The 144,179-nt window shown below is 40.1% G+C and overlaps 1 protein-coding gene, 1 non-coding gene and 1 pseudogene across 2 annotated transcripts; 1 reads left to right on the forward strand and 2 right to left on the reverse strand.

The window, feature by feature from the left end:
- Nucleotides 1–21,327: 21,327 nt before the first annotated feature.
- Nucleotides 21,328–101,632, reverse strand: LOC128584509 (anaphase-promoting complex subunit 1-like). The gene is given in 35 exon segments (XM_053589443.1): nt 21,328–21,641; nt 24,375–24,453; nt 26,087–26,169; nt 26,345–26,481; nt 28,445–28,534; nt 32,586–32,820; nt 34,947–35,218; nt 44,666–44,784; nt 46,617–46,831; nt 48,155–48,333; nt 50,129–50,193; nt 50,292–50,328; nt 50,714–50,792; nt 52,577–52,725; nt 53,832–53,923; nt 56,858–57,126; nt 59,040–59,114; nt 63,700–63,863; nt 63,866–63,886; nt 66,426–66,486; nt 67,913–68,053; nt 69,328–69,462; nt 73,722–73,787; nt 73,974–74,064; nt 77,347–77,442; nt 79,590–79,799; nt 80,962–81,182; nt 81,417–81,562; nt 84,257–84,330; nt 87,645–87,727; nt 88,330–88,430; nt 88,634–88,685; nt 95,248–95,409; nt 96,649–96,885; nt 101,400–101,632. Coding segments are annotated over 34 exon segments (4,332 nt in total). The 5' UTR covers nt 96,862–96,885; nt 101,400–101,632; the 3' UTR covers nt 21,328–21,521.
- Nucleotides 25,350–25,453, reverse strand: LOC128585162 (U6 spliceosomal RNA). Its single transcript, XR_008379904.1, has one exon. It is a non-coding gene; the product is annotated as a U6 spliceosomal RNA (small nuclear RNA).
- Nucleotides 101,633–106,266: 4,634 nt separating the features above from the next.
- LOC128583399 (60S ribosomal protein L18a-like) lies at nt 106,267–106,982 on the forward strand (annotated as a pseudogene).
- Nucleotides 106,983–144,179: the final 37,197 nt, after the last annotated feature.

The following is a 144,179-nucleotide window of genomic DNA, read 5'->3' on the forward strand; positions in this document are numbered from 1 at the left end:
TTTTTGGATGAAATGTTCAGTAGATGTCTGTTAAGTCCAAATGTTGAATGGTTGAGTTTAAATCTAAAATTTCTTTGCTTAGCTTCTTTTTGGAGGATCTATCCAGGACTGCTAAAGGGGTGTTAAAATCTTCAACTACTATGAAGTGGTGGAAATCGAGTTGCTCATGTCTGTTAGAGTTTCTCTATAAATTGAGGTGCATTGTGGTTGGGTGCATAAATATTAATAATTGAGATCTCACCATATTGAGTATTACCTTTAATAAATATGAAGTGTCCATCCTTATCCTTAATTATTTTGGTTGGTTTAAAGCCTATTGTGTCTGTGAACAGGATTGCAACACCTGCTTTCTTCTGCTTTTCATTTGCCTGGAATATAGATGACCATCCCTTCACCTTGAGTCTGTATCTGTCTTTTAATGTAAGATGCGATTCTTGGATGCAGCAGATATCTGGCTTGAGTTTTTGTATCTAATCTGCCAACCTATGCCCCTTTAGAGGACAATTTAAACCATTCACATTAATTGAGAATATTGATAAACCTTTCAAGAGACCGGTGGACATTTTTAATCCTTTTGCAACTGTGGAAGTTGGAATTTGATCAAAAATTTTTTGGGTGGGTTTACTTTTGTGGTGGAGAATTATGCTGGTCTTTATGGACGATGGGTCTAAGAATGTCCTGGAGAGCTGGTTTACTTGTGGCAAATTTCTTCAACATGTGAATGTCGTTGAAGTATTTAATTTCTCCGTCATAAATGGAGCTCAGTTTAGCTGGGTACAGGATCCTGGGAAAGTTATTTTGTTTTAGGAGATTAAAAGTCAATGACCATCCTCTTCTAGCTTGAAAGGTTTCAGCAGAGAGATCTGCAGTTATTCTGATATTCTTCCTCTTGTAGGTAATGGTTTTCTTTCATCTGGCAGCTTTCAGAATTTTTCCTTCATATTAACTTTAGTGAAATTGATTATGATGTGTCTGGGGGATGTCTTATATGGGTTGAGTCGTGCTGGAGTTCTGAAACTGTCTGCTATCTGAATGTTGGAATCTCTTGGCATGTCTGGAAAGTTCTCCTTCATAATCTCATGGAGAAGAGACTCTGTGCCTTGTGAAGCCACTTGGTCACTTTCGGGGATCCCTATAAGACGAATATTGGTTTTCTTCAAATTATCCGAGAGCTCTCTGAGAGAGGGGTCTGTTTTTGCTCTCCATTTCTCTTCTTCTTTGAGGGTTTGGGAGCATTCAAAAGCTTTGTTTTCAATGTCAGAAATCCTTTCTTCTGCTTGCTCCATTCTGTTACTGAGGGATTCTACTGTGTTTCTCAGATCTTTGAGGGATGCAACTTCTTGTCTCAATGTGTCAAAATCTTTGGTCAATTGGTCTTTAAATCCGTTGAATTCTTGAGATAACTTTTGGAATTCTAATTCGATCTTATTTGCTATCCAGATCCTAAATTCAATTTCTGACATCTCAGCTATTTGTTTGTGCATGGGGTCTTGTGCTGTTTCTGCCCCATTGATCCTTGGGGGAGTTGATCTACTCTGATTATTCATATTGCCAGAGTTTTTCTGTTGATTTCACCTCATGATATTTTTTCGCCGTTGCCTCTGGCTGTTGTCAAGAGTTGGGGAGGTGTCTCTCCAAGATTAGACCCCAGCAGGATCACTCTATTGTTGCTGGATCTTTGTATGGAGTGACCCTGTGTAGTTCCTCTGGGGCTGCTCCAGCTAGGGAATTCTGGTTGTGGAAGCAGCTCTGGTTTGTGCCACACCCGGATCCAGCAACAGGGCTGGGGGTGTTGCGCACGGTTCTGGGAGTGCCAGGCACCCAGTGACTTTGGCACAGAAAGGCCAAGGCTCCAGCAGTGTCTGGCCAGGAGAAGAGCTCTGTGCAGAGGCAGGGAGGGCTCCAAAGGGCACGCAGCTACCAGAGTCCCTGTCCAGATGAACGGGCTAGTGTGGAAGCTGGGAGGACACAGGAGGGAGGACGCAGGGTTGCGTGGCTCCCGCAGTTCCTGGTCAGGGAATGTGGAGGCCCGGTGGGTGCGGGTCACCAGTCGGGGGTCGCTGCACAGCTCTTATGGAGGTCTCGGTGGCGCCAAGCCCAGGAGTTTGAGGTTGCTATGAGCTGTGATGTCAAGGTACTCTACCCAAGGCAACAGCCCAAGGCTCCAGTGTGCCAAAACCGTCTCACTCTGCCCCTAAGGATTAAGGCTGTAAGGCAGCTCAGTCCCCGCCTTTAGGCTGCTCAGTGAGTAGGGTACTTTGACCCACCCAATCCTTGCTCTGAGACACTGAGGGCAGAGCTTGCCGGGGCAGTTCTTTCACAATGGCTTCCTGCGCCCAGCTCAGTGGCTCAGTCTGGGGCCCCAGACAATGCCCAAAGTTCTCCACACTCCTGCTCAAGCTCTCCCCAAGGTAGTTCAACTGAGTGGCAAGTCCAAGAACACCAAAACAGTTCACAGGTAAGGCCTTTCCAGTTTGCAGTCTCACTGCTGCTTGTACTTACGTTGCTAGCGTCATTAGGTCAATTGAACACACACAACCACTTGCCAGTTTTCCACTGTTTTTGTCCTCCTCTTGGGGTCCAGAAGTTCCTTGTTGGCTCCCTGTATCCTCAAAGGGATGATTATAGGCAGATCCCACTGGCCAGAGATGCCTGGAGTCTTGTCTCCCCAGACTCACTGTTCCCAGTTGCAGGGAAGCTGTTACTTGGCCGCCATCTTTAATCTCTCGGACCACTACTCCTGAAATTGATAAAGAAATACAGCAACATTGGGCTCAGTGAGTAGGGTGCAGGCCCCTAGTACCTAAGGTGGCGGGTTCAAACCCACCCCAGCCAAACTGCAACAAAAAATAGCCAGGTGTTGTGGCAGATGCCTGTAGTCCCAGCTACTTGGGAGGCTGAGGCAAGAGAATTGCCTAAGCCCAAGAGCTGGAGGTTTCTCTGAGCTTTGATGCCACAGCACTCTACCAAGGGCAACAAAGTGAGACTCCGTCTCTTATAAAAAAAGAAAAGAAAAGAAAAAAGAAATACAGCAACTTCAAGGATACAAAATCAATGTACACAAATCAGTAGCTTTCATTTATGCCTTTCATTTGATCCCACAATCCCATTATTAGGTATGCACCCAAAAGAAAAAAAAGAAAAAAAAATCATTTTACCACAAGGATATTTGCACTGGAATCTTTACTGCAGGTCAACTCACATTTGCCAAGACAAAGAAGCAACCCAAGTGCCCATCAACCTGTGAATGAATTAGCAAACTATGGTATATGTACACCACGGAGTACTATTCAGCCATAAGAAAAGATGGAGACTTTACATCTTTCATGTTCACCTGGATGAGGTTGAACCTCATTTTCTTAATAAAGTATCATAAGAATGAAAAAAAATTTATCTAATCTACTCAATACTAATATGAAACCAGTATATAAACAACTGCAGCTTCAAGTGGAAAAAAAAAAAGTATATTATAGTGAGCAGGGAGAGGAGGGAATAAGGAATGGGGAGGATAGAGAGTGATTGGCTGTATCTTATTTAAGGTGCACAATGTGGGAATATGTAGCACGCCCCCTGGGTGAAGGGCTTAACTATAACTTGAACTTTACCTTAGAAAAAAATAATACTCTAAACATTTGTACCTTCATATTAATCTGAGATTAATAAAGTATCAAAACAAACAAAAACAAAAAACAAACAAAAAAAAAACTTGGAACACCTAGAGTACCTTTTCCTTTGCTGTACGAAGCCTGAGTAGTGATGTGACCCAGACTCCTCAAGTGTAATCACAGCTCTCTTTTCTTAAAAAAGGACGGTCACTGCCGTGTCAGTGTTTGTATGGGTTGAAAAAGAGAAGAGAGACTTAGAGAGGAGAGGAGCCTCCTGGCCCCTTTTATCAACCACCCCCCTCTCCCAGTGACCTTCAGAGCCTTGTTGTCTCTGAGAAATGCATTCAGCAGATGGAGTCACCAGGATGAACAGCTGGGGAAGCCCAGCCTCACACAGTTTCTTCCCACGGGGGTTTATGTTCAGGCTTGTAACACTGTGAGAAGGTGTAACCATAATCATGTTGACAGTAATAAGTTGCAGCATCTTCAGCCTGTAGTCTGCTGATGGCAAGAGTGAAATCTGTTCTGTGTCCACTGCCACTGAACCTTGAGGGGACTCCAGATTGCAAAGTGGATGCATGATAAATCAGTAGCTTTGGAGATGCCCCTGGTTTCTGCTGATACCAGTTTAACTCATTGTTAATACTCTGACTGGCCCTGCAAGTGATGGTGACTGTGTCTCCTAGAGATGCTGACAAGGAGGATGGAGACTGGGTCATCTGGATGGTACAGCTGGCACCTGAGATTGGAAACATTATTAATAATATGTTATTAATAAAATTATAAGAGGATCCCCTTGAGGAGCCAGGCAGGACTGACCACAGTCCTGAGTAAATCCCTGGTGTTCTCCCTCCTTACCTGGGAGCCAGAGCAGCAGGAGCCCCAGGAGCTGAGCAGGGGCTCTCATGTCCATGCTGTGTCCTGACAGGAACTGACTCCTAAACAGGGTCTGATAAGCTTGTTAATAAGTGTCCAAGGTGAGGGTTGTGCCCTGGGAACATGCAAATCAGCAGGGGGGAATGCAGGCTGGGAAGTGGGCTGGGCAGGCTGGGCACAGCTGCAGGGCTGGCTCATCTCAGTGACTCTGAGCAGGCCCAGTGTCCCCAGGCATGCCAGACCACATCAGGACAACACAAATTTGTCTGTAGAGAATGTGTTTCTTCCTAGGGACTACAGACACAATTAGGCTGCTGTCTTGTGAGTAGAATTTTCTACTGATACTTTGAGGTTCATGTCTTGCTTCTCTTGCTCTCTCTCCTTCTGAGACAGGACAGATCTATAGATCTAACACAACTGTCAAATCTCACAGATACCTTTCAGGCTCCCTGCTTTTGGTACTTGGGCTAATTTTCAAGGCCAGAATTCCTTTCTTATTGCTGCACTTGCTTAACAATTTTGATGTCATTCTCATCACTACCATCCAGAGATGTGGTTGGGTAGAAGAGGAACAGAAATGTTCAGCTGCCATAATTTGTAAAGGAAATCCTCATACACTGCTATTCGCCTTTGTTATCTTGTCATCTCCAGCTAAGCCCTCTGTCCCCTGTTATCTTTGAATGCTCAGTCCTACTAATAGTGCAAGTGGAAGTGATGGAAGCAACCAAGTTAATCTTGGTCAGGAATTTTCTCCCTCCACATCTGAACAATCTTGGCTATGTTTTTAGCTACGCATATTATGGCACATTTTCACGTTTAGTGTTCCCTGAGCTGCTGAATTTAATCTCCTAACTCTAGCCATTCTTTACAGAGGCAGAACTCCTTCTTTTAAACACTTCTCACATATACTCTTGAATCTACTGATTGAGGCAAAGTTATAATTATATTTGATGGTGTTCATTTTTTAAATACAAAAATATTTCTTGATTTCATGCTAAAGGTATTATAAAGCATTTAAAATTGGCCCTGTTCCAGCATTAAGACTATTAAAGGACCTACAAATTTACTTCAGATACAGAAAAAAACACCATATGTCCTTGAAGGGTGTGTCACCTGCATATGCCCTACCCAAAGCCATAGTTCTCTTTAATGCCCAGTGCATTGAATGTATTCTTTTTGGAGGCACCTACAGATTCTACTTTGTTCATGGCTTTTAAAATTAGAATGAAACTACGATAAATTATCCTACATGTGCATATATGATCATTAAGAAAATTCTGTTCTGTATTCTCCTCTAACTAAAAGGTAAAGCCATGGAATTAGAGTCTGAATTGGGACAAACATGAGTCAAGGAATGTTCAGATGAGAATCACTTCTCTCTAAGTAGGTTCAAGATCAAGACCATATCACTTGGGAAATTGCTCTGAGTTGCAGAAAGAACAGAAAGGAAAATGCCATCCACCAATATCCTTGCATATGCTTTGAGGAGCCTCTGCAAAATGCATCCTCTTCTTTCTTCTGGTGTGTTTACTTTACACTTCCATGCACCCCACCCCGCGTATCTGTCATTCATACTTGAATTTTCTATGTCACCAGGAATGTGTGCAGAAATCATCTAAACAATTCTGCAACTCCATTCTTTTCAGGAATCCACCTTTAAATTTCAGCAGGTGTACCACATGATCAACCAGGACCATCACCTTGGACTACAAAATTCGTGGGTTTTCTTCTGTTTGCTTATTTGTTTTTATGTTCATTTCTAATGAGTATCATCAATGTTATCTGGCAACCCTGAAAGATCAGACTCAACTCTCCACCCAACTTGCATCTATCTGCTCCAGCAGCAAGCTGCTGGATTTTGCTGCCATTCTTTGCAGTTCTTGCTGGCTTAGCTGGGGTGGAAGAGAGATGTCCCAACAAAGACACAGACTTCTCCTGTTCTTACTGAAAGTAAGAACTTTAAAAGAATATATATTTCTCACATTTTTGATGCTTTGCCAACTTCCAGAGCACTGAAGTAGTTTTGATATTTTTTCAGCTTTCTGGCTTTCATGTTTTTATTCGTTTATTTTCACACAAAGTGTTTAATAAACTCATTGTTATAGCATAAGAAGGAGGCCATCTAAACTGAATTTAAATAAGCATAATAGCCACACTAAACGGAAATAGGGCTATGGACTACCATAATCAATTTTGCAGTTGAGAATTTGTACTCTACACCCTAAGTTAAGGACAAACCAAGTTCTTAATAAATACTGAACTCTAATTTCTAGATTTTTCTGTTCTCATTGCACTCACAATTTTAAAGAAATCTTATGTATTCAATAGAATTAAAAAAATATGTGAATATACTCTACATAATGAGAGCAAGGACTGCTTTTAAAAGAGATGAGAATATCAAATAAGGAAAGGTGAAAAATACAATGAATGTCATGAGATTAATAGGAATCCATGCTTTTTTCTTCATTTTGGTTATTTTTAGTTACATATTTTAATTTATTTTGAAAAACATTTAGATTCAAAATTTGAAAAATGTAGTATCAATTGTCACAGTATAACCTTGCCCAAGCTTCAAGTAATACTAATCACACAAAAAGCTATAGTATAAGTATCAAGTCAGAAAATTAACATAAATGTAGTGCTATTAGATAACTAATTTGCAATCCAATGTAGATTTTACTGTTGTCCCAATAATGTCTTTCTTTTAGCTTCCAGTGTAAGATTCAAGATCACATATTACATTTAGTTTATGCCTTCTTAACATCTTGTAATCTGTGACAGTATTTTATAGTTTTGTTGTCTTTCATGTTCTTGAAACTTTTGAATTTTACTGGCCAGTTATTTTGCTCTATGATCTTTAGTACCTTTTGCTTGATATCGTCTATTGATTACACTGAATCTTTCATTTTTTGCAGGAATATTACAGATGGGATATATCCTCAGTGTATCATATCAGGAGTCACATAGTCAACATGCTTTATTAGTGATGATGATGACCAGTAAAATTTGTTTCTATGGGGAAGCCTACCTAATGGGGCTTGGGATGAAATATGTTTGGATTAGATTTAAGACAGGTTTCTCATGAGTCTCAACTAAATTTGTCTATAGTGATACTTTTTATAGTACTAGATATTATAATGATAATGATATCAAAATTAATAGATGCATATGTTATGTGTTAGTTATGGTTCAAAATGCTTTACCTTGTTTAAAATTTAAATATATCTATATTTAAATATATCTGTATTTACCTTATATCTATAAGGTAAATACTATCATTGTCACAGTTTCACAGACATGAAAACTGAGACAAAGGGAGGTTAAAGAACTTTACTGTCCCACTATTTATAAACACTGAAGCTCTGTCCCTAACCAAACGGTTTGTCTTCAGGGCCTGACATGATAATATCTGGATGGTTGGATGGATTGTGAACGACTGTGGAGGAAGTTCTAATTCCAAAACAGATGAAAATTCCATTGACATCCGCGGTAGCATGAATACACTGCTTCCATGAAACCTAGAGAAAAGTTGGGAAAGCAAAAGAATGGAAATGCTTTGGGGAAAACAGCAGATTTATGAAGAACTCATGATGGATAACAGATTTAAACCCAAGGCATGAAACCATAAGTATTTTAGAAGAAAAGTTGGAAAAATTTATATAAATGTTGGCCTATGCTAAGATCTTATAAAGAAGACCCCCAAAGTAATCACAGTAACAACAAAAATAAATACATGGGACTTATTAAAGACCTTATGCACCACCAAGGGAACAATCACAGAGCAAATAGACAATCAGAATGGTAGAAAATATTTGCATGCTATGCATCTAATAAAGGGCTGACAACAATAATCTAGAAAGAATTCAAGCAAATCAGCAAGAAGGAAACAAACTATCCCTTGAAAAAGTGGACCTAGGATACAACATAAACTTTTCAAAGGAAGGTAAACTGATAGCCAAAAAACATGAAAAAATGCTCAACATTTCTAATCATCAGGGAAATTCAAATCAAAATCACAATGAGATATCACTTATCTACAGTGATAATAGCTTTCATCAAAATGTCCCAAAACAACAAATGTTGGTGTGGATGCAGAGAGACAGGAACACTTACACACTTTTGGTGGGAACACAGATAACTACAACCACTATGGAAAGTAGATGCAGATACCTCAAAGAACTAAAAGTAGACCTACACTTTGATCCATTAATCCCACTCCTACGTATTTACTCAAAGGGGAAAAAAAAATTATAAAAAAGTGACTTGAACTTGAATGTTTATAGGAGCACAATTCACAATTACAAAGATGTGAAAACAACCCAAGTGCCCATCAATACATGAGTGGATTAATAAAATGTTGTATATGTATACCATGAAATACTACTCAATGATTAAAAAATGATGAATACCTCTTGTATTGATTGGATGGAACTGAAGACCATTCTTCTGAGTGAAGTATCACAGGAATAGAAAAACAAATACCACATGTACTCACTATAAAATTGAAACTAATCAACACCCTGTGCACATATGGAAATAACACTTGTCAGAAATCAAGAGGGTAAAAGGGAAGTGGTAAATTTACAACTAGTAGGTACAGTGCATACTATCTGGGTGATTACACACTTATAACTTTGACTGAAGTAGTACAAAAGCAATGCATGGAACCAAAACATTTTTATCATATAAAATAAAATAATAATATATATATTTTTAAAAGAGTGGTTTTATGGGTTCAGGAGTATGAATAAAGGTTCTCAAAACTGTTAAGAAGCAGAGGGTTGAGTCTGGGCTGATAGATGTGTAGTACAGATTGGCCTGGCGTATAAATTAGTGTACCACCATACAATAGTCCCCAGCCTGCACGGACAGCACTGTTTGTTTTCTGGGAAATGTGATCAGTACCATGAAGGCACAGAGCCAGTGTCCTTCTCTGTGCTATTGTGGTGGTCCTTGCCCCCACACTGCTGGGGATAATTGGGCATTACTCTGAGCCAGCTTCAGGATTCTCTGGAAAGATCACTAAGCACCAAGTGAAGGTATACTTGCAAGATAAAGCTCTGATCAGCTCTTCATTCCCACCTGATACCATCAAAGACCAAGGTGTGGAAAGAGAGAAATGGGACCGGAACCTCCTATGTTGCTCTTAATAAGCTGTGTCAAATGCAATCTCACTGAATCAAGATGATTGCTTAAACAGGAATACGCAAGAATTAAATTCTGTGAGCAAGGATAAAAATTCCACACTCAGGCTGAGCTAACAGCCTTTACTGATCTGACCACCTGGACAAAAGCTGTCCCATATACTATTTACATATTTTATGATAGACAGATGTATTTCATTAAAAGTGATAGCATAAATGTCAACATTTAGTAATCCATTTAGAAATAAGAGGATATTTAAGGCTGCATAATATTCCATGGTGTACATATACCACAATTTATTAATCCAATCGTGGATCGATGGACACTTGGGCTTTTTCCATGATTTAGCAATTATGAATAGGGCTGCAATAAACATTCTGGTACAAATAGCTTTGTTATGATGTGATTTTTGGTCTTCTGGGTATATGCCTAGTAGAGGAATTATAGGATTGAATGGCAGACCTATTTTTAGATCTCTAAGTGTTCTCCATAAATCTTTCCAAAAGAAAATGCCAGGAAGGCTATGTTAACCAGTGTGATGAAAATGTGTCAAATGGTCTATGAAACTAGTGTATGGTGCCCCATGATCACATTAATGTACACAGCTATGATTTAATTTAAAAAAAAAGAAATAAGAGGATATTAAAACAAAATATTTGAATAACAAAAGTAAAATTTGCCTCATTTATGGAAGAATGTACATATGCTAGCAAAGTCTCTCAAAATTCCTTCATTAATAACACTTAACATTTATTTTCATGATTGCAGATGTTCACGTTAACAATCATCTGCCTGATTAAGGTACCCAGCATGGTGGTTCTACTGCAGGACACTAAGCTTGTCTCCAGCCTTTGTATTGTTTGATCTGGGACCAGGACAGTGACTATGTAAGGCAAACAATTTGGATAGCAAGCAGCAGGATTGAACAAAATCCCCAAATCAAGCTAAGCAGACAATTGTAAGTCTAATAAACTCTAACACAGTTGCACACAATTTTCATTTATTCTTTCACTTTGTTGATGTATATAGTGTCTGATATATTTATTGCATTTAATTTTCAAGGCATATTTTCATGGAAATATAATCATGTTTTTCATAATTTTTATTTTTATTATGCTAAGACTTTTTCACATGTAATTTTGCATTAAATAGAATTAAAGCTGGATATGTTTTCAACCTAGGGATGAAACCTTTTTCTTATTGGAAAAAGAAACATCTTTCACTAAAGTAAATGTCCTTCAAAATGAAACTGTTTAAAAATATTGCAGATGACCTGTTTATTTATTAAAATGAACATTGTCATTCAGAGTGCCTGAGATGCATTTGCTACTTTGCACGTGTGACATGCTCACAGGGATCAGCGTTGATGCTGCACTGGCATCTGGACAAACATTGAGTAGTAAAGTTTTCCAATTAAGGAAAATGTATAGTGTGTGTACCTCTGGGTTTTCCTTTTTGTTTTGCCAAGAGAGCCTTTTATTTGTTTGTCAAATGATTGCTATATATTCTAGGCAATTTTGTTATTTTTCTGCTTACTCTATGGCTTATGAGCTTTTTCCTGCAATGATCTCAGACTTTCTAGTAATAAGTGTAAGCTCATTCAAGCATATTCTGTTACCATCTCATACCTGGAAAGTTTTGAGATTTGGGGAAATATTGACCTAATTTGGCACCACAGCATTTCTGGAAGCACATTTCCCTAAATTCCTTTCCCCTCCATGATTTCTTATAAAGTTAATCAATGAAGGGCCCTCCCTTCATATTTGAAAGTCAAAAGAGGATGATTTGATATTTATCAATACCTGCAGGTAGACAGTTGGACAAAGCTGAGGAATGGGGGATTTCCTGGGGAGGTGCTACACCTGCTGAAAGTATCAGCACCCCACCCTAGAGCTTCCCAGACTGATCTGAGGACCAAGTGGTTAGGAAGCCCATAATTTCAGTACCAGGAAGACCCTGACAACTGACATAACACCAGTGATTCTCCTACGTCTGGTATCAGCATCCCTGACTATGCTACATGCAGGCTTGTATTTCTTTTTTTTTTTTTAAATAATAATCAGTAATTTTTAATGAGAATTTGCTATGTAAAAAATAGTTAAGTGTTTTGTTTTTACTGTATGACTCGTTTGATCAAAGCAAGAACACAATGAGTTAAATATTGTCATTTTATAGATTCAGGAACTACGGAAGAGGGTTGATGCAACTTGTCCAAGGTCACACAGCTAGGAAGAGGCAGAGCCAGGACTCAGACCTGGGCCTATTAACCACTCCACTATACTGCCTGAAAGATGTATTAACCAAGGAAGTTTTTTTTTTTCTTTTTCCCCCCCCCTAAGGTGTATTGTTAATTGAAAAAGAGGGTGGTATTTTAGGAGAAAAAAGTATTTTCTTCTAATGTTTTGACTTAGGGTCTGTAGCAGGGTATAAAAGTTATTATTTTATTTTTATTGTTTCAGGTTAATTGAGGGTACACAGAATTAGGTTACAGTGTTTGCATTGTTAGGTAGAGTCCCTCTTATATTTGTACCCCACCCCCAACATTGTGCCCATTAAGAAGGATCACATCCATCCCCCTTCCACCTCCACACTCCCTAGTTCCCCTGTCTCCCACCTTGAATTGATTTGAGATTTTCCCTTAGCTGGGTATGTATTAGATCATCTGGCCTAATATTAGTATTGAGTACATTGAATTCTTACTTCTCCATTATTGTGATACTTTATTAAGAAGAATGTTTTTCAACTCCATCCAGGTTAATACAAAAGATGTAAAGTCTCCATCTTTTTAATGGCTGAATAGTATTCCATGGTATAAATATACCACATTTTGTTAATCCATTGCTGGGTTGATGGGCATTTAGGTTCTTTCCACATTTTGGCACTTATAAATTCAGCTGCAATAAACAATCTAGTGCAAAAGTTCTTACAATAAAATGATATTTGTTCTTCTTGGTAGATGTGTAGTAGTGGGTATGCAAGATCAAATGGGAGGTCTAATTTGAGTTCCTTGAGGATTCTCTATACTTCCTTCCAAAAGGTTGTATTAGTTTCTAGTCCCACCAACGGTGTAAAAGTGTTCCATTCTCTCCACATCCACACCAGCATTACCTGGGCTTGTATTTCTGATTCTAGTTTGCTGTATTAAAACAATTCTTGGTTGGATTCCTTACAGTAGATTTTTGTTTTTAGTTTTTTTATTTTATTTTTTTATTAAATCATAAAGAGGTAGATCATATATACATTAATGCATTTATGGGGTACAATGTGCTGATTTCATATACAATTTGGAATGCTTATGTCATATTCGTTAATATATCCCTCACTTCATTTATTCAATTATTGTGTTAAGACATTTATACTCCATACTTAATAGATCCAACATGTACCCTTGCAATATGCCCCATAGGTGTGATCCTACCATTCACTCTCCCTCCATCTGACCTTCCCCCCTCTCCTTTAATCCCCTCCCCATCCTGGGCTATAGTTGTGATCTATTCTTCATATGAAAAGTGTGAGTGATTGTAAATTGGTTTTGTAATAGTACTGAGTACATTGGATACTTTTTCCTCCATTCTTAAAATATTTTGCTAAATAGGATATGTTCCAGCTCCATCCATATAAACATAAAAGAAGTAAAGTCTCCATCTTTCTTAAGGCTGCATAATATTCCACGGAATACATATACCACATTTTATTAATTCATTCATGGGTCGATGGCCCAATGGGTTTCTTCCATGACTTGGCTATATGAATTGAGCTGCAATGAACAATCTAGTGCAAATATCTTTGTTATAAAGTGATTTTTGGTCTTTTGGATATACACCTAGTAGAGGAGTTGCAGGATCAAATGGCAGGTCTACTTTTAGATCCCTGAGTATTCTCCATACTTCTTTCCAAAAGGGACGTACTATCTTGCACTCCCACCAGCAATGCAGAAGTGTTTCCTTTTCTCCACATCCACGCCAACATCTGTAGTTTTGGGATTTTGTTATGTGAGTCACTCTTACTGGAGTTAGATGTTATCTCAAAGTGGTTTTGATTCTCTGATGATTAAAGATGATGAGCATTTTTTCTTGTGTCTGTAGGCCATGTGCCTGTCTTGTTCAGAGAAGCTTCTGTTCAAATCCCTTGCCCACAATGAAATGAGATTTTTTCTTTTCTTATTAATAAGTTTTATTTTCTTTTGATGTATGAATTCTGACTGATGCCATAAAATATTCTTCAGGTATCATAATTGAGGCTTTATTAAATCAAGGGAGACATTGTCACTTCTGAACTGAGAGTGAGGAGCAAGAAAGAATTAGAATGCAGAGGAGCCTCCCTGGTCCCCTCTACCAAAACCTTCACATCTTGGCTTCCTCTGAGAAATGATCTCACAGATGAAGGCACCAGGAGGAGCAGTTGGGGCAGCCCAGTCTCAACACCTGCTTCCCTGGGGGCTTTATGTTATGACTTATAACACTGTGGGTGGAAAATTGTTCCTTTGTTGACAGTAATAAGTTGCAAAATCTTCAGCCTGCAGGCCGCTGATGGTGAGGGTGAAATCTGTCCCAGACCCACTGCCTCTGAACCTCGGTGGGACCCCAGATTGCAAAGTGGATGCTTTATAGATCAGGAGCTTAGGAGATTCCCCTGGTTTCTGCTGATACCAGTTTAAATAATTGCTAATGCCCTGACTCGCCCGGCAAGTGATGGTGACTGTGTCTCCTACAGATGCAGACAGGGAGGATGGAGACTGGCTCATCAGGATGGCACAGCTGGTACCTGAGATGGGAAACATAGAAAGAAATATTCACACAACTACCCATGTTATAAGAGGACTTCCCTGAGGAGCCAGTCAGGACTGACCACACTGTCCGAGTAAATCCCTGGTGTTCTCCCTCCTCACCTGGAAGCCAGAGCAGCAGCAGCCCCAGGAGCTGAGCAGGGGCCCTCATGTCCATGCTGTGTCCTGACAGGGGCTGACTCCTGCACAGGGTGAGGTATGACCAACCGTTAATAAGTCTTTAGGGCAGGGGGCTGTGCCCCAGGAATATGCAAATCAGCAGGGGCCGGGCAGGCTGGGCACAGCTGCAAGTCTGGCTCATCTCAGTGACTCCGAAGAGGCCCAGTGGCCCAGGTGTCCCAGGGCAGACCAGGACAGCACAGATTTCCCTGCAGAGAATGTCTTTCTTCCTGGAGGATGTTTTGTTAAAAGGGACATTTGGGGGCATCTATTGTTAAAACTTGAATGTGAAGGAAAAATGGAATCATGTATTTCAAAGTTGTATTGGGAGTATGTAGGAGAATATCCTTATTTATAAAGAATTATAACAATGTCTTAGAGGGTGAGGCTATCAGGTAGTAAACATGTTGTCAAATGTTTCCAGACAAGACCCTTGGGACCCCACACTGCAGCTCCTGCTGACCTTCCCAGCTCAACATCCTCTTCTGCTCAATACCCTCTCCTTCCTCACTACATGGTTTCTGCTGAATGATCATTATTGCACAGGCAAATGAGACCACTCATCCCCAGGTGTATAAAGAGGGCAGATTAAATATTTGGAAACATACCCATGCCCTCCTGTGTTCACTAGCAATGTGTGATGTGACCTAAGGTGATTTAAGAAGGAACCTTATAACCCCCCAGTCACTAAAGCCTTTGGGCCCAGCTTGATGCACCACTTTTCCATGACCTTGCAGTGGCATCAGGGCACAGCCTTAAGTGCCGGGCAGATGTCCATTCACCTCTGTGATTCTTCCTGTGAAATATATCAGAGCCTCTATCTGGGTTCATCTCTACCCAATCCCACCAGCATCAATACCCCAACATAAAAGCTACAAAATTGGGGGTGGTACTTGTGGCTCAAAGGAGTAGGTCACTGGCCCAATATACCAGAGGTGGTGGGTTCAAACCCAGCCCTGGCCAAAAACTTCAAAAAATAAAATAAAATAAAATAAAAGCTACAAAATTCTGTTCTAGGCCAACAGCTGACCTCCACTGTGTGCTTTACATTCTCATTTACTTCCTCTGCCAAAGTCTCAATAATCTTTTTGCACTGGGAAATAGTTAGATTGCAAAGTGATATGGTTGGGATGTTTGGACCCTCCAGAGCACATGTTAATTTTTTTAAAAATATACTTCAGTTTTACTTTTATGTTTACTTATGTTTTACTTTTTTCTTTTAGATGATATGGGGGTACAAATGATTAGGATAGATCTTGGGGGTTTCTAAGGTAAAATTTAAGTTGTAGGTAAGCCTCTCATCTGGGTGTGGGTTCTGCATACCCTACACAGTGCACATTAGGCAAGAGCTCACAAATGCCCCTCCCTGCCCTTTCTCCCCTCCCTCCCCACCTCACTTAAATATATTTGTGTTTTTATCTCAGTGGATATGTAGTTGTTTTTCTATTGGTTTCATATACGTGTGATACTTTTCTAAGAAGAACGTGCTTCACCTACCTCCAGGTATGTACAAAAGACGTCAATACCATGTAATGCTATTCAGCCATAAAAAGATGGGCTCATCACAGGCTGAAATTTGATCTCCAGGGATGGAGGTGAGGCCCGGTGGGAGGTGTTTGAGTCATGAGAGCTTGGTGCCCACCATGGAATAATGAGTGAGTTCTCACTTCATTAGTTCACATGCGCGCTGGTTGTTTAAAACAGGCTGGCACCGCCTCCTACCCCTCCCCCTCCTTCTCTCACCACAAGACAAGCCTGCTGCCCCTTCACCTTCTACTTGATTGGAAGCTCCCTGCAGTCTTCACCAGAGGTAGATGCTGCTGCCAAACTCTTTGTACAGTCTGCAGGCCCATGAGCCAAATAAACCTCTTTTATTTATAAATCAGCCAGCCTCAGTTATTTCCTTCACAGCAACACAAAATGGTTTAACACACAGTTTCTTTTTTTTTGATTTATTTATTTATTTATTTATTTATTATTGTTAGGGATTCATTGAGGGTACAATAAGCCAGGTTACACTGATTGCAATTGTTAGGTAAAGTCCCTCTTGCAATCATGTCTTGCCCCCATAAAGTGTGACACACACCAAGGCCCCACCCCCCTCCCTCCTTCCCTCTTTCTGTTTCCCCCCCCATGACCATAATTATCATTAATTGTCCTCATATCAAAATTGAGTACGTGCAAATATCCTTTCCCATTGTGTAGGTTGTCTTTTTGCTTTGGTTATTGTCTCCTTAGCTGTACAGAAGCTTTTCAGTTTAATGAAGTCCCATTTGTTTATTTTTGTTGTTGTTGCAATTGCCATGGCAGTCTTCTTCATGAAGTCTTTCCCCAGGCCAATATCTTCCAGTGTTTTTCCTATGCTTTCTTTGAGGATTTTTATTGTTTCATGCCTTAAGTTTAAGTCCTTTATCCATCTTGAATCAATTTTTGTGAGTGGGGAAAGGTGTGGGTCCAGTTTCAGTCTTTTACATGTAGACATCCAGTTCTCCCAACACCATTTATTGAATAGGGAGTCTTTCCCCCAAGGTATGTTCTTGTTTGGTTTATCAAAGATTAGGTGGTTGTAAAATGTTAGTTTCATTTCTTGGTTTTCAATTCAATTCCAAGTGTCTATGTCTCTGTTTTTGTGCCAGTACCATGCTGTCTTGAGCACTATGGCTTTGTAGTACAGAGTAAAATCTGGTATGCTGATGCCCCCAGCTTTATTTTTGTTACAGAGAACTGCCTTAGCTATACGGGTTTTTTTCCGGTTCCATACAAAAGGCAGAATCATTTTTTCCAAATCTTGAAAGTACGATGTTGGTATTTTGATAGGAATGGCATTGAATAGGTAGATTGCTTTGGGAAGTATAGACATTTTAACAATGTTGATTCTTCCCATCCATGAGCATGGTATGTTCTTCCATTTGTTAATATCCTCTGCTATTTCCTTTCTGAGGATTTCATAGTTTTCTTTATAGAGGTCCTTCACCTCCTTCGTTAGGTATACTCCTAGGTATTTCATTTTCTTTGAGACTGTGATGAAGGGAGTTGTGTCCTTACTTAGCTTCTCATCTTGACTGTTATTGGTGTATACAAAGGCTACTGACTTGTGGACATTGATTTTATATCCTGAAACATTACTTTATTTTTTGATGACTTCTAGGAGTCTTGTGCTTGAGTCTTTGGGGTTCTCTAAGTATAACATCATGTCATCAGCAAAGAGGGAGAGTTTGACCTCCTCTGCTCCCATTTGGATTCCCTTTATTTCCTTGTCTTGCCTAATTGTATTGGCTAGAACTTCCAGCACTACGTTGAATAGTAAAGGTAACAGAGGACAACCTTGTCTGGTTCCAGTTCTAAGAGGAAAAGCTTTCCGTTTTACTCCATTCAGTAAAATATTGGCTGTGGGTTTGTCATAGATAGCTTCAATCAGTTTTAGAAATGTGCCACCTATGCCTATACTCTTCAGTGTTCTAATTAGAAAAGGATGCTGGATTTTATCAAATGCTTTTTCTGCATCTATTGAGAGGATCATGTGATCTTTATTTTTGCCTCTGTTAATATGGTGGATAACGTTTATAGACTTGCGTATGTTAAACCAGCCTTGCATCCCTGGGATGAAGCCTACTTGATCATGATGAATGACTTTTTTGATGATAAGCTGTAATCTATTGGCTAGGATTTTGTTGAGAATTTTTGCTTCTAAGTTCATGAGTGAGATTGGTCTGAAATTCTCCTTTTTGTTTGGGTCTTTTCCTGGTTTTGGTATCAGGGTGATGTTTGCTTCATAGAATGTGTTGGGGGAAGATTCCTTCTTCCTCAATTTTTTGGAATAATTTCTGCAGTACAGGAATAAGCTCTTCCTTGAAGGTTTGATAGAATTCTGGAGTGAAGCCATCTGGACCAGGGCATTTTTGGGTTGGAAGCTTTTTTATTGTTTCTTTGATCTCAGTGCTTGAAATTGGTCTGTTCAGGAGCTCTATTTCTTCCTGGCTGAGTCTAGGGAGAGGGTGTGATTCCAAATATTGATCCATTTCTTTCACATTGTCAAATTTCTGGGCATAGAGTTTCTGGTAGTATTCAGAGATGATCTCTTGTATCTCTGTGGGATCAGTTGTTATTTCCCCTTTATCATTTCTGATTGAGGTTACTAGAGATTTTACTTTTCTATTCCTCGTTAGTCTGGCCAATGGTTTATCTATTTTATTTATTTTTTCAAAAAACCGACTCCTTGTTTCATTAATTTTCTGATTGATTCTTTTGTTTTCAATTTCATTGATCTCTGATTTGATTTTGGATATTTCTTTTCTTCTACTGAGTTTAGGCTTAGATTGTTCTTCTTTTTCCAATTCCATAAGATATCTTGTGAGATTGCTGATGTGCTCTCTTTCTGTTTTTCGAATGTAGGCATCTAAAGCGATGAATTTTCCTCTCAAAACTGCTTTTGCAGTATCCCACAGGTTTTGGTAGCTTGTGTCTTCATTGTTGTTATGCTCAAGGAAGTTAATGATTTCCTGTTTTATTTCTTCGTTCACCCATCTGTTATTCAACAGAAGATTGTTTAGTTTCCATGCCTTTGGGTGGGGTCGAGCATTTTTGTTAGAGTTGAGTTCCACCTTTAGTGCCTTATGGTCTGAGAAGATACAAGGTAAAATTTCAATTCTTTTGATTCTGTTGACATTTGTTTTGTGTCCCAGGATATGATCAATTTTGGAGAATGTTCCATGGGGTGATGAGAAGAATGTATATTCTTTATCTTTGAGATGGAGTGTTCTATATGCGTCTATCAAGCACTACACATGAAAACTAAAACTTTAGAGCTTTTAGAAAAAAAATGTAACAAATTATCTTCATGACTTGGGGTTAGGGAAATGTTTTTTCACTAGAACACAGAGAATAACCACAAAAAAATCACCCTTACAAATCAGATTATTTCAACATGTTAAAACATACTTTATAATATATTGTATTATTAACATTGTAATATGTTGTAAAATGATGTGTTTTTAAAGAATGCTAAGGCTATAGGAAAAGGGTTGGCACCCTACGACAGCAAGCCAAAGCCAAACCATGACCTGTTTGTGTAAATAAAGTTTTATTGGAACACACACACACACAAATCAGATTATTATTAACTTTTTAAAATCTTCTCATCAGGGCGCTCAGTGGTTAGAGCACCAGCCCCATGTACCGGGGTGGCAGGTTCAAACCTGACCCTGCTTAACAAAGAAAATAATAATAAAATCAAATAATAAAAATAAATCTTCTCATCAAAATTAAAACTACGAAAATGACTATACAAGTCATATACTGGAAGGGATAGTTGCAAAACTTCTCTCTGACAAAGAAAAGGTTTCTAGAATATATTAAACTCTAACAACTCGATATTATCAAAAGATAAAAAATTCAAGTTTTTTCAATAAGCAGAATATTTGAAAAGATGCTTCACCAAAAAAGATATACAGGAGCTAATAAATCAAAGAAAAAGTTCTCAACATCATTAGCCATCAGAGAAATACAAATTAAAACCACAATGAGAAATCATCACATATCAGCAGCACTAAAATTTTAAAGATTAACACCACCAAATATTGGTGAGATCCACAGCAGCCAGAATTCTCAGACACTGTTGGTCAGACTGTAAAATAGTGTAGCCTCTTTGGGAAAAGGTTACAAAAGTTATAAAACTAAACATACCATCTACCCTATGCTTTAGTAATTCCAACCCTACCTAATATAATTATAACTAGAAAACACAGGTTGAGGAACTCTAATTCTGAAATCCAAAATGCTCTAAAATCTGAAACTTTTTGTATGCCAACATGATGCTCAAAAGAAATGACAGCATTTTAGATTTCAGAGTTTCAGATTAAGGATGCTCAACTAGTGAGCATAATGCAACTATTCCAAAATTTGAAAAAATCCAAAGTACTTCTGGTCCCAAGCATTTCAGACAAAGAGTACTCAACCTACACTATGTAATAATAAAAAGGACAAACTATTTATATATTCAATAATATTTCAAAACCACACTTAGTGAAAGAAGTCTTATACCAAAGGGCATATATCTTATACTTGACTCTATTTGTATAAAGTTCTATATCAGAAAAACTAATATATTTTGAGTTAAAAACAGAATATATAGTGGTTGCCTTGGGGTTAGGCATATGCATAGTCAAATCAAATTTCATGATACATAAAAGTTACTGTAAAAAGAAAAAAATGTAAAACAAATACTGAATTCTAGTTAATGATACAGATGCTGCAATATTAAGAAGTGATTTCTGTCTCCAACTAACTTTGAAATTCATCCAAAACTAATGGTACAGAAAAATCAGTAAGTGAATAGATACGTAATTAAAAACGTTTATATAGTAACAAATTAATTGTAGAATGTATTGGTGATGAGTGTTCATAAAAAGTTCTTTCAACCTGTCTACATTTTGAGATTTTTCTTCTCAAAATATTGAAGAAAACAATCCATGTATTCTCCTATTCTCAATGATAAACAGATTTATTTTTTAAACAAACAAACACTCAGACCACTAGACTTAGGACAGTTCACTAAGGGCAACGGCTGAGTTAAAATATTTGATATTGAGTTTTTTACAAAGCAGTCTGTTTATTTTAACTAATATACTTGGCTTATTGAATAAATATGCTATGAAGTAATTAAAAGAAATCTAAAATTCTCAAAAAGTAAAATAGCATCTTAGATAAATGTGTACTTGATTAGGATAAAAATGCCAAAAATACATTTTTAGAGTACTTTGGTATACATACTTAATTTTCAAAAACTACAAACTCTAAAGACCTGAGCCAGAACGGAAAGCTGTGGTCTAAAATCACTATACAACCTTAAAATGAAATTTTCTGCTGCTCCAAGAGATCCCCTAGTGGTCAATGTTGCCTTCCTAAGAAAAAATATTTTATAATATTTTGGAAAATCTCATAAGAAATCATAATTATATGCTATTAAAGATATAATAATATTTATTATATGTACTTACTTGAGGAACATTGCTGTCAACCCACTTGGAATTTGGTAAAATATCATCCCACAAAATCAGGCATCGAGCAAGTGTCTTAAAAATGTAATACACATAAAATTAATTAGAGCAGTCCAAAATTCATACATATTACAATGATAAAAAAAGAACAATTTAAAAATCAGTTCCTAACTGCTGACAATTTTGGTTTTTTGTTTTCTTTTTAGAGATAGGGTCTTGCTCTGTCACTGTCACCCAAGTGAGCTATGATTCTGCAGTGACAGTGACACAACCATAGCTCACTATACCCTTGAATTCCTCAGCTTAAGCAATCCTCCCGCTCCAGCCTTCCAAAGTACTAGGATTACAGGCATAAGCCACCATGCCTGGCCCTGTGATGACAATTTTGAAAAATTTGTTAAGTATATACAAATGATCCAACTTCCGATGGGGTTACGCCCCAATAAGCCCATCATTAAGTTCAAAATATCATTAAGTCAAAAATGCATTTGGTGCATCTTCCTGGGGTATATGCGAAACTTGGTAAATGTGGAATGTATATGTCTTGGCACAGTAACTGAGATACCAGGAAGGCTATGTTAACCATTGTGATGAAAATGTGTCAAACGGTCTATGAAGCTAGTGTATGGTGCCCCATGATCATATCAATGTACACAGCTATGATTTAATAATAAATAAATAAATAAATAAAAATGCATTAAATATACCTAATCTATTGAACATGAAAACTTAGCCTGGACCAGACACGGTGGCTCATATATGTAATCCTAGCATTCTGGGAGGCTGAGGCAGGTAGATAGCTTGAGCTCACAAGTTCAAGACCGGCCTGAAAAAGAGTGAGATCCCCATCTCTACTAAAAATAGAAAAACTTGCTGGGCATTGTAGTGGGTGCCTGTAGTCCCAGCTACTTGGGGGCTGTTGCAAGAAGATTGAGTTTGAGGTTGCTATGAGCTATGATGCCAGAGCACTCTATGCCAGGAAACAGAGTAAGACACTGTCTCAAAAATAAATAAATAAATAAATAAAAAACTTAGCCTGGAGTGGCACCTGTGGTTCAAAGGGGTAGGCGCCGGCCCCATATGCTGGAGGTCACGTGTTCAAACCCGGCCCCAGCCAAAAAAACAAACAAAAGAGCCTATCATCAGATGCTTCAGTAATGCAAATGTTTTAAAAAAATACTTAGCCTTGCCTACCTTAAACTTGCTCAGAATATTTGTATTAGCCTGCCATTCAACAGCAGCATCTGCCTACACAGTCCACTGTGGAGTATTATTTGTTTACCCTCATACTGGGAACGATGACTTACTGCCACTGACCCGCAACAAGACAGTATGATACCACATGTCAATAGCTCAGAAAAAAATCAAAACTAAAAGTTCAAAGTATGGTTTTTATTGAATGAGCATCACTTTCACACAATCACAAAGTAAAGAAACTTGTTTAAGTCAAACCTTTATTAAACTGGGGACCATCTATAACATCAACTTAAGCTACAGATTAAAATATTTAGATTTTAACAAAGGCTGGACGCAGTGGCTCACATCTGTAATCCTAGCACTTTGGGAGGCTGAGGCGGGTGGATTGCTTGAGTTCAGGAGTTCGAACCAGCCTAACCAAGAGTAAGATCCCTTCTCTACTAAAAACAGAAAAACTAGTTGGGCATTGTGGTAGGTAGCTACTTGGGAGGCTAAGGCAAGATTGCTCACTTGAGCTCAAGAGTTTCAGGTTGCTGTAAGCTGTGATGTCAACATACTCTACCCAGGGCAGCAGAATGAGACTGTTTCAAAACAAAATTTTAACAAAGAAAAACTAAAATTAAGTTGATCATCAAGTTTAGAGGGGCGGGACTTTTAAAACATGCCCTATAAAAAACGAAACACAAAAGAAAAAACACCTTTATTTTTTTTAAAGACAGGGTCTTGCTCTGGCTCAGGCTGGTCTCGAACTTGTCAGCTCAGGCAATCTACCCACCTCAGCCTCCCAAGTGCTGGGATTACAGGCATAAGCCACCATGCCCAGCCGCTCTGTCCATATCATAATTTAAATGCTTACATATGCTAAGTGTAAACATTAAAAAAAAATAGAGGAAAAAATTTAGGTAATTATGTCAAACTGTTACTGTCATTAAATATAACCTGAACAGTATTACTACATCCTTCATAGCAATTCAAAAATGTAAAATAAAGTAGTAATAACCTCCTAGTCATTTGTTGCTTTTTAGAAAGCTTTAAATAATAATGTGAAAAGATGAAATGTCATTCCATGTACTGGGTGTCAATGTAGTTAACTTTCCTGGAATAGCTAAAGTTATATTTGGGAAATTTCCCAAAAGAATGCTGCCAAATAGATACACGTAATGGATTAAAAGTAAAAGGTTTTGGCTCGTGGATTAAAAGTAAAAGGTTTTGGCTTGGTGCTCGTAGGTCAGTGGTTAGGGTGCCAGACACATACACCAGGGCTGGCAAGTTCGAACCCGGCCCGGGCCTGCTAAACAACAACAACTACAACAAAAAAATAGCCTGGCATCATGGCGGGCACCTGTTGTCCCACCTACTTGGGAAACTGAGGCAAGAGAATCGCCTAAGCCCAAGAGTTTGAGGTTGCTATGAGCTGTGATGTCACAGCACCCTACCAAGGGCGACATAGTGAGACTCTGACTCAAAAAAATAAAATAAAATAGAATAAAAAATAAATAAATAAAAGTAAAAGGTTCTCTTGAAATGACATTTTCAAGAAAATGTCATACCCTGTATGTATAATATAAGCTAAATTTGTTAACAGAGATTAAAAATGAAAAAGCAGCATACCCTAAGCAAGAGAAATTCTGGTTTCACAAAGTCCAGCAAATACATGGTATCAGGAGCTCGAAGCCAATCTGCAATGGATCTGTTGGTGAAGAATATCAGTGAGGGTTACCGCTCAAGTAGAGGACAAGATAATAATGAATCTCAGAGTTTATTTCAAAACATTTTTCCTCACTCCACCACTGCTCTGTATTTTTCTATAATACTTCACACCCTCTATCAAAAATACATATTATGCTCCATAATACAGGATTTTCATAAAGTTCATGTGCTATTTAAAATAGTTGTCTGTTTAAAATTACATGCAAACTTCATAGACACCCTGTATGTTGTACATCTATCTAACGAACATAAGCTCCAGGACGGCAGATACTTTGTTTCATTTTGTTCAGTGAAATACACGAAGTACCAAGAAAGCACTGCCATACACATTCATCCAAATAGTACATTAATAAAACATCCATTTTTAACCACTTTAATTCTGCACATTTTTACTTTTTCTAAGGGAAGAAACCTGGAACACTGAAATACCTGAATTTTTTGAATACTTTTTACATTATAAGACTTAAAACGTAGTATGTCTCTAACTTATTCTTCTATGTAAAATGTAAATCCGGATAGACACTTAAAACGCAGTATAATGTCTCTAACTTACTCTTCTATGTAAAATGTAAAGATAAGACACCAAAAGTCTACTTTCAAATGTCAGCACTAATCATAAGGAGTTGGGAAGGTAGAAGAATTGGTCACTAGGAAAGCTCTTTTTTTGGAGTGGAGGGGTTTGAGGACATTTAGTTATTTTCCATTATGGCACAAATTGTTACGTCTGGTCAGCATCATTAATGTTTGGGGCTTGAACATTTTTGTTTCTTCACGTAAGTACAGAGAACTGTCTGAGTTGGGAAGGCTAAAAGGAAAGGGGAGTTTGTTCTTGATCTGAGGCCTTGAAATCCCACCTGGAGATACAAGGTGCTGGCTAAAAATACAGAATGCTTCATGAACTTGCATGTCATCCTTGTGCAGGGGCCATGATATCCTCTCTATCGTTCCAAATTTAGTATATGTGCTGCCGAAGTGAGCACTGAGAAAAACTCCTGAAGTAGGCAGAAACAATTTTCTTAAATGGAAACCAAGAACTGAAGAATCCTAAGCATTTTTAGCTTAACAAGTCCTCACAATGATATCAATGAAACAAAACATGGGCGTTGCTGACATGTCACTGACAACTACGAAACAGAAATGAATGAAAATTGGAAATACTGCCAAGTAGCATTAATATGGCAAAATGTAGCAGGGCATGGTGGCTCACTACGAGCACTTTGAGAGACCGAGGTGGGCAGATCGCCTGAGCTCACAAGTTCGAGACCATCCTGAGCTAGAGCAAGACCCCCATCTCTAAAAATAGGCAGGTATTGTGGCGGGTGCCTGTAGTCCCAGCTGCTTGGGAGACTGAGGCAAAAGAATCACTTGAGCCCAAGAGTTGGAGGTTGCCAGGACACTCTACTGAGGGTGACAAAGTGAGACTCTGTCTCAAAAAATAAATAAATAAAAACTAAAATGACAAAATGTATTATTTCCAAGTAAAACTTGTATAATTTATAGTAGTTGAGAGAATGAATGGTTGATCTCACAAAAAGGAAATAAATTTAAGATAATTTTACTACTCAGGTCAGAAAAGATGTCACACTGTCATAATAAGGTGGGTGGTACAATACCTGTTATTAGTTTTTAAGTAGATCATAGCCAAAGCTAGCGTTGCACCTGGACAAGTCACATCTACATTAATGGTATCTCCTTCCTGTTGAAAGAATAGTTTATTAATTTAAAAGAGTTCTAAATTATTCTAAAATTCTTCTGAATACTAGCCTATGCTTAAAATTAACCTATTTTAGAATGCCAGTATGAAAACTAATATTTTCAAATTAACATCTTAACTTACAGAATTTTGAACTGTTCCTTTGACTTGTACTTACTTTGATTTGATAACTTGGAGATTTATGTTTCTCCCTGTGCATTCCTGTTTGAAAGCGCCTATGTCCTCCAACCATGTACTGATAAAGCTGCTCAGGAACATTGAGATCAGACATGCCTATCAAATTACTGCCATGCCGTAAAATAACAGACACGAGAGAAGAAATCTTATGGAAGAAGATCTATACACCACATGCTCATGACTAATAAAGGAAGGAAGTAACATCAAAACAGGGTATTTGGGGTTTGGTTTTTTTTTTCAAATTAAACATTAATCATGAGTTAATAAACTATTAGTAATCAATCTCATAAAAATTATAATACGTCAGAGAGAGAAAAAAGGAGGGAGGGGTGGAGAAAGGAGGAGCACAGAGAGGGAAGGAGGGAGGGAGTGGGGCCTTGGTGTGTGACACACCTTTTGAAGGCAAGACACAATTGCAAGAGGGACTTTGCCTAACAAATGCAATCAGTGTAACCTGGTTTCTTGTACCCTCAATGAATCCCCAACAATAAAATAATAATAAAAAAAAAGGTTATAATACGATTATATTCAAGATTTAGTTTTGGTTTTTTTTTTGCAGTTTTTGGCGGGGGCCGGGTTTGAACCCACCATGTCTGGTACGTGGGTCCGGCGCCCTACTCCTTGAGCCAAGGCGCTGCCCAAGATTTAGTATTTTCATTTCATAAAATAAATGAAGGCTTTATGATAAATAAATTATACTTAATCTATTAATTAGATATTAGTTAGGAAAATATTACCCATGGTAATTAAAACCTGAACTTATGAATACCTGAATACTTTCATTATTGTGACTATGAACTTTTCCAGCAACAATAACTGGTATAAAAATAACTTACTCAATACTGCTGTGTTTAACATGAGTTAACAACTTTATCAGATAGCTACTAGTAAGAACCCCCTTTGATAGAAAAGCAAAATGTGGTACAGAGGGATTAAGTCCAAGGTTACATAGCTAATAAGCAGCAGGGGTAGATGCAAAACAAAGCAGTTTGGCTCAACAGTCCATTCAGCTGTTTAGTCAACAGTCAATAATGTAGTCACCACGCAGGACCAGAATTCAGGCCCCAATGCCCAGTAGGATGATTTTCCATTGTACCATACGCTTCTTAGCTGATATACCCAAAGTCAAGTCAACACATGATCAAAGACAGGGTGGATTTTTAGGATACACATAAAAAAGCTCCTTACACTGTAACTCTCTCTACATCATTTATCTTGATCGTAATAATGTATTGGTGATTCTTCAGAAGAACTACATCCCAAGTGAAACAAGTCATTTAATAAAATATTTCTAGTTAATTCTCTACATATTCTTAGATGAAGATAAATAGGGGTCAACCTGAAAGTGCATTTTGTCACAAAGCAAATGCTACTGTGGCAACATTCTGGAATACACAGTGAACACCAGAGTGACAAAAGAGGTTTAGGGTTTGTTTCTGGCAACCACTACATATTCTGAAGTCTCCCCATCATATACATTTTCACTATTTTATGTTTTCTATCATAGTGGGCTATAACTTCATCTAATGTCTTGAACCTTTCTCAAGAAACTCCATTCCTTGGCTCAGTGTCCATAGCTCAATGGTTAGGGTGCTGGCCACATATACTGGGGCTGGAGGGTTCGAACCCGACCCAGGCCTACTAAAAACAACAACATAGCCAGGCGTTGTGGCGGACACCTGTAGTCCCAGCTACATGGGAGGCTGAAGGCTGAGGCTAGAGAATCTCTTAGGCCCAAGAATTTGAGGTTGCTATTAGCCATGACACCATGGCATTCTACCAAGGGTGACATAGTGAGACTCTGTCTCAAAAAAAAAAAAAAAACTCCATTCCCTTAGTTTACTTAGGAACACATACCTAAGTAAGGGGGATAGAAATCTTAAAGCCCCGTCCCTTTGTTGCAATTTTTCTCTATTCACACATCTGGAATGATGAAAAATATTCAGAAAGAGGAAAGAATTGAGAATCAAGTTAAGTCATAGGAAGGCAGAGTAATATTGAGGTTTAAGTGTCAAGGTTATTTGTCTCAACAGGCAGGCGTCATAACTGAAGCATGAGAAGGCACAGACTATTCTTACCCCCAAGCAAACCATCCCTAGGGCTAAGCCGGCAGCTAATGAGTACGACTCTCTGTCAGTGCAGTATTCCATTTCAGGACCTGGGGGCCGTCCTGTAAAACAGAAAGCAACACAGTTCAAGCTAATCTCTTAAAATTCCAACCCATAAAAATTTTGGAAAGTTAACAATGGATGACTAGTAACTCAAAAAGCTACAATGGTATCACAAATGGTATCCACAGCTGTTAGTTTACCTTAAAAAAAAAACCTCTCAAAATGGTCCTTTTAATTTGCCAATTTAAACTTCTATAAGCAATAACTTTCAAATAGTAAAAAACCTTGGGTTTTACCAAAAAGATGTACAAAGTAGATAAATTTTATTAAAGGGAAGTATACTCCAAAATTGGGCAGTGCCTATGGCTCAGTGAGTAGGGCGCCGGCCCCATATACCGAGGGTGGTAGGTTCAAACCCGGCCAAACTGTAAAAACACAGCCGGGCCTGGTGGCAGGCGCCTGTAGTCCCAGCTACTAGGAAGGCTGAGGCAAGAGAATTGTCTAAGCCCAGGAGTTGGAGGTTGCTGTGAGCTGTGACGCCATGGCACTCTACCAAGGGTGATAAAGTGCGACTCTGTCTCTAAAAAAAGAATAATAAAGAATACTCCAAAAAGTTTTAATTTTGAATCTCCTGGATTTTGCTTTTGGTACTCTCAAATCCATTCATTAGATGTGCTGAAACATCTTCAAATACTGGTAATAAATTGGAAGATCGCTTTATGTTAACTTGTTAAATGTTATGTTTTCAAACATTTATTTTCAATCTACATAATACTGGGCTCTACTATGGTAGAATTTCTTTTTCTTTTTTTTTTTTTTTTTGAGACAAAGTCTCACTTTGTCACCCTTGGTAGACTGCTATGGCATCATAACTCACAGCAACCTCAAACTCTTGAGCTTAAGCAATCCTCTTGCCTCAGCCTCCCAAGTAGCTGGGACTATAGGCGCTCTCCATAGCACCCTGGCTATTTTTTAGAGATGGGTCTTGCTCTCTCTCAGGCTAGTCTCAAACTCCTAAGCTCAGGCAATCCACAGGCCTTGGCCTCCCAGAGTGCTACGATCATAGGCGTGAGCAACTGTGCCTGGCAGTAGAATTTCTCTATATTGATCCTAAATTCAGGTCCCAATGACAGTGGCTTGTGCTTGTAATCACAGTACTTTGGTAGGCCAAAGTAAGAGGCTCTCTTGAAGTCAGGAATTCAAGACCAGCCTGGGCAACACAATGAGATCCCATCTCTTAAAAACCAAATGTAAAAATAAATTAAAAAAAATTTTAAACCACATAATTTTACATCTACCTTCTAGAGCAACCAAACTTAAGTATAAAGATCCCTCCCTCTGAAAAAAAGCTCACATCTGGGTGGCGCCTATGGCTCAATGGGTAGGGCGTGGGCCCCATATACCGAGGATGGTGGGTTTGAACCCGGCCCGGGCCAACCTACAACAAAAAAATAGCTGGGTGTTGTGGCGGGTGCCTGTAGTCTCAGCTACTCAGGAAGCTGAGGCAAGAGAATCACCTAAGCCCAGGAGTTGGAGGTTGCTGTGAGCTGTGTTGACACCATGGCACTCTGAGGGCGATACAGTAAGACTCTGCCTCTACAAAGAAAGAAAAAAAAAAAAACAAAAGACACAATTTAAACATAAAAAAGAAAAAATTACACAAAGGCAATCAGTGTACTGATTGCAAAGAATTAGAAACAACCTACATTATTGCAAAGAATTAGAAACAACCTAAAAAGTCTTGAAAATAAGAAAACAATTAGATTCTTTATGGAACATCAACTTCATAAGACAGTATACAATATGAAATTAATTTTAAAAACCATTTATAGGATGGGCATTCTTCCTTTCTTTTCTTGGGATCCCATGCCATTCTCTTTTTCCCACTCTTCCTCTGCCCGTCTTCCCTTCTCTCACTTCCTGCTCTCTGTTCTCTTCCCTCTCTTTTTCTCATGTCTTCTCCCCCCACTCTCTTCCCTCTCTAATATAAACTATATTTTATATTCTAAAATATCAATAAAAATAATAAAAATGTAACAAAAATAAAATTCTATGAACTATATTTATATTCTAAAATATAAATAATAAAATTAAAATAGTTTATAGACTATGAACTATATACTCTAAAATATAAATAATATTATAAATAATATAACAATATTATTTTATAATAATATAAAAAAGACAATTTCAAAAATACGAACATTCTGATGGTGGTTCAAAAAGGGCATATGCATATGAATCAAAGAAACTCTATGAACAGTATGAAAGAGATGTGCCACGGCTGTGAGAGTGTGTGATAACATTAGATATCATCATGACATAGCCAAACAATGTTAAATCACCTTGTAGACGAACAAGCTTTAGGTTTTTCAGATCAATAATTTATGCTATTATAGATTTTGGTAACAGGAATATTTCAATTTTGCAAATAATTTTGTCATTGTAGCAGCAGGCTAAATTATGGGGCCCAGTCCTGACTGCCCTACAATACTAATATACATCCATACTTTTGGTACAGCTTAATAGTGAACCTGGCTATGTGTCTGGCTTTGGCATAGATCTCAGCAAGCTCAACATAAGCAAAGGCCTGAAAAGTATTTCCACCATTTGGTTCTCTTTTATGTGTCATCACCATGAGAAAAACACGCCCTCCAGCCTGAGTCCAGGAATAAGGCACGTGAAGCAGAACCAGAGCAGCTAACCCACAGATCCACAGCTTACAGTAGAACTACTCAGGCTAATTATAGTTGTCTGTTACGTAGTATTACTGTGGCGATACCTAACTGATAAAATCACACAGAATGGGACGGCGCCTGTGGCTCACTGAGTAGGGAACTGGCCCCATATACCGAGGGTGGCAGATTCGAACCCAGCCCCGGCCAAACTGCAACAACAACAACAACAACAACAACAACAAAATAGCTGGGCATTGTGGCGGGTGCCTATAATTCCAGCTACTCTGGAGGCTGAGGCAAGAGAATCGCCTAAGCCCAAGAGCTGGAGGTTGCTGTGAGCTGTGACGCCACAGCGCTCTATCGAGGGTGACAAAGTAAAACTCTGTGTCTAAGAAAAAAAAAAAACATATCTTCAATAATATCTTCTGAAATACATGTGGAAAAGATCCTGAATAGGTCAGAAAAGGACATGTGAGCTTTTTTTTGTTTGTTTTTTTCTGAGACAGAGTCTCAAGCTGTCATCCCGGGTAGAGTGTCACAGCTCACAGCAACCTCCAACTCTTGGGCTCAAGAGATCCTCTTGCCTCAGTTTTTCTATTATTAGTAGAGACAGGGTCTTGCTTTTGCTCAGGCTGGTCTCAAACTCGTGAACTCAAGCAATCCACCCACCTTGGCTTCCCAGACTGCTAGGGTTACAGATGTGAGCCACTACACCCAGTCTGTAAGAGTTATTTTTTTAATTGCTGAGCAAACCAATAATGCGAACAGTACTTCCATTTGTCAGAAAAAATGATGACACATAATATGAATTTCTAAAAAGTTTAGACCAAATGAAAAACAAAAAATGTATACGCACCTTACCATTTCCAGGTACTCATATACAACATACTCATTAACATGAAAGAAGGAAAGAAAAACTCAAAACTACTTAATCCTATTGGAATTGCTGTTGTCCAACAGTATATTGTGATACTCGGGATCAAATCAACTTTGACTCTTAAGTGCAGGCCACTGCTAGACATTTCTTGGTAAAGAAACAGCAGGATAAATAGTATGTTCATATGTGATTAAAACCACCAGTACCTCATTAAATGTAACCACTTGGCTGGGTGCAGTAGCTCACCCATGTAATTCCAGCCCTTTGGGAGGCTGAGGCAAAAGGATTGGTTGAGCCCAGGAGTTCAAGTCTAGGCTGGGCAACATAGACAGACCACCATCTCTATAAAAGATAAGAAAAATTAGCCAGGCGTGGTGGTGCATGACTGTAGTCCCAGCTATTGAAGAGGCTGAAATAGGAGGATCACGTGAGCCCAGAAAGTCAAGATTACAGTGAGCTATAATCACACAACTGCACTCCAGCCAGGGAATTCAATTCATTCACATGGAATGTATAACATATGCCTATGAAGATTCAACAGTATTAATCCCATACCTATTTCAGCCAACAGGACTTCTGCAGTATGTCTGTGAGCTGTTCCCTGATACACAAGACCGATGCCAACCACTGCAGCCACTTGGACGTTGTGAGGTACATCTAACTCTGTAGACGTTGGGGGTAAGAGAGCAGGAATGTGAATACTAAGAAGCCGTGTCATTGACATATCCATGGTGCCTAGTTTTGCAGCAGAAACACCAAGTAGCAGTCCAATGCTTGTCATTTCATGGCCCTAAGATAGAAAATAAATTGAAACTTGAGTCACTATCAAAACAAATAGGTAGTTTTAAATAAAATACTGTCTGCCACTTGAAATACTTGAATGTGACAGGCACAATGAGAAACACTGGGATTATATACATAGTGGTAAACTAAACAAACGTGATCCTTGCTCTCTGGACCTGTGCCCTATTAGGGAAAAAAGGAGTGGTTAAACTAAAAATACGTAAATATGGCTCAGTGCCTATAGCTCAAGCAGCTAAGGCGTCAGCCACATACACCAGTGCTGGCGGGTTCCGATCCAGCCCGAGGCTGCCAAACAATGACAACTACAACCAAAAAATAGCCAGGCGTTGTGGTGGGCGTCTGTAGTCCCAGCTACCTGGGAGGCTGAGCCAGGAAAATCGCTTAAGCCCAGGAGTTAGAGGTTGCTGTGAGCTGTGATGTCATGACACTCTACCCAGGGCGACAGCTTGAGGCTCTGTCTCAAAAAAATAAATAAGTAAAAGATAAAAAAAATACATAAACATACATTATTAAAAAGTAATATAATACAAAATATTAAGACAAAGTATTTTAAAGGACCCTAATTTAGATTAGGAGGACCTGGAGGATTGTTAGAAAGGAATCTCTGAAGATTATATATAGAAATTATAATAGGACCTGAAGGATGAGGACAAATTAGCCAGGAAAAGAGGCAGGAAGGTGGGCACTCAAGTTTAGAAAGTAAGGAAGACTGTCTCAGGTGAGAGAACAGCATGCAAATGGGTCTGAGATGATTCAGATATAAACCCATACACTGACAGTCAACTGACCATAAGGGTGCCAAGACATATCCATGGGGAAAGAACAGTCTTTTTCAAAGAATTGTGCTGGGATAACTAGAGAGACATAATATAACAAACAGGTGACAGTAAGAATATGGAATTACTGGAACCCTTGTGTTTGCCGATCAGGTTGTGAAATGATGCAGCCATTCTGGAAACGGTTTTTCAAAAACTTTGTAAAGTTATCATATGTCCCAGTAAATCCACACCTAAGTATGTACCCAAGAGAAATGAAAACATATATCCACATGAAAATATGCACACAAATATTCATAGTAGCATCATTCATAATAGCCAAAAAGTGAAAACGTCCATCAACTGATAAATACATAAATATGATACATTTGTACAATGAAGTATTTATTCAGCAATAAACAGGAATGAGGTGCTGATACGTAATACAACATGTATGAACCCTGAAAATTATGTTAAGTGAAAGACGCTAGTCACAACAAACCAACATTCTAAGATTCCACATATCTGAACAGTCCAGAATGGGCAAATCCATAGAGACAGAAAGTAGATCAGTAGTTGCGAGGGACTAAGGAGGGGCTGGAGGGGAAGAGAAGAATGGGTTGTGACTGCTAATGAGTATAAAGTTTCTATATGGGTCCTAAAATTGACAGTGGTGGTAGGTGTACAACTCTGTGAATATACTACACTAATATAATAAAACACACAAAACTGTACATTTTAAATCACCGAATTGTATGGTGTATTTTTTTTTTTTTTTTGAGGCAGTGTCTCACTTTGTCACCCTTGGTAGAGTGCTTCATAGCTCACAGCAACCTCAAACTCTTGGGCTCAAGTGATTCTCTTGCCTCAGCCTTCCACCACAACGCCTGTATATTTTTAGAGACAGGATCTTGCTCTTGTTCAGGCTTGTCTTGAACTCCTAAGCTCAGGCAATCCACCTGCCTTAGGCCCCCAGAATGCTAGGTGTGAGCCACTGCACCTGGCAGGCATATGAACATATGTTATGTATGATAAATAAAAAGCTTCCTGACACAATAATGACTGTGAAGTAGAAGGATGTGGTTTAACAGGAAGCTAAAACAGCCTACACATAAGGCTGGAGTGTTGGGAGCAAGGGGAAGAGTGGCACAAAGAAAAGCTGGAGAAGTAGGGAGGATCACACAGGCTCTTAGAATGGACATTAAAAGCAACAGAAGATCATTAAGTGATTTTGACCAGGGAAATGATATATTCTGATTTACACTTTAGAAAGATTACCCGCCTGCATTTGAACAAATTGATTTAGAGGTATGAGAAGAGGAATTAGGAGCTACTGCAATAACAGACAAGTTCTCACCTTGGTCAAGTAGTCATGGATATTGAGAGTAGCCAGCTTTGTAAGGTGCCCATTCAGACCCAAGGCCATAAGAAAGCCAGCATACTCATTGGCTAACTCGGCATGCTTGGGCTTATTGTAAACAATCCACGCCGAATCGATCTGGGAGGCAGGGGCTATCTTCAGGCCAGCAGCCACACCATTATGGAAGCTGGCCCAACTTGTCATGTTGGGAGGCACATCGATATTTCCACTATTAAGGTCAACTGTTGTGTTCCGAGGAGGGGCACGCCCTGTCCAGCCAAAAGAAATTTAACATGGAGAGAATAAAAATTCACAAAACCAAAATTGTTAAATCTTTAAGAACAAGATTACCTTTTCTACATTCAAAATTCTTAACCCCATACATACCTAAAATGATGCCAGGTCTCTATGACCACTTAAACTTTTATACATGTGAGTCAAACTGAATGTAAGATGGAAACACCCTTGATTGTTTAAAAATAGTTCATGCCATTTTTGATAAAATGCAGTGGGGTTATATATTGAGATAACTAATACCAATTTACCTTTATGTAGATTAGGAAACTCACTGCATTGAAATCTTTCTTAGAAACCAAAATAAATATCACAGTTAAGCTGTATAAATAATAAAGTCCAACACCTAACTGATGATGATAATAATGATGTTAATTTCAAATAGTCTATCCTTTATTTTCCTCTGGACACTAAGTGACATGTTAAAAGGAGCTAATCAGACCAGGTGCTGTGGCTCATGCCTGTAATCCTAGGACTCTGGGAGGCCAAGATAGGTGGATCCCTTGATCTCAAGAGTTTGAGACCAGCCTGAGCAAGAGCAAGACCTCGTCTCTACTTAAAATATAGAAAAATTAATTATTGAGGCGGAGCAAGATGGCAGCCGAGTAACAGCTTCCTTGCATCTGGGCACCGTGAGTCTGGGGAGATAGGACTCCAGGCATCTCTGGCTGGTGGGAACTGCCTATCATCACTCCTATGAAAATACAGGGAGTCAGCGAGAGACTTCTGGACCCCAAGAGGAGGACTAAAACAGTGGAAAGCCGGCAAGTGGTCGCGTGTGTTCAATCCGTCTAAACCCGCCCACAACTGTAAGTTCAGTAGCAGCGAGACTGCAAACCAGAAAGGCCTTACCTGTGAACTGTTTTGATGTCCTTGGACTTGGCACTGAGTTGAACTGCCTTGGGGAAGGCCTGAGCGGGAGTGCGGAGAACTTTGGCCGTTGTCTAGGGCCCCAGTCTGAGCCGCTGAGCCAGAGGGAGCTGATAGTGTTTGGTGGTGGGTCACACGGATCCATTGTCAGTGATCTGCCCCGGCAAGCTCTGCCCTCAGGGTCGCAGAGCTAGAAACGGGTGGGAGCTGGTAACCCAGCAACCAAGTAGCCTAAGGGTGGGGTCTGAGCCGCCTTGCAGCCCTAACCCTCAGGGGCAGAGTGAGATCGGTTTTGGCACACTGAGTAAGTGCATAGCCACTTCAGCAGCGATTCCAGCGAGAAAGCTGGGAAAGCTTCTGCTCAGCAAGTTTACAAGTTCAAAGTGCCTTTTAAGTAGGCTGAAGAGAGATTTAGGGTGTCTACCTGCTGGGGTTTGAGAAATCAGCAGCCTCCAGTCGTATCAGAACTGTGACTAACATCTCATACCCCAGAAGACCACGTGTTGCCCAGACAATATTCAATAACATATACAAACTGCTTTGTTTTTGGGTGTGTATTTTTTTCTTCTTTTTTTTTTTTTTTGGTTTGGTTGTTTTTTTTGTTTGTTTATTTTGACGTTGCTGATGTTCTTTTGTTTTTTTAATTTCAATCTTTTCCACACAGATCCCTTTTTCTTTCTCAATTTTCCTAGTTTAATTATAATTTCCCATTGCTGCCTTTTTTAATAACTTCAACTTCATTTTTGCTAGTGTTTCTACCGATATAATTTGGTTTTTCACCCAATTTTATCCCCGTAAAGTTTTCTGTTTGCTTCTTTTGGTTTGATTTATAGCATTTTTGTCTTTCCTCTCTACTTGGTGGAGGTGGGGTACTGTGTCTGATCAGGTTAGCAAAGAGCTGCTGACCTCAAGGGAACCACGCAACTGGGCACCCCCAGAAGGTGGGGTTTTTTTAAGGTTGTGTCAAAGTACCCTACTGTACACCTATATTGCCCTGTCTCCCTCTTTCTGTGCCTCTCTTCTTTTTGTCAATATTCCTTATACCCACCCCCTCTCCTTTCTCTATCTTTCTTTTTTTCTTATCACTCGGTCCTCCTTTCTTTCATCCCCTTTTTTTGCTCTTCAACCTTCTCACCCTTCTGGTCCTATAACCCTTAGTCCACAGGCATAAGAACTTAAAGAGCAAGAGGAAGTGAAAGGAAAATTAGGGCAAGGAAACAGATAAAAGAAATCACTCATGAGGAAGAATCAGCAGAAAACTCCAGGCAACATGAAGAACCAGTCTAGAACAACCCCACCAAGGGACCATGAGGCAGCTACTGCAGATGATTCCACCAGTATAGAAATGTTAGGAATGACAGAAAGGGAATTTAGAATACACATGTTGAAAACAATGAAAGAAATGATGGAAACAATGAAGGAAATTGCTAATAAAGTGGAAAATAACCAAAAGGAAATCCAAAAACAGAATCAAATAAGAGATGAACGATATGAAGAATATAAAAAGGATATAGCAGACCTGAAGGAACTGAAACAGTCAATTAGGGAACTTAAAGATACAATGGAAAGTATCAGCAACAGGTTAGACCATGCAGAAGAAAGAATTTCAGAGGTAGAAGACAAAGTTCTTGAGATAACTCAGACAGTAAAAGAGGCAGAAAAGAAGAGAGAGAAAGCAGAACGTTCACTGTCAGAATTATGGGACTTTATGAAGCGTTCCAACATACGAGTTATAGGAATTCCAGAAGGGGAAGAAGAATGCCCCAGAGGAATGGAAGCCATACTAGAGAATATTATAAAAGAAAATTTCCCAAACATCACCAAAGAGTCTGACACACTGCTTTCAGAGGGATATCGGACCCCAGGTCGCCTCAACTCTAACCGAGCTTCTCCAAGACACATTGTGATGAACCTGTCCAAAGTCAAGACAAAAGAAAAGATTCTGCAAGCTGCCAGGAGTAAGCGCCAGTTGACCTACAGGGGCAAATCCATCAGAGTTACCGCAGACTTCTCTAATGAAACTTTCCAAGCAAGAAGACAATGGTCATCTACCTTTAATCTACTTAAACAGAACAATTTTCAGCCCAGAATTCTGTACCCTGCTAAGCTAAGCTTCAGAATTGACGGAGAAATCAAATCATTTACGGATATACAAACATTGAGGAAATTCGCCACAACAAGACCAGCTCTACAGGAAATACTTCAACCTGTTCTGCACACTGACCACCACAATGGATCAGCAGCAAAGTAAGAACTCAGAAATCAAAGGACAAAACCTAACCTCCACACTGATGCAAAAGATAAAATTAAGCAATGGACTCTCACCAAATAAGACGAATAGAATACTACCACGCTTATCAATTATCTCAATAAATGTTAATGGCTTGAATTCCCCACTGAAGAGACATAGATTGGCTGACTGGATTAAAAAACACAAGCCATCCATTTGCTGTCTGCAAGAAACACACCTGGCCTCAAAAGACAAATTAAAGCTCCGAGTCAAGGGTTGGAAGACAATTTTTCAGGCAAACGGAATTCAGAAGAAAAGAGGAGTTGCAATCTTATTTTCAGATACATGTGGATTTAAAGCAACTAAAGTCAAAAAAGACAAAGATGGTCACTTTATATTGGTCAAGGGAAAACTACAACAAGAAGACATTTCAATTCTAAATATTTATGCACCCAATTTAAATGCTCCCAGATTCCTGAAGCAGACCTTACTCAGTCTGAGCAATATGATATCTGATAATACCATCATAACAGGGGACTTTAACACACCTCTTACAGAGCTGGACAGATCCTCTAAACAGAAATTAAACAAAGATGTAAGAGATTTAAATGAGACCCTAGAACAACTATGCTTGATAGATGCATATAGAACACTCCACCCCAAAGATAAAGAATATACATTCTTCTCATCACCCCATGGAACATTCTCCAAAATTGATCATATCCTGGGACACAAAACAAATATCAACAGAATCAGAAGAATTGAAATTTTACCTTGTATCTTTTCAGACCATAAGGCACTAAAGGTGGAACTCAACTCTAACAAAAATGCTCAAGCCCACCCAAAGGCATGGAAATTAAACAATCTTCTGTTGAATAACAGATGGGTGAAGGAAGAAATAAAACAGGAAATCATTAACTTCCTTGAGCATAACAACAATGAAGACACAAGCTACCAAAACCTGTGGGATACTGCAAAAGCAGCTTTGAGAGGAAAATTCATCGCTTTAGATGCCTACATTCGAAAAACAGAAAGAGAGCACATCAACAATCTCACAAGAGATCTTATGGAATTGGAAAAAGAAGAACAATCTAAGCCTAAACTCAGTAGAAGAAAAGAAATATCCAAAATCAAATCAGAGATCAATGAAATTGAAAACAAAAGAATCATTCAGAAAATTAATGAAACAAGGAGTTGGTTTTTTGAAAAAATAAATAAAATAGATAAACCATTAGCCAGACTAACTAGAAATAGAAAAGTAAAATCTCTAATAACCTCAATCAGAAACGATAAAGGGGAAATAACAACTGATCCCACAGAGATACAAGAGATCATCTCTGAATACTACCAGAAACTCTATGCCCAGAAATTTGACAATGTAAAGGAAATGGATCAATATCTGGAATCACACCCTCTCCCTAGACTTAGCCAGGAAGAAATAGACCTCCTGAACAGACCAATTTCAAGCACTGAGATCAAAGAAACAATAAAAAAGCTTCCAACTAAAAAATGCCCTGGTCCAGATGGCTTCACTCCAGAATTCTATCAAACCTTCAAGGAAGAGCTTATTCCTGTACTGCAGAAATTATTCCAAAAAATTGAGGAAGAAGGAATCTTCCCCAACACATTCTATGAAGCAAACATCACCCTGATACCAAAACCAGGAAAAGACCCAAACAAAAAGGAGAATTTCAGACCAATCTCACTCATGAACATAGACGCAAAAATTCTCAACAAAATCCTAGCCAATAGATTACAGCTTATCATCAAAAAAGTCATTCATCATGATCAAGTAGGCTTCATCCCAGGGATGCAAGGCTGGTTTAACATACGCAAGTCTATAAACGTTATCCACCATATTAACAGAGGCAAAAATAAAGATCACATGATCCTCTCAATAGATGCAGAAAAAGCATTTGATAAAATCCAGCATCCTTTTCTAATTAGAACTCTGAAGAGTATAGGCATAGGTGGCACATTTCTAAAACTGATTGAAGCTATCTATGACAAACCCACAGCCAATATTTTACTGAATGGAGTAAAACTGAAAGCTTTTCCTCTTAGAACTGGAACCAGACAAGGTTGTCCTCTGTCACCTTTACTATTCAACGTAGTGCTGGAAGTTCTAGCCAATACAATTAGGCAAGACAAGGAAATAAAGGGAATCCAAATGGGAGCAGAGGAGGTCAAACTCTCCCTCTTTGCTGACGACATGATCTTATACTTAGAGAACCCCAAAGACTCAACCACAAGACTCCTAGAAGTCATCAAAAAATACAGTAATGTTTCAGGATATAAAATCAATGTCCACAAGTCAGTAGCCTTTGTATACACCAATAACAGTCAAGATGAGAAGCTAATTAAGGACACAACTCCCTTCACCATAGTTTCAAAGAAAATGAAATACCTAGGAATATACCTAACGAAGGAGGTGAAGGACCTCTATAAAGAAAACTATGAAATCCTCAGAAAGGAAATAGCAGAGGATATTAACAAATGGAAGAACATACCATGCTCATGGATGGGAAGAATCAACATTGTTAAAATGTCTATACTTCCCAAAGCTATCTACCTATTCAATGCCATTCCTATCAAAGTACCTACATCGTACTTTCAAGATTTGGAAAAAATGATTCTGCGTTTTGTATGGAACCGGAAAAAACCCCGTATAGCTAAGGCAGTTCTTAGTAACAAAAATAAAGCTGGGGGCGTCAGCATACCAGATTTTAGTCTGTACTACAAAGCCATAGTGCTCAAGACAGCATGGTACTGGCACAAAAACAGAGACATAGACACTTGGAATCGAATTGAACACCAAGAAATGAAACTAACATCTTACAACCACCTAATCTTTGATAAACCAAACAAGAACTTACCTTGGGGGAAAGACTCCCTATTCAATAAATGGTGTTGGGAGAACTGGATGTCTACATGTAAAAGACTGAAACTGGACCCACACCTTTCCCCACTCACAAAAATTGATTCAAGATGGATAAAGGACTTAAATTTAAGGCATGAAACAATAAAAATCCTCAAAGAAAGCATAGGAAAAACACTGGAAGATATTGGCCTGGGGGAAGACTTCATGAAGAAGACTGCCATGGCAATTGCAACAACATCAAAAATAAACAAATGGGACTTCATTAAACTGAAAAGCTTCTGTACAGCTAAGGACACAATAACCAAAGCAAAGAGACAACCTACACAATGGGAAAGGATATTTGCATATTTTCAATCAGACAAAAGCTTGATAACCAGGATCTATAGAGAACTCAAATTAATCCACATGAAAAAAGCCAACAATCCCTTATATCAATGGGCAAGAGACATGAATAGAACTTTCTCTAAAGATGACAGACGAATGGCTAACAAACATATGAAAAAATGTTCATCATCTCTATATATTAGAGAAATGCAAATCAAAACAACCCTCAGATATCATCTAACCCCAGTGAGAATGGCCCACATCACAAAATCTCAAAACTGCAGATGCTGGCGTGGATGTGGAGAGAAGGGAACACTTTTACACTGCTGGTGGGACTGCAAACTAGTACAACCTTTCTGGAAGGAAGTATGGAGAAACCTCAAAGCACTCAACCTAGACCTCCCATTCGATCCTGCAATCCCATTACTGGGCATCTACCCAGAAGGAAAAAAATCCTTTTATCATAAGGACACTTGTACTAGACTGTTTATGGCAGCTCAATTTACCATTGCCAAAATGTGGAAACAGCCTAAATGCCCACCAACCCAGGAATGGATTAACAAGCTGTGGTATATGTATACCATGGAATACTATTCAGCTATTAAAAAAAATGGAGACTTTACATCCTTCGTATTAACCTGGATGGAAGTGGAAGACATTATTCTTAGTAAAGCATCACAAGAATGGAGAAGCATGAATCCTATGTACTCAATCTTGATATGAGGACAATTAATGACAATTAAGTTTATGGGGGGGGAAGCAGAAAGAGGGATGGAGGGAGGAGGGTGGGGCCTTAGTGTGTGTCACACTTTATGGGGGCAAGACATGATTGCAAGAGGGACTTTACCTAACAATTGCAATCAGTGTAACTGACTTATTGTACCCTCAATGAATCCCCAACAATAAAAAAAAAAAAAAAAAAAAAGAAAAATTAATTATTTATATAGAAAAAATATAAAAAATTATAGGGCACTGTGGTGGGTATCTGTAGTCCAAACGACTCAGGAGGCTGAGGCAAACTGCGGCTTAAGCCCAGCAGTTTGTGGTTGTTGTGAGCTAGGCTGACACCATGGCACTCTAGCCTGGGCAACATAGTGAGACTCTGTCTCAAAAAGAAAAAAAAAAATTATTTAATTAAACAAAAAATAAAAAGTCAATGATATTTATAAATCTGCTCAATCTCTTATCTATAATACACATGTCTAAGTCTCTCCATCTATAAACAGATAGCTAATTATATGCTATTGTTTAAAATGCCAAATTACAGTTAAAGACAGCTATGAAAAAGCATCTTTTCATAGACTTGAATCACCCACTGAGCTTCAAAAGAGCATTCACTAAATTTAATTTTATGGTAAATTTGTTTAAGAGTGATGTAAATTGAATATTCATGATGCTATATGTTCTATCTTTCTTGACTCTTTTGGTTTTGACTGACATTGTAAATAGGCAAATACAGAATCTATTTTGGTTTTTTGTTGTTTTTTTTATTGTTGGGGATTCATTGAAGGTACAATAAGCCAGGTTATACTGATTGCAATTGTTAGGTAAAGTCCCTCTTGCAATCATGTCAGAATCTATTTTGAATCATCTGTCTTAGCCCAAGTCATGGATAAATATTTAAAACAAATACTATAGTTACTGCATAAAGTTATCCAGTTCATTGGAGCTTTAAAAACATGGTTTTAAAAGGGTTCTTAAAAGTTATGTAAAATAAATTTTAAATAGATACATAGTATCTTATTTGTAGCATATATATACAAACATAACAAAGAACAAAGCACAAAAATATATTTGCCTTAATTATTTTTTTTTGATCGCTTGAGCCCAAGAGTTTCAGGTTGCTATGAGCTATAATGATGCCACGACACTCAACCTCAGGGTAAGAGTGAGACTGTCTCAATAAATATACATACGTGTGTGTGTGTGTGTGGGTGTGTGTGTGTATATCAGAAGAAGAAAGAAAAAATATATATATATATAGGAAAATGGGCACAGTTATAGCTAACAGAAGTAAAAACTCATGCAATTAACCAGAAAGGCAATTTGACATATTAAATCCAAACCTTAAAACCAGTCATCTTGTTGTCCAGGGGGGTCTACGTCTAAGGATTTAGGCTAAATACACCCCACCAATGTTTATATTATCAAAAACTGTATTTGCAACACCAGATTATTTCTATAAACTACAGCATATCAACTTAATGAAATACCCTGAAGTAAAAAGAGATTAAAAATATGTATGTAATACATATTTATATACATAAAAATAACTATACATATAAATATGTGCTAGATATGGAAGGATGCTCGCTACAGAATAAACTTTTAAAACAATTTCTAAAGCAGATTAGTAACAGTAGTGATGCAAAAAAAGGGCCTACTATATGTGACAACTTATTTTTTTGCTTAGTATATTTTGTTTTTGGACAATGACCACATATAAATATGACATAAAATATTTTAAGACTATATGTTTTTACATATTATACTTCAAGATTTAAAATTCAATAGTATCATTGTCAATAATATCTGTCCGGGCTATGCACAGTGACTCACGCCTATAATCCTAGCATTCTGGATGGCCGAGACAAGTAGATTGCTTAAGCTGAGGAGTTTGAGACCAGCTTGAGTAAGAGCGAGACCCTGAGCCTACTAAAAAGAGAACAGCTGGCCAGGTGTGGTGGTGTGCACTTGTAATCCTAGCTACTTGGGAGGCTGAGGCAAGAGGAAAGCTAAGTTATGATGACGCCACAGCACTCTACCCAGCGTGACAGAAGAGATCATAACTCCCACCCCCCAAATAAAGAAAAGAAAATGAAAAAAAAAAAATATATATATATATATCTTTCTGAATTTTTCTAAGTGACTTTTTATATCTTAAAATTATTTCAATAAAAAGGAAAAATTAGTAATGAGCTGTATTATGCTTCTCTCAATGTTTAGTTTGATTTGTTCTGTGAGCTTTGATAACAACTGTAGCAGCTATTAACAATATTTAAAATTCTTGAGGATAGGGGGACATTTCTTTGGTTTGTAACTAAAATAATTCAAACAACTCCATTTAACATGTACCTAATCACTTTCCTTTCTCATTGAGGCCAGAATTTAACGTACCAGTCAGATTCAGTTTAGGAATAGGCAATGGCTCTGTTGGAACAGGATGGTATGAAAACAAAGTAAACATTCCTCGTCCCACAGGAAGGGCCATAGTTCGCTGACACAACTGGAGTAATCTGTAATTAGAATAAAAACCAACATGTGAAAATGTTAAGGCAAAACACAAATGTAATCTGTAGGTAGGTACAGGGATCCCTATGAAAGTTTTGAAACAGACTGGAATCACAGCTGACAATATCCTTCCTGATACCCCATGCACATTTCAACCTGCCTGGCTTATCCATGTTGCTGGGAGGGCTTCATTTCAGTCCATGCAGATATTATATTTCTTGGTTTTTATGCATCTCAATATATACATAATGCCTTGGATTTTAAAGGAGGCATACTGTGTAAGATTAAGTCACCTCAAAGTAAATTCACACAAAGATGTGGGTGAAGCACCCAAAGGTGACTGTTTTCATACTCATGCTCCTATTAGAGGCTCTAAGAGACAGACGTATTTCCTTTGTTTTGTTTTATATTTGCTTTGAAAGAAAACCAGCAAGCCAACTCTTCCTAGATATTTAAAAAAAGAAATTTAAAATTATATTCTGATGGCTCAGTGCCCATAGCTCAAGCGGCTAAGGCACCAGCCACATACACCAGAGCTGGAGGGTTCAAATTCAGCCCCAGCCTGCCAAACAACGACAACTACAACCAAAAAATAGCTGGGTGTTGTGGCGGGCACCGGTAGTCCCAGCTACTGGGGAGGCTGAGGCAAGAGAACTGCTTAAGCCCAGGAGTTGGGGGTTGCTGTGAACTATGATGCCACGGCACTCTACCCAGGGCGACAGCTTGAGGCTCTGTCTCAAAAAAAAAAAAAAAAAAAAAATTACATTCTGATTGATGCTAATCTTCTCAAAGGTAAATACACTACACTTGGGGGTTTGTTATTGCTGATAATTTCAGTCTAGCTGTCTTCAGTAAGAGTGAGATTATCCTATCCAGTATTTTCCCAACACATAAGAACTGCCACCTCTGTGGCCTATCTATACACAAGAGAAGGCAGCTCTATATTAGAGGTGAATGAACTTCGTGGTCTCTCAAGGGGAAACACATAATTAATTTCATTTACATGATAGCTAGAATTTACATGACCAATATTAATTAACAAAAAACATGAAGCACATTCAATGTTAAAATGGCATCTATGGGATATCCTATCCCATAGTATGGTATAGATATGCCCTACACCCAACTCACTTAGGGGTGACATACCTGAGTACATATGGAGAAGAAACAGTAAAAGGTAATTATGACTAACAGACATTTAGCAGCTTGTGGCTAAGTGTGGGGGGCCCTTTTCCTTGAAGCAGCAACACAAGAAAAAGTAACAAGTAGAAAACCGTGGCAGAGGAATGACAGATGACAGAGGCAGGGCACATAAAAGGACAGGGAAGAATTTTAAAGCAGAAGTTGAAGTGTCCCACAGCAATAGCTTAGGAATATGAGAGGCATGTGATGCTGGTTATCATGTGGTAGGGAGTGGTAAGAGAAAGGTTTATATAGTATTGTCTAAAAAAACAAACAAAAACTGTCAGAAAAAAAACCCTCAAAATCTACTTCTGATCAAGACACAGAAGAATGAGTCTAGTGTTCTGCTTTGTTTGTAAATTCATAACGTAACTTCACTTCTTCTGAACAGTATTACTGCTATATGTATTTCAAAAGAATGAAGGTCCAAAATAAAATGATTATGTCCTCAAAAGCCAAAAATATTTTGAAACCATGTATGGTTTGGTGAGGTTGAAAGAAAACTTAAAACACATGATATATTTTAATTTTCAAGTATGTTTTTAATCTTTTTGAGTGTAAAATGCTAAAAAATTGAAGGAAGAACATATATAAACAAGTTCCAAATGTTAAAAAATAAGTCTGACAAAAGATAATGAACAGGGTCGCCCTTTACCTGTTTTCTTTTTCTTCAATGAATTCGTGGTCACTGAGTTCTGGATACTGCACTACGTTGACACGAACAGGCTGCGCACTCTGAAGAAGCCTTCGCACATCCTGCACCCTTAAATCTTCACTCCATATCAATGACATAACCTCGTGATTCATGTCATTCATGCCATCATCCTCCTCTTCAGTTTCTGTTCCTGAAGGAACATCTGATGAGAGCACCTGAGTAACAGACTTTGTTATAATAGTAATCTAGAAAGCACTCAACATACACTTATTGACACAGGCGATATGCACAGGCTAATACATCATACCTGTACAGAGGAAGTGTGTGCACAATAGGCTGGGGTCCCAGTGTGTACTGGACCCTAACACATAAACCCTTTAAAAAGTATTATATTGCCTAATAGGAAACATTCCATATTGAACTGAGGTGAAAAGTCTAAATTTAGGACAATAGTCAAAAGGCTAAAATCACTGAAAAATATCCTGAATACACTGTTAAATTTCAGCATCTTAATCATTTAAAAAAAGAAACAAATTACTACACGAGAACATAAATACCATCACTATTATTAAAGAATCCACACTAATTTAAATATCGTTTAAATATTTATCTGTTGATAAATAGAAGCAGAAAGAAAAAAACCAGAAGAATATATGCTATGGGCTGGGGAAAACAGGGCAATAAAATACTTTCTCATTTTATTACTTTAAATAGAATGGATCATGTTTAGTGTTTATCTTTTTTCTAAATATCTTCCAAATAAAATTTCTTAAGATGGAAAGGGATTGAATTGCAGCAAAAAAGTGAGTGGGTAAATTCCTGATTATTATACTGTCCTCATAAGTTCAGCATGTGCTTTTTAAAAGGGGTTTCCCCAGTCTAAATAATTCAATCTGACTGCAACACAGATGGGAACTGCATAAAAATCTCTTCGTTTTCTCTCAAAAAGAGTTTTACTTCTTTAACAAAAGCTATTTAATTCTTAGTTGAAATGTTAAAAGTTTTTAAACATTTGGGTGGGGTGGGGACAACCTACTCACCAATCTTAGTTTGTAAAACTTCATTTTGGTTCATAACTATGGAACATTTAATTTTAAAAGAAACTATATTCTAATAGTTGAGTTAGCTAGAGAATATAGACTCAAGTAGCTCATGAATTGAATTTAGCTGGGATTAGGTATAAAATGTAGCCTCAAATAACCTAATTGAATTTAGATCAAATTACTTTAAAATGATGTTTTAATACAGATTAATGTTTTAGTTCGAATGCTGTTAAACTACTCTTTCCCATTGTAACAAAAGAGATTTAAGTGCTAAAAACTTTTCTTTATGCAGGGAAGGACAGATAACCATAATTAGCAAAAGAAAGGTTGCGTTTCTGTTTAATAGATCAAACCTAATTCAATTAATACTCATTATTTGGCTGCAGATTAAAAGAGATGTGCTGGACTGACACTGCTGGAGGATCAGATCCCCAAGAAAACTACTGCACGCACAGGTCCACATCAGGCAACTTTGAATTTTCTGTTGATACTCACAGATTTGCCTTTGGGTAAGTTTCCTTCGAAGGCCTGCTTGGAAAGATCCTGACGTCCAATCAAGAGGCAGACAGCTTCTGGCCAGTCTGAAGCAGGCTGCTCACGACAGTGATAAATTGCATCTCTGATAGGAAGAGCAACTCCAAAGGGAAGAGTTTCCAGATCTCTTAAAGTGAACCCTTAGAGTGAAACGAAGAGAGAAAAATTTTATTTTAGATTTGTCATTGTCCCGATTATCCGCTGACATAAGTTAGTAAACATCTATCTGATAAGAAAAAAATTCATCTTATTCATCTCATTACGAGACTAATGTATTGACATCAGGGATTAGTACAAAAGGCCTACTTAGGCCTGGCGCGATGGCTCATGCCAGCAATTTCAGCACTCTGGGAGGCCATGACAGAAGAAGCCTCTGAGCTCAGGAGTTTGAGAACAGCCTGGGCAAAAGCAAGACCCCATCTCTAAAACAAAAAACAAACAAACAAAAAAACTAGGCATTGTGGCAGGTGCTTGTAGTCCCAGCTACTTGGGAGGCTGAGGCAAGAGGATCACTTGGGCCCAGGAGTTTGAGGTTGCAGTGAGCTATGCCACTGTGGCCAAGACCTTATCTCAAAAAATAAATAAATAAATAAATAAATAAGTTGAGTGAAGGAAATAAGACAGAAGAACACATATTTATAAACCTATATAAAATTCAAAAACGTCCAAAACTAAGCATCATATAAAGATGTAAAACTATGAAGAAAAGGGGGGGGGGTAACACAAAATGTAGGTGAGAGAGTGGTTACATACAGCATCTTATGAGATAGATGTTTACTTAATGTCAGCGGATAATCGGGACAATGACAAATCTAAGGAGGAGATATGTAGGAGAAAGGGACAATCCAAGAGCAGATATACAAGGGCCATCCACTATACCAGTAATGTTTTATTTTTAAGGGTGGGTGCCCTATACACCAATATTCACGTTAGTATTACTCTCCAAACTAAACATATACATTTTACACAATCTTTGCACATGTATAACATATCTTTGAATACTCAGGTTAACTAAAATTTATTTTTCCTATAAGGAATTTCTATATTTTACATTATAATGAATTATTTATAATATTAAAAGTTGATTGAGGCAAAAAATGTTTCCTTACGAGAATAACACTAAATTTTATGTGATATACAAATAGAACTCATCCAATATTTTTCAGCATAGATATCCTGTAAGTATATGATAGTTACTATCATTTTCAAAGCAGCATATAAAAAAGAATTGTGAAGAACTTCATTTAGAACATGCTTTAGATAAGAACTCAGAAACAGCCTATAATAGTCACTAAAACATTACTAATTTTTATAAAGCCTTACTTTTTAAACATACTACTCTATATGCATTCGTATCTTTGTATCAGTAATTTTTAATTTTTTCAGTTTCGTATTTTTGAAAAAAATTCTTTTGTTATTTTACTTAACGTAAAACCTTAGGAGCACAGGATTTGGGAACAGAGAATATACGACGTCACTTCTTCTCTTTCCTCTTCCCAGCTACTTGTTTACGGTGCCTAAACTCCCCAGCCTTTATCTTTCAAAAGTATGCCCTGAAGTGTTTATACAATTACTTTTAGGACTTTGCTAGAAATACCCATCTCTGATATCTCAGTAGCACAATGTTTTCACATCATGTGTAGCGATTACAGTTCTCAATTCTGAGACCAGTTTACATAGCCACAGCCTCAGCTGGTCCGAGATGAAGGGCAAATAAAGACATCATATGCACCGAGAGATAAAAAGCTGGTATCCCAAATATTATTATATGGAAATTGTGAGATTGTTAAGAGAAGGAAGATGGCTTAATGAACCATACTCACAAGCTTGTGAGGCCTCTTCAAAAAGCCAGAGCCCCTCTTTCCCCATGCCTCCCAGTTCTAGCTAGTCTAGAGGAAACAGGGCCTACTTAGAAGGTAATAAAGAAGCTCTTACCTACACTAGTCATCCAGACAACTAATCTTTCAGCCAGGCTAGAAACTGATGTAGAATGACTGAAACTATAAGAGAATAAAAAACTTAAGTTATTAAACACAACAGTAAAACATATGATTGTTTTAAATTTTTAATGTAAAAGCACAATCTGAATAAAAGTCACCTGTTTTCTTCTTGTTCTGTTTGTGACTTCTGGGGGGCTAAAGGCAACAAAATGAAACCTTATTCTGATAGTCATTCTAGTTAAAAAAAACATACTACATGACATTTGGATATCAGAATTCATTAACAACTCCTAAAAAATAAAAAAATAATAAAATAAGCTATAATGTGGCAGGCTGAAAAGTGTAATAATTTCCTTGAGGCTAAAATAGTCCTTTTAGCCACACTGAAATGATACACTAGATTTTAAATACACTTGGTATCTGAAAATCAGTTCTAGACTACAGATTAGAATAGTACTAAAGAGGTGAGACATGGCTTCTAAAACACTTACGAAAATTTTAATTTTCTTATTTCAACTCTGATATTAACATTTATAAAAATGTACTGTGGGAGGCCTAACGTTACACCATGACACATTACCTGTAGTTATTCTGGACAAATATTGTGAGGCATCATCAGAAACAGAGCTCTCATCACCAAGTATATAGAGTGCTATACTCTGCAAAAGGAGAAAATTAACAGATTATTTTTTAAACTAATAAGGTATCATTAGAAAATAACCATAATACAGAAAGATACAGATGCATGAGTTTTGAGAAACATTATCACCTAAACACTAACACTCTCACACCATACAGAATACTTTCATCACACCAAAAGTTCCCTTATGTCCTTTGCAGTCAATCCCCTCCTCTTACCCAGCACTGGAAACAACTCATCTGTTTTCCTGCCCTATAATTTTGTCTGTCCTATTTACTTTTTACTAGTGAGCAGTATTCCACTATACAGACAAAACAAAGTTAATCTACTCAAAAACCGATAGACATCTGGGTTGTTTCCAGCTTATGGCTATTATGACCAAAGTTGCTCTAAACATTCACATTCAGTTTTTTGTGTAGGTACATTTCCATTTCTCTCAGGTAAAGGAACGGGAATGCTTTGTCTTATGGTAAGTCCCAGCTATTTGGGAGGCTGAGGCAAAAAGATCAATTGAGCCCAGGAGTCTGAGGTTGCTGTGAACCATGACACTATGGCCCTCTCTTCCCAGAGCAACAGAGTGAGACTCTGTCTCAAAAAAAAAGAGAGAGAGAGAAACTAATATCTAGAGTATATAAACTCCTATAGCTCAACAATGAAAAAGCAACACAATTCAAAAATAGGCAAAGGGGCGGGGCACGGTGGCTCACGCCTGTAATCCCAGCACTCTGGGAGGTCCAGGCAGGTAGACTGCTAGAGCTCACGAGTTTGAGGCCAGCCTGAGCAAAAACAAGACCCCTTCTCTACTAAAAACAGAAAAACTAAGGCAGGAGAACCGTTTGAGCCCTTAAAGAGCTGGAGGCTGTGAGCTATGATGCTATGGCACTCTACTGAGGGTGACAACTGGAAACTGTCTCAAAAAAAATAAATAAAAAAATGCTAAGGACTTGAATAGACATTTTTTTCAAAGAAGATATATATAGCTCACAGCAACCTCAAACTCTTGGGCTCAAGTGATTCTCCTGCCTCACCCTCCCAAGTAGCTGGGACTATAGGTACCCATCTCAATGCCCAGCTATTTTTAGAGACAGGGTCTCGCTCTTGTTCAGGCTAGTCTCAAACCTGTGAGCTCAAGCAATCCACCCGCCTCAGCCTCCCAGAATCCTAAGATTACCACATCCGGCCCACCTCCATTTTGTTGGCCAGTTTGTTACAGTCCCTTAGAACTACTACCCAGCAATAGAACATATGAACTACTGATACAGGTAACAATCTGGGTGACTCTCAAAACAATGAGGGAAATCTTTGAGGGGTGATGTAAATGCTCTATATCCTAACTAAGATGGTGATCACATCAATCCACACATGTGCTGAAATGCACATAAAAAGAAAACAATTTTCCTTATATCTTCCACAAGTTATTTTAAGAAAAAAATTAATTTTACCTATGCTAATTTTTTTTTTTTTGTGACAGAGTCTAACAATGTCGCCCTTGGTAGAGTGCTTAGTATCCCAGCTCACAGCAACCTCAAACTCTTAGGCTTAAGCGATTCTCTTGCCTTAGCTTCCCAAGAAGCTGGAGCCACAGGCGCCTGCCACAAGGTCCAGCTATTTTTCTGTTGCAGTTGTCATTGCTGTTTAGCTGACCTGGACCAGGTTCGAACCCACCCGCCTCAGTGCATGTGGCTGGTACCGTAAACACTGTGCTATGGGCACCAAGCCTACATACGATAATTTTTAATTACATTTAAAAGGAAAAAGAAAAAAATTTAAACAAGATTATGTAAACCCCCCCCAAATACATACCAAGACAATGAGTCTGCTTCTTTCACAGATTCCAGGGAGGTAAGGATAAGGTGGCATTCCATCTCCCTTAAGACAAGAACTCACCCACTGATAAATACTAGGCGGCTCAGAAGTAAAAAATGGTGGATGGTGCATAAAACCCGTTTGGCCTTTAAAATTAAATAAATGTTTATAAAGATACAAGAATACATTAAGACAATACTGTTTTGTCCTAAAAGGAAGATGATCAACAGTACCTATGTCAAAACAATGGGAATAACATTTTTCCTTAGACTTCAAAATGCTTCATGTTTTCTGCCACAGTAAATAACTAACTACATATATTATTATATGTACAATTTAAATGACTTCTATTTTATACTGACCTGGATGGAAATCTAAGCAAATTCTTGTGCCCAAAGCACATAAAGAATCTAACCAAAATTTTCTGCCCTAACCCTAAAGGTGAAAAAACAGAAGAGATACTGAGAATTCAGTTCAGTTCAGTTCTTTTTTTTTTTTTTTTTTTTGTAGAGACAGAGTCTCACTGTACCGCCCTCGGGTAGAGTGCCGTGGCGTCACACGGCTCACAGCAACCTCTAACTCTTGGGCTTACGCGATTTCTCTTGCCTCAGCCTCCCGAGCAGCTGGGACTACAGGCGCCCGCCACAACGCCCGGCTATTTTTTGTTGCAGTTTGGCCGGGGCTGGGTTTGAACCCGCCACCCTCGGCATATGGGGCCGGCGCCCTACTCACTGAGCCACAGGTGCCGCCCACAGTTCAGTTCAGTTCTAACAACTGACCCCAACTTTGAATCCCTTTACCTCAGAGTCTTAACACAGTATAGTGGTAATAGAAATGTTCTGTATCTGTGCCATCCTATATAGTAACCACCAGACCCCTGTGGCTTTTGAGCACCTGAGATGTGGCTAGCACACTAAGGAAATGAATTTTTTAGTTTAATTAAATTTAATTGACAAGGCTAGTGGCAACACATGCCTAGATTAAAGCATTCTTGGCACCAAAGCTTTCTCTAAGCTTTTGCAAGTCAGAACCTTAAGGATGGGCAAAATTTTTCCTCTATACTAAAGAAGTTACAGCTTACTTATTTTAAGTCAGAAAATAAACACTACAAACTAAAATCTACCTACTAGAAAGACAATGCCCCTGACTTAGAGGATGATGGCAAGAAATATATCCTATGCTATTCACTGAAAGAGATAGAAGTAAATATCACTATACTGTTCAGAAAATCTTAAATGATACAAACACCTACCTTGATCAATTGTGCACACTTGTCCCGTTGTTCTGACAAGCGTTGGGTAGTCTCTATAGTAATGATCTACATAAGGTCCCAATTTCAAGTCCCTAAAACAATGACAGCATAGAAAAAGACAGTTTATAACACCCACGCACCCCCACTCCCATGCAGTTAAAAGGATCCATCAATACAATTTTCAATTTAAACAAACTTACTTATGTGAAAGATAATCAAATCTAGCATCTCTTTATTTCATTTCTGGACTTTAAAATACCCAGTGTGACAAAAGCAGCCCAATCTCTTTTTGCTAACTAAATTTTGTGGAGGTAAAACTAGAGAAATAGCACTGTGGTCTAGTTCCTGCTATGTTGTTTATTTATTTACTTATTTACATTGTTGGGGATTCATTGTGGGTACACAGAAATAGGTTACATTGATTGCTTTTGTTAGATAAGCATATTTGTGTCCTGCCCCAAGAGTGCACCACATCCCTTGACCTCTCCACCCTCCCCCTCCCTCCCCTACAAGAACAAAAATAAACAAATGGGACTTAATAAAACTGAAAAACTTCTGTACAGCTAAGGCGACAACAACCAAAGCAAAGAAACAACTTACACATTGGGAAAGGATATTTACATATTTTGACTCAGACAAAAGCTTGATAACTAGGATCTACAGAGAACTCAAATTAATGAAAATAAAAAAAGCCAACAATCCCTTAGATCACTAGGGAAGAGAGATGAAAAGAACCTTGTCTAAAGAAGACAGATGAATGGCTAACAAACATGAAAAAATGCTCGTCCCTAATAATTAGAGAAATGCAAATCAAAACCACCCTGAGATATTATATCATCTAACCCCAGTGAGAATGGCCCTTATCACAAAGTCTCAAAACTGCAGATGCTGGCATGGATGTAGAGAGAAGGGAACACTTTTACACTGTTGGTGAGACTGCAAACTAATATAACCTTTTTGGAAGGCAATGTGGAGAACACTGAAAGAACTCAAGCTAGACCTCCCTTTTGATCCTGCAATCCCATTGCTGGGCATCTACCCACAAGAAAAAAAAATCCTTTTATCACAAGGACACTTGTGCTATGTTATTTATTAGCTGAGTGAACTTCAGCAAGTGACCTCCATGAACCTAGAAAATGGGGAAAACACTAATTACTCTGATGCTGGCTCAGCGCCTATAGCTCAGCCACTAGGGCACCAGTCACATATACCGGAGCTAGCGGGTTTGAACCCAGCCCGGGCCTGCCAAACAACAATGACAACTACAACCAAAAAAAAAAAAAAAAATAGCTGGGTGTTGTAGTCCCAGCTACGTGGGAGTCTGAGGCAAGAGAATTGCTTAAGCCCAAGAGTTTGAGGTTGCTGTGAGCTGTGATGCCACAGCACTCTACCGAGGACAAAGCAAGACTCTGTCTCAAAAAAAAAAAAACTTATTCTGAAGTTAAGATTAAATAATAGATGGTGAAAAATACCTTATAAAATGGAAAATATTATACAAATATTATTACTTTAAGAAAGCCATGATTAGGGTTTGGAAATTATTTAGTTACAAAAGTATTTCCATAATAGGAATGATCTCATAAGTAAAATTTAACATTAATTAAAACTACCTGTCTCGGGCGGCGCCTGTGGCTCAGTGAGTAGGGCGCCGGCCCCATATGCTGAGGGTGGCGGGTTCAAACCCAGCCCCGGCCAAACTGCAACAAAAAAAAAATAGCCGGGTGCTGTGGTGGGCACCTGTAGTCCCAGCTACTCGGGAGGCTGAGGCAAGAGAGTCGCTTAAGCCCAGGAGCTGGAGGTTGCTGTGAGCTGTGTGATGCCACGGCACTCTACCGAGGGCCATAAAGTGAGACTCTGTCTCTACAAAAAAAAAAAAAAAACTACCTGTCTCAGGAAAGAATGTAAGAATCTCAATGAAGATCACAGAAACTCAAAAATGTGCTATAATCTCAATTCAAGAGGTTGATATTTTAATCCAAATACAACTTCTTTATTCCTAAGAGTCACAAAGGCTTCAACAGCACATAAGTATGACCCTTAGAATTCAGAGCCAAACACAAGGTGCTAAAAAAACTTCTGAAACATCTTATTAGAGCTATCTTATTGTGGACCCACTATGAGTGCCTGAAAGATAGGAACCACCACAGCTTGCAACAAGGAAAGCAAAACAAACAGTCCACAACTAGCAGACAACACTCATGCTCTAGGAAATAAATGTGTGCAAGTTCTCGCAACACTAAAACAGGGATCAGAATACCTACTATGATACTTTATATGTACACTATGGTTTTTTTAAACTATAAAGCACTACTTGAATGTAGATATTATTACAGAATTTGGCCACCACGGTGTAGCCAGTCATCTTGTCAAAATGAATCACCATTTTTTATGACCTTCCACTCATCATAGGACAAAACTTAAAACTCCCAGCATGACCCACAGGAGCTTGCATAAACAGGTATCTTCAAACAATTTTATGGTTTACAGAAAATGCTCTAGTTTTCTGAGAATGTGAATTTCAGAAACGTATTTACAAGGTTCCTATATGGCAGTGTTTTTCAAACTTTTTCATGTCCCAGCACACTTGAACCTATAGTTAAACTTCCATGGTGCACTTAAATTACGTTGATCAAAAAAAAGAGTTAAAAAAAAAAAAAAGAATATACTTACTATGCTTTGAACTTCTTTAAAAAATAATTTAATTAATGATCATTTAAGAATTTTCATGGCATACCTAAGATCCTCCTACAGCATACCAGTTGAAAAATCACTGCTATGTGGTATCACAGAACACACTCACCTAAGTATCTTCTGGCAGTTTCTTTCTTTTTTTTTTTTTCTTTTTTGAGACAGAGTCTCACTTTGCCACCCTCGTTAGAGTGCTGTAACATCATAGCTCATAGCAACCTCCAACTCTGGGGCTCAAACAATTCTCTTGCCTCAGCCTCCTAGTAGCTGCGACTACAGGTGCCCACCACTACACCCAGCTATCTCCTGGCAGTTTCTAATCTACAAACACTATTTACCTTGCCAGCTGAACAAGAAGGTCAACAAGTGAACAAATTCCTTCTCCCATTAGAGTATTCAATTTAAGCTCCTCATAGACAAGGTGAAGAACAAAAAAAATTGCAGGTATATGAGGAAAGAGGAGCGTAGAAGAATCCAGACTGAGGTTCTGTGAAAAATCTTCATCCTTCATCTGCGAAACTTCCGAAGAACCCAAACATAAAGATCTGCTCAACAGATGAGACTCAACATTCTGGTGGTAATCTGAATTCAGTAAATATTCCCAGTCCTAAGAAGAATAAGGATATTAATTTTTGAAAAAATATTTCCTTATAATGTCATCATTAATAAAAGAAAATCAGATTCACTTAGAACAATTCAAGCTCCATTTTCACATGAAATCAATCTAAGAATATGAACAAAGAAATCACATTACTAAAATAAAGGGAACAACTATAAAATAGCAAACAATTTCCAGATGCCAATGACAAATACTAAGACAAGCCACTTTCAAAAACCATTTGAAAAATAATCTAGTCATGCCCTTTTAGGGAAGAAACTTTGAGACAGAAAATTTAAAGACTATTTCAGGCTGGCTACACTTTATGATGTCAAAAAAGTGTAGATGGGCAGGTTTAGTGGCCTCTACCCTGATTTGTGTTTCGGTAAGAGGGAATGTCTACCTGTATTCAGTTAGTATATTTTATCTTTCCATGTTTGTAAGATGCTATGACTGGTAGCAGACTGATTGCACTACACTTTCCTAGTGCTAGGTCTATTTTAGTTTCTCCTTGTGATTTATTGTATTGTATTCAGAGAATGTGGCTTATGCTATTTCTAGATCTTGGAACGTACAGATGTTTGAATAAGGTTTAATACAGTATGTTAGTCTAACTGAATTTTTAGTCAAGATACAGAAAGAACCATAAAAGAAAACACCAATAAATTAGAGAACTAAAGTAAAAAGTTGTTCATCAAAAGACACTGTTAAGCCACACACTAAGAGAAAATAAGAACTTAAAAATCCAATTAAAAAATAGGTAAAAGACTTGAATACAAACTTCATAAAATGATAGATAAGAAGCTAAGGAGCACATGCAAGAGTGCTTAACACATTAGACATCAAGGAAAGGCAAATTATAACCATTCAGGGAAACGACTTCACATACATGCAAACAGTCAAAATGAAAAAGCCTGACAACAGCAAACACTGCCAAAAATGAGAGGGACTCTCATACCCTACTGGTCAGAGTATAATTCAGTACAAGCAGTTTGGGAGACAGCGATGACCCAACAATGTCACTAAGTAGGTATTTATCTAAAAGAAATGAAAATTTATGTCCACAAAGATTTGTTACTGCACACTGGTAGCAGCTTTATTCACAAGACTCAAAAAATGGAAATAGCCTAGACCTCTACCAGCAGAAGAATGAATAAACAAACTATGGTATATTTATAATACTCAGCAATAAAATGGCACAAAATATTGATACCTATAATAACATGGATGCACCTCAAAAACATCATGTTGAACTAAATAAGTCTTATACCAACAATTATATACTATATTATTTCACTTATATCAAGTTCTAGAACACATAGCAATAGAATTCACATCACTGGTTGCTTGAGGAGGGGATTAAACCTGATTTAAAATGGTACAAGGGAACTTTATACAGTTATGGAAATGTTCAGAGTACTGACAGAGTGAGTTACATAAGTGTGCATTACGTCAAAAATGGTCAAACTGTAAATTAAGATGTGAGAATTTCACTTATGTAAATTATACCTCAATTAAAAAGATTTCTGGACCACTTAAGAATATACCCCGGGAGGTGGAGTTAATACCCATGGAATCTGATATATTTGAGAACAAATAAATTAGGGAAACACTGTATAAAAAGGTAAATTCTTACCATTTCAGGTGATCAGTTGATAATAAGACATCTGTAAACCCAAAGTTAAATCATGCAGCAAAACAAAGGTTTACAGTAATTTCTACATTATCATTAAAGACAAAAGTGAGTAAGTGACCAAAGAAAACAACAGATCCTACTTTTTCAAATAACTTCTTGGGTTTTAAAAGAAATAAAGCAAAAGGTCTTGGAAATATAAGCAAACTGACAGGAATACCACAGAAATTAAAGAATAGTATGAGTATCCATAAATTAATTTATATTAGCAAGAAATAATAATGCTTACATCATCAGATCCAGTCTCAGAAGGCCTTGCTTTTTTGGGAGCGATGACTGGAGAAAGAGATACTTCAAAGTCAAACTGAACAATAACCCCAAAAGAGAAGATAAAATCATACATTTCTTCCTGTCAACTGATCAATTTACAAAATTCAGAAAGCATTTCTACCACTTAAGGAAACTGACAAAAACCATCAAAACTCATGTTTTCATCTAGAAAATCATGACACAAACAACTTTCTTCTAGGTCACTGTGAAGATGAAATGATATCATATATGTAAAGCATCTATTATAATGCCTGGGCTCATGAACACTGCAATGGCAGAATCCTCCCTTCTCCTTCTTCTGTAATAACATAGATTATATCATACTTTTAGTAGAATAAGAAACTTTAGGCATATCCACAACATGCCAAGTCCCAAAGATTCAACTCAATGATAGAACTAAAGCAGACATTTATTTACAGTCTGTCTACAGTGGACCATCTAACAATTCTATGGCAGAGACAGGTAGCTACTCTCCAAAATCTTTGTTCTCCAGTTTTTCCTCAACTCGCAGGCAAACCACATTCCCTACCTCCCTTAAAGTTAGGTGTAACTGAGGATGATGAATGAAAGTAGAGGTCATCATTTCTAGGCCCAGTGCACGAAAACTTCCCACACCTTCTCCTCCAAGTTCATTGCCCCTTCCACCTCACTGCAATGAAGTCAACCCAGATGATCGTTTAAGCTTCATGGTGAAGATGGCAAATCCCCCATCAACCTGGACCCCTGAATAACTGTGTGGCCTGTTTACCTGCTAAGCTCCAAACATTTTTATTTGTATGTTTTAGGGCCTTTCTGTTAAAATAGCTAGACTATCCTCTAATACCACACCCAAGCAGTCTTCTAAGATTCAGTTCTCCTCAATTTCCCATGGCATAACCTTTATTGCCCTCTATACCCACAGTGACCTAAAAAAGATAGGTCTTTGACTCTCCAGATCAAAAAAATGAGTTTAAATGGTTTTTTCCAGTTTCCTCAATTTGTAGAACTGATTTCTGAATCTTCACATGGACACTGAATGAGCAACTAATAAACCATAATTCTATAAATGGAGATGGCTATTTTTCTATAAAAACTTATGCACTTATCAATCTTATTAGCTGAAAAAAGTTGATTTCTATATAAAAACTAAACATAGATAGCAACAAAGTAATTTTTAAAACTGATTTTTTTTTTTTTTTGAGATAGAGTCTCATTTGGTCACCCTGGGTAGAGTGTCATGGCATCTTAGCTCAAAGCAACCTCAAACTCTTGGGTTCAAGTGATCCTCTTGCCTCAGCCTCCCAAGTAGCTGAGACTACAGGTGCCCATGACAATGCTACACAAACTACAAAAAGCTGAGGTGCTTTTTCATTATGTAGAAATCCTCAGTTCCTACAAGGTTTTAATCTTTTCATATGTAATAAAAAACAGAAAAATTAGGGACAAGGTAACTTGGATACAATTGTTTAGAATAAAAAAGAAAACTGTCACTATTTTCCCAGTAAGAAATTGCAGAGAGCTACAACGCACACAAACTTTTAAAACAGTATCTCATTTAGATGGAAAAGGGCATTCATTTAACAAATATTCACTCAGCATCCATCTATGCCAGGAACTCTTAAGTCCCGGAGAGAGAGTAATGAAAAGAACTAAATAAAAAAGACAACGTAGGTGTGTATGGCACACCTTTGGGGTGTAGGACACAACTACAAGAGGGACTCTACCTAACAAATTCAAATACTGTGACGTACTTGTTTGTACCTTCTTTCACATTAACCTGAATTTAAAAAAAAAACAAAACTACTTTTATACATTCTAATGGGGGGGGAGGAAGAACACACAAACAAAATAAATAAGTAAAATACATATTTAATTGACTGCTAAGACAAAAACAAGAAAGGCAAATGGGACAAAATGTATAGAGGGGGGTGCAATTCTACACAGAATAAGGCAGGCAGCACTGGGGTGACATCTGAATAAAGACCTACACACGTCTTGTCTGTGGAAAGGTGTTTTCTGTAGGAGTAACAGTAAGGACAAACACCCTGCTTGGAGTGCTCAGGGAACAGAATGGAAGCCAGTGTAGCTGGGATAATATGTGCAAGGTGTAAGAAATTAGCCCAGAAAGGTAAGAAAAGGCTAAGTCCTGTGGCATCTTGTAGGCCTATGGCTTTGGGAAAAAGGCCTTTGGCCTTTTGGCAGTGGGATGGGAAGCCACTGGAGGATTCTGAGCAGAAGAATGACTAACAATGACCTGACTTTATCAGGATTACTTTGGCTGCTGGACTGAGAAAAAACTGAATGAAATACAAAGGACACAAAATACAAATCCAAAAATAACCATAATTGACCAATGAGAATTTGAAAAAACAATTTCCATTTACTTATACAAAGCAAGATAAAATTTATCACTAATTTGGCAAAATGTTCAACACACCACAAATAATCACTGTGATAAAATGGGCATTTTTCTTTCTTTGTTTCTTTGAGAATCTCACTTTGTTACCCTGGGTAGAGTGCTGTAGCGTCACAACTCATAGCAACCTCAAACTCTTGGGCTTAAGCAATTCTCTTGCCTCAACCTCCCAAGTAGTTGGGACAGGCGCCTGCCACAATGCCCAACTATTTTTTTAGAGATAAGGTCTTGCTCTGGCTCTGGCTCAGACTGGTCTCAAACTCATGAGCTCAGGCAATCCACCTGCCTCAGCCTCCCAGAGAGCTAAGATTACAGGCGTGAGCCACTGCACCCAGCTGAAATGGGCACTTTTCAATGATAATTATAAGAATGCTGATTGGGAACCTCTTTCCAAATGTTATTTGAGCCAGTAGTCCCTCTTTTAAGATTCAATTATTGGAAAAGGCCTAGAGATATAAAGATTTGTATGAAAAAGGATGTTTGTAAATTATTTACAATAAGAAAAAAAAGAGATTCAACAGTGCATGATTATTAGCTATTGGTAATTATAACACAACTACATGGTGACAGGTCCGGTAGAGTGGCTCACCCCTGTAATCCTAGCACTCTGGGAGGCTAGATGGGTGGATCACTTGAGCTCAGGAGTTAAGAGAGCAGCCTGAGCAAGAGTGAGACCCCATCTCTACCAAAAATAGAAAATCAGCCATTGTGGCAGGTGCCTGTAGTCCCAGCTATTTGGCAGGCTGAAGGCAAGAAGATCACTTGAGTTCAGAGGTTGAGGTTGCTGTGAGCTATGCAGACACCATGGCACTCTACCCTGGCCAACAGAACTACACTGCGATAAAATGAAGGATTTTCTTAAAAGAATTTTTACATGATGTGGGAAATTTTTATTAATATCATTTTTATCAAAAAGGCAACATCAAAATGTTTAGAGGAGTTATCTCTTAGAATTATTTTAATTCCTCCATTTTCCAAATTTGTCTCTTATAAAGAAGAATTAATTTTTAAAGATGAATTTGCTAGTATAAGAATAAAATGCACAGAAGGTACAGCTGAGTATCTGGACAAAGGTCAGCATGTTCTACCGTAATTTCCTCAGAGTGACCCAGGCAAGGTCCTGAGAGTGATCTCCAGAGCAAAAAGGAAATCACTAATACTGAAGGCACTACCTTGCTGATTTTACAAACAATCCATTAAGGACCTAAAAGAAGTTTCTGCGGGAAAAGGGTGAGGGATACGGCTTTAACCATGGATGTCCAACCTAGATCCTGCAGCCCACATAATGATTATTTGAGGACTATTTTGCTTGTCTGTGGTGTCAGATGTAAGTATGCACAGACTTTTTTTTTTTGCTCATCAGCTTTCCTTAGTGTTTGTGTATTTAATATGTGGCCCAAGGTAACTCTTATTCTTTCAATTTGTGGCAGAGAGGAAAAAGGTTGGACACTCATGCTACCATTAACAGAGTAGATACTTAACACCTACGTTAACGTATTTTAATTGTCCCTCAAATCAAATCTTCCTCCTCACATACCAACCAATATGTATATAAAAAGAGAGTCTTTTCTTCAGAAAAGAATGGTAGGCCAAAAATCAGAAAATGCAGTCCTGATTTTGAGCAAATCACAATTCTGTGATCTCTTTGTGATTCAATGTATTAATAAAAGCAAGACCAGTACTAATCCAAGCATAACTTATAGCCATTTTACAAAGATGAAATGAGAAATAGTCAAATGTTTTAACACATTATAAAGACTCAATAATGGTAATTACTAAGTAAAATTTGGTATCATTAAATATTAAATGAGATTTTATTTTTTTATTTTTTTTTTTATAACTTTTTTTTTTTGTAGAGACAGAGTCTCACTTTATGGCCCTCGGTAGAGTGCCGTGGCATCACACAGCTCACAGCAACCTCCAACTCCCGGGCTTAAGCGATTCTTTTGCCTCAGCCTCCCGAGTAGCTGGGACTACAGGCGCCCGCCACAGCGCCCAGTTACTTTTTGGCTGCACTTCAGCCGGGGCCAGGTTTGAACCTGCCACCCTCGGCATATGGGGCCAGCGCCTTACCGACTGAGCCACAGGCGCAGATTCAGAATTATTCTATTATTTTGAGTAAGGTATACTTATTAAGTTTATCTGTCATATATAAAATTAACCTTATGTAACCATTACAGTGATAACAGAATAACTCAAGGAGAAAATAAATGTATTTACTTACACTTCGGGTCCACGCTAAGCGGTCTGTGTTATAACCCATCATGTTCATGAGACAAATGACAAATAAATTCCACTCTGAGTGATAACCGGGTCCTCCTGGAGCGCTGTGAACATTGTACCACTTGACAAGCATCTGAACCGCTACTTCTTTTGGAAGGATCAATTAACTGCTTGCAAACATGTTTGTACTATTAAAAGCAAAGATTTATTTTGATGTTTCTTCTGCATGCATTTCTTTTCTTCTTTCAGTAAGTTTTTTAACTTGTACTATGTATTACTATGAACAAGAACTGGCATTAAAGAGCCAATCTTAGCCAATCATCTGAAGTTAAACCAACTTCTAAATTCAACAGTATTTCTGAGAGTTCTTTTTCTTTTTTTTTCTTGAGACAGAAACTCACTCTGTCACCCTTAGTAGAGTACCATAATATTATAGCTTACAGCAACCTCAAATTCTTGGGCTCAAGTTATTCTCTTGCCTTAGCCTCCCGAGTAGCTGGGACTACAGGTGCCCACCACAGAGAACGGCTATTTTTAGAGATGAGGTCTCGCTTTGGCTCAGGCTAGTCTCAAACCTATGGGCTCAGGCAATCCACCACCTTGGCCTCCCAAGTGCTAGGATTACAGGCACGAGCCACTGCTCCCAGCCCTTTCCAAGACTTCTATATGCAGCTTTTTTTTTTTTTTTTGAGACAGAGTCTCACTATGTCACCCTGGGTAGGGTGCTGTGAGCTGTGAAGCAGCAATAAATGTTACAAAACTCTTGGGCTTAAGTGGTTCTCTTGCCTCAGCTTCCCAAGTAGCTGGGACTACAGGCACCTGCCACAAAGCCCAACTAGTTTTTTGTTGCAGTTGTCACTGTTGTTTAGCTGGCCCAGGCCGGGTTCGAATCTGCCAGGCTCAGTGTACGTGGCTGGCGCCGTAACCACTGTGCTACAGGCATCAAGCCTAAAGGTAGCTTTTTGATTAATATTTTTGGATCATAAATAAGGTGATCAAAATGCCCAGTTTACCTAAGACAGTCCTAATTCACCTTCACTGCTACAATTACTACTCACTCTTCCCCTTTCAATTTGTGGCAGAGACGAAAAAGGTTGGACACTCATGCTACCATTAACAGAGTAGATACTTAACACCTACGTATGTATGTCCTAGCTTAGGTGACAAATTAAAGGTCACTCTATAAAGAACTATAATTTCTATGTGAGCAGATTTATTTAAAGTGTTGTTTAAATACTTGAGTAAATATATGATATTCAATATATGCATCTACAAATAGCAATGCCTACTGGCAGTACAAGATGTTCTAAATGTGTATTTCTGTTAACCAAAACTTTATAACTCTTTATTTTTGACAGCATTCAGTTTTTTACGTTTTACATACTCTCTGTCTTAAATGGATTAAATACCACAGCTCAGTCATTAATAGAAACATGGGTGATAGCACTATGTGTTCATACAGTGAACCCCTGAGGGTGGCCCAGGCTACTTCAAGGTCCGGATCTTTCAGTAGTAGTAAATAACTTCAAACTGCAATGTTTTTGCATTCACATAACCTCTTTTTACAGGATTCTTTTTTTCCTTTCCCTTTTCATTGTCACTGGGCCCAGGGTCAGCAGCATATTCTTTTTCTTACCAATTTGCTAGGTGCATACACACATAACAAAGGGTGGGTGTAAATGGCAATAAATGTTACAAAATCAAAACTAAGCATGTCAAAGCTCAATCCAAAGTAAGTGTAAACCAGATGCTGTGTGAGGGTATATTAAACCCTTTATAAATAAAGTACAAAAACTTCTGTGCATGAACTATGTGACTTCTATCTGACTATAAAGGAGTAAGATTTTATTTTGTTTTTATTTTATTTACTCCATTATTATTTGTTTCATATGTTTTGTTTAGGCTAATGATAATTCTGTATACTTGGCCTTGTGACTACTAACGAAATACCTTTTGCAAAGGCAAAGAATCTATAAACCAACTTGGAACATCATTTACTATATCAATGAAAAAAAGTTCCAAAAAGAAGAAAGTCATTCTAGTCTGCCAATGCTTTGCTTTGGCAGCTATATTTTGAAATCAAAAGACATCATGAACATATTTACACATACATTCTTTTCTTAACTTGTATTTGTTGGCAAATCCTTTTAATTCTAATATTTTGCTTATTATTCTATTCTGAAATACTCTTTCCTAGAGTCTTCCAAATTACATTTCAGTAATAATTCAAGCAGAATCCGGTATTTATCAAAATACTTCTGATTATACTTTAACTATAATACTAAGTTTTATTCAATTAAGGCAAATATGTTAATTTTACAACTTATATAAAGGTAGAGAAATTTATTTTAGGATTAAAATCATTAAATATGCCAAGAAATATTTTAATTGCTTAGGTTTCTTGTTTCTCAGATTTTCTTGCAAGAGGCATGTATATATCTTGTAATCTTAATGCATAATATTCTTTACCTTATGAATTTCAGAGAAATAGAATTAGCACATCCTTCAACTATATTCCAGCCTTATACCACACATAAAGTAAACATCACAAAGCACTTCTCAGCTCTTTAAAGCTTCTCAAAACTTAAAAGAAAAACTTAATCTAGTAGCCTCAAAATGGCATAATAATTTTTTAAACCCCAATTATTAACGTAAATCAGTAATTGCTGAAAATCTTTTAAATCAAACTCAGAACACACAGAAGTAAGGTCTGATTCTCAACCGTACCTAATTGAGAGGTGGCAATTTCAGGAATAGTGATCCTAACCATGGAGCCATTACTCAGTTCCTAGGGAAAAGAATAGAAAAAAGAAAGTAAAGAGGATTTGTGCATTCTAAGTCAATGAATGTCTTAAAAATAGCTGGTACTTTACAAGACTATTTGCCTATCACCGTAAAATTCAATGAAATAAATAAAATCCATTACTTCAACAAAAATGAACAATTCTAACTATTTGCAAAACAGTTTCAAATTCTTATTTCAATAAAAAGTGCCTAATTTATTTTTCTTAAGATGCCATGGCATCAGCCTAGCTCACAACAACCTCAAACTCCTGGGTTTAAACGATTCTCCTATCTCAGCCTCCCAAGTAGCTGGGACTACAGGCTCCCAAGACAATGCCCCAAGGTCTCGCTCTTGCTCAAGTTGGTCACAAACTCCTGAGCTCAAGAGATCCTCCTACCTCAGCCTTCCAGAGTACAAGGATTACAGGCATGAGTCACCAGCATGCCCAGCCTTGAAAAAAGACATGCCCAATTTTTACACAGACACTAAGAGTTACCATCATCAAAAGGAGGATACCTACTTTTAAAGACAGGACAAAAACCTTGTCAATAAACAATTCAACTCGCTAAATAAGTTTTTGCTTTCAAATAATGTTTAATAATAGAAAATCTTTTGCTGGGCAGGAGCTCATGCCTATAATCCTAGCACTTTGGAAGGCGGAAGAAGTTGGACTGCCTGAGCTCATGAGTTCGAGATCTACCTGAGCTCACAAGTTTGAGGCCAGCCTGAGCAAAAACAAGACCCCCATCTCTACTATAAAAATAGAGAAACTGAGGCAAGAGGATGGATTAAGCCCAAGAGTTGGAGGTTGCTATGAGCTATGATGCCACAGCACTCTACCCAGGATGACAGCTCGAGACTCTGTCTCAAAAAAGAAAAGTTCGAAAACTTAAGAATTACTTTATACTTAAAAGCAAAAGAGTATACTGCTACATCAAAGCCTCACTTAATTGGCTCGTGGCTGTTACCAGTGTTCCCTTAAAAAAAAAAAGCAAAAGAGTACAAAAAGACTTGAAAAAAAAAAAATTTTTTTTTTTTTTGAGACAGAGTCTCACTTTGTCACCCTCAGTAGAGTGCTTGACATCATAGCTCATAGCAACCTCAAACTTTTGGGCTCAAGCAAATTTCTCCTGCCTCAGCCTCCCAAGTAGCTAGGACTACAGATGCCCACCATTACGCTCAGCTATTTTTAGAGACGAGGTCTCACTCTTGTTCAGGCTGGCCTCAAACCCGTGAGCTCAGGCAATCCACTGCCTTGAACTCCCAGAGTGCTAGGATTACAGGCATGAGCCACTGTGCCCAGCTGACAAATTTTTTTGAATCATGAGAAATGTTTTTTTCATTTTTCAGACAAAATTTTGCATTCTGAAAAATGTGAAATGTCAACTCTATCTCTTGAAATCGCTCTAATGTTTTAAAGCATACTTACCAGAGTTACTCTGTTATGAACAGGATCTCTAACAGAATGAATGTAAGTTCCAATTTGTTGGAAAGTGCAATCCTCGTTATATAGAGAATCATGAAGTTTTGAAGAATCCCTCAGTTCTGGAACTGGAGATAATAGAACAACCTGTATACAATACAAATGAAGTATTTTCTGAGAAATTAAGTAACGTCTCTATACTTTCATATACTCATTTATAAAATAAGGATCATAGTAGAACCTTCTCAATAAAGCTGATTTAAGGGAATAAAGGAGTTATTATTAATAAAGCACTCAGAACAGTGCCTAGCACATATAAAATCCTCAAAAAAAGGTTATTATTATTCCATCCCCAGCATGCCTCACCCAACAGACTACCTATATACTTTTATGATTACTCATTCCACAGATGTGTTGAGTTAATCCTTAACTTGTGTGCTAGGAGATAAAGACGCAAATGTACATAAAAAAATGTTCAGCCTTCCTACCTGCACTGTGAGATTCCTCCTTGCCTCAAATGCCTCTTTCTACTTATCCTCAAGGTTTAAAAAAAGTCTGGCATGCCTCTCAAAGATGAGCTTTTGGTTTTAGCATATCATTCCATCAGGATATATCTTCCCATCAGTGAATTCACCATAATTAATATTTGTTCTTCTTTCATAGTTCTTAACAGTCCACTTTAAACCATCATACCTTGGCCAGGTGCAATGGCTCACATCTGTAACCCCAACACTTTAGAAGGATGAGGCAGGAGGATCACTTGAGCCCAGGAATTTGGGGTTACAGTAAGCTAATCAGGAGTTTGGGGTTACAGTGAGCTATGATCACACCACTGCACTCCAACTTAGGTAACAGATCAAGACCCTATCTCCAAATTGAAAAACAAAATTTATAATTTCTTATACAGACAGACCAAGTAAACTGTGAGATCTTTAGATGGAAAAGAATGTATCGTTTTCGTCTCCCTAGCACCTTCAAAAGTTACCACACAAATCCCAAGGTCAATGTTAAGTTAACTGAATCATCTATGTTTGAAAACATTCATTCTACAAGTACTAAAAGTAAGTTAACCATGGAAAGAACTAATATTTGACGTAATGACTTTAAAACGATATTCTTCTTTTCTTCTTTTTACAAAACCTCACCCATTTCTTTTTTTTAGAGACAGAGTCTCACTTTATCACCCTCAGTAGAGTGCTATGGCGTTACACAACTCACAGCAACCTCCAGCTTCTGGGCTTAGGCGATTCTCTTGCCTCAGCCTCCCAAGTAGCTGGGACTACAGGCGCCCGCCACAACGCCCAGCTATTTTATGTTGCAGTTTGGCCAGGGCTGGGTCTGAACCCACCACCCTTGGTATATGGGGCCAGCGCCCTACTCACTGAGCCACAGGCGCCACCCCAACCTCACCCATTTCTTACCTCATCCAATGATCCAAGTAGTTTACTAAGAGGCTTAGGAGTACTAACGCCGTCAAGTGGAGTACTGGGTCGAGGCATTGTGTTGGACATTGTCAGGGAAGGAGCTGGCAGTCCAGGAATAAAAACCTTCCCCACCTTTGAGCAATAAAAAGATATAGAAAAAAATATTGACTTTAATGCATCATAACTTTAAGTAAAATGTTATGGAATGTAAGCATGTATTTCTTTTGATATTTCAAAGTTTATGCTCACCAAACACAACTAAAAAATTTAAATTTTAATAATCTATCAAACTCTACTATCCAATTGCAAATACTCTGGCATAATTTCTTTTGGCCTGATTGCTTCTCTTTGTTACTGAAGACTTTTTTTTTGCAGGCAAGAGGTAAAAGGATGTTAATAAGAGTCAAGACATTATACAAAATTCCATATACTGTGCATTTTTTTAGCTTATTGGCAATAAAGACAACAGAGAGAACTTTCAGAGGCTATAAGCTGCAATCTTGTTAACTTAGTGTCAAGAAGAATGAAAGAACACCAATTATATCCCAGGTCCTAAAAGGAAGAGTCTGGGTGATGCTGAGGAAATTAAATCCAACCTAATTCAACCGCACTCTCCAGCTCATTATTTCTGTCTTCTACCATAAACTCTCAAATATTTCTTCCTCAAAATTATTTTACATAAGATAGAATAAATTCTCTGATCTTAAAAGGATGAGTTGATGATCCAGGCTAACCACGCCTTATTTAAGCTATCTGTAGGGTTCTCAGGAAAAACACAACAGAAATTCACATCCATATGGGATAAAAACTTGACAAGACTAAAAAGAGATGCTCAAACTAAAGTGAAATTTTAACAATATATATGTTTATATTAATAGACTATTCAAACGCTAATAAAATAACAGAAGTTGGGCCACATATGATGACTGATGCCTTTGGGAGACAGGGCAAGAAGGATCCCTTGAGGCCAGGAGTTTGAGACCAGCCTGAGCAACACAGTGACCCTGCAAAAATAATCAACAGAAAAATTAGCCAGGCATGCCTAAAGTTTCACCTACTCAGGAGGCGAACCCAGGAGAACCCTTTGAGGTTGCAGTGAACTATAATACCACTGCACTGAAGCGTAGGCTACAGAGCAAGACCCTGTCTCACAGTGAGGAAAAGACAAAAAACTGCCTAGAGATCGGAGACCTAGGAATAACCTAATGATGAATCCCCTAGATTTTATTTATTTATTTATTTATTGAGACAGAGTCTTACTTTGTCGCCCTCAGTAGAGTGCTATGGCATCACAGCTCACAGCAACCTCCAACTCTTGGGCTTAAGCAATTCTCTTGCCTCAGCCTTCCAAGTAGCTGGGACTACTGGTGCCCACCACAATGCCCAGCTATTTTATGGTTGTAGTTGTCACTGTCTGGCAGGCCCGGGCTAGATTCAAACCCTCCAGCTCCAGTGTATGTGGCTGGCACGTAATCAAAAGATAAGCTCAGGGGCAAATAAATAAAATAATCTATCTATCCCAATAAATGTATATATTTATGATTTAATAAAAATTAAATTTAAAAAAATAGTACAATTCCATTATATTGAAGCTGAGATTACCATGAAGCCATTTCAAGTTCAGGTTAATTCCCGTCAATGAGCAAACAACCAACAACAACAACAAAAAAACAAAAACAAGAGGCAGTTTTAGAATTGTCTCATCCTTCAGGATGAGAAGGAAACTTCATACAATTTTGTTTGTTTCGGCTCGGCGCCTATAGCTCAAGCAGCTAAAGCGCCAGCCACATACACCAGAGCTGGCAGGTTCGAATCCAGCCTGGGCCCACCAAACAGCAATGACAGCTACAACCCAAAAATGGCCGGGTGTTGTGGCGGGTACCTATAGTCCTAGCTACTTGGGAGGCTCAGACAAGAGAATCACTTAAGCCCAGGAGTTGGAGGGTGCTGTGAGCTGTGATGCCACAGCACTCTTCCCAGGGTGACAGCTTGAGGCTCTGTCTCAAAGAAAAAAAAAATTTTTTTTTGGTTTGTTTTTGTCTTAATAGATGCCAGTCTAGCCAGAATTGTGTAACTGGCTAGTCTGCAGGGCTGGCTTGAACATTAGGCTTCTGGAAGAGCTAGGCCTGCATTCTACCCTACGGTAACCCTCTTTGTGACAAAACACAAAAAGACAAAGACAAAAGAAAGTAAGAAAAAACAACAAAGGCAATTTCTGACAAGGAAGGAATCCAGTAAGATGAATATTCATACCACAGAGTACAAAAAAATATACCAATAACCAGAGTTGCTCACAAGATTAGTCACTCACAAAAATCTTTTCTCTCATTAATCTTAAATTTGGAAAGAACAATGATTTCTTACCATCTGACCAAATGGAACCCACAGAGAGGGGAAAACAGGGAGTCCAAATGGTAAGTGAGGTATATTACCAAACTGCCAGCTGGTTAAGATTTCCCATCTGCCTTACTATGGCTTTCAGGAGAGCAGAGTGGCTTTTGAGTTTCTCCAAACATTTTGTTGTTGTTGTAGTTTTGGCTGGGGCGGGTTTGAAACCACCACCCTGGGTACGTGGGAGTGGCGCCCTACTCCCTGAGCCATAGGCACCACCCGATTCTCCAAACTTTTAACTTATCTGTATTATTATATTTGAAGTGAGCTTCTTACAACCCACATAGATAGCTGGGTTGTATTTAATCGTTTTTGCTAGGCTGTTAATTATATTATGCCGTTATATTTAATATGATTAGTGGGCTGATAGGATTTAAATGTGCTATTTAATATGATTTCTTTAACTTTATTCAAATTAATATAAGGGTACAATTTTTAGGTTACATTGTTCTCACTTCCAGGGTAAAGTTTCATTTGTAGAAGAGCCCCTCACTCAGGGAGCATGTTATACACCCTCAAAATGGACACATTAGGTGAGATCCCTCCTCATGCCCTCCCTCCTACTACCCCCAAAATGGACTATATTAGTGTTTTATTGTTCTTATGAGCATGTAATTGTATATATATTGATTTCATATTAATATGGAGTACACTGGATATTTATTTTTCCATTTTGTGATACTTTACTAAGAAGAACGTATTTCAACTCCATCTAGGTAAATGTTAAAGATGTAAAGTTCCACGTTCTTCACTCATCCATAAAAAGCAACTCTTCATCCATTCAAGTTTTATCATAAAATGCAGCAATTCAGTCACATCTTCAGGTTCCACTTCTAATTTTAGTTTTCTTGTTATTCAACAACATATGCAGTTACTTTCTTCACTGACATCTTGAAACCCTCAAAATTATCCATGAGAATTAAAATTAACTTCTTCCAAACTCCTGTTTATGTTGATATTTTGACCTCCCATGAATCAAAGCTGCTCTTAATAACATCTAGAATGGTGAATCCTTTCCAGAGGGTTTTTTTTTTCTTTATGAGATAGGTTCTCACTCTGATGTCTGGGCTAGAATGCAGTGGTGTCATCATAGCTCACTGCAACCTCAAACTCCCAGGCTCAAGTGATCCTCTTGCCTCAGCCTCCCAAGTAGCTGGGACTACAGGCATGAGCCACAATGCCTGGCTACTTTTTCTGTTTTTTGTAGAGATGGGTTGTGCTCTTCTTTAGGGTACTCTCAAACCTAAAGCAATCCTCCCAAAGTACTACTAGGACTATGGGGATGAGCCACCACACCCAGTCCAGAATTAACTTTGCCCAGAACAATCAGAGGAATCACTATTTACGGCAACAATGGTATTACAAAATATACTTCTTAAATAAGACCTAAAACTCTTGGGAAGCACCTGTAGCTCAGTGGGTAAGCAGGAGAGCAGAGTGGCTAGTAGGTTCAAACCCGGCCTGGGCCGGCTAAAACAACAATGAACTGCAGTAAAAGAAATAGCTGGGTGTTGTGGAGGGCACCTGTAGTCCCAGCTACTTGGGAAGCTGAGGCAAAAGAATCGCTTGAGCCCCAGAGTCTGAGGTTGCTGTGAGCTGTCACGCCATGGCATTCTACCAAGGTGACATAATGAGATTCTGTCTCAAAAAAAAAAAAAGGAAAGAAAAAAAAAACTTTAGTACATTAACAAAGCTACCCACAGATTAATTTCAGTTTGTAGTTATTAAACTTTTTTTTTTTAAAGTAATCTACATATACTCATTATAAGTTACCCATTTATCCCATGGTAGCACCAACGTATGTGATAGCAGTGAGCCCTAACACTACAAATTAAGACCAATCTAAACTGGAAACTTCACTGTCAACTCTTAACAAAAATCTCCTACTAAACTGTACAGGCCAGAAGAGTACCAGATTTTAAGTATCAACCGAGAATAACATTAAAAAATAAGCATAGAGGTAGCCCTACTAAAAGCATTACATGAGACTTACTGCTTACCCGAACCACTCCTGTGTACGGCACCAGGTTTCCACTGCCTTCTAGGACCAGCATGGTGTCTATCTTCTACAAAAAACATAAAAAACCTGTTTTCCAACAGAGCAAATTTATGAACTTTTCAGCTGAAAAATCTGATGAAGCATAATAATTCTCAACATTTCAAGAAAGGTGACTACATTTTTACATCGAATACAGATGAAAATATTTTTAAAAATTTTTTTGAAAGACAGAAAGAAATATGTCTGCATTTACCTCCACTGGTGCTGCGTCCTTTGCTGGTATGGTGGTGACAGAACCAAAGATGAGCTGGGTTTTATCATTACTCTCTTGAAACTTCACACAGCTAAATATCAAAAAAACAAAAGAAACTATTGATGCATGCAACAATCTGTATGAGTCATAAGAATGTTATCCTGAAAGATAAAAGACAATTCTCAAAAGTTGACATACTATATGAATCCATTTATATAATTAAAAATTACAGAGACCTAGAATATACCAGTGGTTGCCAGAGATTAGGCAGTAGAGGGAATATGCAAGAGGCTAAGGTGTATGAGACTATAAAGTGATAGCATAAGAAAGACCTTTAAGATGATAAAAATATTTTGTACCAGAAAGAAAAACATGAAAAAACAGTAAAGAAAAAAATATTCTGTACCTTGATGGGTAGTGGTATTTATATAAATCTACACAAGTCAGAAAATTGTATGGAAACATACACACACACACACACACACACACAAGCACATGTCAAACTGCTGAAATTTGAAATAAAGCATATGGATAGTACTGACATCAATTTTTTGGTTTTAATAATGTACTATAAGTATATACGATGTTAAATCTTACAGAGAAAAGAGTGTAAGCTACACAGGACTTCTTTACTCTTTTACTACTTCCTGTGAGCTATAATTATTTCAAAATAAAAAGTAAATATAACATCTGTCACTAGGCAAGAGACATGAATAGAACCTTCCCTAAAAAAGACATACAAGTCTTGGCGCCCATAGCTCAGCAGTTAGGGCGCCGGCCACATACAGAGGCTGGCAGGTTCCAACCCTGCCCGGGCCTGCTAAACAACGACAACTACAACGAAAAAATAGCTGGGGGGTGCCACCTGTGGCTCAAAGGAGTAGGGCACCGGCCCCATATGCCAGAGGTGGTGGGTTTAAGCCTGGCCCCGTCCAAAAACTGCGGGTGGGGCGGGGGTGGAGAAATAGCCCGGAATTGTGGCAGGCACCTATAGTCCCAGCTACTACTTGGAAGGCTGAGGCAAGAGAATCGATTAAGCCCAAGAGTTGGAGGTTGCACTCTACCAAGGGCAACACGATGAGACTCTGTCTCAAAAAAAAAAAAGGGTGGCGCCTGTGGCTCAGTGAGTAGGGCGCTGGCACCATATACCTAGGGTGGCAGGTTCAAACCCAGCTCCGGCCAAACTGCAACAAGAAAATAGCCGGGCGTTGTGATGGGCGCCTGTAGTTCCAGCTACTCGGGAGGCTGAGGCAAGAGAATTGCCTAAGCCCAAAAGCTGGAGGTTGCTGTGAGCTGTGACGTCACCGCACTCTACAGAGGGAAACAAAGTCAGACTCTGTCTCAACAACAACAACAAAAAAACCCAGAGGAATGGCTAACAAACATATGAAAAAAATGCTCATCATACCTAATCATCAGAGAAATACAAATATAAACCACCCTGAGATATCACCTAACCCCAGAGAGAACGGCCCACATCGCAAAGCCTCAAAACTGCAGATGCTGGCGTGGATGTGGAAAGAAGGGAACACTTTTACACTGCTGGTGGGACTGCAAACTAATACACTCTTTTTGGAAGGAAGTATGGAGAATCCTCCAAGAACTCAAATTAGACCTCCCATTTGATCCTGCAATCCCATTACTGGACCTCTACCTGGAAGAAAAAAATCCCTTTTATCATAAGGACATTTGCACTAGACTCTTTATCACAGCTCAATTTATAATCGACAAAATATAGAAACAGTCCAAATGTCTACCAACCTAGGAATGGATTAACAAGCTGTAAAGATTAAAAGATTTAAAAAAATTATTTCACCTAAGAATATAAATGGATAGCTAATAAGCACATAAGATACATATATAGAGAGATAGATATAGATATAGATATAGATATGTATACCATGGAATACTATTCAGCCATTTAAAAAGATGGAGACTTTACACCTTTTGTATTAACCTAGATTGAGGTGGAATACATTCTTCTTAGTGAAGCATCATAAGAATGGAGAAGCAAGAATCCAATGTACTCAATTCTAATATGAAGGCAGTACATGATCTAATACAAGGTGGGGGATAGGGGGATGAGGAGGAGGGTAGGAGAGGTCACAGTGCACACCTCTTGGGGGTGGGACACAATTTTAAGAGGGACTTCACCTAACAAATGCAATCAGTGTGACCTAATTCTTTGTAGCCTCACTGAATCCAGAACAATAAAAAAATGAAAAAATAAATTGGCAAAAGATTTTACAAAATTATTTTACCTAAGACTATAAATGAATAACTAATAACCACATGAGAAGACAATCATCAGAATAACATTAGGGAAATTCAAATTAAAACCACTTCATAACTGGAATGGCAGCAAACAAACAGACTGATAATATCCAGTGTGGTCAAGAATAAAGGGACATTAACCTTCATACATTGCCAGTGGGAGTATAAAATGGTGTGGGTTATTTGGAGAACAGTTTGCCAATTTCTTAAAAAGCTTAACACCAACTTGCCATCCAACCCAACAATTCTACTCCCCAGTATGTACCCAAGAAAAATGAAATCATATGTGTCCACACACAGACTTCCACTCAAATGTTCATACTGCCATAATCCTCAATGGCCAAAGGTGGAAATAAACCAAATGACATCAAATGATGAACAAATAAGATGTGGTAGATGTATCTAATGGACTAGCGCATAGAAACAGGTACAAAGCAGTCATGTGACAAAAATGGTGAATCCTAAAAAGTAACATGCTAAGTGTTAGTCGGTGAACAGAAAAAACTATGTATTTTATGACTTACATACATATACAAATACCCAGGAAAGACTAATCAATGGGAGGCAGAAAGCCCAAAGTGGTTGCCTAGGAGTGGGAATGGGAATGAGACTAACTACAAACAGGTACAAGAGAACCTTTTTGGCCAGGCACAGCCTCATGCCTGTAATCCTACCTCTCTGGGAGGCCAAGGTGGATGAATTGCCTGAGCTCAGGAACTCAAGACTAGCCTGAGCAAAAACGAGATCCCATCTCTACAAAAAAATAGAAAAACTGAGCCAAGAGGATCACTTGAGCCCAAGAGTTAGAGGTTGCTGTGAGCTATGATGCTATGTACTCTACCCAGGACAAAAGCTTGAGACTCTGTCTCAAAAAAAAAAGAGAGAGAGAACCTTTTCAAGGTGATAAAAATGTTTTAAAACTGGGTTATGGTGGTGGTTGTGTAACTCTATAAATTTACTCAAAATAATTTAATTGTATAGTTAAAATATACCAATTTTATGATATATAAATTCTTTTTCAATAAAGCTACTTAAGCCAGGAAAGAAGAAAAAGCAGCCTGAACTAAATACACAAAGAAAATACATTTTGTACACTTACCGTAACTGAAGTTGGGACTCTACTAAAAAGCACAAGAACTTCTGCCCACATAGGTCAGATGTAATAAACACTTTTGAAGCCTGTGAATTTTTCTCTCTACAATAAATACATTAATAAAGTAATTGTCAGTAACTATTAAAGGTCCTTGAAAATATTCTGAAAGAAATCTAAAAGCTACTAAGATCAAGCAATAACCTTGACAACAAAAGAACACTTCTAAGAATTAAAACTTCATGATCGCTAAAATTCCTTTCAGCTTTTTTGGAGAAATTTACAATAAATTTAATCATTATCAACAGCCTTTTTAATTATATACTACACAAGGCATTAACTTGTAAAGTAACTTGAATGCATACCCTTTAAAGGGTCAGTGGTTAGGGCGCTGGCTACATATACTGGGGCTGGCAGGATGGAACCAGGCCAGGGCCTGCTAAACAACAATGACAACTACAACAACAACAAAAATAGCCAGGCATTGTAACGGGTGCCTGTAGTCCCAGCTACTTGGGATGCTGAGGCAGGAGAATTGCTTAAGCTCAAGAGTTTGAGGTTGCTGTAAGCTGTGATGCTTCAGCATTCTAACAAGAGCAACATAGTAAGACTCTGTCTCAAGAAAAAAAAAAAAAGCTGGGTGTTGTGGCGGGCACCTGTAGTCCCAGCTACTCAGGAGGCTGAAGCAAGAGGATCAAATAAGCCCAAAAGTTTGAAGTTACTGTGAGCTATGATGCCACAGCACTCTACTGAGGGCAATAAAAGGAGACTCCAGCGCAACAAAAAAATTAATTAATTTTAAAAAATAAAGTATTATAGAAGACCAAAAATCTGAAAATTAAGGAATTGTAATATACTGAACTTACAAACGGTATTTAAAGAAAAATAATTATTTTCCAACTTTTTTTTCCTTGGCCTTTTTTTAAGGCAGAGCCTTAACTTCGCCACCCTCAGTAGGGTGCCATGGAGTCACAGCTCACAGCAACCTCAAACTCCAGGGATCAAGCCATCCTCTTGCCTCAGCCTCCCAGGTGCCTGCTACAAAATCTGGCTATTTTTTAAGAGATGGAGGGTCACTCTGGCTCAAGCTGGTCTCAGAACCCATGAGTTCAGGCAATCCACCCACCTCCACCTCCCAAGTACTGGGACTAGAGGCACGAGCTACCACGTGTGGCCCTACTTTTTCTATTTTTAGTAGAAATGGGGTCTGAGACCCTTGCTCAGGCTGATCTCTAACTCCTGAATTCAAGCAATCCACTCCCCTCAGCCTCCCAAAGTGCTAGGATTATAGTTGTGAGTCATGACACCCACCTAAGAAAAGTGATATTTAAATGTAGGAAAGTATTTTATCTATATGAACTGAGAGAATGGACTTTAACACTTTACTTTAAATCTTTACTTTCCTCTGACTACCTATCGCCCACACTACCTTTTAAGAACATGCATTTGCTTTCCTTTTCACAGAGAAAATGAGGCTGGAAGGCTTGAGTTCAATCTCTTGCCTAGTGTATCTGATCAACCATCACTTTTTTCTCCCCAAGGCTAATCTCTCCACTTATACTTATCTCTGCTTCCTTCTCAACTATTTTCTCTGTGCTGTATTTTCAATGCTTCCCCTGCTTTGAGTGAAGTCCTTACTGCCTACTATCTCATATGAAAAGTCTTAATATGTGAAGGTAGACTAAATATTAGAAGATATATATACAAAATCTTATTAATTTGGATGCATATAAAAATAGTATAGTAGGTAAGAAAGTGGTGTTTTTTTTTAGAAATACACACTGCAGTATTTCTAGGCAAAATGTTATGAAAACTAATTTTCTTTAATATACTTCAACAAAAACAAAACTCTTCTTGACCTTGAAATTCCCTCTAGTTTTGTATCCTATTCCATACTCAAAGGCAAACCTCCTTAAAATAGCCTGTATTAGTCTATGTTTACTTCCTCTATAAAACCCCCTATTTCCTAATATACAGAAATTAAATGTTTCCCACTAAAACATCAAATACTTCAAATACTGTATTATATTACCAATAAGGACAAAATATAAAATGACAAAATATTTTTGTGTTCTCTTTAACGTCACTAATATCCTCTACTATGACTAACGTGGCCTTAACACATACCTCTATATTATTTTTATACATATTAATAACTGATTATATTAAACAGAAACTTTAAGCAAAACATCAAATATTTTCAAGACTTTTTGCAACATTCTTCTTTGAATATAAAAATATAGACTCCAAACCTTGTATTAGTAATCGCTTCTGTCCACAAATGGTCAATACACAGTTCAGGAACAATGGGCTCCGTTTCTGGTGCAAGGAAGGAGCCATTAGAATTACTATTTGGAGAATGAGAAATACTGTGTCTCTTTGGAGACTGACTATGGCTTGAAAAGTTGAACCTCTGCGCCCCTGAAAAGGAATGCACTCCTAAGGCAGGAGAATGAGCCCGACTGCAAAATACACAGAGAGAGAGAATGCACAGCAATTAGCTTCTTGTCAAAATTCTACAAAAGAACATTCATGCCCTCAATGAATCCCCAACAATAAAAAAAGAACATTCATGGCATAATCTTCATCAGAAATAAAAATTTTTCAAAAGAGTAGTTATTTAAATGGTTCATATCAATGTACTTTAATATTCTTTTTTTTTACTTTTTTTATTAAGTCTTTTGTACATAGATCATAAATACATTTATGCCAATTTCAGTGTGTTAATTATTTGTACAAATTGGAGTGCTTACATCATACTAATCAGCATAGCTTTCACCTCATTTACCCAATTATACCATTAGGACATTTGTGTTCTACACATGATAGAACCAACCTGTACTTGCAACGTGCTCCATAGTGGTGGTCCCCCTACAATCCCCTATTATCCCTCCCACCCACTTTACTATATTCTAATGATTTAGAATTCTTATTAGAATTAATTATTGAAACTAAAAATTAGTTCATTTTCCTCCTTAGAAAATGCATTGTTTGTATTATGCAAAAGGCCTAAGCTGACATGGTAGCCCCTGCCTCCATGTCTTATAGTCCCAACTCAGAAGACTGAGACAGGAAGATCTCCTGAGCTCAGGCATTTCAGACCAGCCTTGGCAACATAGAGAGATCTCCTCTCCAAAAGCTCTAATGCTCCTGTACAGTCAAACAACATATCAACAAAACTATGTCTCTATAGCACCAGACATACATGTATCAATCAACAAAAACAGATATATGTACGTATTTATACCTAGTAATATAAATACATAGGTAGATATATACAGAGAAAGAGCAATTGACAAGAAAAAAGAAAAACTAATATAATTTAAGGCAAAAAAAAAATACTACCCAAGTACTTGGGAATTAATAATCATCAAACTGCTACCACACAGTTGTAGCAATGAGGCAACCAATCTTACGACAAACAGAAGCAGCTCCTAAATACAACTCTTCAAAGAAAATGACATAGTAGACTTGAAAACAGCACAACTAAGATAATAGCTATGGTCCCTAAAAATTACCCAAAGCTATCTAAAGAAATTCTAAATCCTTCAAAACTAAGAGAAAGCTTATAACAAGGTATTTTTTGTTTGGGATATATTCTTGAAAATAAGGATACCCTTGTACCTTAAAGCTGCCATGTTGGAAATGGAAGGTGAGCGGGAGTGGAGACTAGGTGATGAAGCTGAGCGACTCTGGCTGTGAATGGAGGAATAATTCTGGAAAGGTGAAGTCACAGGAGAATCTCCCTTGGAGAGGCTTCTGAGATGTGCTGTGAGGGAGCTGCTAGTGGCCATGTTCTGTGGGGTCGCCCCCTGTTCAGAGAACTTTAGAACAGCATTCTCTTCCTTAAGACAAAACAAACAGAAGGGGAATAAAAGACAATAATTGGAATAAAAGGGCAATTTCTTTATGAGAATATAAAGTATATATCAGTTATTAAAGATATAGTAGTTCTTATTGTTTTCAAGAAGTTCAATCTATTTCACAAATGATTATTCTAAAAACACAGGAAGGTGTTCAGCATTTAACTACCCTTTCGTGTCAAGGAGCAAGGAGAAGTGAACTGCTTTTATCCTTACCGCCGACTTGACTCTCTGGAGAGTCCACACAGAATGCACATTTTGAACAGCGTCATAAGTCATTACAATGGAGGGGTCAATGCTGAGGAAAACAATTTTCATTGCAGGGTCTACAACATATTGCACCCGCGATGAGCCAAAAGGACCTGAAAAATAAAACACAATCAAGTATAGAGCAATGAGTTTTACAAGTCTGCTCTGATATTTATGAACCAAGTTCTTAAAATTCCTAAAGACAAAACAAGCAAAAAAAAAGAGAGAAAAAAACAAGCCAATCAAAGCACCAAATTCATCAATATATTAGTATTACATAATTAACTCTGTACTTTTAATAAATTTACTTTGAGCATCAACTTCCATATGAAGCATTAAATATGAAAGCATTACAAGTTTCAATTTCAAATACATGCAACTAAACATTAAAGGTTGGTGCTGACTCACCATTACATTCATCATTCACAGGAAAAAGTCTATGACATCTTCAGCAACCAATTTATGTATAAACTGCGATCAACTACTCTGTCAAGTCTGACTTCCTCACTAGTTCTTTCCTTCTGTATGAAATCTGTCCTCTATAATAACTATTCAAACAGTACTGAACCATATACAGTACTGAAACTCACCATGAAAAAACTTAACCTTGCATGTGTAACCAGTTAAATAGTTACACATGCAAGGTTAAGTATTTTCGTGGTGAGTTTAGCTGTTACTTCCCAACGTACCACGCATGGACTGGTTTCTGTATCCTTTTTTGATGCTTCCTAGCTGTTAGTCTCTCAGTTAAAATATTGAAAAATTTATGAAAAAATTATTTTATGGAAATTAAGAAATATTTTATAAAAAATAAATAAAAATCACTCATAATGCCATTATCTCATAATATGCACTATCAATATGCTAGGTTGCTTTTCTTCCTATCTTTTTCTATACGTACAGGAAAACTTTACAGGTTTTTATGAAATTAGAATCATTCTACGTTTATAATTTTCTGTCCTTCCTAACATGAATAAGCAATTCCAGAGGTCATTAAATATTATTCAAAGACATGATAAAAAAAAAAGTATGCTCAATAATGGCTGCATACCACTTAGTCGCAGGCTATCTAACATGTTTATTTAGGTTGCCTTCAATTGCTACCAAAATAATATAAAACTGTCAACAAAGTTCTTCTGTAAAATATCAAATTATAAATAGTTCAGGCTCACAATCCACTTACAGACTCGGTCACATAATCTTTATAATTTTCTACAAGTCTGGTAAAAACTGTCAAGCATGGTAGCTCATGCCTGTAATCCTAGCACTCTGGGAAGCAGAGGGAGAGTGGATCGTGGGAGGTCAGGAGTTAGAGACCTGCCTGAACAAGAGCAAGACCTCATCTCTAAAAATAGCCGGGCATTGTGGCAGGTGCCTATTGTCCCAGCTACTTGGGAGGCTGAGGCAAGAGAATTGCTTAAGCCAGCGATTCTCAACCTGTGGGTCACAACCCCTTTTAAACAATGAAAATACACTGCGGCATTAGGAAGGTTGAGAACCATGACTTAAGCCCACGAGTTTGAACTTGCTGTGATACCATGGCATTCCATCCAGGGTGACAAAGTGAGATTCTGTCTAAAAACAAATAAATAAATAACAGTAACAATGTCGGGTGGTGCCTGGGGCTCAAAGGAGTAGGGCGCCAGCCCCATACGCCAGAGGTGGCGGGTTCAAACCCAGCCCCAGCCAAAAACTGCAAAAAAAAAACAGTTAACAATGTCAAAGAATATAAATATTTTCTCAGGCTGGGCGCAGTGGTTCATGCCTGTAATCCCAGCAATCCGAGAGGACAAGGTGGGTGGATTGCCTGAGCTCACAGGTTTGAGATCAGCCTGAGCCAGATCAAGTCCTCATCTCTAAAAACAGCCAGGTGTTGTGGGGTGCACCTATACTCCCAGCTACTCCAGAGGCTAAGGCAAGAGAATCACTTAAGCCCAGAGTTTGAAGTTGCTGTGAGCTATGAAGCCACAGCACTCTACCAAGGTCAACAAAGTAAGAATCTGTCAAAAAAAAAAAATTAAATTAAATAAATAAATACATATTTTTTTCAGCCTTCAAGTCCTCATTGTTTATCCTACATTTGGCTGAACTTAAAAATTTGAAGATAAGGGCGGCACCTGTGGCTCAGTGAATAGGGCGCGGGCCCCATATGCCGAGGGTGGCGGGTTCAAACCTAGCCCTGGCCAAACTGCAACAACAACGAAAAAATAGCCGGGCGTTGTGGCAGGCGCCTATAGTCCCAGCTGCTCGGGAGGCTGTGGCAAGAGAATCATGTAAAGCCAAGAGTTAGAGGTTGCTGTGAGCCGTGTGACGCCAGGGCACTCTACCCAAGGGCGGTACAGTGAGACTCTGTCTCTACAAAAAAAAAAAAAAAAAAATTGAAGATAAGCATCTAAACTATTTATAGGAAATATTAAAAATTCTTTTAGAAAAATAAGATATTGATATATGACTTGGTCAGGAATAGTGATATATTTATTAAATTACCTGTAGATGATGCCATTCCTTATTAAGTAAACAAATAGTATTAGTGCGACCTAAAGTTTTTTCTTTGAAGAAAAATATGTAGCGCCTTATGCCTACGCTGTGTAAATTTTAATATTTCACTTCCCCTGCTTTGCTAAGTAACTGTTGCATAGTTAATACTGCGGTATTAGGAACAAATTCTTGCTTTAGTACAAACTATTTTTATAATAAAAACTCAATACTTGTATTATTTTTACAAAACAAGTCAGTTTTCAAAGAAGCTTTTTATCCTCACATCAAAAAAAGAAACCTTATATAAAAGCATATAAAAATACACTTACTTCCAGATTTACAAACAAGTGGGGTTATTTCATCTAGTGGATGCAGCATGCTGAACATAGTGGGTAAAGGTTCTCTAGTAATAAACAAATAAATAATCAATCACCAATACAAGATGACTATGCTTGTCAAATCTGCACTCGCCTTGCAAAATTGTTACATACCCATCATCTCAAAATGTAACTTTCTAAGCGTTTCACATACTGTTTTTCACAGTATCATCTATTTCAATCCTGGAAATCTCCCACAGTAATTTTACACACATATATATATAAAAAGGGAAATCAATATAGCCATGGGGAGTATCTGCAAACAGCAGTCATCACACTACAGAACCAAAGGACCACAGGGGATAAGGCAGTCTTTTTTATTTACCTCTCTTAGCAGCAGCATGTCTATGGCAACTAAGAAAGAAATTTTGTCTCCTATACACGCTTATAAGCGACTATACTTAAAAAAAAAAGAAAGAAAGAAAGAAAGAAAGAAAGAAAGAAAGAAAGAAAGAAAGAAAGAAAGAAAGAAAGAAAGAAAGAAAGAAAGAAAGAAAGAAAAACTACTACAAACAAATGAGAAATCTACATTTTTTTAAGGAGTGACTTTTGGAGTCCAAAGGCAACTTTACTTGACAGTAATAAAAGACCTATTAACATTGAGTTGCCAAGAGATGAGACTACCTATCCTATAAATAAAAATAAAATTATTATTAATATGATAACACCTATGAGTTGGACAGACGTTGGGTTTGCACACCCTGCACCTGGAATTTGTGGCTTTCCTACACAAAACCATTTGTGGAAAGTAGCAGCAGCCCTAAAACCTATGAAAGGTTGGACTGGTGGATTGTTTTATTATCAAACCACCACACCCCATACTTATGGTATGGAATTTACTGTCCATGATGAAAGATACATTCAAGCTTGTGTTCAATTACCCTTTGTGTGGCTTAAGGGCAACATAAAAAACAGGGAATGAAAAAACAGGAGAATTGTTTTGTCCTGTGTCAACTATTTACTTGTATTAATAGTTCTCTAAGTTTTGATCCTCAAAAGTAACAGCTATATTTGTTGAGAGCCAGAACAGGTGTGTGGATGCCAGTAAATTTAACAGGCCGCGGCAAGAATCTCCTGCCCTGACAGTCCTTCAACTTCTGGCTGATCAAGTCTTGAAAAGAACCAAGAGATTTATTGGACTTTCGATTGCTGCCATTCTAGGAATTATTGCAGTGACAGCTTCTGCTGCCACCTCTGGGGTGGCTTTAACTTAAGGAATCAGAACACATAATTTTGTGGCTGACTGGCATAAGAACTCTGAACAATTAATGGATGGCTCAAAAATAAATTGACACTGAATTATATAATGAAATTGCTGATTTAGAACAAGCTGTGGTTATGTTTGGGGATAAGTTAGTTAGCTTAAAGAAACAAATGAAGTTAAAATGTGATTGGAATGTAACTACTTTTTGTATAACTCCTGTTAAATATAATGAGAGTAAATTTCCTTGGGAGAATGTTAAAAAGCATTTGTTAAACCATGATAATTTGACTAAGGAAATTGTAAATTTACAACATGAGGTATATTCCACTTTTGAAAATAAGTTACAAAAAATAGATGAAGATCAGATTTTACAAGGCATAGCTGATGGCCTTGAACAAATGAATCCTATTCCAAAAATACAAGAACTTATAGGAAGTTCAGTAGGCTCATTAGCATTATTTTTAATGATTGGATTCATTTTATATTTAATTTGTAAGAAAATGAAGCATGCCCAAAGAGAAAATGAACATTATGCACAAGTGTTTGTTTTAATGATGACAGATATGAATAATATTCGTCAAAAAACAGAAAGGGGAAACGTGGGATAATATTTAGAAATAAACATATCCTACATCAAGCACACAAAGTGAACTCAGTGTGAGTTTAAAATGGCTTGCTTTTTTTCCCAGAGGCTTTCCCTGGGACACACATGGAGTTGGCTTGCCTGGAGTTAAAAATTCCACAAGCCCAATATCTGAAGCTCCCTGTGAAGCCTGAGATCAAAGGGCATGCTGCCCTTCCTCAGAGATCCTCACAGAAACGGGCCAGAGGGTTGACGTTGCCCTGACGAAAAGACACAGTCCTTACTTCATACTGAGTAAACTGAATGAACGCTTGAAGATATTCTTCCATTAACTCTGTTCCCCTGTGGCTACTTTCTTCTTTGTGATCTTTATTTAGATAACTGCCCAGAGATTAGTCAGTGTCTAGAAGAAGATGTTTACTGCAAAAGAGATTGTGTTGGTATGGTAACAGGACATTTCCTTTCAAGTTAATTTCAGATAGGTAAAATGAGATAATGGTGAAACTAACAGATAATAAGATTAAGTGTGTACGTGACTAGAAAGGTATAAAATCAAAACCCTGAATAAAGAATTTTTCTACACGCCATCCCATATCGTGTAGTCTGTTTTCTTGACTTAATAATTACAGGAACGAGTTTATACCCACAGCAAAGCTGCTGTTCGTTCGCGTCTCTGGTCACACTTTTTTTAAAAGAGAAATAAAATAGGCTTTCTGTCAAAACAGAAAGAGTTAAAACTATAAGCAATATTTTTTAAACTTAACAAGCATCTACCTCTTTACCACACTACACATATGGCAGGTATTGTGTGCTCCTGCCCTTCAGTGTGCTCACATTTCATAGGGAGACAAGATTAAAGACACTAAGAATCAACTGATAACATCTACTATTTATTGTACACCTAATACATGTAAGACCCTATGTCAAAGTTCATTTGAGCTAATGTCTATTTGAGCAAGACCCCATCTCTACTAAAAATAGAAAAACTAGCCAGGCATTGTGGTGGGTGCTTGTAGTCCCACCTACTCAAGAGGCTGAGGTAGGAGGATCACTTGAGCCCAGGAATTTGAAGTTGCTGTGAGCTATGACACCAGAGGCCTCTACCCAGGTTGATAGAGTGAGACTTTGTCTCAAAAAAAAAAAAAAGGCCCATATTTTAGAGCATTTGGAATTTTCAGATTAAGGATACTCAACCTATACTGAGACAATAGAAAATGGCTGGCTTGGCACCTGTAGCACACTGGTTATGGTACCAGCCACATACACCAAGGCTGGCGGGTTCGAACCCAGCTCACGCCAGCTAAAACAACAATTAACAACTGCAACAAAAAATAACCGAGTGTTGTGGCGGGCGTCTATAATCCCAGCTGCTTGGGAGGCTAAGGCAAGAGAATCACTTAAGCCCAAGATTGGAGGTTGCTGTGAGCTGTGACACCATGGCATTCTACCCAGGGTGACATAGGGACACTCTGTCTCAAAAAAAAATTCTGTCGGCACAAAAATTACCAAAAAAGCCCATGTTAGTAATATTCTGAACTGAACAAAACGAATACCTGGGCGGACCTGGAGGTACCTCATGTGAAGAACTGCTTCGTTCAAACAACAATCCATACTTAGTGGGCCAAACATTTGCAACCTATCAGGTGAAAGAATGAGAAAGACAGAAGAGTATCATCCTTTATAAAATGTTTTTAGGAAACACTTCAAAACATTATGTTTTCTTCCAATTTAATAAGACCTTTACAAAGTAAAGTGGTCATTAAGTACAATATTTTTAAAAAGTCTGATAAGCAACTCTAAAATAAAATGAAGTCTAAGGAAGAAGAGTTATTCCATGTGAAATTCCTACCAGGGGCTAGTATCAGTAACAAAATGACAAATACAATAAAATGTTAACAATAATAGCAGGCACTAAAAAGACAAGAAACAATAGGAAAAAGACCAGTATTGTTCACATGCCCTATTTAACATAACCAAAGTTTCTTTAAATTGGTTTTAAAAAAACCTCTCAGAAAATACTCCATAATTCCCTTCATTAAATAACTTACTTTTTACAGGAAAGATAGAAAATTGGTAAACCAATAAAACCACAACAAAATGTAGTTATTTTATTTGAGTAAAAATAACATTTTTGATTATTATAATACAGAAAAGACGTAAGACATACCTCTGAAATGAATTAATTCAAAATGTTCTCTAACAAAATCCACACAAAAAAACTGAAACATTCTAGTTTACCTGAAATGGTAAGGAAGCTATGTAATCCTTTCCTTCTATACTATGCATGTTAATACATGAGCTCTGCAATATACATATGCATTTTTCTAATTCGTGGCTTTCTGAAAAGAAAAGGTACAATAAGATTTATGGAGTTTTTCCCCTTAATAGTTCCATCCTGAAAGCACAAATTCTTTAATTCACAAAAAGAAGATGCTTAGGCTAACCCATTGTGATAAGGGGCTATTTATATTGAATGAAAGAAAAAATAAGACAAACATTTAGAATCACCAAAAGACAAATAAAATTTCAAAAAGAAACTTACTGTAGGTCTTTTCAGACTTATCCTGTGATATAATGAAGTCACACCACAATGCCTAAAATCAAAACAAAATGCTTAAGAAAATTGTATCAAAACAAAATGCTTAAGAAAATTGTATCTAAATAATAATCTATTAACTAATAGCATCTAAATAATAATAATGACATCTACATAATAACTTTTCCTCCTCCTCAGTTTAACACACACACGATAGGAACAAAATGAAATATGAAAAAATAAAATAAGATTAATGATAAATTGTATAAGGAAAGATAAATATTTGCAATTAAACTTTATAAAAAGATTCATAAAAATTTTAAATTTTAAATAAATTTTATTTAAAAATATATATAAAATTTTAAAATTTACTAGATGTAAGTCTTGCAGCAAAAATCCAAATAACAGCTGAACCTGCATTAAACCCCATATCCTATACACAAAGTTAAAGATTATAGGAGTTTAAAATCTCCAGATTTATCAATTGATCTTATCATTCCTAGACTCAATTTAGAAAAATATTTAAAAAAACTAACATTTCCGTTTCTTAAAGCCTATCATGCAAAATATAAACTAGGAAAAGCTATCCAACTGTAACTGATCACTTATTGAAATTACTTAGCAGCACTGTTATGTATTTTGTTAACTGTGGTAAATATACAACATAAAACTTGCCATTTTAATCATTTTTAAGTCAATGTCTGAGGTTTGTATAATTTGAGATGTCACAATGTCATACAACCTCAACACCATCAATTTCCAGGACTTCCCTGTCCTGATTGAACTCCCATTTCCAAATCCCCTTAACTCTGGTAACCTCTATTCTACTTCCCTATGAATCTGCCTGTGCTAGGTACCTCACTGTATTGTAACTGGAACTGTACAATGTGTATCCTTTTATGTCGGGTTTATTTCACTTAACAATGATTTCAAGCATGTATCAGACCCTTTTAAAGCTGAATAGTATTCCTGTGTTTGCGTATACCACATTTTGTTTATTCAGACACATAGGTTGTTTCTACCTTCTGACTATGGTGAATAGTGCTGCTACAAATACTGAAGTATCCATGAGTCCCTCATTTTAGTGTCTACACCTAGAAATGGAATTGCTAGACATATGGTAATTCAATGTATAACTTTCTCAAGAACTGTCAACTGTTTTCCATAGCAGCTTTTTTACATTCACACCAGCAATGCACAAGATTTCCAATTTCTGGACATTCTCACCAACACCAATTATTTTTGTTTGTTTTTTTAATAATAGCCAACTTAATGAAGTGGTAACTCATTGTGGTTGTAATTTAAATTTGTCTAATGATTAGTGAAATTGAGCATCTATTCATGCACTTATTGGCCATTTGTATTCTTCTTTAGGGAACTATGTATTTAAATCCTTTCACCTATTTTTTTAATTGGGCTGTTCGGAGTTTTGTGGTTCCTCTTAGGTTGTAGGAATGTTCAATGGTTTAGAAAATGAAAATTCATGAAGAAAAACAAGTATCAGAGCTGCGCTCCAATTTGAAATGTCCAAAATCTACCCTAAACCTTTTAGTCTCAACTTCCTTTTATGAAACTCATAGTCTCAAAGTCTCTAAAACTAAGTATTGTAACATTTCCTTTATCCCCCATATCCAAGAGATTACTGATTTCTTTCCTATCTCACTCAGCTTTCTCACCTCTGCTTCTCTTTCTTCAAGGAACCAACCTCTCTCACCACAAATAGTTTCCCAGACCACAGCCTCACCAGTCACACCATACTGTATATTACCAATAAAATAATATCTTCTCAACCTGATGATTTTCCCACTTTAAAATCCTTGATAGGCTCCTTCTGCATATAATTTAAAATTCGAAGTCCTTGGTTTATACACACAGGCCTGCCATCTGGATACTTCCAACACCCACTTACATCTCTCCACACCTACACTTTGTGTATAGCCATTCTGAACTTAGAAAAAGTCATGTCTTCTATAATCCTTTTTTTTTTTGAGAGTCTCACTCTGTCGCGCTGGTTAGAGTGTTACGGAATCAAGATAGCTCACAACTGCCTCAAAACTCTTGGGCTCATGTGATCCTCTTGCCTCAGCCTCCCAAGCATCTGGGACTACAGGCACCTACAATGCCCAGCTAGTATTTTCTATTTTTAGTAGACACAGGGTCTCACTCTTGCTCAGGCTGGTCTCCAACTCGTGAGCTCAAGCAATCCTTCCACCTCAGCCTCCTGGAATGCTGGGATTACAGGCATAATTCACCCTGCCTAGGTTCCATAATTCTTTCAGTGATTCCCTCTACCTAAAATGCCCTTCTTTCAACAATTTCCAATTCAAACAGCATCTTCTTTGAAGCTCCCTTCCTTTGGAGCTCAGTCCTATAAGCTCTCACCATACCATGGATACAGTTATTATTAATGTAAAGCACTTAGAGTACATCATTTTAGTTTATCTGTTCTTTCCTAAGACTCCTTCAATGGCAAAAATTGCACATTCATCTTTGCAGTCCCAGCACCCAACACAATGTCTAAAACTGAATTAGACTCAATGCTTGCAGGATGCATAAAAGAATGAACAGAATCTGAGTCACACACACCTGGTACTATTTCTTAACCAAAATGTAAAATTATCTTTCTCCATATTAGCAAGAAGACTAAGTTACAATATATTTTCCAAGCCCAAAGGACTGCAATTCAAAATCTTATGATTACAATTACAAGTGATCTGAAAAGAGACAATATATCTAACTATACATGCATTGACTACAGACAAATTAAGACAAAAACATAGAAGCAAAAAACTATTTAGCCAGGCATGGTGGCTCACACCTATGATCCTAGCACTTGGGAGGCCAACATGAATGGATTGCCTGAGCTCACAGGTTCGAGACTAGCCTGAGCCAGAGTGAGACCACATCTCTAAAAATAGCTAGACATTGTAGCAGGCGCTTGTAGTCCCAGGTACTCGGGAGGCTGAGACAAGAGAATTGCTTGAGGGTGGCGCCTTGTGGCTCAAGGAGTAGGGCGCCGGTCCCATATGCTGGAGGTGGTGGGTTCAAACCCAGCCCCGGCCAAAAACCACAAAAAAAAAAAAAGAGAATTGCTTGAGCCCAAGAGTTTGAAGTTGCTGTGAGCTATGTACCAAGACACTCTACAGAGGGTGATAAAGAAAGACTGTCTCAAAGGAAAAAACTATTTGGATATCGGCTACATCTCATATAGCTTAGGTACTAGATATGAAAATCCAGTTTTCAGATCTAGTACCTAAGCTATATGAGAAAAAAATGATCATCAAAAAGATCACTACCTTGTTTCCCCGAAAATAAGACAGTGTCTTATTTTAAGGTGTGCTCCCAAAGATGCGCTAGGTTTTATTTTCAGGGGGCGTCTTATCTTTCCTGTAAGTAGGTCTTATTTTCGGAGGATGTCTTATTTTCGGGAAAACAGGGTAGCTGCGGCGCCTGTGGCTCAAGGAGTAGGGCGCTGGCCCCTGGCCAAAAGGGTGGTGGGTTCAAGCCCAGCACTGGCCAAAACTGCAAAAAAAAATAAAATCACTAGCTTTGGCTCAATGTGCATAGCTCAATTGTTAGGGCATGGGCCACATATACCGAGGCAGGCCCAGGCCTGCTAAACAACAATAAAATAGTGGCTCAGCGCCAGTAGCACAGTAGTTATGGCGCCAACCACATAATCAAGGTTGGCAGGTTCGAACCCAGCCCAGGCCAGCTAAACAATGACAACTGCAACAAAAAATAACCGGGCATTGTGGTGGGCGCCTATATTCCAGCTACTTGGGAGGTTGAGGCAAGACAATTGCTTAAGCCCAAGAGTTGCAGGTTGCTGTGAGCTGTGACACTATAGCACTCCACCAAGGGCAACATAGTGAGACTGTATCAAAAAAAAAAAAAAAAAAAAAGATCCCTAGCTTTACCACTCCTGGACTGAAATATATGCACATACAGCCTCAAATTTTGGAACAGTAATTCAGTTTATCCTTTCTAATAAACAGTAAGAGTAAAATACTCATTAGGAAATAGTTAATGGGGCAGTACCCATATCTCAGGGGGTAGGGCGCTGGCCACATACACTAGGGCTGGCAGGTTCAAACCCGCCCAGGCCAGCTAAAACAACGACAAATGTAACCACCAAAAAAATAGCCAGACATTGTGGTGGGTGCCTGTAGTCTGAGCTACTTGGGAGGCTGAGACAAGAGAATTGCTTAAGCCCATGAGCTGTGATGCTACAGCACTCTACTCAGGACGACAGCTTGAGATTGCTGTCTTAAGAAAAAAAGGCAATAGTTAATGGGATACGAAGAAAGAAACAGTGCAATGGTAGAAGGATTTCAATATTTACAAATGTAGAAATTAACATCAAAGTTTCCAAAACCTCTTGTCAAATCTTACTCAACTACTATAAATGTATTCATTTCTCCCCACCTTCTCATTCTAAAAAATTTCAGTAAGAACAGCTAAAGTAATACAGTGAAACATGTTTCACCTAAACCCAACAATCACTAACATTTTGCCATATTTGTTTATGAGTATGCAAATGGTATGCATGGGATGTTTGGAAGGGGGGTGCTGGAAATTTCAAAGTAAGTTGCATATATTCATGACACTTCATACCTAAATACTTTATCACCCATTTTGTAAAAATAAAGATGTTCTAATATAAAACCACAAAATCATCATCTTTCCTGAAGAAAAAGAAAGTAATTTTCTAACATCACCTAATATCCAATCCATTTTCAACTTTCCCAAATTTCCTAAAAAAAAAAAAATCTTTAGCTAATTTTCTAAAATCAGGATTCAAAGTTAACAAGTTTCTCAGCCTTGAATCTTAATACTTAAAAATAAAAAAATAAAAATAAAAAAACAAAGTTAACAAGTTTCAAAAAATATTGCATTTAAAATAATAATAAGTAAAAAATATGTATAGTGTTATACTTGGTGTTCTAGTTTCTTTTAATCTGGAACAGTATTCACCTTTTTTTTGGTGGGCGGCACCTGTTGCTCAGTGGGTAGGGCGCCAGCCACATACATCAAGGCTGGCAGGTTCGAACCTGGCCCAGGCCAGCTAAAACAACAATGACAACTGCAACAAAAAAATAGCCAGGCGTTGTGGCAGGCACCTGTAGTCCCAGCTACTTGAGAGGCTCAGTCAAGAGAGTCGCTTAAGCCCAAGAGTTTGAGGTTGTTGTGAGCTGTCACAACACGGCACTCTACCAAAGGCAACGTAGTAAGATTCTGTCTCAAAAAAAAAAAAGTCTTCACCTTTTTTTCTCTGTGACTGACTTTTGAAAAGAGACCACAGAAAGTAGACTACAAACTTGTTATTATGGAAAATTTCAAATATATACAAAGTAAACAGAATATGAATGAAGCCCCCCTAGCCAGCTTTAGTAATTATCAACTTTGCACCATTCTTATCTCATCTCTACCTCCAACTCTTCATCTCACAGTATTTAAAATTTGATCATCTAGTTCCTATATTTCCTATAAAGTGAAAGTTCGCTCTAAATGTTCAGGTTAAATAAATCTGGGAAGAAAACTTAATAGATGACATCATCAACTTCACTCTGTGTTATAGCTGGAAGCACATAATACTCCTTCCCCCTGTTAATTATGCTAAACTCAATCACTTCACAGATAACTCCAAAGGAGACGTATATTTGTTCCTTCACATTTAGCTAGTAATCCACCTAGTAATATACTTTCACCCAACTAGTGTAAAATCCATTTACAAGCTTTGCCTGAATTATTATGCTGGAGACTATAAAATGATGATTTTCTAATTTTATCATTCCTTTTACATTTCTTTTTTTTTTTTTTTTGTAGAGACAGAGTCTCACTTTATGGCCCTCGGTAGAGTGCTGTGGCCCCACACAGCTCACAGCAACCTCCAACTCCTGGGCTTAAGCGATTCTCCTGCCTCAGCCTCCCGAGTAGCTGGGACCAGGCGCCCGCCACAACACCCGGCCATCTTTGGTTGCAGTTTGGCCGGGGCCGGGTTCGAACCCGCCACCCTGGGTACATGGGGCCGGCGCCCCACCGACTGAGCCACAGGCACCACCCCCTTTTACATTTCTTAACTAGCATTCTTCTGTGAGTTTTCCGTCATCAAATCATCAAATAAAGCTGAATTGCATGTCTTCCTGAAAAGATAAAGTAAATGCTTAATTCCTTCCCTTGCATTATCTATTTTCAGAAGAGAGATGTAATGACCAACTGCAATGGTAGGAAATTAGGGTTTTAATCCTTTCTGAGTATCATTATGAACCCAATGATTTTTATTTATGCAACACTTTGCAATCAATAATCATGTATGTGCTAAAATATTTTTGTACCCTTAATGCTGTCTAAGATTTTCTTGGCAATGTGTTGAATTACCCAAGGAAAAAGAATTTAAAGAATATTGTTAAAGTGACAAAGGATAATATAGCAAAAGTAATAACACAAAATAAAGTGAAGTTTTATTCTTCTTCTTTTATTCTTCACTACATATTACATGGTAAACCTAGATGCTGGGATCTTGGTGCTGTTATCATTTCTGTTAAATTTGAAAACAAAAGCTTTTTATAAAAAATGCATTACGTAATCGATCAAATGCTAAATTCAAATCAACTCACCTGTTGAACAGCACTGTCAACCGTAAATGCTTTATAAACTGCCAATGCCTGGCTTTTACTTCCTTTGCTCCAGATCACCATATTTCCAGCAACATAGAGTTCCTCATCATAGTCCACTTCTTGTCCAAGTTCACTTACTCCTTTCCTTAGCTGCCAGCTTTCCTTTAAAAATTTAATATGTAAAACATGTTTAAGCATTCTTTTTTCTTTTTCAGTAGTGTAGAGCAAGATTTATTTGTAGTGGCAGAAGATTCAATCCAAGCCCAACTCCTAGAATGTTTCATGCATTGATGAATAGAGTACGTGGATAGGTGCATTACATATTACAGGATTTCATGAACAAGCATTTATTCAAGAAGTCTCCAAGTGAAAATTTTTATATTATACCATTATATTATTCTGCCAATAATATAAAAAAAATTACACTTTGTAAGTCCAGAAATGAAACCATGTCTTTGGGAGACTAAAAAGACATATTAAGTATACGGGAGGGTGAGTGAAGAGAGGTCAACAAAATGCATATGGGACTCACTAGGAGAATTTATACACAATGCAGAATACTCTGCTTTGTGACTATATATACATTCATAGTCCTTTCTTTGTCCTACCCTTTAAATGCAAAGAGAGGCGGCAGCGCCGGTAGCTCAGTGGATAGGGCACCAGACACATACACCAGGGGTAGTGGGATAGAACCCAGCCGCAGCCTGCTAAAAACAAAAAAATAGCCAGGTATTGTGGCAGGCACCTGTAGTCCCAGCTACTTGGAAGGCTAAGGCAAGATAATCTCGTAAGCCCAAGAGTTGAGGCTGCTGTGAGCTGTGACACCATCGCACTCTACTGAGGGCAACAAAATGAGACTCTGTCTCAATAAAAAAATAAAAAATAATGGAAAGAGAGGTTTCAATTTCTAACTATGCAGACTTTCCCTCCCTCAGATTTTGGTATTCCAAAGAGATATGAAAATGAAATAAAGTGGACAGGAATGACTTTCTAACACACAAATCTCCTTCCCCTACTTAAAAACTACTGCTGTACCTATTTATATGGCACGTCTCCTATAGAAATATGTCTTTTGTAACAGGGACCAATTGCAATCTCCACCATTTAACTCATTAGCTAACATGAAATCCAGTCCCCCGTACTATGTAAAGAGAAAGAGTTTTAAAATGAACCATAATCATAGTAGTGAACTTGACTCTCATTATAAAACCACGAGTTATATAGTATGTCTAAATAAAAATTACAGTAAAGTCACCATTCTAGCATTGATTGAAGTTACCAAACCTTAACCTCTACCCTAGAAGCATCATACTCATTTCTCAGTTGTATCTGGATACTATAAATTACAAATAGATCACATCACTCTGTATTTCAAAAATAAAATGGGAAACTCAATAGAACCTTCTGTTTCTCATGAATTGTAACCTCCTGAAGGGATCCCACCAACCCAGCAGCACCATCAGAAGACCATAATTCAGAGGCTGGCTGAAGCTGGCGAAGCTGAAGATTCAAAGCATTCGGGTGGTGCCTGCAGTGGTCTCGACCGAAAGGAACAAATTCCTGCAAATCCCTGGCTGCAATCATCGTTGCCCTTTCTTCATAGAAGTTCGACATGGGTTCCAAATATCAACATTATTTCTGTATGAATTCAAACACATTCTGTCAGCTTCTAGACCCAAAACCAAAACAAAAATACCATAGACATTAACATAAGTCATTAATACTTACGTAAGTCATTAATCCTTTAAGGTACATAAGCAATCATAATATCGAAGGGCATTCCGGGTTTGATTCTATCAAGCAACTGTAGTTATTATCACATTTTAGTCGAAGGCTAATAGACGGTGCCACTGTAGGAAACCACTGAGTTCAGACAAATACTCATACTCTCCCACACCTAGCCCATTTTTCTTACTATTCTTCATTAATTTTCCATACTTTACATGTGAAGTATTTAGACAAGTTGTACTTTGTCCCATAACTACATAGCTTCTCAACTTTTTTTTCCAGTTTTTGTCAGGGCTGGGTTTGAACCCGCCACCTCCGTCATGTGGGGCCGGCGCCCTACTCCTTTGAGCCACAGACGCCTCTCAGCTTCTCAACTTTTTTTTTTGTACGAAAGGTTTTTATTGACGAGGGAGGGATGCTGCAGAGCAGCACCAAGGAGAAGAGAAAAGAGAGAGCGAGGAAAGGGGGCTCAGCTTCTCAACTTTTAAAGTCATTTCTATTCAGATGCTGAACCTCATTGGAAAAGCATGTCTCAGGGATCACTAGCATAAAAGAATAAAGCAAACCCACTTATTTCTCTAATTCATCAGAAGTTGAACTACCGCTTTCAGTTAACCAACCCACAAAATACCTAATAAATTATTAAATGTCATAAGCAAGGTCAGGCATGGCAGTTCACATTTGTAATGCTAGCACTTTTGAGAGGCCAAGGCCAAGGATTACTTGAACTTAGGAGATTGAGACCAGCCTGAGCAAGAAAGAAACCCCATCGCTATTAGAAACATTAGCTGGGTATTGTGGCTGGCACCTGTAGTCCCATGTACTCAAGAATCTAAGGGAAGAAGATTGCTTAAGCCCAAGAGTTTGAGAACTGTGATGTGAACTGTGAACTGTGATGCCACAGCACTCTACCCAGGGCAACAGAATGAAACTCTCTCGGGGGGGGAAAATGGCCAGGCACCTTGGCTCAGACCTGTGTTCCTAGCACTCTGGGAGGTGGAGGGAGGTGGATTGCCTTAGCTCAGGAGTTTGAGACCAACCTGAGCAAAAGCCAGACCCCATCTCTAAAAAAAAAAAAAAAAAAATAGCCAGGCATTGTGGTTGGCACCTGTAGTCCCAAGTACTTGGGAGGCTGATGCAAGAGGATCACTTGAGCCCAAGAGTCTGAGGTTGCTGTGAATTATGATATTAGGAAGTGACATAAAGTGTCGTGGCATCACAACTCACAGCAACCTCAAACTCTTGGGTTTAAGTGATTTTCTTGCCTCATCCTCCCAAGTAACTGGGACTACAGGCACCTGCCACAACACCAGCTATTTTTGTTGTTGTTGCAGTTGTCATTGTTGTTTTAGCTGGCCTGGGTGGGTTCAAACCAACCACCTCGGTGTATGTGGCCGGCGCCCTACCCACTGAGCACAATCGCCGCCCATAAGCAGTTTTGACATCCCAATCCCACCTAAATATATACTAAGATCAGTTTCAATTAGTGCTCCAAACCCAGGGAACCATACATGAATAACTCTAGCAATGGAATAGTCATGCCTACAGCAGACTTAAGAGATCTAGCTTTTAATTAATACAATCTATTACAGTACAGTTTACTGCTACAAACACATGGATGACCTGTGGGTGATAACATGCTGCTGCACCTCCAAAACATTTCTATGCACAGTAAGTAACAGTAAATATAGTAAAATTCTGACACTGTATAATGTAGTATATAATGTAAGTGCCAGTTCTATCTATGAGACAACATGTACAATAAAAATAGGTTTGTAGCATCACATTTCATCAAACACAAACATCTCAAATCAAAACAAACATTTGCGCATTAATGTACACAGCTATGATTTAATAAAAAAAATTTGATGTCAGCTATAGACAATCTTTAGAGTGAAACGGCACTCATGATTAAAAAGGTTCAATTAAATTTGACTTACACTTCTCATCTGAGGTCTTTTTGGCATCAGTTTTTTTTGCTACACAAATACCTCAAAGTCTATGTAGTTCCTATACACTCCTTTAGACTCACAAATTTTGCAGTGAAGTAAACAACATTCTTGAGTTTATCATAAAGTCACAAAATACCAGGTTATTTTTTTGCATGCCTTCTAGAAATAAACCAATATTGAGAATACTTGAACTTGGGTGTACCTAAAAAAATACCTTTACAAAACTTACAAAAAAGACAACAAAATTCACCTGGTCTCCCTATAGACTACCCAAAAGAATAACAAATATTAAAGAATTTGCGACTTTATCTAACTTTAGTTGTGCAATTTTGTAAGGTTATTTTGTCATAACTCTAAAAGAAAAATACCAAGTGACACATCTGTAATCCTAGCACCATGGGAGGCCGAACAGGTGGACTGCTTCAGCTCACCAGTTCAAGACCAGCCTGAGCCAGAGCAAAACCCATCTCTAAAAATAGCCCTGCGTTGTGGTGGGCCCCTATAGTCCAGCTATTGGGGAGGCCGAGGCAAGAGAATCTCTTAAGTCCAAGAGTTTGAGGTTGCTGTGAGCTGTGACGCTACAGCACTCTGAGGGCGACAAAGAGAGATTCTGTCTCGAAAATTGAAAAAAAGGAACTATTTTCACAGTATAATTATTTTTTGCACTGATTACAGCATATTTAATATTTTACAGTGCCCAAAACTTTTATGAATGTTTTTGTTAGAGGCAACACTGAGAGCTACACATAAAAGCACTGTATTAAATTGATGCCATATATCAACATACCAGCATTAACTGCTAGAAACAAAACCTACTCTGCAAAAACATGGAGACCCCAAATGCCTTCAGAAGAAACCTTGAGACCAGCCTCCACAAAACGGCAAAGGGTGGGCGGTGCCTGTGGCTCAGTGGGTTGGGCGCCGGCCTGCCGCACCCTCGGCACCATGCCGCAGCGAGGTGGCGCTGTCCGCGTTGTAAAACGACGGAAAGGAGGTCTGTGCTCCCCGGAGCGAAGCCCCCAGCACCCCCAGTGTGCACAGCAACAGAAATGTTGCCTAGCATGCTGTTTTTGTCGCAAAAACTCAAGGGGTATGGCTTCTTGTGAAAGAATACTTACTTGTTATGCTGAATGTCTGTTTGTCCTGATAAGTAAGCAATAAGTCTTGTCAGAATGAACACAATAATAGCTGATTCAGAAACAGCACAAGAAGTATGACTGTGCCAGACTCAGTGGCTCCAAGTAAGCCTGCACAACAGCACGTTCCCACCATGAATGTCAGTGGACTAAGACAATGCAGGCACAGCAAACAAAACGTTTAAACAAGATGTTCCAACACGACATGCACTATCACCACCTGCAGTAAAACTTTACTTAGAAAAACATCTTGCTTCACTAATTTTCATATGTAATACAAATCAATAGAGTAGTTTGATGTTTAACAAACAATCAATTATGAATCAAAGTATAGTTACTAATAAGAGTAAAAATATATAGAAAATATATATAGAAGTAGTCAAGCATTATACATAAAAGAATATGTCCAACTGTTTTAAAAATAAGATCATAAGAAACTGAAAAGAGTTACAAGACTGAGAGGAGTTGCAAGCCTTGACATTCCTAAGATAAGAGGGAGTAACCAAGTGTTACTGATAAACCACCCTCCGGAGAGCGAAAACCTTGAAAACATGTAATGCATGATAAACCGCATATGCAGACACAAAGATAATTTGCAAACATAAACAAAGTAAAGATTGCATTGTTTGAACCTTGGAAACAAAATGTATAAATACCAACCTCTAAACTCAGTAAAGTGCAGCTGCATACTTCACCCAGTGCTGTGTGTCAGACTGTCATTCCTGCGCCGACCTCTCAACCTTCCTCGTTCCTTCTCCCTGCTTTCCCTCGGACTGGAGCCCACCGACAGGGCGGTCCGTGGCACCGGCCCCTCGAGGGTGGCGGGTTCGAACCTGGCCCCGGTCTAACTGCAACAAAAAATGGCCGGGCATTGTGGCAGGTCCCTGTAGTCCCAGCTACTCAGGAGGCTGAGGCACAATAATAGCCTAAGCCCAGGAGATGGAGGTTGCTGTGAGCTGTGACGCCACAGCCTCTACCGCGCGCAAAAGTGAGACTCTGTCTCTTAAAAAAAAAAAAAAAGGCAAAGCTTATTCAGCCTCTTTAAGGAAGGTGAAAACAACAGACTAAGAGATTGGGGCTCAGAAAACCTCAGAAGATCTGAGGGGCCAATCTAGAAGCTGACGCCGCACAAGGGATGCCGCCTTTGGCTCAGAATAAAGAACCGCAAGAAGAGGCACGCCCAACCCGCAGGCCGGGATCCCCTTCAGTCCCGGAACAAGGCTTATTAGCAGCCCCCGGATTCCCAGACCTCAGGGTCACCGAGTGAGTCGGGTGCGAGGAAGGGTCAGAGGACGCGCGACACACCAACACGGACGCTGCGAACCCGGGCCCGCACCTGTGTAATTCGGGACGCGTCAGGCGCGGCGAGCCCCGGCTGCTCCCCGGAGGCGTAGGGGCCGAGGAGGCCCAGAGCAGCGGCGGGGTCGGTCACAGTGACTCCTTGGCCGCGGCAGCTTCTCATCCCCTCTCCCTCCCCTATTCCAGAGGAAGAATAGGCGGCAGCAGTGGGCACGACTACTAATGGCAGGCAGGTGTGCGACACGCTCAAATGGAAGCGTCCATCTTGGCTTTTCCCGTCCTGCCTCGCGTCCGGGCGGAACATCGCGAGAGGCGCGCGGAGGGCTACAGGTCCTAGCGCCTGCGCAGTTGCGGGAAGATGGCGCTGACCACAGGTTGGACCGTGTTCCGACCTTCTTTCCTAATGGGGTGATCCACCAACCCGCTTGGACCCTGAACTGCCTCCAACTGTGAGATTCTTCTGGTTAGTTTCGCTTCTGCCTCTTGGCCCCACGCGGGGCGGTACTGCCTCCAGGCTAGGGGCTAGAGAGCGGGTGGCTTCTGATTTTCTCTGTGCGCCAATGCACTATGATCTTTTGGGGTCCAGACCCTTTGAAAAGTTGATGAACGGTCTGAAAGACCTCACAGAAACGTCGCTTTCAATTTCCAAGTCTGGCCGCGGTGGCTCAGGCCTGTGGTAATTCTGGCACTCTAGAGGCCAAAAAGGGTGGATCACTTCAGCTCAACAGTTCCAGACTTACCTAAGCAAGTGCAAGACCCGCGTCTCTACTAAAAATAGAAAAAAAAAAAACTAGCTGGGCCTCCCAGGCGCCTATAGTCCCGGCTACTGTGGAGGCTGAGGCAAGGGGATTGCTTGAGCCCAGGAGTTTGAGGTTTCAGTGAGCTATGACTTCATGGCATTCCACCCAGAGCTACAGAGTTAGATTCCATTTCAGAAAAAGAAAAGAAAAAATTTTGAAGATTCACAAATACTGCCCCAACAGATTCACAGACCCAGGTTAAGAACTCCAGTGTTACACCTCTCTCCCTGTCTGTGGGTGCAGCTGTACAATACCACACTTAGGCAAACTAGAACACCATCTCGAGCTGTAGTTTCCCATTACCTAGTATTTATCTTGAGTTAGAAACTACTGGCAGGCCTCCTGTTGCTTAAAAAATAAAGTTCCATTTCTTTACCCAGGAATTAAGTTGGCTTCAACTTTTTCACTAACATAGTCTACTAGGATTCTCCATACACATTTTACACCTAGTGGTCTTGTTCAGTCTTGTCTCTTGGAATGTCATCTTTTAGGGTACCCCTTCTCAGAAGGCTTCAGTCTAACAGGAAGGAGCATCTCTTAGAACTTTGAGTAGACCTGCCTTTGAGTATGGTCATTTACCTGAAACCAAAGTATTCCCAGAATTCCCTGATGTAAGGATACAGACGAGGTTAAACTTTTGTTGTATTTTTATTTGGATTTTTGTCTTCTTTTAATTGTGTTGTAACAGTTACTTTTTTTGGATTTTTTTATTTATTTTTAAAAACCAGGCTCTATGACCATAGCACAGTAGTAACAGCGCCAGCTACATACACCAAGGCTGGCAGGTTGGAACCCAGCCCGAGCCAGCTAAACAACAACAGCTGCGACAGTGGGGCGTTGTGACTGGTACCTATAGTCCCAGCTACTTGGGAGGGTGAGGCAAGAGAATCGCTTAAACTCAAGAGTTTGAGGTTGCTGTGAGCTGTGACACCAGAGCAGTCTACTGAGGGCAACATAGTGAGACTGTCTCAAAAAAAAAAAAAATCTCATAGGCACAGTGCCTGTTGCTCAGCGGTTAGGGTGCTGGCCACATACACCTGGGGATGGCGAGTTCAAACCGGCTTGGGCCTTCTAAACAACAGTGATAACTAACTACAACAAAAATATAGCCAGGTGTGGCAGGTGCCTGTAGTCCCAGCTACTTGGGAGGCTGAGGCAAGAGAATGGCTTAAGCCCAAGAGTTTGAGCTTGCTGTGAGCTGTGACGTTACAGCACTCTACTGAGGGTAACATCATGAAATTCTGTCTCAAAAAAAACCAGATCTTGTTGTGTTGCCAGGCCTACTTCAAACACCTGAGCTCAAGTGATCCTCTTGCCTGCCGTGACATTACAGCACTCTACTGAGGGTAACATCATGAAATTCTGTCTCAAAAAAAAACAGATCTTGTTGTGTTGCCAGGCCTACTTCAAACACCTGAGCTCAAGTGATCCTCTTGCCTCAGCCTCCTGAGTAGCTGTGACTACTGCTGAGTAGCCTAACTCAAACAAAGTTAAATTAACAATCATATCCCTCATACACTGCTCCTTTATCTGTTTCTTCCCACAGAGTCCTGGCACCTTCCTTCCCCACCAGGTCTTTCTGGTAGAATCTGTTTTAGGCTATAACTCAGATGCCTGTCAGAGTCTCAGTACCACCATTCCCCAGACTCTCCACTCCTTATCCCACCTCAGTCACCACCAAAGTCTGCCCACTCCAAGGGACCTCTGTTCTACCAGCCCTGTAAACCTCACCACCAGTCACTTACCACAGAGGTCTGAGCCCTTTCCTCTGGCTCCTTCTGACTGCCAAACTTGTATAAAATGCCTCCCCTCTAGATGTGGGACTTGGTTTCTGAAGGGCCCAAGGGTGTAAACCTAAAAGTATAGGGAGCAAACTTTGATTAATAGAAACAAGGCAGGAAGGAAGAAAACATATGAATTCCCTTTTCTTCTCCCTCCACGGACTATTCTAAGACATGATTTCTTTGCACAACCTGTCAGGAGATAGCCTACGTGGCTGACTGTATACCCATGGCACTCTGCCAAGTTTTTACCGTCCTGTGTTGAAGCAGCAGCCAGTACTATGCTTCTCATCCTTCCCTGCTTTATCTCTTTCCTTCATTCTGTCTTAGGCTGAAGCATCGGCACTCATCATCCTTGTCTTCAGGTCTTTTTTTCTAGAGAACTCAGGCAGCACAGTTCAGTTTATGAAGTAGATTCACTGAATGGTTTCACCCACCTCTCCCTGGTAGACAATCCTTTATTTGCTCAATGAAATCTCTCAAAGTGCCTTTTAGTGACCTCGCCCAATGATGTCCTCAGTGAGGACATCAACGTCTTCACTGGTAGTTCCCTTCCAATACTTCCAAAGACTGTTATTCTTCTGGGGGCCAGCAGAGTGGCAGCACAGGTCCCTCTGCCCCCTGCAGCACCGCACTGTCACTAACAGCACGATGAAACTCAGGATCTAAACTAGGCCAGTGTTGTGGGCTCCTGTAATCTCAGCTACTCAGGAGGCTGAGGCAAGAAGATTGCTTGACCCTAAGAGTTTGAGGTTGCTGTGAGCTACAACGCCACAGCAATTTACCAAGAGTAATAGAATTCTGTCTCTAAGTAAATAAATAAAAATAAACTCATGATCTAAGTCTCTTAAGAAAGGAATTCTTTTTGCTTTTGCCCTAACTACTCTGCTCATGGAGTCTAAACCACAAACCCAGGAGTTTCAGAAGACAAATAGCTACTGTTATCTCCATCATTCTCCTATCCTTTTCTGCTGACATTTGAAGCAACTACTTGAATCAGAACACAAAGCCCAAATGTAGACTTCTGCAGACTACCAATATACCGCATGTCTCCTATATTGACAGATATGCCCAATATTATAAAATACTGCAGAGTTCTTGCTGGTGTACCTGCTCCAGGAGAAATCTCTATCTCCCACTTTTAATCTGTGACAAAATATATGTGTCTCTACAGTGGTAGTTATTGCTTCATGACATTATTAGCACAAACTTTGTGGCTTAAAATAACACATTTGTTATGTCATAATTTCTTTGGGTCAGAAGTCCAGGCTGGCTTACATGGGTCTTCTACCTTGGGTCTCACAAGGGTACAGTCAAAGTGTTCCTTAGGGCTATGGTCATATCCAAGGCTCTGCTGGGAAAAGTTCTGCTTCCAAACTTACTGAAAATTTAGTTTCTTAGTGTTTATAGGACTAAGAGCTTCAGTATTTTTCTGGCTACAAGCCAGAAGCTGCCTTCAACAACTAGAGGTCATCCACAATTACTGGTCACATAAGGTTCCCTATGTTTTAACATAATTAAAGCACATAAGCCAAGAAGGCAGTAGAGAGTTCACTAATAAGAACTAAGTATTGGCAAGGTACAGTGGCTCACGCCTGTAATCATAGCACTCTGGGAGGTTAGGTGGGTGGATTGCTTGAGCTCAGGAGTTTGAGGCCAGCCTGAGTAAGAGCAAGACCCTGTCTCTACTAAAAATAGAAAAAAATTCTAGCCAGGTATCATGGCAGACACCTGTAGTCCCAACTACTTGGGAGGCTGAGGCAAGAGGATCTCTTGAGTCTAAGAGATTGACATTGCTGTGAGCTATGACAGAATAGCCACCTACTCGGAACAGAGTACGACTCTGACTCAAAGGAAAAAAAAAAAGAATATTGGAAAATGCTTGTTTTTCCAAATTTTTCTCTGTATTATCATTAATTTTTTATTATGGTGGTTGTGTTGTAAATATTAAGCCGTCTTGAAGATCACGAATTACTTGAAGAAAAAGTTAAATACTAGAATAAATGACTGTGTCATTCGACTGTGGTATCCCAAGAGTCTAAGGGAGGAAAACAAATCAAAAAAGTTACATTACTATTCCATGAAAAGTAATACAATTTTAAATCCATTTAATTTAGAATATTTTTATGTAAAAGAAGAAAGTAATTTTGTAAACACCAATGACAAATTATGCTGTAATTAGAAAGAACATGAGTATTAAAGAATGTTTCTTTGTGTGGATCATTTTGTATAATGACATTGGACCTGTTAATTAAATACTGAAAGAAATAATAAAAGAAATAATAAGAAAGAAAGAAAAGAAATAATAAAAACAGCATGAAGAGAAAAAAGAAAGAAAAGAACTAAGTATGAATATAATGTAACATAATCTAATATCACAAAGTGATACCTCAGTTGTGGATTAGAAGTAAGTCCTGCCTTATGCGAGTGGTAGCGAATGTGGAGAGATGGCTATGAAGGCCTCTGGCACCCTTCAAGAGTACAAGGTGGTGGGGCGCTGCCTGCCTACCCCTAAGTGCCACACACCGCCTCTACTGTATGCAGATCTTTGCACCTAACCGTATTGTGGCCAATTCCCGCTTTTGGTACTTTGTATCTCAGCTAAAGAAGATGAAAAAGTCTGGGGGAAATTATGTACTGTGGGCAGGTGTTGAGAAATCCCCCCCTGTGGTTGAAGAACTTCAGCATCTGGCTTCGCTATGACTCCTGCAGCAGAGATCAAAAGATGTACCAGGAATACCAAGACCTGATCACTACAGGCGCTGTCACCCAGTGCTATCCGGACATGGGTGCCCAGCACCGTGCCCGGGCCCACTCAATCCAGATCATGAAGGTGGAGGAGATTGCAAGCCAGCACGTGCTGGCGGTGAGCAGTCTATCAAGCAGTTCCAGCACTCCAAAATTAAGTTCCTGCTGCCCCATTGGGTCCTACGTTGTCAGCACAAGCCACGCTTCACTACCAAGAGGCCCAACACCTTCTTCAAGGTGCAGGGCCCGCTTGCCCATCTCTGCCCAAATAAATTCAAGATGCCCAGGTGAAAAAAAAAAAAAAAGTAAGTCCCACTCAGAGGGAGCAGGGATAACTGGGGACAATCTCAGAAGCAGCATACTACAGTGTCTAATATTTGTCTGATAAGTACTTTTAAAGCCTTAAACTACCCACTTTAGCCAAGATAGTAATGGATGCATGGAACAATTAAAAGGTGAGAAATAGGGCGGTGCCTGTGGCTCAAAGGAGTAGGGTGTTGGCCACATATGCTACAGGTGGCGGGTTCAAAATCAGCCCCGGCCAGAAACTGCAAAAAAAAAGGTGAGAAATAGATACAAACATAGGTCATTGATATTTTAAAATAAACTTTAAAAAAATCTAGATTTAGGGTGTCAGAGACAAGATGGCTAACTGAAGCCAGCTTTCCACAGAGGCTCCTGTCCAGAAGGAGAGTTAAAGGACAGAAATTTAGCAAATAACCTGGTGGATTAGAGCTGCACAAAGAGAGAAGGTTGAAGAACGCACATCAACCCTGCTGAGGTGAGCTGCAACCCCAAGGATATAAACAAAAGGTACAAAATCGTCACCAAGTGGACGGGAGTCCCCTCCCCCATGAGAACGGCTCAGAGTACCCCATAAACAGATGAGCAGAGTTAAAAGTCCTCCCGTTATACTCCACGGGAGAGATCCTCTAAAAACTGGACCTACTTCCCCTACTAGGGTGTCATGGCACTCTCCTGCCAAGCATAAAACTGAGTAAAACTGTGTATATTCTCTACCTGCAATTCTGAGCTCCCAGTATTCCCCTCCACTCTCACTCTGAGGGCTGGAGGCCTGTCCCCAGGAGTCCAGATTCTTGGGTGTTTTCTCGAGATGTGTGGACAGGGCATGGACTACTGCTGGCCAGTGCTGATTCTGTGACATGGGAGTGAGGAGAAGATGGTCAGCTGGGAGGGAACCACACCAGAGCAGTGGTGCCCCGAGGCACAGGGTAGCACCCATTTTTGGCAACAATAGGGCTCATCCCTGAATATGCCAGAGTCACACCCCCCTGTCTCTCTGGGCAACCAGAAAAGGCTGAGCATCTGCTCAGGTGGCAACCACCGGCAGAACAGATCTGGGACGGAAACGCAGGCCCCGTGAGTAAAGGGTTTGCCTGAGGCGGTACCAGCCTGGGTTGGGCGTAGGGACTAGAAGACGCACACACAGTACAGGCTGACTCCCAGGGCAGGGCTGACCCAGAGGACTGCTTTACTGAGCCTAAGATGCACCCAGCCCTCAGGGGATCATCAGCCTAGACAAAGGAGGGCAGGAGACTAGAACTGACAGCTTACCATGCTACAAATACAAAACTGCAGCAGCAAAGACAGGGCCTGAGGCGCAGATTCTGTGAACTCAAAACAGCTTCTCTTCTGGAGGGGAATTAAGCTAGGACAGAAACAGATTCCACAAAGTTGTTCTGTTCTATCAGTAACATAAATCAGGGGCGGGGCTGGAACTGATCTCCATCAAGCGCCCAAGCTTGTCAGGCCTCACCTTCCCCTGCCAGATAGTGGCACAGAGCAGCAGCCTGGCTGAGGAGATACGGATTTCCTTGTGATTAAGGCAGGTGCAAACTCCTGGAGTATCTGCTCATTGGAGGCAACTGGGTCACAGCCCTGCGGGGTTATCAGTGACTGGGTGTGAAAGAGTTGCAAGGTGGGGAAAGAGGCATCAATTTTCTCAGACTAATCTATTTCCTGGGTGGGTCCTCCTGACCTCACAGGGCACCGGAACAAGTCATATTTGAGTTGTCAGCAGACCCCTGCGATCTAGTTGCCACCTGAGACAGGTGCTGACTGAGACAATTGATTTGGACCTTTTGAACTGAGCCAATCACCTGAGGACTATCCAAGTGGTGCCCTGGGTGTGTGGTTGTAGGAAGGTTTGATTTTCCTTTTCCAATTGTTGCCTGGGGGTGTGTGTGACTTAATTGCTGGTATTTCTCCACAGCTGAGACTTCGACCCAGAGTAACTGTTTCACTAGGGTCAGACAGAGACCAGCTGAAAATAAGACAGAGCCACTTAGCCCCACCACACCAAGCAGGTCCCCAGTTTCTCAGGCCGTAGCACTGTATGGGTCCTCAGCAAAGCTCCAGGGGAAAAGGTATAGACACCAGTCCCAGCTTTTGGGCAAAGGGCTGGTTAATCACTACTCCTGGAGCCCCGAACCCTACTTTCCTTTATCCACTCATTTACACTACTCCTGAAGCCCCGAACCCTACTTTCCTTTATCCACTCATTTAGTCAAACGGTATAAAATAATCATGGGGCAGAATCAGCGGAAAAACTCTGGTAACATGAATAACCAGAGTAGATCAACCCCCCCAAGGAAAGATATGGCACATGTAACTGAAGATCCGATTCATAAACAGATGGCCAAGATGTCAGAAATTGAATTCAGAATTTAGATTGCAAACAAGATTAATAGAATGGAGGAAAAGCTGGAATTAGAAATTCAAGGAGCAATTCAAAAGTTCTCTCAAGTTTTCAACGAATTTAAAGACAAAACCACCAAAGACTTTGACACATTGAAGCAAGAACTTGCAGCCCTCAAAGATCTGAAAAATACAGTAGAATACCTCAGTAACAGAGTAGAGCAAGCAGAAGAAAGGATTTCTGACATTGAAGACAAAGCTTTTGAATGCTCTCAAACTCTCAGAGAGGAAGAGAAATGGAGAGCAAATAGATCATTCTCTCAGAGAGCTCTGGGATAATTCGAAGAAGGCTAATATCTGCCTTATTGGAATCCCTGAAAGCGGTGAGGTGGCTTCACAAGGCACAGAGGCTCTTCTCCATGAAATTATGAAAGAGACTTTTCCAAACATGCCAAGAGATTCTGAAATTCAGATAGCAGACAGTTTCAGAACCCCAGCCAAGACTCAACATGAATAAGACATCCCCCAGGCACATCATAATTAACTTCACTTAAGTTAATATGAAGGAGAAAATTCTGAAAGCAGCCAGACGTAAGAAAACCATAACCTACAAAGGGAAGAATAGTAGAATGGCTGCAGAACTCTCTGCTGAAAACTTTCAAGCCAGAAGAGGGTGGTCATTGACTTTTAATCTCCTAAAACAAAATAACTTTCAATCCCAAATCCTGTATCCAGCTAAACTGAGTTTCATTTTGATGGAGAAATTAAATACTTTAATGACATTCACATGTTGAAGAAATTTGCCATAACCAAACAAGCTCTTCAGAATAGTCTCAGACCTATCCTCCATAATGACCAGCCCAATTCTCTACCACAAAGGTAAACTCACTCAGAAACATTTGATCAAACTCCAACTTCCACAGTGGCGAAAGGATTAAAAATGTCCACTGGACTTTCCAAAAACTCAATACCCCAAATTTTACCAGACTTATCAACATTCACCATTAATGCAAATGGCTTAAACTTTCCTCTAAAGAGGCACAGGTTGGCTAACTGGATACAAAAACTCAGGCCAGATATTTGCTGCATACAAGAATATTATCTTTCCTTAAAAGATAAATATAGACTCAGGGTGAAAGGATGGTCGTCCATATTTCAGGCAAATGGAAATCAGAAAAAAGCAGGTGTTGCAATTCTATTTGCAGATACAATAGGTTTTAAACAAACAGAAGTAAGGAAGGATAAGAATATCCACTTCATATTTGTTAAGGGTAATACTCCATATGATGAGATTTCAATTATTAATATTTATGCACCCAACCAGAATGTGCCTCAATTTATAAGAGAAACTCTAACAGACATGACCAACTTAATTTCCTCCAGCTCCATAATAGTCGGAGATTTTAACACTCCTTTGGCAGTGTTGGATAGATCCTTTAAGAAAAAGCTGAGCAAAGAAATTTTAGATTTAAACCTAACCATCCAACATTTGGATTTAACAGGCATCCACAGAACATTTCATCCCAGCAAAACTGAATACACATACTTCTCATCAGCCCATGGAACATACTCCAAAATAGATCACATCTTAGGTCACATGTCTAACCTCAGTAAATTTAAAGGAATAGAAATTATTCCTTGCATCTTCTTGGACCACCATGGAATAAAAGTTGAACTCAGTAACAACAGGAATCTGCATACTTATACAAAAACATGGATGTTAGATAACCTCATGCTGAATGATAGGTGGGTCAGAGATGAGACTAAGAAGGAAATCGCCAAATTTTTAGAACAAAACGACAATGAAGATACGAATTATCAGAACCTCTGGGATACTGCAAAGGCAGTCCCAAGAGGGAAATTTATAGCACAGCAAGCCTTCCTCAAGAGAACGGAAAGAGAGGAAGTTAACAACTTAATGGGATATCTCAAGCAACTGTAAAAGGAAGAACATTCCAACCCCAAACCCAGCAGAAGAAGAGGAATAACCAAAATTAGAGCAGCATTAAATGAAGTTGAAAACAAAAGAATTATACAACAGATCAATAAATCCAAAGGTTGGTTTTTGAAAAGATCAATAAAATAGATAAACCTTTGACTAACCTAACCAAGAAAAAAAGAATAAAATCTCTAATTTCATCTATCGGAAATGACAAAGACGAAATAACAACAGACTCCTCAGAAATTCAAAAAATCCTTAATATTACAAGAAATTTTATTCTCAGAAATATGAAAATCTGAAGGAAATTGACCAATACTTTTTTTTTTTTTTTTAATTTTAAAGACATTTATTCTGAGCTAAATATGTGCAACCATGGCTTGTGCAACCAAAGAAGTCTTGAGCAAGTGGTTCTATGATGTTGGGTTACAATTTGATTTTATACATTTTAAAGAGACAAGAATTGCAGGTAGAATCATAAATAGACAGAAGGTATACATTACTTTGATACATAAAGGCAGGACATCTCAAAGCAGGAACTTACAGGTTATACAAGGTTAGACACTTAAATTCTGGACTCATCTTAGATAGTGCTAAGTATCACAACGGTCACCCTTGAAGTACTCCACTTGGGAAGCTGTGCACTGAGGCCAGTGCCTAGTCCATCATTCAAAGCACTCTTTCTTGGTAGAGGGGAAATTGACCAATACTTTGAAGCACGTTACCTTCCAAGACTTAGCCAGGATCAAGTGGAAATGTTGAAGTAGCCTATATCAAGTTCTGAAATAGCATCAACCATACAACATCTCCCTAAAAAGAAAAGCCCAGGACCAGATGGCATCACATCAGAATTCTACCACACCTTTAAAGAGGAACTAGTATCTATATTACTCAACCTGTTCTAAAATATAAAAAAAGAAGGAAGACTACCCAACACGTTCTGTGAAGCAAAAATCACCCTGATCCCCAAACCAGGAAAAGACCCAACAAGAAAAGAAAATTATAGACCAATATCACTAATGAATATAGATGCAAAAATATTCAACAAGATCCTAACAAACAGAATCCAGCAACACATCAAACAAATTATACATCAGGACCAAAACCCAGAAACCAGAACCCAAACCAGATGACTCCATTAAGGTGCCCAAATTTAGTCTATTAATTTGGTAGGTTGGGGCAGGGGAACACAGTCGGCTTATGCCCCGGGGCTCAGGAATATCTCTCAGCAGCTGTCTCCTAGGTGAAATCTGACTTGCGTGCCCAACCGTAACAGGTAGTCATAGCCTGGTTAAGACCCAAGGGCTAGATCTTGCTGTGGCCTCCAGATGTTACGGAGCGAGAAATGACCACCTGACAAATAATCTTCAAAATGCCAATAAGGAGCCTTTATTTAGACCAACCAGACAGCTGTCTCTGCCAGTCTCTGAGAAATCAGGGGAGAGCAGCCCCAATCAAGGTTAATGCACAGCTTTTATAGGTTGGGTGACATAGCAAGTAAGCCACAGGACTCTACGGTCGGCTCGTACGGCACTTGCAGTTACTTGGTTAAGCAAAATAATAGCTAAATACAAAAGCATTTTTAACATCAATGGGGTCAACATGAACTTACCTTGCCTGTGTGTGTACCATGAAATCAGCAAGGCCTTATCTTGTGTGTGTTCTTCAAGGCCTCATCCCGTGTGTCCCCTGCTTATCCCCCACTCCTATCCCTGTTTCCTGGAGAAGAAGAATGGGGGAGCTGGGCCCCTGGCCCACCGGGCCACCATCTCACTATCACTTCATTTCAGCATCACAAGCATTGGCTGAGTATGACTAGCCGGAGCATCATGTTTTTAGCTAAGACATTTCTACAAATCTTTTTTATAGTTTATGGTTATTTAAAAGAAATAGACCTAAATTTGAGAATTGTAATGTTCTGCTTCTCTGAGCTCAGAATCTACATTACTCATGAGGCTCTGAACTCAGCAAGCAGTTGGAAGGAAAGAAGCCTCTGGGTCTGAAGAAAAGAGAAAATCACCAGACAGCCAACACTCCCTCTCGACACACCCCAAGGATGGCCTTCTCTGTGTCTGTGTACTTAGACTGATGCGTAAAGTGACAATTTTGACATTTCTCTGAGGGATCGTCCAGCCTGGTCCTTAGCGTGCTTGGGATGTTCTGGTGACAAGTGAGAAGGACACAGTGGCAGAAGTCCAGAGGGCTGTACGTGAGGGAGACGTCACTGCTTATCATAGCTTCTGTGACAGGCCTGGTTTCATTATCGCTGTCTCTACCATGTACAGCACAACATTCATTCATTTCTTTCCCCTTTGTTGGCCAAGAGCTCTGTAAGTAACAAGTCAAACCTTGGTCACTCTTTTCACCTCAGCAATCACAGAAGATTGTAATGCAAAAACGGAGCCTTCTCACTTCCTCAGCCCCCAGCCGGGATTTCTGGCATCTGCTGCCTCCCTGGGTATCTATCTTCGGAAGACCACTTTGGAAAGCACTTTGGCCATCTGGGTAAAGAGCCTCCATAAAGGAGTTCACATGGCAATAACCCTTCTGGCAAACCATTAGAATGGAGTCAGAAACTTGGCCTTGTTTGCAAAGTTGTTCACTGAAGCTTTATATATAGTTATAAGAAGCTGGCAACAGTATGTTTGTACCACAATATGGGAATGGTTAAATAATTATGGTACATCCATAAAATGGAATATAAAAATATGAAATTTCGAGATGATGTTTTTCAAGACAATTTAATGATGCAGAAACACAGTTATGATACAATATCCAGGGAAAGCTATAATACAAAACTTGTACCCAATGAATTCCCAAACAACAATAAAATTACACATATGTGTACCTAGACATAGAACTGGAAAGAAATAAAACAACATGTCAAACGTGGATGTCTCTGGCAAGATTATGGTTCATTTTTTATTTTCTTCTTCACTCCTTTATTATTTTCTATATGTTGCCTTGATCATTTTTATAAGCTACTAAAAAGGAATTTCCACCAAAATTTATAAGAAAAAATATTTTCCATAGTTAATGGTACAAAGCTTGGATTGATGGAAAATGTTGAACTGATTGGAATTTCTCCTTAAACACTGCTGTAAGAATCGAGAGCCCTGCCCTGGGGTGGCTTCACCCTGCAGCGTGGAGCCTGGCGCACAGCACCAGCCTCTTTCTTATCCCTGTCCCCAACAGCAAAATGGGGCAGGGGCCAGGGGTGAGCAGCAAGGTATTACAGCCATGCCTGAAACTCCAAACAAAATATCAGCACTTAGAGAATGTCCAGCTCTTTCCTGTGTCTTTGGGGACTTTTTAAAACACTGCAATAGCCAACAAGAAAAGGTTATATAATTACTCTGTTTACATTGAGAGATTTACAACAAAGAAAAGTCATCAGGCACAAGCCACAGGATGCATGCAGTTGCTAAAAATGCTCATCCCCTCAGTGTGGAGCATGAGGAAGGCAACAGCTTCTGTCCCCCGTGACAGCAACACTCCTCTGGAGCACTGGTTAAGTCCCTTGGCCGCAGCAGAAAAGGAGGCCAGGACTGGTCAGCATGTCCGAGCTAGAGGCAGCAAGGAGGATGGCAGCGCGTGAGTCCCTAACGTGGCTCACTGGACTCTACATAGTCATTTACATGCACCCAAAGCCCTCCCCTCTGGCTTCCTCACTCCACCTTCCTAGGTTTAGATACTGAAATTTGCTTCTCCTATACAGGCCATAGAATTTGGCTTCATGTACACCCAGAGTATTCAGACCAAAGAGTGCAAGGAAAGCCCTGTTCCTGATGCAAAAGTCTCCAGAAGGGTGTTCTGCACCCCTCACTCCTGAGCCCCTGGAAGTAGGGGACAGGGCTTTGTGTGGACAGCACAGGAGTCAGCCCAACTCCATGACAGTGTGCCCCCAGGAAGGGGCAGTGTTCCAGTCAGCCTGAGTCTTCAGTCCACAGAGTTGGCCAGGGTACCACGGCAAGGAGGGCCACTCGGAACCTGCCGCACCCTCGGCACCATGCCGCTGCGAGGTGGCGCTGTCCGCGTTGTAAAACGACGGAAAGGAGGTCTGTGCTCCCCGGAGCGAAGCCCCCAGCACCCCCAGTGTGCACAGCAACAGAAATGTTGCCTAGCATGCTGTTTTTGTCGCAAAAACTCAAAGGGTATGGCTTTTTGTGAAAGAATACTTACTTGTTATGTTGAATGTCTGTTTGTCCTGATAAAGTGATCAATAAGGTTTTAAAGAATGAACACAATGGTTTACTGATCCAGATATAGCACAAAAAGTATGACTGTGCCAGACTCAATGGCTCCAAGAAAGCCTGCACAACAGAACTTTCCCACCATAAATGTCAGTGAAATGAGACAATGCAGGCACAGCAAACAAGATGTTCCATCACAACATGCACTATCACCACCTGCAGTAAAACTTTACTTAGAAAAACATCTTACTTCACTAATTTTCATAAGTAATACAAATCAATAGAGTAGTTTAGTGTTTAACAAACAATTAATTATGAATTAAAGTATAGTTACTAATAAGAATAAAAATATATATATAGAAGTAGTCAAGCATTATACATAAAAGAATATGTCCAATTATTTTAAACAAGATTATAAGAAACTAAAAAGAGTTGCAGAACTGAGAGGAGTTATAAGCCTTGACATTCCTAAGATGAAAAGAGTAACCAGGTGTTACTGATAAACCATCCCCCAAAGCAGAAACCTTGAAAACATGTAATGCATAATAAACCGCATATGTGGACACAAAGATAATTAACAAGCATAAAGAAAGTAAAGATTACATTGTTTAAACCTTGGAAAGAAAATGTATAAATACCAACCTCTAAACTCAATAAAATTTGCAGCTGCATGCTTCACTAAGTGCTGTATGCCAGACTGTCATTCCTGCGTCGACCTTTCAACTTTCCTCGTTCCTTCTCCCTGCTTTCCCTCGGACTGAAACCCACCGGCAGGGCGGTCCGCGGCAGGTGGCGCCTCGAACAGGGACTTGAAGGACAGGTATTCTTTCCCCCTCTTCTATCTTTTCTCAGGTTGAAGGCGACTCTCACCAGGGAGCTGCAGTCCCGCCGGTAAAGGCTGACCGGTTAAGTGTGAGCAATCAGCAGGTACCATGGGGCACGCATTGGTTAAGGAAGAACGTATGTTCAGTGTCATGTTACAGCGTTTGTTGGTCAAAAATGGGTTTCATGTGTCCCTCAAAAGGTTGGAGGAGCTTATGCATTTTATAAAATTGGTTAGTCCTTGGTTCGTGGAGGAGGGATCGCTATCTCTATCTGATTGGAAAAGAGTGGGAGGGGAAATGCGAGCTCATGTGCAGGCGCATGGGGAGCAAACTTTGCCCCCACAAGCCTTTCCCTTATGGCTGCAAATTAGGGAACTTTTAGCTGACAATACACTTTTGGAGGCATTTATAAGAGAAACTGCTTCAGAGGCTGGAAGCCCTGAGGCTAAAGCAGCACCCATTTATGATGAAGTACTTCCAGAGGCTCTTGCGGAGCCTGAGCCAGCGCCATGTACTGAGGGAGTAGTCCCCTCCGCGCCGACTCTAAAAGAGCTATTGCCGCCACCGCCACAAAATGATGATTTGTCTGATAATGATGAGTGGGATTTGGTGGATGAGATGGCAAAGGAGGATGCAGAAGATGATCTTTTCGACCATTGCCGAAATCCCCCGGCAGCATTTGTTAACGTGGCAAGGACCAGACCAGCCCCGCAGGCTCCTCGTCCACGTGCACCGTGGCCCTCGCTGCCCCCTACGGGCTTTCAGGCTGCTATGCATGAAGCCCGTCAGCAAGGTGATTTTACTTTCGCTTTTCCAGTCAAATTGCCTGCTGACGAAAATGCAACACCGGTCTGGGAACCTCTGCCTTTAAAAACATTAAAAGAATTGCAGCAGGCAGTTCGTACTTCGGGAGCCTCTGCCCCCTATACTCTTCAGGTTGTAGAAATAATAAGCAACCTGTGGCTCACTCCTTATGATTGGCAGCAAACAGCCAAAGCCACACTCTCTCCGGGAGAATATGTTTTATGGAGAACAGAATATGAAGATAGACCAAGAGAAACTGTTAAGCGGTATCAGGGAAAGAGAGGATTACAGCCCACCATGGCAATGTTGCTGGGTACAGATGGTTTTGCCTCTATTGAAGCTCAGACCACTATCCCACGCCAATTTCTAGAATTGGTTACACAAAATGCTGTTGCCGCATGGCGTAAGCTCCCTCCTCCAAGAACCAAAAGTACTACCTTAGCAGGCATTAAGCAGGGTGTGGAAGAAACATACCCTGAATTTATTTCTCAGCTGGAAGAAGCCATCAATAGAATGCTCCCACCATCTGAGGGAACAACATTATTGCTCAAGCAGTTGGCTTGGGAAAATGCGAACACGCTGTGCCAAGATCTAATACGCCCTGTCAGAAAGACAGGCACATTACAAGATTATATTAAAGCATGTATAGATGCCTCACCAGCAATTGTCCAAGGTATGGCATTTGCTGCAGCAATGCAAGGACAGAAATTCAGCGCCTATGTAAAAAATTCCTTTAATAAAGGAGGAAGGGGACAACAAAACCCTAGCAATACTTGTTATAGTTGTGACCCACCACATACAGTACCTACTTGCTACAATTGTGGAAAACCAGGGCACATTCAGAAGGACTGTAAACGGTCCAACACCAATAAGCCAAGGGGGGATCCCCCAGGCTTATGCCCTCGCTGTAAGAAGGGCAGACACTGGAAAAATGAGTGTAAATCTAAGTTTCATAAGGATGGAACCCCCTTGTCTGACAAGGGCGATGCTGCTGCTGAAGAGCAGAACATACAGAGATCAAAAAACTAGAAAAGGGGCATTCTCCCAGCCCAGACCCCAAGGGAGAGCAGGCTGTAGCTTGTAACACACAGCCTTTATCTACATTGAATCCTCAAGCCCCTGAATTTACTATTCATGACCTTTCACGGGGCACTCCTGGGAGTGCAGGTTTAAATTTAGCAAGTGAAAGGAATGTCTTATTATCCAAATGGGACGGTGTTACTTTAATCCCCACTGCAGTAAAAGGGCAACTTTTGCCGGGGACAGTTGGAATTATTATTGGGAGAAGTTCAAATTATACTAAACATTTTGAAGTTATTCCAGGAGTAATTGATTCAGACACTCAAAACACAATTAAAGTCATGGTTAAAGCTTTAGTAGAAACCACTCAAATACACAAAGGACAAAGAATTGCACAATTACTGCTACTACCATATGTGTCACTCCCTGCCTCTCATTTAAAATCAACTAGGGGACAGGGCCAGTTCGGATCTACTGATCAAGAATGTGTGGCCCTTATTCATGATTTGTATGATCGACCATTCCTAAAAATAAAGATAGAAGGTAAGATATTTAAAGGACTAATGGACACAGGAGCTGACAGAACCTGTATTGCGGCTTCTGATTGGCCCCCATCTTGGCCAGTTCAGAAAACCGGTTCTTCATTAGTTGGTCTTGGTTCAGTTTCTGGAGTTATGCAAAGTACGGCTTATCTTGCTTGGGAATATGAAGGAAAAAAGGGTTTTATACAGCCATATGTACTACCTTCTCTACCATATACTTTATGGGGCAGAGACCTCTTACATGTTATGGATATGAAATTAGTTACTGCTGATCAGTTAAATGACCAGCATTTTTCATAGGGGCCACTGCAGAAAATTATGCCTGTAAAATAAGATGGTTAACAGACACGCCTGTATGGGTTAGTCAGTGGCCCCTAACAATAGAAAAGCTACAGGCATTACAAATTTTAGTACAAGAACAATTGGATAAAGGGCACCTAGAAGAATCCACTAGCCCGTGGAACACTCCTGTGTTTGTGATAAAGAAAAAATCTGGCAAATGGAGACTTTTACAAGATTTAAGAGCAGTAAACGCCATTATGGAAGACATGGGAGCCTTGCAACCTGGACTCCCGTCCCCTGTAGCTGTACCTGAAGGGTGGTCAATTATAATCATTGATTTACAGGATTGCTTTTTTACCATTAACCTGCATCCTGAAGACTGCCCTCGTTTTGCTTTTAGTGTTCCTTCACTAAATTTACGGGAACCTTTTAAAAGGTATCAATGGAAAACTTTACCTCAGGGTATGAAGAATAGTCCTACATTATGTCAGAAATTTGTGGCTGCTGCTTTGGCAGCACTGCGAGCACAGTTTCCAGATGCTTACATTATTCATTATATGGATGATATTTTACTGGCTCATCAACATCAGACACAAGTACAACTTATGCTGGAAAAGGCCATAGAACAATTAACTAAGTTTGGTCTAATTATTGCTCCAGAAAAAATTCAAAGAGATAAGCCTCTTAGCTATTTAGGTCAGTGGATTCACTCTGATTACATCACTCCACAGAAAGTACAGATAAGAAGAGATAAACTACAAACACTTAATAATTATCAAAAACTCTTAGGGGACATAAATTGGATTCGACCTTATTTAAAAATCACTACAGGAACTCTTAGTCCTTTATTTGCAATTTTACAAGGGGACTCAAATCCACAATCCCCAAGAAAATTAACTAAAGAGGCTTTACAGGCCATAGAAGTTGTTGAACAAGCCCTCAGTCAGGCTAAAATTAAACAAGTGAATTATCAAAGCCCATGGTCCTTACTTATTTTTTCTACTGAATATACTCCTACAGCCTGCTTGTGGCAGGAAGGCATTTTAGAATGGATTCATTTACCACATGTTCAAGCTAAAATCATTGCAAACTATCCGTATTTAATTTCCTTGCTCTTAGACAAAGGAAGAAAGAGATCACGAGAATTATTTGGTAAAGAACCCCATGTAATTATAACTGCTTATAATAAAAACCAAATAGAACAGTTACTTCAAAACAATGAAGATTGGATATTAGCTTTACAAGGATACACAGGTCAAATTTTATATCACTATCCAAAACATCCTTTAATTGAATTTGCAAGAACAGTTTCACTTGTGTTTCCTCTTATGTGTTCCAGACAGCCTCTGTCTGAAGTAATTACTTTGTTCACAGATGGCTCTTCAACAGGAAAAGCTGTGGTTTTTAGTCCAGGCTTGCCACCTCTCATAAAAGAGGTGGCACAATCTTCTGCTCAGCAGACAGAACTATGGACTTTAATCACTGCTTTTGAAAACTTTACACAAAAGTTTAATCTATATACAGATTCTAAATATGTTGCTTCCCTTTTTCCAGCCCTTGAGACTGCTCTTTTAACAGGAACTTCAACTATTTTACCTTTACTAAAAAGACTACAAACTTTAGTTCAACATAGAAAAAACCAGTTTTATATTGGTCACATAAGAGGACACACAAATTTACCTGGGCCTTTGGCCCAAGGAAATGCCACTGCAGACCTCTTAACACGAACCGTAGTGGCATCAGTTACTGAAGCTGAAGATAGTCATGCTTTACATCATCAAAATGCTAACGCATTACGAAAGATGTTTCATATTACCAGAGAACAGGCAAGACAAATAGTCTTGCGGTGTAAAGCATGCCCCCTTACTCATCACCCTTTAAAATTTGGAGTTAATCCTCGGGGCCTCCGCCCCAATGTCTTATGGCAAATGGATGTTACGCATGTACCCAGTTTTGGAAAATTAACATATGTACATGTGACTGTGGATACTTTTTCACATTATATTTGTGCCTCTGCAAGAACTGGCGAGGCTTACAAGGATGTTGTTCAACATTTGTTTAACTGTTTTCAACAGCTAGGTGTCCCTCTTCAATTAAAAACAGATAATGCTCCTGCCTATACTTCTCGAGCATTTGCCAACTTTTGTACTCAATGGAAAATAGCTCATTCAACGGGGATCCCTTATAATCCCCAGGGTCAAGCTATTGTGGAAAGGACTAATCAAGTATTAAAATTACAGATTGAACGCCTGCAAAAGGCTCATACATATTTCTCTCCTCATCATATTTTATCTCATGCTTTATTTGTTTTAAATCATTTGAATGTAAATTCTAACAATCAAACACCAGCATTAATTCATTGGCAGCCAAAATCAGCCGCTGTGTTTCCAAGAGTAATGTGGAAAGATTTATTATCAGGGCAATGGAAAGGCCCCGATGTTTTAATCACCTCGGGACGAGGATATGCTTGTGTGTTTCCCCAAGATGCCGAATCCCCCATCTGGATCCCAGATCGACTCATCAGACCATCTCCCCCGGAGGATTCGGCGCAAGAAGAGACGCCTGCGTCGGATACGGAGCCTGGCGCAACAGATGAACAAAGTGAAAGTCCAACCGCAAGGAGCGTCCAAGATCACGTGGACACAAGTTAGAGCCTTAGTTAGACAGGCTAAGCAACTGTTGTTAAAACAGAATAACCCTTTAACTCCTGTAATGTACTTTACAGCTTTCCTATCTTTGATATCTAGTCCTGTAGCAGAGGGTGCCGCCTATTGGGCATACATTCCCAACCCACCACTACTCCACCCGGTGGGCTGGTTAGATCAAGATCCTGTTAAAATTCTAACTGACGATACCCTCCGATTGGGAGGCTTACAAGATTCAGAGTCCAGGGGTCACGCCTCGACTTTAGTTAATTTTACTGGAAGAGCAGACTCTACACCCATCTGCTTTACATTAAGAGGCAAAGCCCCTCCTTTTTGTTTACCTACTAGTTATAGAGTGTTCTTAACTGATGCCCCAGACCCTAATGATGCAGATAAATGTTATGTTTGGGAATATGAATTTCAAACTTTTGGAACTCCCACTTATGATGAAACTTTTCAACAAGTAAATTGGTTACCTATTCCTAACTGTAAGAAAAAATATAGAGATATAAATCAATTCTGGGAATCATCATTAACAAAAACTCCTACTTGGCTTTCTTGTGGTTTTCCAAATGCAGCTAGTAAACATTTTCCTGTTGACTCAGAAATGATAATTTGGGATTATTCTGCTACTTCTTGTTGTTATGACTATGAAAAATACTTACTAGATAATCAAGAAAAATATCACCAATATAAATGGCCAGCTGATACCTCTCAACCTATTAGACGATGGTTCTCACCCGGTTTAGTTGAGCCCATATGGGTTGCACAAGCTCAAAATACAACTCAAATACATTATGATTTGTTTAGACTTGTTGCTGCCTCTAATATGATACTAGAAAAGAAACCTGGCATGACTAAACCTGCAGCAGTATCAGTCAGAGTCTGTGTTGGCTATCCATATGCATTATTGTTGGCTCCTAACATTTATCTTACAATCACTCAACTGAAAAATTCTTACCATGTAACCTGTACTGCATGTAAAATAACAAACTGCATTACTTCTACTGATTTGTTTAAAAAAAGAATGTTTAATTCTGTGTTGATAGTAAAAAGACCTTCTTATGTAATGTTACCTGTTGATCTACAAGATAACCCATGGTATAATAATTCTGCATTACAAGTGTTACAAACACTTAATGAATTAATCAGACCTAAAAGATTTGTAGCAACATTAATTTTAGGCATTTTAGCTTTAATTTCTATAGTAACTACTTTTGCTGTAGCCACTACAGCTTTAGTACAACAAGTACATACAGCACACTATGTCAATACTTTGAGTAATAATATAACATTAGCCTTACTGACACAGGCCAGCATTGATAATAAGCTAGAAGCCAAGCTGAATGTCTTAGAAGAAGTAGTTTTAACCTTAGGCCAAGATATAAAATTCATACAACAGAAACTACAAACTAAATGCCATTCTGCTTTTCAAGCCATTTGTGTAACTCCTTTACCATACAACCTCTCAGAATCCTGGAACAAAGTACAAGCACATCTTCAAGGAGTTTGGAGAGATAATGACATAACACATGACTTACATAATTTACAAAAGGACATTACAGCTATCAGTCAAACTCATTTACCTGTCACATCTCTAGATACTCTGGCTCAGTCTCTAACTGATAATTTTAAAGCATTAAATCCATTAACCTGGGTTCAGTATATTGTGTTCATAATCATCATTGGATGTCTAATCATCTGTGTTGTGTTACTGTTACCATGTCTTATTCGGTGTCTATTTTCGTCCATCAAAGCCATACGACAAGACCTCTTTGAACTGCGTTTCAAAAACAAAAAAGGGGGAAATGCCGCACCCTCGGCACCATGCCGCTGCGAGGTGGCGCTGTCCGCGTTGTAAAACGACGGAAAGGAGGTCTGTGCTCCCCGGAGCGAAGCCCCCAGCACCCCCAGTGTGCACAGCAACAGAAATGTTGCCTAGCATGCTGTTTTTGTCGCAAAAACTCAAAGGGTATGGCTTTTTGTGAAAGAATACTTACTTGTTATGTTGAATGTCTGTTTGTCCTGATAAAGTGATCAATAAGGTTTTAAAGAATGAACACAATGGTTTACTGATCCAGATATAGCACAAAAAGTATGACTGTGCCAGACTCAATGGCTCCAAGAAAGCCTGCACAACAGAACTTTCCCACCATAAATGTCAGTGAAATGAGACAATGCAGGCACAGCAAACAAGATGTTCCATCACAACATGCACTATCACCACCTGCAGTAAAACTTTACTTAGAAAAACATCTTACTTCACTAATTTTCATAAGTAATACAAATCAATAGAGTAGTTTAGTGTTTAACAAACAATTAATTATGAATTAAAGTATAGTTACTAATAAGAATAAAAATATATATATAGAAGTAGTCAAGCATTATACATAAAAGAATATGTCCAATTATTTTAAACAAGATTATAAGAAACTAAAAAGAGTTGCAGAACTGAGAGGAGTTATAAGCCTTGACATTCCTAAGATGAAAAGAGTAACCAGGTGTTACTGATAAACCATCCCCCAAAGCAGAAACCTTGAAAACATGTAATGCATAATAAACCGCATATGTGGACACAAAGATAATTAACAAGCATAAAGAAAGTAAAGATTACATTGTTTAAACCTTGGAAAGAAAATGTATAAATACCAACCTCTAAACTCAATAAAATTTGCAGCTGCATGCTTCACTAAGTGCTGTATGCCAGACTGTCATTCCTGCGTCGACCTTTCAACTTTCCTCGTTCCTTCTCCCTGCTTTCCCTCGGACTGAAACCCACCGGCAGGGCGGTCCGCGGCAGGAACCCCTACCACTGCCAGGACGATGATGGGAAGGACTCCCCCCTCAACCTCGTCCCCTCTCTGGGCTGTGGGGCCTGTAAAATACATCTCTGATAACCGGCTTTCTAGACTTGGGCTTAGAGACAATAAAACCAGATCATGAGTGAGGACTTCAAAGAGTGAAAAAGCTATACAAATGCAAGTTATTTTGATCTTTTCAGAAAGAAAAAAAAAGCTTTTTTCAAACCACAGAGAGTAATAAACCTTGGGATGTAGTCACTGGTAACGTCAGCCAAGAGTTGGATGCTTCCTGCTCCAAGCAGAGGAAGCAGGATGGAAGGGAAAGATAATTCTGCCCCTTTCTGTTGCTGGCCATTTGCTCAGCTGAGCCTGGCTCCCTACAAGAAGTACTGGGGCCGGGTGTCAGCCGGGATGACTGGGGACTTCCCCTGGGGACTGCTGGGGAGATTGCTGGCAGTCTGTCCCTTACTCTGCACCCACCTGCAGGGAACCTGTAACAATCTTCATTGCTTTGCAATGCAGTTTGGGTTTTGGACTGGAGCTTTCTGGATACCACACTTGAGAAGCTAGTGTTTGGGCTCTGCTACTCGAGGCTTCCCCTCCTAAAGCAGGTCTGAGCAAAGGCTGCTCAGGCCAAGGTCAGGGAGATGTGCTTCGCAGCCACAATTTTCACATCACAGACTTTGAGAGCAGGAAAGACCTGCGGACCAATATTTCCCAAACGTATCCCCCCAATTACCACCATCACCACAAAGAAGGAGCTTGTGGTCAGAAAGCGGAATGCCTGTGGGGCACCAGGCAGTTTTCCTTCCTGCAGGTATTTTCAGAGCCTGAAATATGCTAACAAATTTGTGATTGGGAAAACGTGGAAGACCAGTGTTTTCCAGACACACTTGACCATGCATCCTTCTCGGTGAGATGTCCAATAGTTACTCTTCTTAGTTTCAGGGAAAAAAGATGAAGCAAAGAGGTGAGGGATTTGCCTGAAGTCACGGGATCCATTTTTCTGGCAGTCAGAAGCAGCCCCAGACCTGTCTACTCCCCATCACCAGACTCACCTGGGCCTAGATGTCCCCTCCTCCTCCCAGGATGATGTATGGCTCCCAACACCCTGACCACATTCTCACTCAGGGAGACCTCCCTTCTCTATCACCCTAAACTGAACACTCCTGAAGGTCCGTTTTATAACCGAGCCTCAGCCTGTGCCCAGGGCTAAACATACATATTCACCATATATTGCTTGGAACTCCCCACTCTAAGGCTCACTGGGCATTGATTTATGTGACAGTTCAACCCATCAGGGAGCTAACAGAATGAGAGAGTCTAACCAAAACAGTGGACTTGGGCATCCCTGCTCAGTCCCACATCAGAAAACCCTACCTCACTCACCTGCCTAGGCTCGTGGCAAGACACCAGCCAGCACCTCTGGGATGTGGTTGGACTCCCTCCTGCTGTCCAAGACCAAGGGCAAGTCCTGAGAGAGAATCTTGCTTAGCACCCTCAGGAGACTGCTGGTTAGTGTGAATTAAAAAAAAAAAAACTTATGGGGAGGCGGCGCCTGTGGCTCAAAGGGGTAGGACACCGGCCCCATATGCTGGAGGTGGTGGGTTCAAAGCCAGCCCCAGCCAAAAACTGCAAAAAAAATAAAAAACTTATCTGGGTACAATTAAAGTCTCAAGTAGCATCTCCCCTTCCCCATCCTTCTCTATTTTCTAGACCAGAAACAAAAGGAGTCATGATCTGCCTTGTTGGGCAGAAATAAACTTCCAAGCTCCTTGCCGCATCTGTGGCAGCCCCTGAACCGAGAATCGCTGGCCACTAAGATGAACAGCACGAGGAAGGGGAAAGGCCCACCGGATCGCTAGCCTGAAGTCAAGGCCACATGAGAAGAGAAAAAGAGGAAGAGAGGAGAGTCAAGGCCAAGAAGAGCTCACCACCCAAGATGCTCAGGTGTTTTATAGGAGTCAGAGTTCTCTACCCCTCCTCCACTGAGGCTACACAGCAGATCACCCCGAGAACGCCAGAGCTGCGCTGGTCCCCTGCAGCCGCCAGCAGCCTCATCTCACCAGCACCCACAGCGTGAGGGGTGCAAATGACATCCTGTCTCTGGGCTGCGAGGTGAGGAAGGTCACCCTTGCAGCCCTCCACGGTTGCCTTAAGCGCCTTTCCTCAGTACCACCACAGACAGAAGTCCTGAGCTGACCTGTGCCCAGCAGCCCTCATGTGCCATTTGCTGTGTGCATTGCACAAGTAGAGAGAGCTGCCGGAGCCTTCACCCCCATATTCTCAGGGCTCTGCAGGTAGTCACTACAGTAATAGGTAGTCAGTACAACTCTTACCTAGCCACTGTTTAAAACACAATCACGAAGGGGGGGCGGCGAGTGGAGGGAGGCTATCTGGCGGGATCTCATCTAATGTGCACAATGCAAGGGTACATTTCAAAACGACCAAGAGTATATTATAAATGTCTTACCACAAAAAATAAGTGAGGTGGCAATTAGTTTGATTTAAGCATTCCACATTGTATATCAAATCATCACATTGTACCCCGTAAATGTATACAGTTATGATTTAATAAAAATTAAGTATAAAAAAATCACATATTAAAACAAACATATGGTGTAGGTACTATTATCCCATTTTAAAGATGAAGAAACTAACGCATAGGGAGATTATGTTACTTGCCCCAGGTGGCCAGTGTAGGCTTCAAACCCTGGCAGTTTGGCTGCTGAACTGGTGTTCCTCACCGCACAGCATTCTGTCGCACAAGAAACGCATGTTGAGGGCGGCGCCTGTGGCTCAAAGGAGTGGGGCACTGGCCCCATGTGCCAGAGGTGGCAGTTCAAACCCAGCCCTGGCCAAAAACTGCAAAAAAAAACAAAAAAGAAAGAAAGAAATGTGTGTTGAATAATCAATCAAAGCCATCAATCAAGGCATGTTGGAGTGCCTATTTCTTACATGATATTACTAAAAATATGTCCCCAGAGTCAGGAAGGGGAAGAGGTAGGCAGGAAATGACAAAGCAGTGCAGGGCTGGCCAGTCCCCACAATCTTGGCTACGAGTGTGATCCCAGTCATGTGCCAGCATGCGCGAGCCTCCCCAGGGCTGCCACCGCCAGCGCGGGCAATGATGGCTCTGGGCGGCTGGATTTCAACCTATGTTGACTTTCTTCCTTGCACTTTTCTTTACTTGAAATATTTTAAACTGTAGTGAACATGATTGGCTTTTACAAAAACCTTTTGAAAAGGTCAGGTTTAGTCTCTCTCATCAGAGGCCTACCATTCAGTTGGGGCAACAACTAATGAAAAAGAAGGTAAAAATCCCACCATGATGAGCACCTAGTGTGGGGGAAGGAAGCCTCCTGGCCCACAGCTTGGACAGGACTCCCCCGGAACAGGTGAGACGGGAGGATCCCTCATGAGTAGGGTTTGCACAGGAAGGGCCTGGAGATGGGGCTACACCGCCGATTTCAAGAGGTTTCACAGTGCTTTGAAAAGGTGAGGTAAGTGGAAAGCGGCTTCAGCTGTGTTGTTTTTACTGAACTAAAAACATGCAAAATGATGCAAAATAGCACATCACCCTCCATTCCTTTCCTCACCTGCTAGAAACTGCACACCCAGAATGTTTTCTTGGAAGGTCTGGTGTGGTAAAGGGGCGAGGCCGGGCCGGCTCAGCCGTGGGAGAAGGCAGGCACACACACGACCCCCGCAAAACCGAAACCCAGCAGAGGAGGTTCTGGGAACCAAAACCAAACCACTTGTGAGTCAGCGCAAGGGGAAAACATGTGGAAAGAGTCTTCATCCCACTCTTAACACTCGAAAAGAACTTTCCAGGGAAAGAGGCTCATCACCCAGGTGGGATGGCAGGGGCTGCCACCGCCGCTCCCCCACCCTGTGCACAGAGGGAGCAGAGCCCCGGGACCCCAGCCAGCAGCGCATGGCTACTCACCCGGGAAGTCACTGGTGAATGATGAATGCACCAAGGCACCACCCCGGTACAGCCACCATGACTGCATGTGACAGGGAAGTTTGCTGCTTCAGTGGGCTCAGCTCCACACCAGCAAAAAACACACCTCCAAGTCTTACAGGGAAACTCTGTACAGCGACGTGAGGGTGGGAGGGACAAGGAGGGATCGTTTTACTCAGAGAAGTGGGTGAGATCTGCACCCCTCTCTCTGGCGCCAGACTTGAATGAGAGTGATGAATCCCCAGCATTCCTCATAGGCCCAGAGCTGAGCTAACTCTGTCAGATCTCAGCTCATCCTCAGCGACCTCGCACTCGTCTGTGACTCTTGTGATGCCACAGCAGCAGGCAGGAGAGAGAAAGAAGGAAAAGGAGGGGAGACGGGGCAGTGAGAATAGGTCAGAGATCATCTCCCACCATCGGGTCCTGACTGGATTTGCCCAGTGTAAGCCAACTGGCTGTGCTGAAGGTTTGGAAGGTTTTAGAGCAGTGACCAGTGTGTGTCAAGAAACAGCCAGGCGTGCAGAGCCCCAGCTGTGCTACTGGGCAGTCTCCTAAGTCCAGCCACAGCAGGCATCTGCAGCCCCACCACCCTTAGGCCCCAGGATCATCCCGCCTTCGCCCTGAGCTTTACCAGTCTTGCTCTCTCTTGTTGGGGTTCATGGCTATGTGTCTCTGGGGGAAGGAGGGCAGAGCTCATTGCTCAAGGATAAGGCACCTTCTTAAGATCGAAGGGCCCGGCCCAGGCCCGTGGGCCCTGAGATGTCCTGCAGGAAGTATCAGCGTGTGTGCACTGGGGGCAGACCTAATGTTTTTGTTGGGCTCTCAGAGTGGCCACGCTTGGTTCAATGGATGAGTCTGGGAGGAGAAGCAGAGATGCCCAAGAGAACACTCTTCCTCCAGCTCCTCAATGAGATCCAGGAGGCAGCCACAGTTTCGGTGAGACCTGAGCACCTGATTATCAGCAGCTGTGAACCTGGTGTTTCCAGAAGGTGTTACAGTGGAGTGGCCTCCCCAGGGCCAGATGCCAGGCTCTGAAAGGCACTCTCCCAGGGGCACTTGGCCATCCAGAGCCCACTATATACTTTCTCTTTATTCTTTTGTTTTTTCTAGAGACAGGGTCTCACTCTGTCGCCTGGGCTGGAGCACAGTGGCAAAATTGAGGTCATAGCTCACTACAGCCTGGAATTCCTAGCGTCAAGTGACCCTCCCACTTTGGCCTCCCAAAGTACTGACATTACAGGCATGAGCCACCATTCCCAGCTTTTTATTCTGGTGCTATTGTTTTCTTTTTATAAATTTACTAAGTGGTCAGGTACAAGCTATGCAAAAGTCTATTGGCTGTGCAAGGCACATACACACCCACGACTGTGCTGTACTGTTATTATTCCATTTGTTCTGGGAAAGACCCAGCTGACCCTGAAGTCTGAGCTGCCCAAAGACAGGGCCATTGGCCGAGGGAGGTGGGAGCCAGGCGGTACAGCCTGAGGAGGCCCTGCGATTGCAATGCCAACAGCTGAGAAGGAGGATGCTGAGAATACTCCCAGGTCCAGTCCCCTGCACTTCTGGGCCCTGCCATGATGCTGAATCTCCACCTTCTTCACCCACTTATCTGTCTTAGGAATTAATTACCCGATGGCTCCGGGCAGAATGCAGGCACTTGCAGAAGACCCCAGGCGATGCGTGGAGGCCTGCAGAGCGAGGGCAGCGGCTTTGATGTTGAATAACAGAGCAATCCTCAGAGGATGGATCTTGATATTTTCACATTTCCTATAGATCTGCCTGCATCTGAAGCTACCAGTCCTCTGACAGAAGAACTTGCTTGTGATGAGCTTATCAATAGATAATAGTTAAGTGAGAAAACTACTTCAAGAGAACCTTTACATTCAAGACAGTCTTACACAAATCTACTAACTTGATTTTTTTTTTTTAATCAAAGCATGTGAGAAAAAGACAATGCACAATTGAAAACAAAGGAAAATTATCATGAAAATGCATCCAAAAAGAAATGGGGGGGGGAGGGGATCAAAAGCATCATGAGACTCCTCTAATGTTCTTTGAATTTGTTTTGGTCCAGATGCTTTTCCTTGAACTGTGGGAAATGTCTCCCAAAATCGCTTCTCTAAAATGTAAGAATGGTTTTGCAAGATTGAAGCTTGTTCAAGAATTGATGATAGGAAAGCCTGTGATGATGAAAAAAAGGAGCAAATATCCATGGTTGGAATACTGAGTTACAGTGGAGTGATTAGGACCAGAAGGCTACAAATAAAACTTGAAATCTTGAGAACATGTGCTCTCTTGATGTCAGATTCAACAGTTTGCAGTGTAAGATTGGGCTTTTGTTTTCCGAGGTATTTCAAATGGCAAGGAGAGTATGCAGTGTATGTATTATGTGACAAATCACGCTTTTAAGAGTATCTGAAATTTCTGGGGCAAATTTTATAGGAAATTTCCATAGAGCACAAATTTAAAGTCCTCCTTTACTCTGCATCTTCCAGAACCTTTTATACTTGTCTACATCTGCAATAAAAATCGGCTGCATAATATCATTCCACAACTTTCATTTTTTATTTAAGAACTTGTCATAAAGATCATCTGATAAAGAGCTTTTTTAACAGCATACAAAGTAAGCCTTGTCAGTAGCCGTGTCTTTTACATGCTGGCTGCCTCCACTGAACCACTTACCCAGAATCACATCCCCCTCCCCCATCTCAGCCCCCACACTCTCCATCCCCAAGCCTGGGAGGTGGGGAGATGCACCTGAGGGCTGGAGCTGAGTTTCAGTTCAGAAATGATCCAGGCATCGGAGGGGACCTTTGCAGCCAGATTTGGAAACAGATGCTGCATTCTAATGCCACATCCTTCCAGTTGGAGTTCCCCAGGCCTGGGGAGACCCCAGCTATGTGTATCCCACAGAGACAGTAGCAGGGGCAAACCCAAGCATGTGGCTTTGGGGGACAAGGCCCCCACCCACGGGGCTCTCACAACTGTCAGCGGCTCCCTCACCCACGACTCTTTCAGAGTGGAAAGCCCTTGGTCCTGTGGCTCACCCTGCTCTGAATACTGCATGAGGCTTTGTAATGAGTCTGCCCTGGAAGTGTTTTTCAAGAGGCCTGTGATCTTGTCAGTGGCAAAATCTAGACTCAGTTGAGGCAAGAGAGGCAGGGCTGACTTTCTAAGGCCGTTGTGTATGACCTAAAAAGTCAAACCTCTCCCCTTTCCCCCAGATTACACCCCACCCACGATTCCAGCACCCACCCCAGACATGGAGGGCTATGTCCCCGTGATCCTCCCTCTTTTTATTCCTGTCTAGCTCTGGCCATTCCCCCAGAGGAGTCACCCTTGGGGGTTCTCTGCCCCTGAGTTCCTGTTCAACCTGGGGTCACCAGCCAACTGGCGAACAAGTCATTCCTTCCAAACACTAAGATGGAAAGACTGTCGAAACGAGGGTGAAGCCAGAAAAACAGCCTGCAAGATGGATGCTGGGCAGCTAAGGTGAAGCAGTACTGCGGACCTAGTGTGCGCAGCCTTTCCCGCGCACCTTCTGTGATTATCTTGTTAAGGCCTCTCCCTGACTATGAGGTTTACCTCAGGAGACTTAAGGCCGTGCTAGTCACACACAGATAATAGGTGTTGTGGTATCAGTAGTGTAAAGGTTACTCTGATGATATGATGTTTTCTTTAATGATCGCTTAAATATTTTGTTAAGTGAAAATTATCTTTCTGTTGTTTAAACATTTTGCATTGTCAGAATGAAGACTACTTTGATTTCAATTTCTAGGGAAAATTTTCTAGGTCTGTTTCCTTGTATTCCCAATATAAAACCTGGCAGAATTGTAACTGAGGCAGAACAGAATTGAGAGGCTACTCTCGCTGTTCCCCAGAATTACTGACCTTCTGAAAATAAAGCTTGTTTGGACCTAAACCCCGTCTCTGCATATCGGCTGGACAGTGACAGGCAGCCAGACCCTCTTCATCTGGTAACACAGGGATCTGCCTTACTCGCTGAATCCACCATTTCCAAAAGCACCTCAGGGGGCTCACTCATAAATGCTCAGCGTAGTGGGTGGCTAGATGGATGAGTTGATGCGCAAACACAGAAAACTAGGTGGGGAGAAGAATGTGCTAGAATATGGTCAAAGAACATTCCCTGGTTCACAATGCTGTTGGGGTAGACACGATCTAGCTGGCTAGCAATGTGAGCACATGCTCCACCCACCACGTCCCAACAGCGAGCTGCAGGTGTATGCACAGGACCGAGCTTCACCTCACAGTGGACCATGCAGTCCAACCCTGCTGCATGCACAGGGTCAGGCATTCAGAACCAGTCACCACTCCCACCCCAGCTATGTGTATCCCAGCCAGGCCACTGTGGTCACCCTCTCCTGGGTGACGGGGAAAAGCTCCTCTTCTGTTCCCCGTGACCCTCTCCTCCCACTTTGGGTTGGTTGGGGGAGCGAGGGGGCCCTAACCCCTGGTCTGGCCTCAGGGTAAAGTCACCACAATCCTACTGCCAAAATAAAACTCACCCTAGAGAGGTCCCGTGTGCTCTGATGCTAAAAGAACATCTTCGTAACACTGAGTTGTATATCAGAAGTGTCCTCCTCCTGTGTGTGTGTGTCTTGTACATTATAGTAGATACATACACAGGCCCCAGGAAGGAGCAGAGAAGGGGTGAGAAACCAGTCTCACTGCATTTATTGTACTATGTGTAAATTTTCAAGATTCTTTTGTGGTTAATACAGGAAGCTTTTGTGGTTATTTCAGAATGGCATTCCTATCAGGATATTTTCCACTGAGTCAATGATGTAAACAAGTCCATTTTTGCATGAGGTAAACAACAGGGCAAGTTAGAAACACTGTATATTGCTCCCGGGGGGGCGTGGGGGACACCTTGTAAAAAGGAGTCTTTTAAATGAGACCCAGGAGGCAAATACCTTTATAAATTGCAAAACTCAGAAAGGGAAAGGCAGCCTGTTCCATGAGTCCCCCTTATTTTAGGACAGACCCAACCTAGGCTCAGAGTAGGTCTATGAACTCGCAGGGTGATCCCCCGCCCCCAGGCCCAGTGCTGTCTCAGCTAAGCCACACACCTTCCCCACCAGAAACATCCATCAACCCCTCCTCAAGCTTCTCTTGGGGCACCAGCTTCTGCTACAGTGTACCCCGTAGCATGAGAGCCATGGAAATTTAAGGCTCACCCACCTGGAGTATAACCCCAAACCCCCTCTGTTTAATTTTCCTTACAGATGATTTTTTTAATACTTGGTCAATGGTTTTAGAAAAACAAGAACCACTTTTAAAGGTCCTTGAAAGAGAAAGCTGTTCCAACTTTGGACCCAAGGAGTCATTGCAAAATGAGGCAATTTCTGGAATGCCAAACCCGCTCCCCTCGCCGTGGTCACCCATCTCAAAAATGGAAGGATGACCCTGGTCATGGGGATCCTTTGGCCAAAGCACCTAGGGAATTCCCCCATCCAAAATAATGGTTCTACACAACTAGTTTCTTCCTATGACATTGAAAGTACACTATCATCCTTCATCCCTATTTCCAACTTTGGATAAATTTGTACATTTTTTTCTTTTTCCTATTTATCTCCACATCTCTAGGAGGTAGCTAAGGAGGTAAGTTTTCCACATCGGCCCTAAAAGAAAAATTAAGCCCCACAGGGACAAGCAATTATTTGCAACCTCAATGTAAGTTGCACACAAAGCTGGGGCTGGAGCAGAATCAGGTGACTCCAGAGAAGACAAGGCATATGGAACACGGTATAAACCAGGCCTCTGCACTGTACCACACGGCAATGTCTACTCTACTCAAGACCAGAACTGATAGATCCTGATTCCCCAACCAGCACCCTGCCCCATAAGTAAATCTCAAGGTCTAGTGCAGAGCCCCTCAGACAAAGGTGGGGAATGTGTACTTGCCAAGCATTACCCAGCCATAATAATAGATTTGGCGTTTATAAAGTTTATAAAGGGTCACATTTATAAAGTTTTTAAAGATAATTTATTAAAAAAAAAATGGAAGTGAAGGAGCAGACAGAAATGGCTGGGGTAACTTGAACTGACAGAGTACCATTCTCTCCCCATCTTTTGAGCAGTTCTCCATGAGAAATGCATGGTAAAAAGCAGAAAGAGGGAAACAAGTAGATTATACTTTTTGTATATGTTCTGTGACATCTGACATCACTTTGTAGGTTTGGGTTTATACACCTAGCAGAAGAGACTTTTTATCTCCACTCATAAAGCATTGTTTTAAAATATTAGGAACTCAGCACTCATATGCTCATAAGTATTCTAAGGACACTTAATCTAACTCATTAATGTGGGAACCAGTGAGATGGTAAATCTAATTCTCAAAGCATTTGAGGACCACAGATGTATAGTGGGTTGAGGGAAGAATGCCGAAATAAATTTGCTATCTTACATACAAAACTGGTTAATGTTTTACAGTGCAAAAAGAAAATTGTAACATTCAGGTAATTTTCCAACCAGACATAAATCATTTGCATCTGTACTGGACACAAACTTTATTCAACTTATCTTCTACAAGTTGACATGTAGCTTCATATGCTCCTGTGTTCTAATTACTAGTAAATAATATGTGAAACAAACGTACATTCTCCCTACGATTTAAGCAATTCTGGAGTTGACCTACCAGTAACCAGGCAATGCTCCAAAATGATGCTAAAAGGACATGAAGCCATTCTTTTCTCTTATTTTCAAGTTTTGGATAATTTTTTTAAACACTTCTTGCTAATGATTTGGACAGCTTCTAGCAACACTTTCATGCCCCCAAATAATGTGACCCTAAAGATGCAGAGAGCACAGATTAGCAGACAACGCCACACCTCTGTGAAAATAAGCCACACATCACAAACGAAGCATAATGTTAAATTAGTCATTTCAAATGGTCATGTAAAACTGAGGGCAAAATTTAAAGAAATTCCAACACCCAGGTACAAGCTGTTACCTTTCTTCTCCTTTACCTATTATCCATCAGTAAAGGTCAGTCTGCAGCCTTAGGCTTAGCCACTTGGGTTAAGGTTACAAAAAGAGAACTAAGGAATTGGGGCAGGGTCTGAGATTACAGAACAAGAGACTGGCATGGGAGTTGGCAGGACCCCAGGAGGCAGCTGAAAACCTACCATTAAATCAGATCTTAAGTCTGGAGTACAGCCCTTATAAAGTTACCCCAACCATGGCCATGCAAGCCTTCCTATCCTGTAATATCCAGGCCACAGATCTGGCCCTCACGCATCCTCCCTTCCCTTCCCTGAGGCCACCCTGCCTTTATCATGCCATGCCTTCATTACCACTGCAGGATCCAATGTCTTTTCATGCCAGTCTTTCCAAACACCTCTACAGATCAATTAGTTCAATTTATTCTGCAAACATACCAAACAGCTTTCAAATACTAGCACTGTTCTAGGTCCAGGGGATAATCAGAAAATAAGACAAAATTTTTTGTTCTTATATAGTTCCATAAGAGGAAGAAGACAGACAATTAACAAAAGTAATATGAAGTGGTGGTAAGGTTTAAAAAAAAAAAAAAAGGCTAGTTAAGGAATAAAGAGTGATGTTAGAGGGGTAGGTTTCCATTTCACAAAACATGACAAGGAAAGGCTCTTTGATAAGAGATTTGAAGGGAATGAAAGAGCACTTCAAATGTTAACACTTTTACAGGAGTAAAGTGTTCCAGGTAGAGAAAAGCACTAGTGCAAAGGCCCTGGAGCAGGTGCGGGCCTGCACATTCAGGACTACCCAGGAGCCTGGGAAAGGAGGGGAGCAGGAGTAGAGTGGGCAGAGGTGGGTGGGGGGGACACAGAGGGGCCACAGACCAGACCGTGGAGGCCTTTGTGGGTGATGGAAGGAACTTTGAATGTTGTTCTGAGAGAAAAGGGAAACAATGTGATGGTTCTGAGCAGGGAAGTGAAGTGATCTGACTTGTTTTTAAGGAATAAAAAGAACAGTTCCTGGGCAGCACTTCCCATGGTCAAGCTGGGCCTGATGGTGGCTGTAAGTGCCGGGAGTGAGGACAGGGGCCTGGGTTCTAGGCATATGTCTTGTTGTTTGAGGCAGACCCTCACTCTGTTGCCCAGGCAAGAGTGCCATGGCACCAGCCTAGCTCACAGCAACCTCATACTCCTAGGTTGGTGATCCTTTTGCCTCAGCCTCCTGAATCGCTGGGACTACAGGCACTCACGATAACACCCAGCTAGTTTTTTTTATTTTTAGTAGAGTCAGGGTCTCACTCTTGCTCAGGCTGATGTCGAACTCCTAAGCTCAAGCGATCCTTCTCACTCAGCCTTCCACAGTGCTAAGATTACAGGCAGGAGCCACTGAGCACCAGCTGGATTCCGGGTATATTTCAAAGGCAGAGCCCATGTGATCACTATGGATCGATCAGGTGTCAGGTATAAGGAAAGAAAGTTGTCAATAGTGACTCCAAGGCTTCCAGCCTGGTAGCTGAGAGAGTGGAGTGGCCTTTTCCTGAGATGGGACAGTAGAGGCTGGAGGAAGAACAGGCTGGGAAGAGGGTGTGGATAAAGAGGATGTGGATAAAGTTTGGGTTGGAGATGCCTAAGAGAGGGGCAGGAAGAGATAGAAGAGGGCAGGTGCTGGCTCGGCACCTGTAACACGGTGGCTCAGCACCAGCCACATACACCGAGGGCGGCGGGTTTGAATCTGGCCCAGGCCAGCCAAACGACAACTGCAATAAAAATAGCCGGGCGTTGTGGCAGGCGCTTGTAGTCCCAGCTACTTGGGAGGCTGAGGCAAGAGAATCACTTAAGCCCAAAAGTTTGAGGTTGCTGTGAGCTGTGACACAACGGCACTCTACCGAGACTGTCTAAAAAAAAAAAAAAGTGGGCAGGTGGCTGTGCGCATCTGGAGTTCATGGAGCTTCCAGACCAGACTCACACTGACCAGTGGAGAGCGTATCATTAGTATCTGACACACTGATACACGCGCCCGCCTCAGGTGGTGGTGCATGTGTTTCACATTCACACAGTTGACAGACTTGTTGCCAGATAGGTAGAAACATAGGAAGGGATCTGAGCCAGGTCCAAGCTGCTCACTTCAGGAGTAGAGAAAACAGGTGAGCCTGGGGCCCTCCAGCAGGGGTGTCTAAAACAAAGCTTCATGTATCCACCCTCCAGAAGCCCTGTGTCCAGCACTCTGGGCTGATCTCCACGGGGCACAGAGTCTGTTCATCTGTCTGCTTCCCAAGCCCACTCTGCACTCATAGGCCACCTAGCCCCGCTTCCCTCCCACACCCCTGTGTATCTCCCCAGACCCCTCCACTCGGCTGACTCCTCCCTGCTGTGCCATCCAAGACCCTGCCCCACAGAGCCCCATGAAAGCTCCTCCCTTAGCCAGACCAGGCTCCTGACCTTTACCATTGACCAGACACCCCTGTCACATGGGGGCCCTGTAATGGGGCCCTTTCTCTTTCCTGGTGGAGGGTGAGGACTTCATCTCTGGGTCCTGCTGTATAGTACCCGACACAGAGGGGGCATTCAGGAAACATTTACAGATAATGCTAGTCAGAGTTGTGTGGATAAAGGGAAGGGCCTCCCAACACAGTACCTAGGCCACTCAAGTCTGTGTGGTGACCAAAGCTTTAGTCTGCAGCTAGCTTTAAGTGAGCCTGCCAGCAGAGCAAGCTCTCTCCTTCTGATGACCTGTGCTCGGCAGCACCACCTGCTTCTTCTCACGCGCTGTAAGAACCCGGGCTTTGTCTTCCTGCCGATGACTTTCCACTCTGTTTGCTGACAATGACCTTAGAAAAGGAAAAGATGAGGCTCACCTGGGCCCAGTCCCTCGTCTCTGCGGCCACCCTTTCCACTCAGGAGGAGCACCCCTTCCCAGAGGGAAGAGCCTTCCTTGAACTGTAAATTATTGCTAAATTGTACATCCTGATCAATGGGTTTCAAAATTGAAAGAAAAAACATCTCCCATAATTATAGTCATTTTGTAACTAAACCCCACAGTTTCCCAGCTCCTTCTAAACCTGCTTATTTTAAAACAGAAAAAATACTGCTGTTTCCCAACATGTTCTTTATTGGGTAATCCAGGGTGTGTACAGTGGACCGCTTTACTCTCCAGGATTGTCCTAGGACCACCAGATTAAAGACAAATTAGGTAATATTGCATGTTGCTGTCTTTTAGAGAGATTTTTGAAAGTCAGATTTTAAGGGAGGTGAAGGCACACAGAGTATACACCATGGTTGGCGAGGACCTTGTCATTGAGACCAGCAGGGGTGATGAGAGAAGCTGACCCCAAGAGAGACTTGGCACCCGGAGGTCACAGGATGGATGGCAGAGACTCAAAAGGTCTCCCAACACAAAGACAGGGTTCTCATAGCTTTTCAAGAACGAGCTCTAGTCCACAGGTTTACAATATGACATTTTCTAGTGTCTAGTCACTGTCTGAAAGAAATAATAGAGACCTTCCTTCTCCCATCCCATAAATAAGGCTTAGATGGAGTGACCCTTACATAAACTTGACCCTGAGCCTAGTGATAAATAAGTGACACTGTCTAAACCCCACAAATCACATGATATGGAGGCACAGTGGGGCGCACAGGCATGGGGACATGCCTGCCATGAGTATGCAAGCTCAAGTTGACAAAGCTGATTTCCTGAGGAGGAGGTTGAAGGTCTCCAAGAGAAGAAACCATTTTACACTTACAGTAGTACAGAAACGCTGTGGGCCATAGATGTCCAAGGTAAAAAAACACATTGACTCAGGGATGTCAAAAACCAGGATGTCCCCAACACAGCCAAAGGGTGTGTCAGTTCTAAAAACCTTGCAAGGAGTTCTAGCCCAAGGCTAAGTCAACAAGTGTTTCACTCCATAACTTATTTTTTCATTGCGAGTCAGTTTTCAACTTTTTTTTTTCCAATCTGGGAGTCAATTTTCACCAGGTGTGAGACACAGAGCTATTGACCCAAGCCAAGTATTCAGCAGAAAGCTTCCTCAGTCCCAGACACTTGTCATCTTGGATTTAAACTTGACCCTGCCTGCCCCTAACGCATGTGGGATAAAGGTCAGGAAACAAAACAGTTCAGCATGCCGTAAATGTCTCCATGATTAATCACTTCCCACCTCATTTGACAGCCACAGATATTTTTTCCTCTTGCCTTCAGGCATTATCTCAACACAGGATGAACTTGAAACTGCTGTCTGAGGCACACACCCAAAACTGATTTAAAGAACACGCAGGAGGCCTGACTGGCATGTGCATTGTGGCGGGATATATTTGTTTCATCAGGAGGAAGACAAATGGAGGACTTTGTACAGAGCCCAGAGTTCAAGATGAGGGTCATCTCATCCACAGACATGTTATCTTTTGCCTAAAAGCCAAGTAATTCCATGTGGGATCCAGTAAGACTTGTCTGAGACCATTGCACAGAAAGATCCCCATGCATTTCAGGAAGGCCAGTTATATGTCCCAGATTAAAAGTGTCCACTTAGTGTAGAAAATGGTACACCCACCTTGGAAAATAGTTTTGCGGCATTCTATAAAGCTGCGATACTCATCTACCTCATGACTCAGCAAACACTCCTAGATACTTACCCAAGAGAAATGATTACAGAAGTCTACACAAAGACTTGCACATGAACGTTTATAGCATCTTTATTCATAATTGCCCAAAACTGGAAACAACTCAAATGTCCACCGACTGGTAAATGGAAAACCAAATTGTGATATATCCACTCAGTGCAACACTACTGGGCAATACACACAGTCTGCACGGTGACCAGACAAGTCCGAACAACATCAGGCTGACTGAAAGAAGCCAGACAAAAGAGTCCACACTGCTTGATTCCGCTCACGAAAGTCTAGAAAAGGCAGATGTAGAGTGATAGAAAACAGGCCCCTAGTTGGCCGGGGCCAAGGGCAGAGGACTGACTACAAAGGTTCAAGGGAACTGTTGGGGGACCTTGGAGGATCTGTCTCTCAATTGTCACGGTGGTTACACAACTAGGTACAATTACTAAAATTTGCTGTGTGCACTTAAAATAGGTAAATTTGGCCAGGTTCAGTGGCTCACACCTGAAATTCTAAAACTTTGGGACGAGAAGGCAGGACTTGAGGCTAGGAGTTTGAGATCAGCCTGGGCAACATAGTAAGACCTGTCCCTACAAAAAATAGAAAAATTAACCACATGGTGGCATACATCTGTAGTCCTATCTACTTGAGAGGCTGAGACAGGAGGATCCCTTGAACCCTGGAGTTTGAGGCTGCAGTGAGCTATGATCATGCCACTATACTCCAGCCTGGGCAACACAGCAAGATCCTATCTCAAAAAAGAAAAAGGTAAATTTTATCTTATGGAAATCGTATCTCAATATTTTCACCTCCTTGCTCTAAAAAAAAATCCATCTAGAGACCCGTTCCCTATCTTTGTTTACTTTCCTTGCAATCTGCACCCCTATTCCTACAGAACACCATGGTTATGGGGAACAGGAGGCTTGGAGGGAATCCCTAAGGTCCTGTTCCTAGTCCATCTCAGGACGCTGACACACCTTTAGAGGGCCAGGATGGGCATGACCTGACCACCAGTGTGCCCCAGGAGAAAAAACAGACAAAAAGCACACACCCCAAAGATGATGCATTCTACCACCCATGAACGATAAGCCCCCAAAGATGATGGGTGAGTCCAAGGCAAGAAGATTACACTGAGGTGTGAGCAAGGACGGAACAGAGCATTACAGGCACCCAGAGAAAAACACTTGCCTGGCATCAACCCTGTGAATTCCTGGACCACAAAAGGAAGGTCAGTGTGATCTCTAGAAATGGGCCAGAAATAACACTAAGGGTCCTGATGAGTAGGAGGTATGAACCACTGCCTCAGGAGTAACTCAGAGGAATAAGCTGAGCCCATGAGAGCCAGAGGGTCAGGAACACAGCCAATGTGAGTGCAGAGACACGTCATCCCTGTGAGGTCTCAGCAGATTCCACAGAACCAAAATTCTGCCTTTCTTTTTCACTAGAAAACAAACCATGAAGCTTCATCTTATTTAGAGGACAAACCACGAAGGTTGCCTTTGTTATTTTTGCAAACGTGCACAGGCACAGAGCCTGGGAAAATTCTTGAGCAAGAGTCTGAGGTGCCGACAAAGCTGGTGTTTGCAGATCAGCAAACTGACCGCATGCCCTCCCCACTGCCCCGGTGTTGGGCAGATACAGGAGAGCCAGCACTAGCACATTACATGCCAACTCTTGGTACCAATTTCTGTGAAATAACAAAGAAATCATCACAGGTTCTCTTGAAGCCAAAACCCTGAGGAATAACAGCAATACCACAATAGCCTCCAAATTAAAGGTTGCAGCTGCCCAGCATGAAAGGGCTGCCAGGGTGCCCCTAGCTGTGGCCCCTAGTCTCTGCTGGGTGCTGCCCACATGCGTGCCTTTAAAGCCCTTAGGAAGGTTCTGGGCCTTTGCAAATAAACTCCAGTGAATTCACAAGAAAATAGAGGAGGGGAGCTAATGTCCAGCTCAGCAAAGAATACACAAGCTTGGCATTTCCCAGGGCTCCCTGTTGATGCCCCAGCCCCCCACTGCCCCTCTTCACTCTTCCTGCAACTCCGCCCTCTATGAGAAAAAAGGAAAGGACCATCACACCCTGCTCTTGGCTCATTCACTGAACTCAAGCTGTGAGAAGGCAAAATACTTAAACCATAGAATAAGTTGTGCAGGCATGTGTGCAGCCATGAGAAGCAGAGCCTGACCTGGACACAGCATCCCCTTCCCTGTCATGGCACAGGGGGTATATTTTATCTCCAAGCCCTCCCCGCAGGCCTCACACATAGGTACACTGAGGTTCATTTTAAATCTCCTGCCCTAAAGCTGAGCTTTAGTCAGCAACCAACTAACTGGAATTAGGCATGCATGTGCACTGGGAAGCCAGGATGAAAATGAGTGTATCCTTGAGATCCTCCAGATCTGCTCTGATATGCAACCCCCTTCACATCCTTCCATCTCCTTGGCCTCAACCTCTATTTCCTTATCTGCAAAATGGGCACCCTGCATGTTATAGAGAATGAATGCTGAGAAATCAGTGAAAGGCAAGCTACAAACTATTAACTGAGCACAGTGACTCATGCCTATAATCCTAGCACTCTGGGAGGCCAAGGCAAGTGGATTGCTTTAGCTCACGAGTTTGAGACCAGCCTGAGCAAGAGCGAGACCTTGTCTCTACTAAAAACAAAAAAAAACTAGCCAGGTATTGTGGCAGGCACCTGTAGTCCCAGTTACTTGGGTGGCTAAGGCGAGAGGATAACTTGAGCACAAGAGTTTGAGGTTGCTGTGAGCTATGACACCACAGCACCCTACCCAGGGCAACAGAGTGAGATTCTGCCTCAAAGAAGAAAAAAAACTGTTAACCAAGATTGTTACTAGGACAAACTTACCCAAGTTATTAGCTTCCACTTAATGAAAAGCCATTACCTAAAAATAGCCCATTTAGCATCATAAATCAACAAATAAAGCTTACTAGATTCAATTAACATGGATTTCTGTTAATAATACTGGAATCTTCTTGCACTTGAGTGAGTTGTATCTGCCTGTGAGCCATGGGCTGACTATAAGGATACAATAGAAATCTGGGCAGAGCCTTCACTCACAAAGCTGAGTTCTTCTGAAGTTTGAACCCCTAGTTTAACTGGAAAGTGGCAGCTACTGCTGGGAAATTTATTCCTGGCCCAGGAAGGCAATGGGCCCCAGACCAGAAGCCCTGCAGCCGACCACCTCCCTCTCTCCACAGCAGGGAGTATGTCTCCTAGCAGATGTTGAATGAATGAAAGGCACTGCTCGCTCTCCATCCTGACCTCCTCTCTCCCTAAGTGAGAGCTGCACTCTTCTCCTTTCTTGTACTGAGCAAGTGGCTAATGGATAAAGGGGGTCTTAGTTTGTTTTGTGTTGCTATAACAGAAGTCAATAGACTGGGTGGGGGTGGACAAGAAAGAAGAAGAGGGGAAGAGGAGGAGAAGGGAAGGTAGAGAAAGTGGAAGAAGAGGAAAAAAGAAGAAGAAGAAAGGGCTATAAAGAAGAAAGAGGAAGAAAAAGAAAGAAGAGGAAGAAAAGGAAAGAGGAAGAAGAAAGGGGATGTAAAGAAGAGAAAGAAAAATAGAGGAAGAAAAAGAAAGAAGAAGAAAGGGGGAAAAGAAAGAGGAAGAAAAGGAAAGAGGATGAAGATGAAAGAGGAAGAAGAAAGGGGATATAAAGAAAGAGAAAGAAAAATAAAGAGGAAGAAGAAAAAGGAACAAGAATGAAGAGGAAGAAAAAGAAAGAAGAAAGGGGGGAAACGGGAAGAAGAAGAGGAAAGAGAAAGAAGAAGATGAAAGAGGAAGAAAAAAGAAGAGGAATAAGAAAAAGGAATAAGAAGATGAAAGAGGAAGAAAAAGAAAGAAGAAGAAGAAGAAAGGGGAATAAAGAGGAAGAGGAAAGAGGAAGAAGAAGATGAAAGAGGAAGAAAAAAGAAGAGGAATAAGAAAAAGGAATAAGAAGATGAAAGAGGAAGAAAAAGAAAGAAGAAGAAGAAAGGGGAATAAAGAGGAAGAGGAAAGAGGAAGAAGAAGATGAAAGAGGAAGAAAAAAGAAGAAGAGGAATAAGAAAAAAGAATAGGAAGAGGAAAGAGGAAGGGCAAACTCAGAGTGTCCACACCCTATCTCACACCCATTAGAATAAATACTGTTTTTTTAGAAAAACAGAAAATAACAAATGTTAGCAAGGATGTAGAGAAATGAAAACCCTGTGCCCTGTTGGTGGGAATGTAAAATGGTACAGCCACTATGGAAA

This window comes from Nycticebus coucang, chromosome 4 (assembly GCF_027406575.1).
Source record: "Nycticebus coucang isolate mNycCou1 chromosome 4, mNycCou1.pri, whole genome shotgun sequence".
In the NCBI taxonomy this organism is placed as follows: domain Eukaryota; kingdom Metazoa; phylum Chordata; class Mammalia; order Primates; family Lorisidae; genus Nycticebus; species Nycticebus coucang.